At 35.5% G+C, this 128732-nt stretch overlaps 6 protein-coding genes across 7 annotated transcripts; 2 read left to right on the forward strand and 4 right to left on the reverse strand.

Annotated features, from left to right (window-relative positions):
* Nucleotides 1-2455: 2455 nt before the first annotated feature.
* On the forward strand, nt 2456-32710 carry LOC129284298 (kinesin-II 95 kDa subunit-like). Its single transcript, XM_064110049.1, has 18 exons — nt 2456-2837; nt 6192-6278; nt 8462-8540; nt 9228-9422; nt 10147-10284; nt 14531-14666; nt 16495-16586; nt 17826-17976; nt 19771-19889; nt 20467-20571; nt 21082-21422; nt 21908-22087; nt 22585-22789; nt 23029-23291; nt 23836-24080; nt 25209-25529; nt 25921-26064; nt 26420-32710. Exons 1-18 carry the CDS (start codon nt 2659-2661, stop codon nt 26545-26547), a joined length of 3108 nt encoding a protein of 1035 aa, XP_063966119.1. The 5' UTR covers nt 2456-2658; the 3' UTR covers nt 26548-32710.
* Nucleotides 32706-47698, reverse strand: LOC129275261 (CDP-diacylglycerol--inositol 3-phosphatidyltransferase-like). The gene is made up of 6 exons (XM_064110057.1): nt 47563-47698; nt 42765-42899; nt 41085-41238; nt 38770-38851; nt 37617-37698; nt 32706-34968 (listed from the first exon to the last, which is right to left on the reverse strand). Exons 1-6 carry the CDS (start codon nt 47600-47602, stop codon nt 34808-34810), a joined length of 654 nt encoding a protein of 217 aa, XP_063966127.1. The 5' UTR covers nt 47603-47698; the 3' UTR covers nt 32706-34807.
* Nucleotides 47699-49580: 1882 nt separating this feature from the next.
* Nucleotides 49581-54832, reverse strand: LOC129275270 (transforming growth factor-beta-induced protein ig-h3-like). Of its 2 annotated transcripts, none has more exons than XM_064110065.1 (5): nt 54455-54832; nt 54024-54247; nt 53505-53691; nt 52536-52751; nt 49581-51029 (listed from the first exon to the last, which is right to left on the reverse strand). In XM_064110065.1, exons 1-5 carry the CDS (start codon nt 54720-54722, stop codon nt 50890-50892), a joined length of 1035 nt encoding a protein of 344 aa, XP_063966135.1. In that variant the 5' UTR covers nt 54723-54832; the 3' UTR covers nt 49581-50889. The 2 variants fall into 2 exon arrangements, with proteins under 2 accessions (XP_063966135.1, XP_054768049.2); XM_054912074.2 differs by having other exon boundaries at nt 54030-54247; nt 54455-54821.
* A 5224-nt stretch (nt 54833-60056) lies between these two features.
* On the forward strand, nt 60057-77081 carry LOC129284296 (zinc finger CCHC domain-containing protein 8-like). The gene is made up of 12 exons (XM_064110088.1): nt 60057-60273; nt 65218-65260; nt 65776-65850; nt 66434-66545; nt 67074-67234; nt 68781-68843; nt 69158-69224; nt 70153-70310; nt 70821-70969; nt 71926-72047; nt 73043-73253; nt 73577-77081. Exons 1-12 carry the CDS (start codon nt 60102-60104, stop codon nt 74305-74307), a joined length of 2064 nt encoding a protein of 687 aa, XP_063966158.1. The 5' UTR covers nt 60057-60101; the 3' UTR covers nt 74308-77081.
* A 1460-nt stretch (nt 77082-78541) lies between these two features.
* On the reverse strand, nt 78542-110602 carry LOC129254779 (carboxypeptidase D-like). The gene is made up of 23 exons (XM_064110079.1): nt 110438-110602; nt 109677-109756; nt 108630-108806; nt 107184-107375; nt 106458-106738; nt 105635-105737; nt 105063-105205; nt 104279-104445; nt 103454-103860; nt 102839-103008; nt 98145-98242; nt 97299-97521; nt 96868-96976; nt 93451-93650; nt 92839-92960; nt 91117-91312; nt 90446-90587; nt 88991-89131; nt 85856-85972; nt 85194-85258; nt 84686-84817; nt 83696-83987; nt 78542-81822 (listed from the first exon to the last, which is right to left on the reverse strand). The coding sequence occupies exons 2-23, from the start codon at nt 109744-109746 to the stop codon at nt 81572-81574; spliced, it is 3798 nt and encodes a 1265-aa protein (XP_063966149.1). The 5' UTR covers nt 109747-109756; nt 110438-110602; the 3' UTR covers nt 78542-81571.
* Nucleotides 110603-120916: 10314 nt separating this feature from the next.
* LOC129254777 (carboxypeptidase D-like) lies at nt 120917-123340 on the reverse strand. Its single transcript, XM_054893298.2, has 2 exons — nt 122260-123340; nt 120917-121131 (listed from the first exon to the last, which is right to left on the reverse strand). The coding sequence occupies exons 1-2, from the start codon at nt 123224-123226 to the stop codon at nt 120932-120934; spliced, it is 1167 nt and encodes a 388-aa protein (XP_054749273.2). The 5' UTR covers nt 123227-123340; the 3' UTR covers nt 120917-120931.
* Between the last annotated feature and the right edge of the window lie 5392 nt (nt 123341-128732).

The following is a 128732-nucleotide window of genomic DNA, read 5'->3' on the forward strand; positions in this document are numbered from 1 at the left end:
GATTACATAAATTTGTTTATAATGTCCCTTTTTAAGTCTGAATATCAAAAAATTTCATCTCGCGCTTCGCGCTCGCATTATTTGATCAGTGAGATACAAATCCGTTTAATAGCGCTGTCCTTAAGATGTCTTTATTAGGTCAGTATATACCTGGCAACAACTACGTGACTCAAAATTTTTGCTGGTGCCCCCCCCCCCCCAATGCCGTGACCCACGGTACGCCAATGGGTTATATGAGAATGGTCAAAGACGAAATGGTGATTGTACGAAGTGATTATTGAACCAAATGGTTATTGGACCAAATTCTTGTAAGATTCTTGTAAATGTTGATGGACGCGCGCTGAATGGCATTACACTTAATGAAGGTAGACCATGACTTGTGATGATTGGACGAGTTGGCAATAGACGAATTGGTAATTTACCGCATATAGTCCTATGCATACAGTCGGGAGTTTCGACCGGAAACATGGGGAAACTAGCCGTGAATAAAAGCCAATGATTAATGAAATGGGCGATGTATCTAACTTTCCCTTTTATTGGGGGGGGGGGGTCGGGTGTTACCGCCAGTGGGATGGAAATTTCAGATTGGAAAAAGATATAGTAAATCGCACGGAAACTGGCTGGAGATGGGACTTTAACTCCCGGCTTTAACTATAACCGCTTCCAAATATAGTCATTAAGTTACCACTATATAGATTGATAAATTAAGCTCCACGTCTAATTACCAGTGACTCGCAATCACCGTGAGGTGTCATCCTCATATGCGCTTTTGAGTTTTGACCCATTCTGGGAAAAACACGACTGATGACGGGTAATCAATCTTGAAACGAAGCCATATTTTTCATCAGGGAATACACTGAAATATAGGATGTTCATCGACATAATGATTTTGTCCCCCTAAAATTCCGTTTTATGTTGGGTGTGGTTCAGTATATGCTTCTACCCCAGCTTGTACTATAAATATTGACAGGTTGAAATCATATTATGTGCTTGATGATTACTTCTAATATGGTTCGATCTTTTTCTCCATCGTTGTTTTATTTCTCCACTGACTGTGACGGTGTAAGCCAAGGTCTAAAACAATAAATAAACTAAAAATATATATATGAGGTTCACAGCATGGCTTGTGTGACATTTTTTTAAACCCGAGTGAGCAACTAATTTTTTGAACTTATAAAACTTAAAGGACAAGTCCACCCCAACAAAAAGCTTATTTGAATAAAAAGAGAAAAATCCAAGCATATACGCTGAAAATTTCATCAAAATCGGATGTAAAATAAGATAATTATGACATTTTAAAATTTTGCTTAATTTCACAAAACAGTTATATGCACATCCCAGTCGGTATGCAAATGAGGGAACTGATGACATCACTCACTCACTATTTCTTTTGTATTTTATTATATGAAATATTCTAATTCTCTCCTCACTGTCCTGTGAAACGAAGTTTTATTTCTCACTGAACATGTTGCAATGAATTACCACAGCTTAACATTTTATGGTTCAGTAAAGTTGGTCCTCATTGCCAAATCTGCAAAAAATTGAAATATTGTATAATTCAAACAATAAAAAACAAAAGAAATAGTGAGTGAGGGACATTATCGATTCTCTCGTTTGCATGTGAATAAAGTGTGCATATAACTAATTTGTGAAAAATAAGCGAAACTTAAAATGATTTTGATGAAATTTTCAGCATTATGCTGTCTGATTTTTCTCTATTTATTCAAATAAACATTTTTCTGAGGTGAACTTGACCTTTAATTAAGTTGTGATAGATTTAGACATGATATTCAGAAAATAACGTAATGTATTTCACCTTTTCTGTTGTTTCGCTCCCTTTCTCTTTTTTTCCTGTTTTTCTTAAGTAATTTCTTTCGGGGGGGGGGGGGGCAGGCAGGGGCGAGGCGCAGGCTAAGTCTATGCCCTCCCCCCCCCCCATCTCGTACCCATGCATACAGCTAGAGTTATCCTTGAAGGCGGAGAATGTAATGAGCCCGTAATGAGCCTCTTCAGCAGGATAAATAAACAGCCATTTTGCTTCTTTTGTCCCTGAACAGATGGAAATCTTTCCTATATTCGACGAGCAAAAATTTCTACATATACTGAGCTCGAAAAGTTGGTGATTTCTTTGAATGACCCATGACCAGATTTCCACCTTGGTATTCTTCATGTTTGAGCCAAAATAGAACATTTAACTTAGACATGAAGGCGAATAGAGTCTCATATCTCCCTATCACTCATAAGGTTCTTCATCGATTTTTAAAAAGGACAAAAGAGAAGACGAGATTAACGATTTGGGGGGCTAACCAAAATATCTGCTACAAAGGGTATAGGTTTGATATTGGTCCCACTTTGCAGCACCTCATCGAAGTGTGTGTTCATAGTTCACCGTAGCGTACCTGGAGCAGCATAGCAACGCACGAGAATGGAAATGGGAATGGCTGGTTAGCCGTACACACACACGTACGGTACTACGTAATAAATTGTGTGTATAAAAAACGTGCGATCATCATCAAGAGCGCTATGTTTCAAAGTCAACAATATGGTTAACCTTCAGAAAGTTGTTTCTTTGACTTTGGAAAGAAGTTGTTTCATGTGCAATTTTCGTCATTGTCTTCATGGATTCATCGCATTTACCTTGTGATATTTTACTGGAATATGCCAAACGATTATCAGCTCACGATGGATATAAATTTTGATGATTTTGACTATGATGATTCGCCGGGTTCGGACAGTAACTTCATTACCCCAGTTGATACACCTCTGGGAACAGGGAAGAAAGGACAATTCAATTCGAGATATCAAAGTTTTTCGGGGTTATCTCATCAGTCAAGTCGGTGAGGAAAAACATCCGTGTACCATCTTTGAAAAAAATGTTATATCAACATGATCAAATAATTTCATTAGATTTAATTTCATTCATAGATTAACATGTACGGTATACGGTAGTTAATGTTTCAACTTTCATTGTTGTTTTGTTTTATCTTGGCCTAGCCTCGACAGTAGCCTGACGCCTAACGTTACTTAATTTAAAGGGATGGTCCAGGCTAGAAATATTTAATATCAATAAATAATGTTAGATAAACTTCACAGAGCAAAATACTGAAAATTTGAGCAAAATCGAATAACAAATAAAAGTTATTGAATTTTAAAGATTTGCATTATTCTGGTGAAACAGTTCTAGATCTAGACTTACATCAGTACGGTACCGGTACATTGTAGGCATGTCTTTATGAATATTCAGTACCGGTAGGTGGGCTGATGATATCATATCCACACTTGTTCTTTCAAGAACTAGATCTAAAACAATTGGATTGACAACTGATTATTGGTGCATTAGTTATTTATTGCCGCAACTTATTTCATCATGGAGACGCATCATTTACACATGTATGAAAACAAAGAAACATTGTTTTCACACACAAAAAAAAAAAAAAATATTGATAAACTTTAAAAATTAAATTACTTCGATATCTGATTTTTATGAAATTTTCAGCATTTTGCTCTGTTAATTTTACTCTATGTTATATGTATTAAGATATAAATATTTTCAGCCCGGACCATCCCTTTTAATAATAAGAACCTATTCCAAGTGTAGGATGGTCTATTATGCAGCATCTCTCGGGTTCCGATGTCCGGAGTCAACATCTATTGTTCTGACTTTAATCAACATTCATGACATTTATAATCATCAACTAGTATAGCCTAGGTCTAGTACAATCTAGGGAAGGTTTGTTGCTCTGTAATGTCTGACATTTCAAACAATTTATGAAGTATTGCTTGAAGTTGAAGGTTCGAATCGCTGGATGCTTGTCAGGTATGTTGTGGGCTTGATGTAGGGATTTACCTTGAGAATTTAAGGTCAAAGAGGACATGCTATATCCTCCATGTAACTGAGCTTTTTTTTAATTCAATGTTTTCTTGTTTTCATGAGCAACGTAACTCACAATACAAAAAGGAACAATCACTGAAACAGTTTAAAAGTAATTGTGATAAAACTGAGTTCAGTACTACTACTATGGTCTACAAATGCAGATATGGCAAAAGGAATTGATAGCAACAATATTTATTTTGTTAAAAAAATGTTTTTAAATTATCTGTATTCTGAAAGAATGAAAAAAAAAAAAATAGATCTAGATAGAGAATTACATGTTGTAAAACTTGAACTTGAATTGTTGTTTGGTGTGGGATCCTCAACAAAACAAAAACAAAAAAGGATAACCTTGAAAATGTTCAGAGAAAGTCTGCAAGATTTAGAAATGAATTACAGCCCTTTGCCATCTACATTTTGCAGTGGCAGTGTTTTTACAACAATTTAAGCAAACTGGGATAGATGGGAATAGGAGAACGAGTGTTGTCTCATTAAAGAGATCCATATCATAATTACATTCCCAGTAATATTCAAGAAATGTTATGTTATACTGAGGTTTTTTACCTGACTGCTAAGAAAGCATGAATGCCCGTGAGCAAGCAACCAGGGGACCAACAGCTTAAGGTTCTCTCCGAGGGACCTGGTAATGAGGATAAATGCCTTACCAAAGGGCACTAGCGCACTACTTGGGGAATCGAACCCGGGTCACCGGGTTCCGAAACCCCCGCTCTACTGACTGAGCTATCGCGCCTCCCAAATCTCATAAATCATCCACAAAAAAATCGCATTTAAACTAAACTGATACATTGTTTGCCAAACAAAGATTGTTAACAATATTCCCTTACTACTTTATAAGGGTCTAATCACAAACAATTTGAATAGTAGATTGGAGTTCACATCCCTGTGCTGCTAAAACTAGTAAAATGTCCCTGACTTTGCAAAGATAAAAAAATGTAGAATGCACATATGACCTTCTGCTTGTAGTTTTGGGCGAGTGATATTTTTTGAGTTTAAAATTGTATTTCTAATGAATAGGGTGTACAGTTTGAGATATTATAAGGATCAATGAAAGTATGATCAAGTTAATAAGGGGTTTGATTTGGATGGTAGACAAATTCATTTAAACAACCATACACAATATTGCTTCAGTAACCGTCTATGTTTTGTTGCATATGTATCAACATACATGTATTATCACGCACATTGTGTTTTGATTCAGATTTAGTTATTTTAATTGAGTACATACATGTACATACAGCTGTATAAGCCTGCATATTATTATTTGAATCATATTTGGAAATTCATACAAATTATTTCAAGTATTAAAAACTACCAAAATTGTGGCTTTTGGAAAGCTTGACGAACAGATCATGTAGTAGGCATTTATACAATTTTAATCTTTGTTTTGGCCACATTTTTTAGATTTGATTCCGATATGATTATTTCCTTGACAATACATTGTTTTTCCTCTTGGATTATGTAAAGGGGGGGGGGGGGTTGTATGGAAAATAAAAGAACATTCTTCTTCTAGAGGTTAGTCTTGTCTGCTGTTAATTAAAAAAAATCAAAGACATAATGCCTATATGTAGTACACTGATCAGCACATCTCAGATGCCACCAAAATTGTCCCCTCTGGTCAATGAACAAACAGTTTTATGGTTTCTGCAACCAAAGTAATGCAGATGTATTACCCTGCCTGTTTTTCAATATAATATAAGAAGGGATTTGAAGGATAGTTAACAGGTTCCTTTCATAAGTGCAGCTCACTTGACAAAAGAGCTATAGGATTGTTTACTACAGGCTAGCTTTAATAGAGTTTCAATTCAAATTGATGTGCAGAAGCAGATCAAATTTATTGTGGTTACTGGTTAGCCTCTACAGATCTATTGTACCAACAGTAAGTAGTTACAGTTATTTATGCACAGGTCTCTGATTTGCTGCTCTTTGTTACTTTATGTTGTCATGAAGCCCGAGTGAGGAAAATTTGTTCAGTGGTTTCTATGAGTTTCTTTATATTGTTTTCATGATGTAGCGTTAACACATTTGCTGTAATGGGATTTTTTTCCATGTTTCATTGAGAATATGCATTTTTTCTACAGTAAAGTATATTTTGTTCTTTTGTGTTTTTCTTTATTTCTGCATATGTTTACAAGTTTACATCTTCTTTGTAAGAAGTTGTCTATTTTACTCGGGAAATTTTTTTAGTCATTGAAACATTTGTTTCATTCACATATAAAGCCATGACATAAACAAAAATGAAGAGGATTAACATGAAAACAATCTAATAAATGTGCATTGATTTATTTCTTTGTAACAACAGGAGTACATTAGTTTCAGCATCAGATTCCCAGCTTGACGATGGAGAGATAGAAGATGGGGGTAGTGCAAACGTCAGTGTGGTTGTAAGGTGAGTACAAATTGTTTCTACAGACTGAAAGAGCCAAATTTTCTACACCAGTCATTTATTTTGTTTAGTATACAAATTTACTTTATTGGAGATGAATAATCATGGTGTACAGGCCTTTAGATTTTTTGTTTTATTTTATAGGGTACAGTAATTAAACAAGTATAAGATTGAAAACTATACAAGTGGATGTAAAATAAGAAATTACAATTTTGTTTATCCTGGGCTTTATGCAAATTAAGAAGCTGATTATGTCACACATTTTTTTATTTAATGAAATGAAAATGAGTGGAAGTTAACTTTATCGCTTTATGTACTATTTTTAATGAAATTTTCTGGGTTTCTGTCTGATTTTCCCCCATTTATTCAAATCAACTCTAAAAATGTTAAGGTGGTTGTGACTTTCTAATGTTTAATGATTGATTCAATGATTATAAGTTAAGAATAATTTTTCTGAAAAAAATGAACGGGGGTGGAGATGAAATGAAAGGGAAGTACATGTAGTTGTAGCATTAATTGGTGAACTGCAAGTAATTCATTCTTTTGCACATGTAAATTGAAAGTTCTATTTCTAGAACATTCATTGTTCACAACTCACTGTCGGTTGAACGCCCGCAGCAGCTTTTTCAGTAAAAGAGTGATCCAAGCTTGGAATAGTTTGCCTGCAACACTAGTAATGTCCTCCAGCATCATCTCATTTAAACACGGATTAGATTCGTTTTGGTCAAGTAATCATTTTGAAATTGTCTGACATCCACGCCTGCACTGTACTGTTTAGTTTAGACTTTTAATTGTGCATCAAGTGTTTACGACCACCGGGAGATCTACAGGACTACCTACTCTCCCGTACAAATGATGATGATGATGATAAATCAACATGTAACCAATCATATACAAGTACAGTAACCTTACAGTTTATAATTTGTTTACAAATTATGAGACTTGATTCAAGTATTAAGCATGTTCTTTTTTCTGTATTTGTTTTGAGAGTTTGGAATAGTTTTCTCATTGAATCATGCACTTTTTGATAAAACTTCAGACTTCTTTAGCATGCAGATAAATGGTACAGTACATGTATGTAAGTCTCTTTTGAAATGAAAGCTGATTATGTTAAGATGGAAAGGAGAAAAAAAGGTGGAATAGGACTGCTAAAGATAGAAGTCACTTTAGTGAAACCCATGAAGATATCTTTCTGAGATGGCTCTTTTGTCAGTAAAGATGTGTGAAGGCCAGTGGAGTGGCACAATACGAATCTTGCTGATTTTTCAGCTGCTCGGTGCGAAGTGTTGATTGATCGCTTCCCTAAATAGAGGCTAGATTGTGGGCAATGAATGAGAATCATCACCTGGCGGTGTGATGGGTGTATTTCATTTTAATTGCTTCACGCGTGATAGGTAGATAGCCTTTTTTAATTTATGGTTTATCTTTGGGATCATAGCTGGCTAAAAATCCATTAGACACTGAAATATACACACCCTGTGCGCTTGATGGACATTGTTTAAATGACTTACTATTTAACACTCCAGTTGTTACATAAAAGAGAGCAAATTGCCTGTGATATAAACACAATTCAACAATAAACATGACACAAAATGAAGCGTCTTTTTTTTTCATTGATTGATTAATGGGAAACAATAGGAACTCTTGATCAGGATGTGGCAGGAAGTTATCAAGAGATTAATTGTTGTGGATTCATACCCCTTTTGATACTAAAATCTAATTGATGATTATGAATGATATCCTCTTTCTTTGTATCACTATGCAAGTTTTTATAGAATTTTTTTGATTTCTTGATTATCAAGTCAATATTTTATTACCAGTAAGCCTATTACATGTAAATAGAAATATGTGCACTGATATTCTTTGGGCATCTAGAGATTTTATAAGTGATGGATGAATTTTATCCTTGCAAAAGAGATCAGATAAACAATTAAAGATAAACAATCAAAAACAGCATGAAAATCTTAGACTGGATATGTCAAACATGATTCATACATAATTACATACATGTATACAATTTCTTTGAATTTATCAAATTGAAATACAATAAATGTATGTCCAAGCAATGAAAGTTTAATACGTGTATGTAACTAATAATCAATGATTTGTAATAGAGTAATTGTTTTAAATATTCAAAACTGGCTTTGGATTATATAGCTACATGTATCTCTTATATTTCTTGACAGAGTTCGGCCACTCAGTGAGCAGGAAACAAAAAGAGGAGATCGTGATGTGGTCCTTGTACAGAACCCACAAAGTCTATTGGTAAGTGATACATGTCACCGAAGAAGTCAGAAAATTGAATTATTTATTATTTGATTGTGGAAATTAATTGGATCAAAGCATTGCCTGCAATATAAATCATTCAAGCTACATTGAATCTTGCAGGTTTACATCTGGTTGTATTTAATCAAATTCAGTAAGGAGATGCTGGTATGATATTGTATGCTTTAATTAGGTGTACGTTATATAGTGCAGTAAGAATGAGGGATTTGTAAAAAAAAGTGGTTTCTGTGCATTCACTTTTTAAATTCAAAGTGAATGATGTAGTTTTAATTATGAAGTTCCCTTTGAATTATTTAACAATAATCATTAATATTATCTGTCATTGACTGGGACTTACTTTTCAAATTCACTGAATAAAGGCAGCTTAACAGTGGAGCTGAACTTAGCATTTACATACATTTATGTTTGATACTGTAGCATACAAGTGAAGTAACATGAACATGCACAGCATTTTGTCCTTGGTTTTCTTTTGAATGGATTAGTTATTTGCTTCTGAAATCATCTGATGTTCATATTCGTGAGGAGCAAATCATTGATGAAAATCACTTGTAAGATGCTTGATGAAATGCTTACCAGGTGACATTCTTTTCAGTGGGATCAAGAAATTGATGATTTACTTTTAGTTTGAATTACCATTATTTTTTTCCTGTGATGTTTGTCTCAAAGGTGGAAGGAGATAAAAACAAGCAATTTACTTTTAACCATGTGTTCAGTGGAGAAGCTACGCAGCAGGATGTACTGGATGAGTGTGGTATGAAGAAACTGGTTGATATGGCCCTAGAAGGATACAATTGCACTGCTTTTGCCTATGGCCAGACAGGGTCGGGAAAGACTTTCACTATTACAGGGCCACAGAAATCGGTAAGGGGGGTTTATTTCCTTTCTTCCCCTAAGTTTGAACGATGATGATTGATATTGATTGTTAGATTATAAAAGCAGGTTTTGAAATTTAAATCTTTGTCATATGTTAATGTAAATACAATCAAATCTAAAATTAAATAAATGATAATAGTTTGAACAGATAAAATAAAATCAAGCTAAACACTGAAAATGTCATCAAAATCTGATGTGGAATAACAAAATTATGGCTTTTTAAAATTATCCATTAATTCGGTGAAACTTCTCTATGCATGTCTTTATGAATGCAATGAGCAAGGTGATCATGTGCATACCCCAACTTATTATTTTCATTATATTACTAAAATACAGATTTTGTTCTTCAAGATTGAAAAAAAATTGGATTGCTACAATTTATTTTACAAGGGAGATATATCAATCATACACACTTGTATGAAAATGTGAAATAATCATGATTTCATGTAATAACAGTAGAAAAAGAAACCCATTCATTACATATTCATGACGATGTGCATATAATGATATACATAAATGTACTTCACTTCCTTGAAATAATTCATACTACTTAAAAATAGTACAATATGTACTGATGTTGAAAGGGACACTCCTTTCTCTTTTAATGAAGGTACATGTTGTTTTCCTGTTTGCAATAAGAATAAAAAAATGTTTTTTTTTACAAATGTACTCATGAATAACCCCATATTTTTTTTAATTTATTGTTATTCAGGATGGGCTACGTTATCAGAATACAACTGCTTGGGGTCTGATTCAACACTCACTAGTTTACCTTTTTGATATGATCAGACTAAGGCCAAAGGTTTCTTTTTTCATCAAGACATCTTATTTAGAGATCTACAATGAACAGGTAAGACAATGAACTAAGTCTTGCATCTTGTAAGGATAGGGAGAAAGAAAGAGAAATATATTTAGAGGGGGTATGAAGGAGAGGTTGAGGGTAGAAGAAATGAGAGAATGAACAAGAAAGGGAGAGAGTTGTGGGGTGAGAGGAGGAGAGAGGTGTAGAGAAGGGGGGAGAGAGAGGGAAGGACAAGACAAGGGGGAGAAAGGGAAGGAGAAGAGGATGGAAAATTTTGTGGGAAGATCGAGATAAACTTTCTTTTCAGCTAAAGATCTAGCCTAACTGCTTGATCATCCAAAAGCAGAAAGATCGAATTGCAATATTGCATGAATTGGATCACATGTAGGTAATGTCATCCCCTTATATCATTCACAAATATAGAAATTGCCTTTTGAACCGAATCTGTCCATAAGGATAGGAGGCAACAAGGGATGAACATGTATGTGTAGTACATACATTGAATTAGACCGGTACAGGTACTCTAGGATTGTAGGTATAGAAGTTTAGATCTATTCTTAATGCATGAAGAATCAGAGTCTTCAAGTTGTCATGGAGTCGTATCAAACAAAAGTAAACCACTATGAACCAATTTAACCCTCACTTTTTATGCCTAATATACTGCAATTATGTCATGCTTGCATTCCTCCATACAACACCATAGAAAGGAATTGTTTGCAATCAAATGAAATGGACCATAGGCTTTGAATGTATAGGCCCCCCTGTATCAGGAATGGAGCTTTGTTCTGATAGTTGATCTTTCAAGGACTTCTCTGTGTTTTAGAAACAAAACTTTTGGCATTGTATTGCTGGAGAGATTAGATCTGTAATGCCGTACATCATTTTGAATCTAAAGATGAATGAGCTATGCATTCATTTGAGTACAGAGATCCAGCTACACCATAGTTACTTTCATTGTTCGAGAAAAAGAGAGATTATGAGATATAATCTTGAATATACAAAGTATTTGTATGTGTAATTTGCGTGTAAAGTTTAACTTTATTTTTATATTATTGTACTTTACATGTAGGCTACAGTGTACATACCACTGGGGCAAAGGTATTAATATGGAGCTACTAGTTCTAGTACAAGTAGCTCCATGGTATTAATACTTGTGTTGAAATCTTTATGTAACAGTGGGTACAATAATGAAAAAAAATTACTGACATTGTTATTGGTGTTTTTTATTACAAAAGAAGGATTAGGATTTTTTTATTGGAGTCTTTATAAAGAGTTGATTTTCACTGACTAATTTATATCCAATCACATGTGGGGATTTTTGAACATTTGTCAGTGATTTATCTTCATGAAATATTATCCCGATCATCAGATACATTATGAATACCGGTATACTAAATAAAATTCATTTGAATTATAAAAGGGTCTAATTTTCAATGAAAAAAAACCCCTCCTGCTTAATTGGATTTTAACTTTCACAGATATGAAGTACACTTCTGTATTAAAAGTAGAAGGGGTTGGTTCTTGCTGTACACACATGTGTGTACACGCAGAAGATATCACAGTAAAAGAACAAGTTTGCTTTGTAGACTATGGATCAATGTGTGAGGTAAAAAAAAAATGCAACACAGTGTAGTGTATTATAGTGTACATTGCATTTCATGAGCTGCCTTGTTAGTAATGCTTACATGTAAGTTTAGTCCCTCTGTGTCAATTTGCTCAGCTAACATATCAAGTACAGTACACAATTGCCAGTTGTGTACTTTAAAGAATAAAAGTCTTCTCCTCTGTGTAAATGTGTTAATGGTAAACAATCTAATTGACTTGTTAATACTCAAACCAAACATTTGAAGGTAATTCCCCTGTAGTGGACTTTATCAGTGATACATTGTGAGTTTATTTGTTTCATGTTAAGTTCCATCAATGTTTCATTTATTCAAGTATTGTATGGATGGAAAAGTCAGGGTACAATTTATTTAACAAAGCCATGATTTTTTATGTTTGCCTTATTAGAATGAATCGAGGTCATTGAATATTGATAAACTCAGATAATCATGAAATAATCAGATATAACCACATATAATTATTAAACAAAATATTTGCATGAACTGTGCACTAAAACAAATCTTTCATTATCACAACTTCACAAGTACAGAGGACTTTGTATATTACGTTGAGAACTCAAGCTTACATGTATACTTTAAAGCCTCCAAGCTTGATACTTAAAAAAATGAGAGTTGTACATAGAATATCAATCCAGCATTTCAATGTTGGAAAAGTGCATTAGCCATTGAAATTGATTAAATTGATTCTTCTAAAAAAATGAATTTTAACTTCTACGATGGCAATTTTTGTATTTTCTCTTAAAAAGAAGCCTTTAATAAAAAAAAGTATAGTGATTGCACATCACTTTTTATTTCTCTAGAAAATGATAGGCCTATTTCAAATTTCTTTTTAAATCATAGGTATATATGTATGGCAGATTTACTTGTCTGTGACATCACAAAATAAAAATTTTAAAGATTCATTACTTGGTTATTGTTGGTTGTTTTCATTGAACCTCCCTAATATTTTTCTCGAATTTTTCTGTTTTTATTAAAACCAACTTATCTTATCATCAAGGTGACTTTTCCCTTTTAAGCTCTACGAGTATTGCATGAAATATGCATTTAAACACCATGCTAGAAAGTACATTACATTTGTTTGCAAGTTGATTTTCAGCCAATCAATGTCATGTATTTTATGAATAGTTGTGCTCAAAAGTTAGTGAACCCCACCTGTACTTCTTCATGCTGAGTGTTGAATGTAGACATGAGACAACAACACTACCATGTTTGATGAGCCCGGAGACACAAACTTTATTAAATGTTATATTTACAGTACCTTTATATCACCTGACTTCACAACATCTCAGAACTTGAACACTTTAATAATAAATATATTCATTCCAGTGGGGTTCACTAACTTTTGAGCACCTCTGTATGTAAATGTTCAAGTGCATGGATACTTTATATCACAGGCTCAGTCTAAAAAGAAAGATAAAAGTTCCAAGCAGAATTGGCAATGACAAGACTAATATGTACATGTAAATGATATTTTATGCAACAGGTGTCATTACAAATTTTATGCTGTATGCATCTAAAGCTTTCTCTATTCAGAGTTGAAGTGCTAAATGGCAGTTAATCCACAAATACCTAATGGACATTTTGTAACTGTCTGTGTCAACACACTGAGATTCTAGTCTAGAATATTGGTCTGTATTTGTACAATGGTTTACTCTATTCAGCTTTACCACTGTCAATTCTCCTGTAATTGGTGAGAACAGACACTTACAAAATCCTATGGCTCTTTGAGTTATTGGGATTCATATTGACAAGCTGGATTATAGGGATGGCAATACAATGAAAGTAGATGGAGGAAGGTGGTGGAAATCTTAGGAAGGATAACAAAAATTGAGGGAAGAAAAAGAATGGGGAATGAGCCAAGGGAATGGATGGGGAGGAAAGATGTGAGATTTTGTAATTTTGTTGTGGTTCCTTTGTAAAAAATTATTTTGGAATAAGAAATGAGAATGATTTTGCTTTCTCATTAAGCGTGGGGTTACATGATCATGGATAATAATGATCTGAATTCAACAGACTGATGTTTGTGATACTTTGACATAATAGTAGTACCTACTGTACGTTAGCCTTGGTCTTAAAATTGTGTAAATATGTTGTTACAATAAGACATTTTGTTTATGTGTGCTTCAAAAGATCATACACCTACACTGTACAATATAAAAAAATAATCACATTTAGAGTTGAATGAAGTCTACAACTGATAGTGGCATTTGTTCCTGAGTCCGGAGTGATAGACTGCCAGTGTAGAACTCATGCGTATTTCTCTGTGTGTTAGTATTCAAATGACTTGAACACATGTGTGAATATCTTTCTCCCTCCCTAGGGGTATAAGTTGCTTTGTTTTTGTTGTCAAGGTGATAACGGTCCCTCGGGAGAGTTTGTCAAGTTCAGTTTCGAGCTCCCCCATGCCAAACTATAAATCAACTTACAAAGCTGACGCATAAACAGAATGAGTGTGAATAGTGCTGTTATTCCATGTGTCTGTACTATATATGTACCTCTATGGATTTTTCTTAATACACTGGAATATGATTTTACATGTTGCCTAAAGGTGGTTCTTACTGTTCGTTAATATATAGAGTTGAAAGATTACATAGAAGTCTTTGTTATTTTTATTTTCCCTCTTCAATCAATGCATTTGGTATTTGCAGCAATTTTTTTTTTCTTTTCCACAGGTTAAAGATCTTCTGAATCTAACTGGTAAAGATTCTTTGCCAGTGAGGTGGTCCAAGGATAAAGGGTTTTATGTTGAGAATCTCTTTGTCATGGAATGTGAAACACTAGATGACATGATAGCAGTACTTGAAGAAGGTGAGAACATAGTTACTTTATAGAAATCACCTTAATATTTGAAGAGATCTGTTCCAAAAGGTATTGAATCCTCTTTTGATCAAAATTGAAATATGGATATCAGACTTTTATTCGGGTAGGCTCCTCATTTAGACAAAGGTACATGTATGAACCTCAAATTTTCAGAGTAAACATGACAAAGCGCACTTATCATTTTCCATGTAGGTGCTTGTATAAAATTTGTCAAAAAAATGTTTTTCCTGTAGAGGAAGAAAGATTAATTGTACTACCTTTTTGAACTGAGTTCTCCATGTGTATCTAAACTCCTCTGACTTTGATCGATAATTCCTCCTCGGTTTTAGTAAATATCAATGTGTAATTGATATCAATGAATAGATCATTTAATTTTCTTTAAAATGATACCCTACATGATGTGATTATCGTTCATATGGAGGTGCAGTGCCTTGAAATGTGGGGCAAGGTCAAAATTCAAAAGTTGCAAAATGACACAATATTGAAAGTCACTGTTCTTTTTTTCAGTGGTGATGAGTGAGTTTCTCAGCAGTTTCTTATAATTATTTTCATGCACCTTAACATCAAAATTAATATGGAATCAAACACACCTCTGCACAAGCAAACACATAACAAACAAACATGCATGGATATATAAAACCACGACTCAAACCATGTTATCTCACAGAACCATCACTACAGAAGCAAGCATTGATTTGAATGGATTTTCATCTCTATTGACACAGACAAAAGAATCATGTTCTGTATTGACCCTTCATGACTATTTCTGCTCGTTTTGCAGCTTTTCAATTCAGACCTCATCCAACACTTTTGAATCCTGCTCTTTTCGTGATGGCATGATCATAACAAGCATGATATCATTTTAAAGAGAATTAAATGATCCTTTGAATGATGTAAAATTTGCATTGTGTAAAATTGGGAGTTGGGAGAAATTAATGGCCAAACACAGATTTCCAAATCTTTTTTGCTCGTTTTGCAGCTTTTCAATTCAGACCTCATCCAACACTTTTGAATCCTGCTCTTTTTGTGATGGCATGATCATAACAAGCATAGTATCATTTTAAAGAGAATTAAATGATCTTTTGAATGATGTAAAATATGCATTGTGTAAACTTGGGAGTTGGGAGAAATTAATGGCCAAACACAGATTTCCAAACTTTTTTAGGGGTTTATACATTACTTGAATGGGCATTAGAAGTTTGGTTGCTCCAAAAAAATATATTCCTGGGAATTCCTTGAAGTTATGGAATCAGGAGCAAGGCAGGAAAAAAAAGCCAACTCTCACTTTAGTGAGACCACTTTTTCTCGCATTAGGGATAAGCTTACCTTAAAATCAATTATTATGTTTAATTGCAAGATTAATGTACAAGTTGGTGTACATGTAAGTATAAGGGAAATAGATGGAAATGCTTTGTCACGATAGGATTTCATAATATGTCATAGCAACACCAACCAAGGAAAAGATTATGTTATCAAATTGGTTCACCGGTAATCATGTTCATAAGTTCTGTAAAGGAAAAAAGAGAGTATAATATATAAATGATAAAACGAAGGCAAATAAAATGTGTTCAACATTTATTTTTTCTTATTTGTTTTGCCTCTCCTTATTTGGTATGTCTTTCTGACTCTCTTTCTCTTTCTTTTTCTCTATTTCTCACCCTCCCCTCTCTCTACATTTCTGGCTCTGTCTCTAACTGTCTCTTGTCTGTCTCTCCTCCATCCTCCTAACTTTGCTCTCTTTCAATCTCTGTATTTATTTCTGTCTTTTCCTTACTGTTTTCCCCGACTATTGCCTTTACATACCTTCTTTCTATAGGTTTGGGTCAAAAGGCAATAGCAACAAACAATGTAAATGAGCATTCTAGTAGAAGTCACACAATTATGTCCATCTCTATAGACTCAGAATTGGTGAGTAATAGATATCTTTGATTATTTAGAAATTTGTAGATTAAGGGTAATATAGTTAAGTATTCTCAATGTTTCATATAGCAGTAGAACTTGGGTAATCAAGAACACAAAATTAAGCCCACAATATTATGTACATTACATAAAATTTTCATTATTCATTTGCAATATTCAGTCAAATCATGGAGAAAGAAATAAGATGGTAAAATCCTGTTTTTTGATAAATTCATATTTCCTGTGCTTTTATCCACTTTAGCTATATATTTAAAGTTGAATCAATTGTTCTTGTTTGTTTAATTTCCCCTTTAAAATTTTCATATCTTCCCCAAAATGTCCCTCATTTGTATTTGTATAGATCTAGTGGGAATATCTAAGTGGCCAATTTGTCAAACAATAACATGTTGAACATGTTCATACAAAAAAAATATGGTCCTTGTAATATCAAGAGAAACGCTTGAGAGAATCAATTTAGAATTGATTGTATCATTTTGTACATAATATGCCATTCAATTTTACAATTTATGTTTAATAGAGGGCCCTGAGATGGTAGTATACTGTATCATGGTTTCAGTTTACAATCTTCTAAGAATTGTAAAGGAACAATTCTTGAAGTGAAGTGGCATGTGTAATGTTGTTACATCATTTTTTGCTTCACTTTGTCTCGAGTTTGAAATTTTGAACATTGAAATCAATAGATGGATTAAATCTTAAAAATTAACTTAAAATATCAAAAGCAGAAATATCAATTGATCAATCAGAGTGTGATCATGATTTATTGATTGAACTATAGTTGATGCCATCTTTGAAAGATATTATTGAAACATTTTGAAGAAATGTGATGGACAAAGGATAACTCATCACTCATTTTTCACTTCAATATATCAGTTTCCAAGGAAAATATGTGCATAGAAATAATGTAGCGGTTTATTAATGAATTTTACCTAATATATTTACATGTAGCTTGTTGTTGTTGAAAGTGCACAATTTGAAAATATACCATAAAAAGTTCTTGAGTCAAAATCACCCAAACATACTGTTCAATGTCACTTTGCCTTACATGTATATCTAATTTCCACATGTAGTAAGTGGATAAAAACATCAAATCATGACCAGTAGGAAATGTGATCCCTTTTGTCTTAATGGTGACAATTTTTTTTTACAATGGAACTTGTCTTTAATCCACTGAAGGGAAACAAGATAATTGGCTTTCTAATAATAGTGACCTTTGTTTTTTCTTCTTAGCCTGATCCTGATGATAGTGATTTATATATAACCAAGCATGGTAAGCTTAGCTTTGTTGATCTGGCTGGTAGTGAGAAGGTTAAGGAGCTGGGCTCATCTTCAGAATTACTCTCTGAGACTACTAATATCAACAAGAGTCTTCTGACATTAGGTTAGTTACATGTATAGACTATTAAGAAATACAGTGATGCTCTTTAAATATATAATGATGTGATGGTTGATGCCAAAGAGTCATTCTGATCAGGTTGATACGCTTTATTTGGGGGGGGGGATGGAAGGGGGCTATATTTCTCTTTCTTTGTCTGTATGCCTCTGTCTGTTCATCGGTCACACTTTCTCTGTCTTCTTCTCTGTTTTTGTAATTTAGTTTGCTTGCCCGTTCCCTGGTAACTTGCAGTGTTTATTTGAATCATAGACCCCTGTTACCCATGGGTTGACAATGGACTGAGGCTGACCTCTGTAAACTTTCAACCTGTGTATAACGGGTCCAACCTCAAAAGGCAGGACCGAGTCCGGCTAGAAAGAACCTCACACTCAGTCTACCTTTTTATTTGGTTTGAGGCCGGCCTCAAACCAGTGTAACTCAATTTGTTTGTTTCTTTGTCTCCCCACTCTCTTTCACAAAAGAATAATGTATTTTTTGTCATAATATACAGTATTAAAGGCAAGGTAAATCCTATTTACCCAGAAATATGGCAAGAAAATGATTCACTGTGATAAAACTATAATAAGTTGAACCCTGATGGAGCAATCACTTTAAATAAATCAGAACTATAATGAATGATATTTTTAGTTCTAGGAAACAGGCAGTATAGAAATCTTGAACAATAACACTCTGAATGGAGCTGGTTAACAAAGACATTGTAAAGTACTGAATAATGCAAACAATCTGTACACCTGGGGGTGTTTCATGCAGAGAGCTGTGACCATTGAACTATGAAATATGTATTTCATTTGTTGTGGGTTAGTATCTATGGATGACAGATCCCCCTGGTTTCTGAATACAGATGGTATTTGACTTTCCACACCAGAAAAAAAATATAAAGAATAAAAATATCAAGTGGCTTATATCATCGGGTTGGGACTATTTTTGTGACATACCAGAACTAAAAAACCTTGTCTCATTTAAACCAGGCAAATATCATCCAGTGATCACTACAAAACTAAAAAAATGGTGTCCCACTATAATAATAAATCATCATGATGTATCGCAATTACAGACCCGAGAGTCTATTGTGAATGATATATGAATGTGATTTTGATGTAATGTACATGTAGGTAAAAAGTAAATTTGAACTAAAAAAAAATCCAGAATCACTTTTGTAGGAGACCTTCCTCACATTCACACATCAGAACATAGCCACATCCAAATTGATCTTCACTGTGAAATAGAATAATTGATACCTATGTTACATGGACATCTTGTAATTTTTGGACCCAACCTGGTGGACTTACTCAAGTAGATGGTATTCAGTAAAATCAACCATAAGTTTTGCATTAATTGCAATTTTGCAATATTTTGTCACAATTCAAATTATCTATTGATATTTGCAATTGATCGCAAATAAGTTGAAATATGTAAAATGTACATGTACATTGATGATGGATGCATATCATAATTAGTGATAAGGAGTCTGTTTTCTATTTCATGGCCTTTAAAGTGTAAACTGTATGATGCAAGTAATGCACATTTCCTCTTGTTATGTTATGTCCATGTCATCAATAATATTTCATAACTGTAATTAGTGAAATGTTAATTGAGGCAATAAATTTGAATGAGACATCCATGAAGTATATGCATCAGACTACTTATCCATTCCATCGTTGTTCATTCTTCCTCATGATTGATGATATTGCTACACAGCAGTTTTTCATATCTCTTATATTAAGGTCAACATGATAATGAAAGACCTTTTAATATCATGTATGAATGATTTTGTTACAGGTAATTGCATCTCATCACTGAGTGATAATAGAAAGCGATCAGGTCATATCCCATACCGAGATAGCAAACTTACCAAACTATTAGCTGACAGCTTAGGGGGTACAGGAATTACACTTATGGTAAATAATGTGCACTTGCATTTGACTTCTTCTATTATTTTTCACCGAATGATGATATATGATATATATGATGATATATATATAAAAAAAACATTGCACACATGATTATAAGATGATTTGAATATCTATGAAGGGAGCATTATGAACAGCACATTAATGGATTGTTGGAAATGATTCAACGAACCATGCAAAACACAATAAGTCAAATTTAAGATTAATTATAATGGAAATATGATTACAATGAATGAAATATGCAGACTATATAAAGTAGATAAGGGAAAATACAGACAATTAAAAAGTAAATCGCTGAGAAGCCTTTGATTTACTCCTAATGTTCATGTGACCAATTTAGTTAAAGAGTTTTAAATGAAAAGTAAATAAAGAATTTATTGAATACTCATAACTTGAAAGGAATGAATATTGTAAAATTAATGGATGAATAGATAGAAGGTTCAATATATGTAGGTAATCTGCATGATTTCAGTTTTACCACTAAATGTATCATACAAGGTGAGAAATAAATGCCCATTATTGATTACTAAGTAAGATTTTTTTGGTCTTCTTTTCCCTCTATTAGATTGCTTGTATATCACCATCATCTTACTGCCTCTCTGAATCTATCAACACATTAAGATACGCAGTCAGGGCACGCAGGATCAAGAATAAACCTGTTATTCGAATGGTAAGAAAATTAATAACAATTAGTTCAGAGCAAATGATTAACCGGTGCCCCAAAGGAAGTTGTATGGTGTTAAATCTATAAATGTTTTATTTTGGACAGTGATCAACTGCCTACTTTCATAGAAAAGAAATGATTTTATCAGTATGGCTTAATAGTAAAGCATTCCATTTACAATTTTTGCCAAAATGTCTTAATTGATATGCAAATGACTTTGATAAGTTATATTAACTCTAGCATATAAAATGATAATTGTAATTGTAGATATTACCAGTGTGATTTTTGATAATTTTAAATCAACAAATCAAAACAATTTGCAAGAAAACGTGTATACATATCATTTGTTGAAGTCGCTATTGACTTTCAATTTTTAATAACATTTTAATTTCCAATAGGGTCTGGAAAGATTAAAGAGTGAAAGCAGTTGTAAGTTGAATAAATTCATGCATCAAAACATGAAACATTTACTATACTTTGTTTATTATCATAACAAAAACGTTTTTTTCATTACAGGATCCCAGGGAAAAGCTTATCACAAGTTTAAAGCGGGAAGTGCGCCTGCTTCGATCTGAAAACCAGTACCTGCGCCAAAGGCTTGAATTCCCTGGTACCGCCCAGCCCTCCTTCAGACCTCGCCAAGAACCCAACAACAACCAAACCCAGGCCATCCTAAGCAGGGAGGAATCATTGAATGATGGTGATCTGACTCCGGTACCTAATGGGAGGATGGTAGAGGAGCCAAGGATAGAGAGGACAGAGGCTCAGATGGAGGGATCTAAAGGGAGAGGAGGAGGTAGTAGAGGGAAGAAGGATCCACCTCCTCCTCCTCCAGTGCAGCAGAGAGATTCAGCTCAGTAAGTACTGATATGTGAGATCAGTGCCCTGTATTAATTATTTGTAACTTCTTGTATTTATGATTTTCCACAGACTTACAATTGTATATTTTGTTCCAGGGCTCAGTAATAAGTTTTAGAAGAGTGATGTAGTTTTTGCTTTGCATACACTTAAGGTAGAATGATTTCAATATGTATTTATTATTAGCTTGAATTCTTGCACTGGCTTCAACAAAAGAAGTGCAGCATCAGTAGGAGCATTGTCATCAACACCGTCACAATCAATATCGTCTTTATCGTTAATACCGACATAACAATCGTCATCTTTGTAATATTATCATTGTTATCACCATAATCATCATCGTTCTCCTCTTCTCCTCTTTTTTCCTCTTCTTGCTCCTCTTCCTTGTCATCATTAGTATTATCATTTACCATTATCAACATCATTATGTTCTTATTCTCTTAAACAAGGTCTAAATGAGTTATTTCACCTATTTCCAATCCAGGCCCAAATCAGCAGCTGATAATAGTTTGTATGAGATGCTTCAGGAGTACATGGTTGAGAATGAGACACTGAGATCAGAGAATTCAGACCTTAACTCAGTTAAAGAGAAGGCAAGAAGAGAACAGGACTCCGTTGCTAGAGAGAATGACAGACTCCTCAAAAAGCTTGAAGAACTAGAACGGTAAAAGCACACATGTCTCTCTCATTAAAAAAAATTATTCTCAACGGGCACTTATTAGTCTAAAGATAGGCGGATATTGATGTACCACTGTTAAACAGAAAGAAAAATGAAAGTTTTGTGGAAGTCAAATGATTCAGTTTTATCTGAGGTAAAATTGTGATGAATATGGATGCTCATAATCTCCACGCTTTTTCATCAAAATACAAGGATAATTTAGTGAGAATTATCAGAGACTGCACACAAAGGATAGGAATGATTTGCACCTGTCTATACTTATGCCTGTTTGTGATAATTTCTGTTTACAAATATAGGATATTGTTGCTGAATTTATTTCTTTGTGCGTAGTATATGTTCCTCATTATGTAAACCACATGGTATCAATATGTGTGTTCATGAAGAAATATATAAGCACTAATAAAGTGTGTTCTGTTCAGTTTTAAGGTGTTAAGACCCAAAAGTCATTTTAATTTTATCAAGCTATTTTCTTTTCTGTACAGGGTATTCACTACATCACCTTACTCCTTACCGAGCACCTTCAACTCCAGGACATCTTCGGGCCAGTCCATCGGTATGCGGGGTAACAACCAGCCCTCCCCACTGGGTCCACTGCAACACTCACCACCCCTCAAGACCCAGCGCTCACCCCAGGGCCAGTCTAATGGACTTGATAAAAGACAGTCTGGGGGTAGTCCTTGGAGACAGGTAGGATCTCAAAGTTGATACCTTAGAATGATTTATTGAATGATTGCACAATTGATTGTTTTATGAATGATTGCATTGATCATTCTGCAAATAGCTATGAACTAATCAAATTTTAGAAAAAGTTTACGCAAATATGGTTTCTTGCTTATAATCCACCTTGTACCTTGAGATGACCATGAAGTTTTCTTGATAGAAGTGGGGATAGAAACATTCATCTCACTTCTCCTTTGCCTTTACAGCAATTGGGTGAGCTACCTCCAGTGGACAGCATTAAGGGCATCCCGGATAACTACCGGTCATCTCAGCAACGTCCACCCATCCAGAGGGATGCCCCGCCCACTCAGCGGTCGTTCCCATCCATGTCTACCCAGCCACCTCACCATCCCCCTCCAACCAACCACAGCTACCCCAGGGCACACACCAATCAGTCAGGTCTGAGCAGTACACATCCACCTATTGGTCATGGCCATCCTTCTACTCATCGAGGGTCCAAGAAAGGAAGGTAGGTGACTTAAAACCCTTTTCACATAGAATCAAGAGTGACCAGGGGTCTGATGCGGAAAGAGTAAAACTTTGATCCAAAAATCAAACACAACTTGAATTTCAACCGATGAAATGTGTGTATTAGGGATTCGCACATGATTTTTTTAGCTGCGTTTAAACGCAATTCTTTCTTCAACAGGCCCAAGCTGTAGTCGCAGTTTCATCAATTGTATTTCTTGTGTCATGCAGCAGAGCTAATACATCACCTCCTTTGTTATATCATGCTCAAAGGGAACAGCTACTGTTTGAGTCACTAGAATTATACATTGAAAACCAAACATGCATCAAGAATAATGCATAACTTTGATCAAATCAAAATCTTACAAATCTTAATTCTTAGTGACACAGCATTCTATTAGTAACAAATCTTAGTGGTCTATGCCAATTTTTCATTTGCCAATTGAATTACATTTTGTCAGTAGCTTGTAACAGTAGCTTGTAACCTGCCATTGGTAACAAAAGTTTTTAATGCAACCATCTATCTTGCTTCCCTTTATAATCAGTGATAGCCGTGTCTCCAACACCAGCCAGAGCTACCCACCAGCTCCAGGTAGCCTGCAGGCCTCCTACACTGGCTCCATGGGACCGCTCCATGAGGATCATCATCAGGCTCCACCTAACGTTGGTAAGAGGGATACTTCCATCTCTGTCAGGACCAGTCTCAGCAACCCTTCAGTCATCAGCAAACCACAGTCTACCAAAGCAGATATCTACATTCCTAGTGTGCCCTCTACTGGCTTAACTAAAGGTGAGATTGCTTTAGTCTACCCTCATTTGATGAAAAACCTTATTCCTGTGTCATCCAGAGACAACTGGAGTGAAATTTGTAGGGTGTTTATTCATTGTGAAGCTTATACTATAGTTACTTTCATTAAAGCGTACCACTAATGATAGGACCTTGTATGTCTTTGCAGGGATATGCAGATAAATTAGTTTTTGATGTAAGGTTACTGCTTATTAAATATTGTCCACTAAATTCATTTTTTTTGTTGGTTATTTTGTATTGACTATATCTCTCCTGTCCATCGTGCTATCCAATCCTTCATCCATTTTATTCCCTATCCTATCCATTTCAAGAGATAGTGCTTTCTCGTCTCAATTGTAAACGGTTGTAATTCCTCCTTTTTTGTTAGTCCTAAACTTTCATCCTTGTGCATTTATATAACTTCATAGTCAGAATATAATGATCTTGTGTGAATTCCCCATTGCTATGTCGGAAGTTATCAGAATTTTCTTACCCACCCCCCCCCCCCATTTGTTTAATACATCTCAGAAACTACTGATCTTAGGTAGATGTGAACATAGTACATTTGTTTACATCCCATATTTTTTTGGCATGAGTAATGTTATTGTTATGATTATAAGTTACATAAATGTTTCCCATTTCCAGCTAATATGAATTAGTTTCAGGAATTGATTTATATGCCTCAAAAACTTTGTTATCTGTAAGCAGAGCTCCCAACTATTTTGAATTTAGAGGAAAGTATCATCTTCAGGGGGGCGTTTCATGAAAGGACTTGTCGGACGTTTTATCCGACAAGTCCCATTTTATCCGACAGTTACCATAGTAACAGTACCTCTCAGCCAATCAACATCAGAGAAAGATGTCAGATCTGACAACTTGTCGGATGAAAATGTTGATGAAACACTCCCCAGATATATTTTACCTTCATTTTTACACACTTCTTTAGGAATTGCATTTCCTTTTCCTTTTTTTTGAACTCTTTAACAATGTTTCTGTTCAAAAGATTTGGAGGTCTACAATAGATTAGAAAAGCCTTGTAATTTTTATGAAAACTTTGCAGTAGCAATTGTTTTGTTCAGCTTAAGTAAATTATTAGAAAAATCCTCCATCCTTTTTTTATCATCCATTCAGACTCTAGTCCTCTGAGAGACTCATCAAATCGTCATGACCTCCAGACTATTGAGGAGACCGGGGCCCAACCCCCTTCTACCTTCCGAAACCCACCTCCTCCCAATGGCCAAGCCAATATGGGTGGAAGCCACAGCAATGTTAGTCTCCGTAAACCCCCAAGCAAACCGGTCTCCACTGCCAATACTGCAGCTACGGGGTACAGCAACAAGTCTAAGAAGAATGCTTGGTCTGGTGCAGGGGGAAGTGGTACTGGTGGTGGAGGGGGAGGAGGTGGTGGTGGTGGTGGTGGTGGTGGTGGTCAGCCAAGTAAGACTGCTACAGGTAAGGATGGATACATCTCTTCTTTTGCCATTCTACTCACATGCCCCCTGCTTGGGGGAAGTATAAGTATCATTAATCTTTGGGAATATCAATACAGAATTGCTTTATTTGTCCAGCTATTATTATCTTTCAAATACTATTTTAAAGTGGTTCATCTTCTCAAATTAATGTGTATCTTTGATACCTCATAACTTATTTTCACCAAAATTCACATGAAACTGCATACATTGCTCAACTTATTAAACATCCAACTTAAAAATATATGGATGAAACAAAGTATCCGTCACACCTGATTACTTCATAATTGCCAAGTCTGGTGAACTTTTATCATGAGATAATGAGATTAATTATGAGATAAATAATTAACTTCTTATCTCTGTTTTGAATACAGCAGCAAGCAGTGTACCTATCAACGTCATTCCCAAGACGCCAGCCGTAACTCCACCAGCAGTCAAATACAAACCTCAAGGTAGCAACAAGATGTTAGCAGCTACTACCAACAATTTAGATATCAACTACAAAGGACCAGACTCTGGTGAGTTGGGGTGAAATAATAAGCCGTTAGTCATTTTCATATGCAAATCATCTTCAAGATATTCAAGAGCAGTATTATTTTTATTTTAAATTTATACTATAGCTTTAATAGGAAATATATAAGTCCATTAACGGTCTCTGTTACCATGTCAAGCTGTTAAAGATGTACATGTATATGTGAAATATTGTTGTAAATGTCTTATGTCTTGAAGCGGCTTCTCTTCTTGTTGCTTACAGGTGTACCTACTAATTTTTTTTCCAGACATCTTTGACGGCTGACAGTACATTTGCAAAATAATCAGATAAGGATTATTAAAAATTTTTTTTAAATACTTTTTTATGTCTTTTTTTTGCAGATTCATTGAAGGACCTGAATCAGAAGTTGAGGGAAGAACTCCAAGCATTGGATGGTGAAATAGAGTACATGAAGTATGTAAATAAGAACAAACCAAATGCCCCCGCAGGGAAAGGAAAAAGGAGATAGCATCAGAGGATATTTTAGTGAGAATTGTCAAAGACTGCGCTCAATTCTTCTTCAGAGAATGTGATGTACTTATATGCTGCAAGCCATGAAGGAGAGGTCGCTTTCTTGAAGTTGGAAGTGCCCAAGCATTGCCAGGGATGTGGAAATACATGAAGAGGACATTTTAGAGACTGCATTAAGAGCTTCCCAATGATGACGTCAAAGTTTGGGCCTATCCAATGTGCTGCATACTGGGAGAAGATAATGAAAATTGTGACTTCTTATAATGCTCATGTCGGCTATTGTTCTCTAGGGGTTCTGCAATTACTACTCTGACTTATACATAGCTACCAATAAGGTGCTTTTATAGTATTTCAAGTAGTAAGTCCTGCCTGGCACCCAGTCACCTCACCTGGGTTGAGTCTGGCAAATGTCCACTAGACCATCTTTGAAAGAGATTGCATTCCAACTGAATGAATTTCAACTGTGAATATCAACAATGTGCTAGAAGAAATTCATCCATATCTGCTTTGGGGGATGTGAGAATGTAGTGTGTCTTGAATATGCATTTTCCCTCACATGATTCCAGAATTGTTGCAAAAATAGAACCACTACCATGCACTGTTGCTGAAATAAGCTTAGAGGTAACAGACCTGATATGTAAAAATGAAAGTTTGCAAATTCAGGAGAAATGAGACAAGATAATTCACTGATTATAATTACAAATGTGTGCTACACCTTCATCTTTTGCATCAAAAAGGAGCAATTCATATCATAGTCCAGAAATGAAATGATATGATTTAATTTTTTTTCATCTCAATTCTCATATTCAATAAGCATATTCTTTGGAATTGGGGATAACTAAAATTTTATAAGTTAAGCTCTAGTAGGGCTATTTTATGAAACAAGGTTCATTTTCTTGTAATAAGGGAGACATATCTCGTACTCATTTATACCAGGCCTCCACTGTGGTTGATAATATTCATGCAGATGTTTATGTCTCCTTGTTTCAAGAATGAAATGTGGAATTTGAATCTACTACGTCTGTTTTTAGACATATTATTTAAAAATAATACAGGTGCCTCAGCGGGCAAAATTGTTATGTTTTTCCTAATTTTTATCTTTAGTGGTATTACTTTAATGAATTTACAAAAAGGATTTTCCTCTTCAAATTAGGAACAATTTATATCTACATGTAAAAACTGGTGTTATAGTGAGCAAATTCGCATTTTGCTGATTTATAATTCATACATGTGCAATGCTGTATTGTTAGAAAACCGTCCAATATAGAGCAGAATTCAAGAAAGTGCTGTGTGTATTTTGTTATTGTAGGTAACTTCTGCTATATATATGTATTTTTTTGTTTCATCTGTGCATTATACACTTTTTCATCACTCTTTGATCCCTTTTCCCCTTGAAATAGTAAAACCTTGATTAGTTCCGTCCATCATTGCTCTTTGGAATGTACATCTATGTCTTTCATCCCATTCATATATATGCTACAGAATAGAGGTTTAGATACAAATCTTTTCCTGTATACGTACATGTACATGTAGCTATTTTAAATATAACTTGTTTTATATTAATTTGCATTGTATCATCTTGAGCTATAAGTAGTATAAGATAATGATTACTTAACATTACATTTTAATAATATTGCTTAATTCATTCATTTCATAATACTCAACCATTATTGTTATGCCACTCCTTTGAATAAATCTAGATATTAGAAGTAGCCCCTATGGAGAGGCAACTTCACTGGCAGCTTTAAACTCTTTAGGCTAACAAATTTGTACACTTTATGAAGTGCTGAAAATAATTGTAGACCTGTTAAATTCACTTTTTATGTGATTCAAATGAATGAGTAGGAACAATAACAAATCCACATTTTAAGAGATTTTATTTTGCAAAAATATATACTCCAATAACTTGCAAATTAATGGCGATGAGAGTATGCACTATTTTGGATAATGAAAGTTTAATTAGAACATACTGACTGGTATCTGTGCTAAATCAAATCTGTTGAAACCACAGAAATCTGTTCAACTGTAAAATTAAATTGTGTTTTGTGTAATCTGGGTCCTGTTTCATATACACTTGTTATAATAAGTGCACAATTTATATTTATAACAAGCTTACTGTTAGCCAATTGAATCAAATGATTTCAGTAGATTTCATCTGTTATTACACATTTGTTATTGTAACAAGTTTTGTGAGACAGACCCCGGGTCTGAAAATTACTTGACTTCTAAAAAAGGCAAATATTTGACACCTTTTATTAGAATGATAAGGGATAAAATACAGTAACGTGCATTTAGGAGTAGAAAAGACACCTGCTTGTGACTTTTTTAAGGGGGGGGGGGGGTAGGTTCATTATCTTACCAAAGAACACAAGAAATATATTATGATTTATACTTGTTCTTGTCTGGTTTGGATTAGAGCTTCCCCTTCCACTCAAATGTATTGCGTATTTGTTGAGGGTGTTATGTATGTGTACCCATGAAGAATTTTATTGATAAGAAAATTGAAAGAATAGATAGAATACATATAGAAAGAATATTTAAATATACACATGTATCAAGTTAAATTCTATAAGCCAGTTCGTAGTTCCATTCTGCGCATGATCAGAAGATTCTGCGCATGATCAGAGAAAGGTCGTTTGTACTAAAGTGGCATGGTGGTTTAAAATTTAATGAGATAAGCACCAACTTTGGTGTCTTGATTATTCATATATCTTTTCAATTGTGTTTTTCATTGGCATCCACAAAGAACAAAAATGCGTCCACGACTGGTATTTCACTGCAGTTTGCCAAGTACATTGTGCAACATGCTATAATATGCATTCAAAGTAGAAATGCAACAAATACCTTCATGGAGTCTTCAATAGTGTGCTATTCTAGTCACCTGGTATAATTCAATTTCTTCATCCTGCTATGTAAGGCATGCATATGTTATATCCTGCTTTGAAATCTGCCTATCATAATGAAATAAATGAAAGGTCATTTGACCAAAATTGTCCCTGATGTAACTACGAACTGGTCTATTGCGCACTGTATTGATAATAGATTCCACATAATAATGAGGATATTTTAATTTGATATCTATTGTATTATGTTATTATGAAATTAACAAAGGTTTATATAAGTTGTATATAGCAGTATCTATTGCCGAGCATTAAAAGTAATGGGATTTTGTAAAGGTTATGATCCAGAACAAGCTCACACTTTCAATTTGCTGCTACATTTATATATATGTTTTGCCATAGCCATGATAATTTTTCTGAAATATTGTATTTCCAAATTTATTGCCTGCCACCTAAAAACACAAGGAGAGCCAATGCTATCAATAATTTGAGGATAACAGAGTATTCTGAGTTACTGTTCCATTAAAAAGTGTAATATTAAAAGTAAGTGAAATAAACATGTACGTTATATTCCATCAAATACATAGTCATCTATATTGCTATCTATATGTTTTATGCACTATAGATCAATAATTGATATAGATTGATAATGCCTACATGTGGATGTGTATCATTACGATCAGTGCTAAGCGTATCTTTCATTCCATTTCATATACAGTCCGACCTCTCTTATCCGGACACGTTGGGACTAGCACCAATCCGGATAAGGGATTTATCCGGATCTGGGAGACCCAATATTAAATACACGCAGCTGCGCTGCTGGCTGCCTCCCCAGGCCAACGGCGATAGCTACACGTTATCCATTGTAGTGGGCATACAAGACAGTATTCACTGCAGTGTCAGTGCAAATTATAGGTGGTATTTTTACGGAAATGAAATCGATCGATGGCCAAAACTGTTGGATAATTTACATGCTAAAATTATTGAGGTATACATCGAAAGAAAGAGAATGACTCGATAAAACTAAGTTTTACAATTAGATCATTGTGGCGGGTATCGCAGCTTCGCAATGTCAGCCATTGTTACACTGACTGTCGGCTCAAACATGATAGATGGCACTGTCCGTATTGAGGCATTACGTTTAGCGAGACATGTGTTGTTTTTCTCTGGAAGCAAAAAGAGAAACATGATGAAATGTTTCCGCTGCGCCCTGATTTACTGGAAATTATCATGCCTAAGTTCTTTCGGTGATTTGGGTGAGATATTTTCATGAAAAATAATTTTGTTGTAGGTAGACTATATTGGAAAATATATGTAACCAAAGTGAGTCTGCATATAGAATTGAGTTTAGATTGAAATCTCATTTCCTCACGTACTAGGTTGAAGAAAAAAAAATTCGGCAAGTGTGCGTTCGGATAATAGATCCGGATAAGGGGAGGCCGGATAAGAGAGGTCGGACTGTACCTCTTATTTGTATGAGTAAATCTATCACATCAATGTAAATTATTATGCTCATTTATTTTTTTGTAACACTAATATTGAAAGAATGGCAAGGTCATAGCAGATATCTTCATTCACAATTACATACGAAACATTGCTACACAAAAGTTTTATAAGTAGGTGTTACTTCAGATACTGCAAATATAAAACAGGTTGAATTATATAGCATAAGTTGTGAAAAGTTAAGTTGATCTTTAGCTATTTTGACTTTTACCACTAATGTCAACATTGTCTCACACTACTATGGCTAAAAGTTTTGGACCACCAATTTGGTCAAATTTTCATCCAGTTTAAAGGTCAAGTCCACCTCAATGAAGATTTGAATCAATAGAGACAATCAAATGAGTAAGCACTAAAAATTTCTCTGAAACCCATTTTGAAATAGGATAGATATGTCCGTGACGTTTAAACATTCTATTTGCACAAGACGGTGATATGCTCATCATGGGGTGTATGTGAACGAGGGAACCGATTTCTAATGTACTTTATTACATGCAATATCAAACATATAAATTCTTTCCTCCAATGATAAATTTGGAGGATTTCTGCATGAACTATTTAAAATCATCAGAAGTTATCATTTGGTTGAGATCCACTATATTTCCTGTTATAAAATACAAAGGAACTGTGTGTGTGACATTATTGGCCCCACATTTGGATACTGAGTGGGATGTTCATATCACAAATTTGAGAAAATACCCAGTAAGCAAAATTTAAAATGTGTTAACCTATTTTTAACGATTTGAGTAGACTTTAAGTGCTATTTCCATGTGATTTTCCACTACCTATTCAAATCAACTTGCTGTTTGTTTGGACTTGGTCTGTGAAAATTGTAACTGTATTCTCTATGTACTGAAATGCCAAATTAAATGATGTAAAAAAGGTTGATTATTTATTGGAATTGTCCCACATGCATTCAACTAAGTGGAACTTGGAGTCTCCAAAGCAGTTATGTGTATATATCTGAATGAATTTTTAAAAATTATTCAATAAAATTTCAATAGCCAGTCTTCCGGAGGAGAATGAGAAATGGCAGTCTTTTGTCCCAATTCAGCCATAACCCGAGAATTTAAATGTGATAGACTATTTTTGTATAAAAAAAAGAAGCTAATTTTGCTGATGCTTATAACACGTACCACTTAATATCCAATATGGAAAAGGCTGAATACATTTCACATATCACTCTAGTTTATGTAGGTAGGCTCTTGATGTCGGTGCCTATTCATTGATTGCATATTATGGGTAATGCAATCAATACAAATAAATAAGCACTAATACTATTATGTCTATTATTCAGGTAGTTGCTGTTTTTGCTTTGTCTGAATTATGTTATGTTTGGGTTTTTGTGCAGTTCTTCTGATTTGTCAAGTTTCCATTAAAATCTCATTGTTTTTTAACTATATAAATTTTCATTCATCTTAATTTTTGAAAGCAAGCTAGATAGCTCTTTGTGCAATTTGAACCAAATGAGCTTTACTAAACAAAATATGAATACCATAGTTTGTTTATAGGTAACAAATATAGTACATCTATTAAAATTTGTATATTTTTATCATAATTTGAGTCATTCCTATCATTTTTGTACATGTACTTCTGTGATGAATATTTACATGTACATCATGTATGTGCAGTGTTGAAATATACCAATAACAATGTAAAATATGTACATACAGAGTGAAACAAGATATTTATATATTTATATTTTGAATTTGTTGGAGAAACAAATGCAAGTGTGTATAGTTTGACATGTACGTGTAATGTAGATAGGAATATTTTCTCAGAACACTAAATAAATGGCTTGCCAAAGGAAAAAAAATACATTTGAATTGTAGTAATTTATTTGATATTTCTCACAAAATATGCCACCAAACTCTCTAGATATAATTGCACAACTTCACAAAAACAAATTCTATAGATCTCTTGTAGAGGAAATGTGTATTGAATGATGTGGTCACATAAATAAAGAGCCCTGCTCTTTTCTATTAAATGAGCTTAAAATTCATGAAGTATATGGTGGAAAGGGCTTAATCTCAATCAAATTAAATGTGCATATGAAATATTTAGTGACATAAATATAAGCAATACATAAATAATCATATCAATGAATATGCAAAAATTTTGTTTTCACAAAAATGTTCTGTTAAGTTAGTGAGGGCAAATCTTGATTTTGAATCTGGTGTGAATTTCACCAGGATGACTATTATTTTATGATGATATTACAAATACTATAAGAAAATTAAAGAAAAACTTCACATTCATGATATTCTAATTCACATTATAATTTTTTATAATAATGATCAAATAAAGTGATCTGTGTATTACACAGAGTTGAAGAATACTGAAGGGTATTGTAACATGAAAGATAAAAAATAAATGGTTCATTCCAGGAAACATACTTAACCTGTACCTCAGATCATAAAACCTGTAATAACTAAAAAATTAATATGCATGTGGCGACAATTAGCATCCCACACTTGTGGTATTTCAATAAATTTAATGTACATTAACATGAAGGCGCAAATTTACTTTTCTTCAAAAGTACTGTTTGTTTGCAATTACTTTCTGAAATGCATGATTAAGAAATCTAATTATTTAACATTTATCAGCACTTCAGAATGAACTCCATACTTGATACAAAGAAAGATCCAAATTGAATTCACAGTCACAATACTAACATCTTAAAATTTTCAAATCATACGAGTTGGTAAAATTAATTTACAAATTATGAAGTGAATAAAATGATAATCATAAACAAATACTATTTAACAGTGTATTTGTTTATCGTGATTTATGCAATGATATCAAGGTGACTATATCAAATGAAAACAGGAAATTAATAAAACAGCATCTTCAAATACTCATTCCTTTTTGGCAAGATTCTAATTTGCCAACGGTACCAATGTTTAACATTAATGATATCCATATATATTATTACCACTGAACATTGTGACTACATGACATACATAACTGCAGTAATAATGAAAAAAAAAAAACAATAAGTTAATCCCATTTTGTTCTGTAAATATTAGTACAGTACCTTTAAATACTACAAAAGTAAGATAAATTATTGTATGGTTGATACCTTCCCATTCTGAAAGGTTATATGATATTCATCAAGCAAATCATATGAAACAAGGAAATTTCATAATATTGATACCAGAGAGATGAACTAGAAAGGTCAAACTAAGTTTGGAAAACAACATAATATATCATGATCAAAACAACATCACACAGCAAACATTGCAGTATTTCCTTAATACTAAATCAATTTAAGGAAATACTGCAATGTCTAGTGTCTCTATAAAGCTAGACAAGGATGTGCTGGCGAAAATAATTTACAATTTTTTTATTCCTGTCTACACAATTACATCCTGCATTATATGGCTTTATATCTGAGTAAGACAAAGTTGTTGATAATTCTATTCCATACAGAAAATACGATTTTCTTCATTGACCCAAATGGGAATGTATCTGTATTCATTTCAACATAATGAACTTATATACGTACAAACGTACATGTATATACCTCGCTATGATGGATAGGTGTGGCCTTCAAAGTAACTCAATGAAACTAATGAAAATCTCAGATATAATTTTAAATATATTTGGTTAATAGGCATGTTTTGCTCAGCCTCTGATGAATGGTGACAGAAATAAAGGAAAAGATGAAAAAAAAACACCAGCAAAAGTTCCTTTCTATTCATTCAAGAGATATTGTGTCGGCTGTCCTCTTTTTGTGCATCAACCCACTTGGAGTATGCAAAAATCCACATCAGACCCATCCTCCATTTAACACCCCACCCCCCCCCCCCCCCAGGAAACCCTAAGTTAGTGCATAAACAGGGAACAGAATTTGCACTTAATGTTTTTTGTGACAACTGCTTTGACCATCATTGATATACAGGTATGTTAAAATATTTACTGGCTTTTTGATTGAGCTGCAGCCTCCCTCTCTGCAACATCAATGGTAGCCATGTTCCTAGATGCAACGACCAGATGCACACCACTGATCATGGCTTTTACAATCGCAATGGGAGTTGATATATAGAATATCATACGGAAGAGACCCATAGACATCACTGGGGGTGACAAATATAAAGGGAGAGAAAGAGAAAGAGGGAAGAAAAAAAGATGTAAAAAATAATTAGTTATGAAAAAATCAAAATTGTTTTCAGTAACTGACACAATTTAAAGAATTTATGAATTCCACCGGGGAAATAACCAATCTTTTGTACATCTAGGCCCCGTCTTACAAAGAGTTGCGATTGATTCCATAAACCTCAACTACAGTGTATATGGAAAACCATCAATGTCATAATTCTTGTCTACAGGAAATTTGCACAATGCCCTCTTTAAACAAAGAGAAACACACTGAATCTTCAAGAAAACGATGGATGTATGAATAGACATCCTAACTAGAAAATATTTTGAACAAACATGCAATTCTAAATGTTGATGTTACTGGCTTTCCATAGTTGTGGTTGATTGGATCAATTGCAACTCTTTGTAAGACGGGATCCAGATGCGCATTTCCCTCCATTCTCATCAAGCCAAGATGATTTGGGAGCATTACAAATTTTGAACCAGAAAACAGAGACAAGGCAAGAAGGGAGTAGGATATACATATTTTATTCAACTACCACTTTTTTTTTCAAATGTTATTAGGGCGAATATATATGTAAAAAAAGCTACACCACAGAAGATTGTTCTAAATACTGTATTAAGGTGTAGTTATCAATTAAAAATCTCACATAAGATATAAATTCAAGTCCAACTAATTAAACTTTCCCAAGCACTAAAATAGTTTAACAATTTCTTCAATATCAATATCAAATTCATATGAATGAAACTTAATATTGCCTTTAAATAAGTCATATATCAAATACAATAGCTAGTTAATATGGGATGTGATAGCATAAAATATTGGTTCAACCAGAAAAAGAAATGTTTTTTTCCAATACTGCAAAAATTACCATATGACCAACATCAATACAACAGGATTATAATTGGTAATAAATCATTATTTTGATGAACTGGCAATTTACACTGACATTCAGGATACTGTATCATTCATGCCTTCACAGTTCTATGTAAGAATGACACTGTTCTTATTAGAACCACAAATATTATTCCAAGCTTTTTTTGGTTTCTTTTTTATTCCCTCTTTTCAAATGTCATTCAACATTATCATCATTACTGTATTGCATTGCATTGTAATATATTGTATTTGTACATTGAAAAATTCTGCATTTTTTATTTTTTTATTTACCGTAAGTAGCGGACTATAAACCGCACCCGTGGATTAACCGCACCCCCAACTTTGGACTAAAAAAACAATTCTTCTCACATATTTGAGGTACTAAGAAACAAAAACTAAGTTAAATATTTCAAAGTATCAAAAGAGATTACCGGTAAACGGAAATCTGCTGTTCTTGATCAATTCATCTACAAATTATAGCAAGAAAGAAAGGTTCCGACATTATTGGCCACTTACACACTCACCTCACACTGTACACACACAAAGTACGATACGGTACCGGTACATCACATCATGATATCAAATTATGCTACAGCTACCGTGTCTTTCCCAGCGTAGGAGAGGAAGAAACATTCACATTTCCCGCATCACAACCTCACTATCACTTTCAGAATTTGTCTAGCTTTTGATATATAAGCATGAATTTTGGATACGGGATTACAGGAAGGTTCAAGAAACAAAGAAATTGGCTTTTTTTTTCCAGTTGTTTTTTACGGCTTCGTGCCGTCTCTCGTACGTGTGTGGTGGTATCTTATGAAAAGCAAACAAGAAAGAAAAAATAAGCTGGCGCACGCGGGCAGCGTAAAATTTCGTAACGGGACTAGACTTTGGGGGAGGGCCTAGGGAGGGGGTAAAATGAATAGTGCCAGCTTAAGTCGCACTATAACCACACGCATGCAAGCTCTCACTCTCGCTCGGCTAGTGACAAAATACCGAGTATGCTTGGCATCTGTTTGAACTTAGCCAGGGAACTTCGCTGCTTTGAATCAATGACTTAAGAATAAAGTTGGAATTAGTGTCATGAAGGTAGGTGCGTTTGTTAATCAAACTTTTATGGACAATATTTGATTAAGATCGTAATAATCGCTTGCCATTACCCTCGGCTCATACCCTCTAAATGACATTGCCCTAGGCGGCTACGCCCGGCCACTCGATGTGTTGTGAACTGGCAGACGTCTACGGTACATGTTTGGAAGGGGTTACGACGGGCTGCTAATTATTATTTTGAGTCTTTCTCAGTTTCTCTAGCCTTGTCATCGTAACAGACATCAAATATCATGTTAGCTATAGATATAAAATAAACCAAAACCGATTTCCCTGTGAATAACCTTTGTTCAGGGGGAAATGGACTTGGTTTTTTTTCAGGCTGACTCAGACCTATCACCGTGGATAAACCGCACCCCCGACTTTTGCTTCTATCCCGCCGAGAAAAAGGTGCGGTAAATAGACCGTTACTTACCGTATTTATTTATTTTTTTTGGGGGGGGAGGGGAGGGGAGTGTTGGTTGTTTAGTCTTTAGTTTCCTTTTCGGCAATCCCTACATTTATTTAATAATTAATTTTATTTCAATTTTCATCTTAGGCCAAATAAATGTGGATCAAATCGAAATTGAAAAGACATCTAAACACCATACCATGTACAAGTACATACATATAGATGTATTTTAATAATGACGTATGTATACATACCAGTAGGTCCTTCTGTGAAGTACAAGAGGTACATCATGGAATAGAAGAGCTCATTACCTGAGCACATGACAAATAGTACTGGCTGGAAATAAAACAAGGGAAATAAAAATCATAATCATAACAATACTTTAGAGCAGAGCAGAAATGGTTTCACAAAAAAAACACATTGCTGTCAACCATTCAGGATCAAAGGCAGAATAGAGTTTGGAGAAAGATTTAGAATATCATAAATATTCTTTCATAATATAACATAACTTTTGTTTGAACATTAAAATCATACAAATGTATAGTGACCATTCTAAAACATTCATCAATTGATTTCATTGTGACAATCTAAATTTCAATCGATAAATATTAAATGCTAAATATCTTTATAATAATAATAATATAGGGTATTTATATTGCGCACATATCCACCTTGTTAGGTGCTCAAGGCGCTCCTTTAAAATATGTTTTATTAGCACTTATCCAGTACTATATCAATTTTGATAACGTACACTAGAATATTAGCAGGCATGATATTCCCATCCGAAAAAAAATCTGAAAAATAGCCAAGGGTCGCTAAGTCACCGCCGAATTCTGAGGCACCCCGTTAGGAGTTACAAGCTTTTCCATAGTAAAGAAATCAAAAGTGATTTTTCAAGGTGAGTCTGCATGATAGTTTTATCATTTGACTTTAAGAAGCTGTAAAAACAGCCTGAGAATGTTCTAGGGCAAAGGATTTCATGTTGAAAAAAAATCTGAAAAAAATTATTTAAAAAAAAATCAGAATTCCGGTTTTAATCAGGAGAATATCATGCCTGAATTAGGACTGATGCCTATAACAGGTTCACTGATGAACCTGACAATATAGACTAATGCCTCATCAAAGGAAAACAACACAATGCCTTAGAATTGAAAAATCATCACCAAATTATGAGGCCACCAAGGGGCAGACAGGATTTACCATGAACATGAAATAAAGGAGCAAGCAAACAAACAAAAAAAAGGAAAAAAAGGGGTTATCATATTCCCTGGGGAATAATTTTCCACTTCAAAACAATTTTGAAAAGCATTTTTTTTTTGGGGGGGGGGGGTAGCAGCGGGCTTGTGTGCTCGAGGCCAACTGAATAATAAGAGTACTGATCAATAAATCTTAAAACTACAATCTTACCCTTGATGTATAATAGATGGATAGGATAGGGTTCTCAGATGGATCAATCAACTTATGACTTGTTTTACCTCCCATCAAAGAACTGTAGAAAGGTAAGAATTCTTAAGAGATCAAAATTAGATACATGCATGAAAATGCATTGGAAAACCAAAGAGTACATATGGGCTATTCCACGGTTACTCACATTACATTTGGAGACACCTTGACTCATACTTGGAGCTGTAACTCCATTATTATTGATAGGAACTAAACATCTCCTTATCACAACAAAGTACACAGTCTGACTATCCTTTGTATAAAAACAAAACTTGGGAAATTTCATTATGCTCCTGGCAAATCTTTGGAATGTGTCGGTTACTCACGTTACATGATTTGGACATGCATAAAATGAAAAGTCGACATAAGTGAAAAGTCTCCTCATACAAGGCTTTTATGAAAGTTGATTATATCCATTTCAAAGAAGTATATTAGGGAGACAAACTTTGTACATAATTAAAAAAATAAAGAACACATGGTTTTTACTTGGGGTGCAGATAATATGGTTACTCACGTTACGGTTACTCACGTTACATTTTGTCCATGTATAGTTAACAACACAAATGTCATTAAAAATTCAATGTGTGTAAAATTCATTGCTAGGAACATCAAAAAGAGAGATTTTATACAAAAAATTGGAACAATTGGAGCTTTATTATGAAGTAAGAGGGAAAAGTATGATTCTGCTTACTAATTATGCATAAATTAGCATAATTGCTTAATACCAATTTGAATGAAATAAATTACTGTATAGTATTGTAGATTATGTCCAAGACAACCTGCGTGCAAATTTTCGGCGTGATCGTGCAGCCAATGGCCGAGATCTCAAGGGGGGCCTGGGAGGCCCCACCCACCCCCCCCCCCCCCCCCGGGCCATATTAACTCCCAAAATACCCCAGCCTAGATAGGGTTACAGGTAAGGACATTCAATGTGTTGTTCGAACACTCTTTAAAGTTTGGTTAATCGAAACCAAGTCTTACTAATGCACTCTCGCATTGTGAATACTTCTACTAATATTCAATTTTTTGTGTGATTGTATGACCACTGATATTTTGATGAACAAAGAGTCACATCAAAGAGGTGTACCCTCATTTTGCTTTTAATTAATCAAAAATAACTTCACAACTCACCATGAGACTTAAAACTTGACATCCCACAGAAAATGTTACCTAACTGCATCATTTTTACTGGTTACTCACATTACATGATGGTTACTCACGTTACAAAGTTACTCACGTTACAGTTTTTCTTCATCATTTTTATAAAAAATTGTACTTTTTCATGATTTTGATAGTCATCACTGTGTCAAAGATTGTTTGAAAGAAGAGAATTTTAAATCCCACCAATTAACTGTGAAGAATTTTTCTCTCAGAAAACAAAGTCATTTTTTTCGGTTACTCACGTTACATCACCTGACCAGGTTGCAATATTCATTTTTGAATGAGTACTACAAATTTACTTGAAAAGCTGTTGTGTATTTTAGGTAATTTGACTCTTCTAAACTTCAGAAATATATAAAGTGGTATGTTGTTGCAATAACAAAATGGTAATAAGGCATATTTCATTTTTCACTATTTTTCTTGTATTTTGGTACAGAATGGAAGACACAACTTTTGACCATTTTTTTCCAAAGTATAGATATGAAAATAAACTTTTTATTTTTTGTTCCTGAAACTATCATGTATGAAGGACTTAAAGTATTAAAAAATTCAAGAAAATATTGAATTTGAATTTTTAAGCTCATGTCCACCAACCTGTGGAATTGCCCATATGCTGCTGTATATTGAACGGGCTGCTAATTAATAAAAATATAGGATTTGCATAGCGCACGTATCCACCTTGTTAGGTGCTCCAATATTACCCCAGTGAAGCTAGTCTACCGATTCCAGTGCTCACAGCTTTTTGCGAAATTACTTCCTGCCGGTACCCATTAAATACCTCACTTGGGTTGAGTGCAGCACAATGTGGGTAAATTTTTTGCTGAAGGAAAACACGCCATGGCTAGCAATTGAAACTACATTCCTCAGATTGAAAGACAAGAGTCTTAACCACTAGACCACAATGCCCCCACAATTGATCAGTTCTCAGTACTTTGCTGGTCAACGCTGACTTGTGCAGGCTTACATATGCTAACTCCATTTTATCTCTTTTCATTCTCTCACTTTGAAATTCCCTCTTTAACTGATTTGCTCATGACTCTAGAGACTGTAAAAACAAAAAATGCCCAAATTAGTTTTTACTCAGTGTCCTAAGAGTAGATTGATGAAAGCCATCTTACCTATGGAGATGCAGCCAATGGCTTGCTATGTCCAGTGCAGCACTCAATTGCAGGAGGACCATGTACTCAGGATACAGCACACATAAAGCCATGGTCAAGCACAGAGTAGCACATCGATCAGTCAACTGGTCCAGCATAGCACCAAATTTGGTCCCTAAACCAAAAAGAAGAATGGATCGAAATATAAACCTACTGCATACATCGCTCACAAATGTAGGATTATTAAGTCTTCGACAATATTGGTCTCCAAATTTGAAATATACAGGTACATTTATTAATTTGTTTCTAGGTTTTACAAATATAGAACACTGAAGATATTCCAAGTTTGTAGAATTCAATCCTACTTTCTTTTAATGCATAAAGGGAGTGTCAAGGGTGTATGAATACCATTTCCATACAATTTAAAATGAGAGGGGGTATTGCAAGGTTTCTAGCAAAACTTTATTTCACAATACTAAAAAGGGTAGGCCCCAAATTGTTTTTTTCCAAGAAATAGGCTCTACTTTCACGTGCATGTTCAAAGATTGCTCTCAACGGCAACAATTCTATAGACCTTCAAACGAGAGCTACATCGGTAACAAAAAGTAGATGGTTTTTGGCAAGCATAGGGTCCATAAAAAGAATCTAAAAAGGAAACCATCCATCAGTGTTCTCTAATTAGCAGAGAACAAAAATCCCATTCATATTGAATTCTGAGAACGTTGTCCAATCCAAGTTCTTCTTTTGATACAATTTCCATATCTCCCTTGTACATTTTCTTACACACTCCTTCAGGAAATGGCTTTTATTTCCTTTTTTTTTAAAGCAAAATAATCCATATTTTGGGATTAGTAATTAGAGGGATGGGAGGCGAACTTTAGAATAATTTTGTTTCATGTAAAGGTTTAAATTAGGAAGGCATCTCTTCTGAATCAAACACATGCCATTATACATGTAGGTTTTGCCTCATGTAAACAATGCCTGGAAAATCATTTTCCTGCCAGCCGATGATAACCTTGTAAAATATTATAACCATACCTATGTTTTGACAAAAAAAAAAGATAATGGAAATCTGACTTTTCTTTGTGAAATGCTAAAACCTACAATTGTTTTAGGAACCACTAGAAAGCAGTTGTGCAATGTCAATGGACTGGTCACTCGGCCAGACAATTAAAAAATTGTATGGTTTATGCAACTGTTTTCATGACAAAGTCAATATGCCAGTGTAACCATCAGCAAATTTTTCCTTGCTGTTCCTAAAAACACCTTACAATTACATGTAAGTCTAGCATTTTGCAAAGAAAGTCAGATTTTGATAATCACTTATTGTCAAAATATTTGGAGTGGCCATTATTTTTTTTTCACATGGTTGGTAGCATGGGTTGAAATGCATGAAATCAAACAATGCAAGTTGGGCGGGGAGAGGGTGAGACAATAATTAATCCCCCTGAACGATAGGTTTGCAGCCTGACTTTATGCAAGTGGTTGATAGTACTGTACCATCAGCTGACTGGGAACTGGTTTTCCAGACCTTGTTTACAAGAAGTTATTCCTTACGGTGTGCAAATGACATGAATAATTGCTAGAAGTTTTGGAAAGTAAACTCAGGCTAGCAAATGATTTTTAACCTTCAAACAGCTCTGGCTGGTTTAACCCATTAGCAGGAAACCTTACCTCTACCCACCCAGATCCCTCACTCACCTTGTTTGAATTTACGAGCATAGTGTCCATCAAATGCATCCAAGAAGGAGCCTAGGAGGTATAGGAGTGTAGCCAGTTGGTAGCAACTTCTCATGAAGAACAGAGACAAGATGGTGAACAGAATCCGAAAATACCCTAAGTAAAAATAAAAATGAAATCGTTGCTGGGAACTAGTTTGATACAAATTTGACAATAAAGAATAACAAGTAGAAAGAGGAAGTGAAATAATTCAGATATTTTGAAAATAATCTGATATCAGATATCTATAAATAGTATAGTAACATCAAAGAATTTCATTTCCTGAGAAAACTAGCTCTATAAATTTTAGAATAAACAAATGCATCAAATAATAACACTGGCACTTTGCTGCTAGCCTGAATTCAAGTTGTTAAAAATAAAAACATAAACAATAGGGGGTCTCCAGAACTAATTTTTCATGTTTTTCACAGGATTTGTGTCACCGTTAAAGACAAATGCCAGTGGTGGTAACGATCTCAAAATGAGATTGCACCAGCCAATCACGCTCATGTTACCATGATAAACTGAAAATGGTAGTACAGACATGATTGGCTGCGATTGATAGGAACATAAAGAAAAAAGATCGATGGAACCAACCAGAGACCGGCTCTTTCGAATAAGTTGTTTAATTTACATCTCATATTTGAAGAAACTGGTATTAGTAAGCCGATTGTTTTGTTAAAATATTCATAATCATATGCTTTTTCTCTGTCAAAAAGGGAATTAAGGAATAGAAGAGGGTGCGGTAGCGCACCCTTTTCTCCAAAAACGATCTAGATTCTACCGTTAGTTAAAAATTGCCAGTCAGCCCCGGGAGGGCCACTTCCATTGAGGAGTGTATACCATGCGCGACCATGGGGTCTCGAAAAGCACCCTAAACACGTATTTTCCACATTCTGAAAATGCACCCCTTAACAAGTATTGATGTGTGAAACCCTACCCCTAACAAGTATTGGAAACAAAACAATACTCTTGGCAAGTATTCCCTAAATTGACCCCCTAAACAAGTACAACAATATTTTTATTGTTATGTGCACTGTCGTGGGTTTTACCTGATTGGGTTTAGTACAGTCCCTGCACCTCCCACATCTCGCACAAAATCATACTTTAAACACGTAGTGTTGACTCTTGGGGCAAAAAATACATACTTTATAAAACATTTTAGTCTAATTTTTTACACCCTCGCAAATTTGACCCTAAACACGTAGCTTTCCTAGCGAAAATAGTCTTTTTGACACCCTTAGTACGTTACGTATGTAACAAGCCCTATCTTGAAAAAGGCATCCTTTTTACGTGTTTTTTTGGTCGCGCATGGTATCCAGTCGCCAATGTAAGTGGCCCCCCCGGGCAGTCAGCAGCCTAGACCAAAAGCTTCAGTCTCTGTATTTTGGTTGTTCCGCTGAACTACGTTGGCTCCACTCACCATACATAGACTGAAGGGGATGGGGCCCCGTACCTACAGCCAACGTATAGTGAACTAGCGTTTTATAGATCGCGATTTAAAACTGTTTTTTAAGCAAAATTGAAAGTTTCATGGTTTCCATTATCAGGGAAATATGAATAAATTAAGTAATTGCATACCTTGGGCCGGAGTTATTGAAAAAAATCCTCTGGATGATTGAGAAATCTGTCATCTAAGACATTTTCACCTGACCTGACGGTTTTTCTTGCAAGTTGCCATCTTGAATGACGTCATTATCGTTATTAACTTAATGTCTCGAATCGATATATCGCGATTATAACTAGTACTAGTACTAGTATAACTAGTATCGTTTATCTTCGGTTTCGTTCGCATATGGAGCAGATCGTATAATATCGAAAGCAATATCGATATCACATTCGTGATTGTTGACGTTCGTTTGTAAATATTTTATAGTTTGGCTGCCATTTTGACCATTTTTATCGTGTTCAACCCAATTAAACATCGGTAAAGTATATTTTTCATGCCTTTTTCATCTATATCGTTTAAAGTATTTAACATTTAAATATCAAGGTTTAAAAGTTTGTTGTTTATACATCCTTAGATTGTAAATTCGATGTGTAAAATTACATCAAACTTTGGACTGTGAATTGACAAAAGGGAGGGAATGAGAACACATGCGAGCCCACACGTACACCCTACCGTCGGTAAATGGGGATTACAGTAAAATGTCAGAAATTGTTGAATAAATCCCCAGAAACGACGGTTATTCCTGTCTATCAGCAGCCTAGCTCCACCATTATGAGCCCTATGGCCGACATCTGTGTGTGTAGGAGTACCAAAAAATCTGAAAATGTTTTTTAAAAAAACCTCTGAAACAGCAGATAGATCTAGATCTATATCACTCTGAGTCTAGAAGTTAAACTTTATTTTCTAAATTGGTGATGCTCGGGAAAGGAAATGTTTTAGGAAAGAGTTCCATATGCACCCCCCACCAAAAATAACAAGATTGTTGAGACTTCCGGTTCGTTCACTTCAGATTTTTCTATCATTTCTTTACTGTTGCTTACCTTAGTTGGGACTTGAACTCACCTCATTTATCTGCAGTCAAGACCTTTCCGCTGTGCTAGCGCGCAAGAAGCGCCGATACCGGAAGGGGTATTTTAACGAGTTCGACTAGTCTTGACTCAGACCCTTTACTGACTAAATAAACCGATGTCTATGGACATTTACACGCACTAGATCCTGCTCGAAATTTGACGGAATAAAGCCATATTTTGGTATGTATTTCCAATCCCCCATCATATATATTCGTAGGGCTATTAGTATAGCCTAGACCCTAGACTAGTATAGATAGTAATAGTCTAGGCCTAGTCATTATTCTGAACCTTCTCCATATTTTTATTTTCAATTTTAGTGGGGGTGCATATGGAACTCTTAGTCTTACCATGTTGGAGGTTAAAAATACGGGTAGGCCTAGGCCTATTGCAACGTCATGTCTAAGTGAGAAAAGTGGAAACACCACAATTTAACACAGCAAGGTCAGGGCAGCTGGCTGCTGGGCAGCTGCTGCAGCGGGAGGGCGCGGCGCACAGCCACTGGCACGGATACAGGCTAGCGGCTGAATAATTGTTAGACCCTCCATGGACCTAACCCAGAGTTGCGCGGGCGGGAGCCCAGAAGCTTACCGTGTATTTTACCATTGTCACCGGACTAGGGTGATTTATGGTCTAAATATTTCTCCAAATGAATTGTGAAAACAGAAAGTATACAATTACCACGATTATATGGATGAAGGTCTAACGAGTGGCAGATTCCTGACATCTGGGCACAGTCTGCAACCTCAAAAAAACGAAAAGTTCTCTCCTTCTACCCCGTCTCGATCGGCCATTTTTGTTAAAAATCGTAACAAAATGGCCGATCGAGACTGGGTAGAAGGAGAGAACTTTTCGTTTTTTTTGAGGTTCCAGACTGTGCCCAGATGTCAGGAATCTGCCACTCGTTAGACCTTCATCCATATAATCGTGGTAATTGTATACTTTCCGTTTTCACAATTCATTTGGAGAAATATTTAGACCATAAATCACCCTAGTCCGGTGACAATGGTAAAATACACGGTAAGCTTCTGGGCTCCCGCCCGCTGCGCGGGCGGGAGCTCTCTGGGTTACCATGGACCTAGACAGCTGGCAGCCGTCTGTTTCGAGGAGTTTTTTAACATTTTTTTTTTTTAATTCTCCTCGTACACAGACGGCTCGCTAGCGTGCAGCCACCATTAGGGGACTTGCAATGCAAAATCCCCCCGTCGGGGCTCTTCAATTTTTGTCTTTAATGAATAAAAATTTTGAAAATTAACGCGACCAAAATGCAAATTAATATTCCCTCTTGGCATTAATTGCCCAAAAACGGAGAAAAATCAAGTTAAAAGGAACAAAAACAGTGACTTACCTCGGCTGTCGCGCAAATTCACTTCCCCGTTTTATCCGATCTTAAGTACATAAACATATGGCCATTGAGTCCCCTGTACAGATCGCGCTAGAACTTCGGTCTCTGTATTTGGTGAGTGAAGCCAACGGAGTTCAGCTGAACAACCAACATAACAGAGACCGAAGCTTTTGGTCTACCATGGACCATGCCCTCGACTCTGAAGTCTGAGTCGAGTCTAACCCAGAGAGCTCCAGCCCGCGTAGCGGGCTGGAGCCCAGACGCGCAGTGTACAAACGGGCATTCAGGTGAGAGTACCGTGAAGTTTGGTCAATATCATTTACATAATACATAATTTAAACAGAAATTAAGCACTTACCACGATTGTATGGATGATAGTCTAACGAGTGGCAGTTTCCTGACATCGAGGCACAGACTGGAACCTCAAAAAACGATCAGTTCTGTCGCGGTGTCTCTCCCTCTTTCAAAATTCAAAACAAAATGGCCGATCGAGACCGAGGCTAGTATAGCACTAGCGCATATAGACTTTGTCAAATTCGCGCATGCGCCTTACACCCTCTCGAACGGCCATTTTGCTATGAATTTTGAAAGAAGGAGAGCCACCGCGACAGAACTGATCGTTTTTTGAGGTTCCAGTCTGTGCCTCGATGTCAGGAAACTGCCACTCGTTAGACTATCATCCATACAATCGTGGTAAGTGCTTAATTTCTGTTTAAATTATGTATTATGTAAATGATATTGACCAAACTTCACGGTACTCTCACCTGAATGCCCGTTTGTACACTGCGCGTCTGGGCTCCAGCCCGCTACGCGGGCTGGAGCTCTCTGTGTTAAGTCGAGTCGTAAGTTGGAGATGGAAATGCTAAGAAAACAGATAAACTAATATGAATTCCTACATGCTCCGAAAATGAAACTCACCAATTATGTTAGGTACAAAAAGGAAAATGTTCTCAGCCATCCTTATTTGATTTAAACAATAAGATCGAGAAAAGAAGGCAGATTGGTTCCAATTCCAGCTCGCCGTTTGTTATTTACAATGGCCGCCTTCTGACACGAGATGGAGCTCGTAAAAAAAAAGTTTTGAGAATGCGGAGAATAATGCAATATACGGTAAATGACAATGTCAGTGAAAATGACAATTTGTTTGAAGACCCGCTCCTCCTAGCATGCCTGGGGGCATGGAAGAATTCCAACAAGTTGTAAAAGCAATGGCAAAGGTTGGCATAAGAAAATACAAACAAAAGGGGGGAATAAACATGATCATACATTAACTATGGGTGTCGATCGGTTGGGAATGACTGACACAGATTACCGGTAGTTTTTTTTTTGGGGGGGGGGAGGGGGGGGGGAGCGGGTCATCAGTGGCGTAATAATATAAAATATTTAAGAGGCTAAACATAGCATAAAAGGCACATTTGATTGTAAAAAACTGCGATAGAGCGAAGCAAGCGAGCAAAAATTTTGACCTCTGACGACAATCTACATTTGTGATTTTGACAAGATATTTAAAAAAAAAATCGTATTTCACCCTGTTTCTTTTTCTCCTTCCTCGTTTTGAAACATTGAGGTCTATGGCCCCTATCCCTATTTGTGTGCAAGAGAGAAAGAGAGAGAGAGAGAGAGAGGGGGGGGGGGGTTAAAGTATTTTATGATGACGGTAGTACGTTTTAAGTATAGGGGGCCTACGTTAGGCCAAGATAGCTTTATGCTTTATTTCTACAAAAGACTATGAATAAAGTGTATTAGATTAAGAATGCGAGCGTGAGCAGAATTTTTTTTTGCATTCCTTTCCACTCTGAAAATGTCAATTTTCATTTTTTTTATTTTAAATCATGAACCTGAATAAAAGAAACTTCCAGATATAAAGTGATATTAAAAATGGTGGGGATCGAGAGCGGGGCAAGTCCGCCCACCACGTACCCCTTTGGTGTGATTATCATAAGTTGTGATATGCGTTTTCTGGGAGGGCACAGTTCGTGTAGAATTTTATAGAAACACGATTTTGTGTGATCCATGATTAAAGCCTATTGAGCAAGGAGCAAAGAGGAAAAGAAATTAAGAGTTGGAAAGTATAGTTAAACTAAATGGTGAAGAGCGAAAAGGCGGTAAAATCCGATAGAAGACTTATAAGTTTTTAACTGACATTTTATAATACTCGTTAAAGGGATACTCGGGCTGAAAATAAAAGAGTAAAATTCAGAGAAAATGCTGAATCGGATAACAAATTTATTGAATTTTAAAGTTTAATATTTTGTGAAAATAGATATAATTATGCACGTCATCATGAATATTCATTAGGTGGGCTGATGAAGTAACATCCCCACTTCCCTTTTCTTTGGGCTAGGTCTTACAGTGATCTTTCAGAATTCTTTCCATGGACTGCATGGTCTTTCAATGATCTTTGAATGATCTTTGAATGATCTGTCTTACAGTGCATCTCGCAAAAATCTTAAAGAGACTGCCGAAAGTTCATTGAGAGACCACTAAAAGACCATAAGACAATTTGTTCCTGTAAGACCGCTGAAAGACTTTTTGAACCGTTTCAAAACGTTTTGGGACTCACGAGGACCATGAAGACCATTGAAAGACCGATCAGGAATCGTGAAAGACATCGAAGATCTTTTTGAAAGTTTGTTGAAAGACTCTTGAATTGAAAGATCAAACAAGTTTCATGAACTTACAGAGGAATGGGGGTTTTAATGACTAAATCACTTGTCAATCCATTTCAGTTCTTGGTAGTAAAAAAATTGAATAAACATACATAATTTCATATGAAACTCAAAAGAACTAGTGGGGATATCAATTTGCATTCATGAAGACATGCCTCGAACCGATTCACCGGTATAATGCAACTCTCTTAAATGCCATAACCTTGTTATGTTTTATCCTCTTTGTCTGTTTAAATCATATTTTCAGCCTGGAGCATCCCTTTAAGATATCTTGACCACGTTTTCGAAGTATAATTAAACAGTGGCGGATCCAAGCGGGGCGCAATTATAGGAATACACACACTCTGATATACAAATATAACTAAATCCAAGAAAATTCACTTGGCTCTCTTTGTGCCCCTCATCGATCCGCTCCTGAATAAAATACGAGACATTTTAAAAGGGATGGTCCGGGCTGAAAATATTTATATCTTAAATTCTTAATACATAGAGAATTCACCGAGCAAAATGCCGAAAATTTCAATCGGATCACATTTTTTTGAAGTTTAAAGTTATAAGCAATATTTTGTGAAAACAGTCGTCGTGAATATTATAGGTGGGCTGATATGTCACATCCCCACTTTCCGTTTTCTGACGTTATTACATAAAATATTTGTTTTCAATATTTCATACTTGTGTGAATGATATGTTTCCCTTATAATGAAATAAGTTGCAATAAATATCTAATGCACTAAATCAGTTGTCAATCCAATTTTTCTAGTTCTTGGAGGAAAACAATTAATAAACCTATTTCATATAATAAAATACAAAAGAGCAAGTGGGGATGTGACATCAGCTTACCTAATAATATTCATGACGACTGTTTTCACACAATATTGCTAAACTTTAAAATTCAATAACCTAATCTAGGGTCAAATTTGCGGGGGTATAAAATTAAGACTAAAAGATTTATAAAGGATGTACTTTTTGCCCCAACACTACGTGTTTAGAGTCCGATTTGCGCGAGGTGAGGCCGTAATAAACCCAATGATATAGGTAAAGGTAAAAACGACGACCGATCGACGTCCGTAATATAACAAAAAAATAATTTCACTGTACTTGTTTAGGGGTCAGTTTAGGGAATACTTGCCAAGGGTATCGTTTTGTTTCCAATACTTGTAAAGGGCTGCATTTTCAGAATATGGAAAATATTTGTTTAGGGTGCTTATTGAGAACCCATGGTCGCGCATGGTGTCAATGGAAGTGCCCCCCCCCCCGGGAATTATATCAAACGGATGGAACTCTCATTCATTCTTCTACTCGCCCATCGATTTTCTTCAACGTTTTTTAATGTATTTCTGACACTCACAGGTGAAGAAAATCGAAAAAAGCTTTGTATCCTTTTTCTCGACACAGTAGCAAACTTCACTGCATAAACATATCGGGGGAAAAAGGGCCAGAAAAACCAAGTTTTTGCAATATAGAAAGGGGTAGTTTTATTTCTGTAATTACACAGAATTATTAAACAATTACTTTGAAAATAAAATTTAAACCCATGTGGACAACGATCATTGCAGGGCTGATCAGTCTGATTGGGTTAAACTAGAACGAAGTGTCTTTGAGGCGGGAGAACGACACGGTCGACTACTTGGATGACTCCGTTGGTGGTAGGAATATCCCGTAAGATCACTCGTGGAGCTTCCGACTGCTCACTCTGCTCATTCAGGACAATTTGGTCTGTAAGAACAGGAAAAATAGTTACAACTAATATATAAGTTCCGTTGACATACAATGAGCAAGAGATGCAATAAAAAATTTACAAAGGATGTCGAAAAAAAAATTCTCGAAACTTTACACCAAAAAAAACGCTTAACCAACCTCGGCGAATATTTGATATTTTACAAGATAATATTGGCAAAAACTAAGCTTATTCACCTACAGTGGCGTAATGAACCAAAAAATTTTGGGACGAGATCTGTGTATGGGGCATGCGAGCGACCGTAGCAAACAAATCCAATTTTGTGATGTCATTAATAAAATAAAATCAGGGTTCGGCAAGAATGTTGGGTCATTTCATTTTGTTCCATGAAACACCAAAATATAATGTGCGCAAATGTTCAGGGGGGCACTTACATTGACGAGTGGATACCATGCGCGACTAAAAAAAACATAAAAGGATGTCTAATTTTCAAGATAGGTGCAGGGCGCACGTTACTCCTGCCCATGTTACGTATACTAACATAACAAGCTTGTCAAAAACAACTAAAATAATGAAAAATGCTCGGGGGGGGGGGGGGCAGTCAAATGTTTTGCTGTACACATGCGTGACCAAATTATTTCCAAACACCGCCTAATTAGTAAACGAGTTTCTCTGTGTGAAAATTAACCCCCTTAGGGTTTTCGCGGGCTTTTACACATTTTGGCCCCTAAACAAGTTATCTGCAGAAAATGACCCCGGGGAAAAAGGTTGGGGGAAAAAAGAAAAGCTTTGAAAAAACATACCCTAAATAAATTTGACCTCGCGATTGACCATTAAGTCTTTCAAAACCACCTTTTTTGAAAATCGTGTTTTTGAACGAGCGCACGCGCGGCCCGCGTCCAAACCGAAAACACCCCTTTAACGCGTTTTTTTTGGTCACGCATGTGTATACAGCATTATATTCGACTGCCCCCCCCCCCTCGGGGGGGGGGGGGGGGTAAAAGGGTATCTATTTCCCTAGGAAAGCTACGTGTTTAGGGTCAAATTTGAGGGTATAAACACTAAAATGATTTATAAATTAGGATGTACTTTTTCAAAAAGTACATCCTAATTTATAAAACATTTGCCCCAGCAGTCAACACCACTATAGAGTCCGATTTGTGCGAGGTGTAGGAGGTGGGGCGCCCGTAGTGATGTAGGTAAAACCGACGACCGACACATTACAATTGAAATATCGCTGTACAGCTTGTTTAGGGGTTCTGTCAATTCAGGGAATACTGGCCAAGGGTATCGTTTTGTTTCCAATACTTGGTTAAGGGCATTAAGGTTTCACACGCCAATACTTGTTTAAGGGGTGCATTTTCAGAATATGGAAAATACTTGTGCTTTTCGAAACTCCATGGTTGCGCATGGTACATGTGGTATCTACTCGTCAATGGAAGTGACCCCGGGACAATTTTTTATTATTATTTTTTTTTTTTAACTTTATTTAAATTTATTATTTTTTCTGGGGGGGGGGGGGGGTTGAGGTTCAACATGCTTACCTTCATTATTGCGGGTGACTGAAATTTCATCTCCCTGTGAAGCACGGATGCGCTGTCCAGACGTCAAGGAGACAGAATATCTGACCTCAGAGATCACATGGTATCTGAGCAGGTTACGAAGTTTGTCGTTGTCGCGTTTGAGGTCGTCTAGGACACCGGATGGGAGAGCTTGGAAGGCGTCGTTGGTTGGTACAATAACCGTTATTGGATCAGATTCTAAAAAAAAAAAAAAACGACGTTGCTCTTTCCTTAAGTTTCCTCCAACATGGCACAAATGCGAGTTAATGAAAACAGTTTTAAGAGATGGAGAACAATCAAACACGTTCCCTCTAAAGTCACTTGATGCCCCAAGGATAAACTATGCTAGACAAGACACATATCATCAGATTTACCTACACAAAAAATATTGGGTAAAATTTTGTTACCACCACGAGGGTAAATATGATTGTGTCCAACCAATTTTGGGCAAGACTTTACCCAATGTGGGAAGCATATTGTCCAGTAAGGTTAAAAAATAAGCAATTACTTTAGAATGGGCAAAATTTTAAACTAGATAAATAAAAATGCCCAATGTTGGTTGGACACATAATTACCCTCATGGAGTACTTTTTTTAGAGTGTAATTACAGATTGACTAGGACAGATATAATATGAAATATGCTTTCGTAATTACTAACACAAAATCACTTCTTCATTTTCCATATTGGTGGTATTACATGCTACCAAAGTATACAGTGCACCAGTGTAATATTTTGTATTTCTTCTATATAGCTATCACGGTTGAATAGCATTTAGCTTTTATTATGGTGTTCTCTTTTTCTTAAATTGACCAACTTATATAGGTCAATTAATGTAAAAATTTGAATACCGGGAATCTTTTGTGTACCAAGAATGAAAATCCTTACTGTTTTGTAAGGGTTTGATAGTATACGCTCAGTTCAAAATACATTTTCATTCGATGCAAACTTACCAAGTTCTTCCTTGAGTCCGGCCTGGCTCACGAGATCGACGATGACGGAGAAAGCTTTGCTATCGACCAAAGTCTCTATGACACTACCAATCGGAAGTGGATAGATGACCTTGTCGACGATCTGGATGATTTCATTGACGGATGTCGTAATGGCGTCAGTGATTCGAGCACCATTGACAGTGGCGACCTGTAAAATCGAAAAAAAAAGTTTTTAAAAAGTTTTGGCTAAACAAAGTCGCATACTATAGGCCTTTCAGATGTTACAGTCTTAAGTCTAAAGATGTGCCTTTCATAATTGCTTTCAATTTTTCTACTTAAATTATTTTTGACCCAAAATCGCAAAAAATAAGGACTTTGGAATAGTGCAACCAGTGAACTACAAGATCGAACAAGTCAAGTTTTGTTTAAAATATTTGAAAAGGATACAATTTTTAATGTATATTATATTTGAAAAATAACAAGATGTATCAAGCATAGTAAATTTTTAATGATAAATCGTTCTAGTTTAGTTATAATTATCTTTACCCTTTCGACATCACTGTAGATGTTGAATCTTAGTTTGGCGCCATTCAAGCTCTCCATCTTCTGGTTATTTGTGATCTCGGATGACATGACCCTTTTTGGAACGATCCAAGCCTTGACCAGATTCTTCAAGATCTCTCTCTCTGGCATCTGTCTTCTGGGGAGCTCCTGCCTCCACTTCTGGACAGCCTTGTCATTGGGCATGCACAACGTGACGGATGCTATCGTGGAAAAGTGAGACAAGTACCAAAATATTAGGCAAAAGAAAAATCACGGATTTCATAAAGTATGCGTACTTGACACAGCAGAATAAAAGATTGTGAAAAGTTGTTAAAAATTCATCTTGCTTTTTTCTATCATTTTCAGTCTGAAGTACCCCTTTTAAGATTTTGCGTAGCTAAATAAAAAAAAAGTATAGGGTAACTTACGAAGGTCACTGTCTCGAAGGATCTGCTTCAGATCTACCTGCTTGGCGATGGTTGCTGCCTCATGAAGCCCAAGATCTTGTAGCTTCTCGACAATGTCCTGGGCGTCACTTCCGACGTAAGAGACCACAGAGTGCTGGAAGACCCGTTTAAGGTACTCCTTGGACGAGATGTCCTTGTTCTGTTGTTTCAGGTCATCGGAAGTGGTCGTCTTCGGTTTGGCGACAACTGCCCCGACGAGAACGACCAAGATAACAACGAAATACTTCATGACTGGATGTTTGATGGTGCAAGGCGAGGCGCAGAGAGACGTTCCGGTTAGCCGCAGTGGTGACAAGGTGTGCCGATATGAGGAAAATCTCCTGTATTTATACCCTAGCTTCCATCTCGAATCCCATGCATTATGCATTCTGTGTAGGAATTTTTAATTAGATTCTTCCGAGGGTCAACACATACTTCAGATTTGAACCTCAAGTATTTAAATAGACCTGTTACGAATGTTACCAATCTGGGCACCTAGTAACGAGATGTAAAAAATATCATTTAGACCGATACTGCCGCGGAACCCGAGGGGGGGGGGGGGGACTACACGCCTTTTTGTTCGATAAACGTGTATGATCAGAGTGTGATTTTTGCATGCCCTCCCTAGCTATACTTGTTGGCTCAGTCCCCCTTTCATCAAAACCGCTATATCGTATATACGACCCCGATACAATGACGGGAATGTAATTGTCTGATAAAACGTGACCAACGGCTGCACCAGGATTATTTTTATGCAAAGGGGGGGGGGGGGGGGGAGGGTGCACAAGACGAGGCTACATGCAGGTAGCACCATATTTTTTTCTCAATTGAATGAAATGTATACTTTGGAGAGGTATACATGTCCTATCCTTTTATGCTCATCTTCTTTCTTTCTTCCTCTCAACCTATCCTCCTTAATTTTCACTAACAGTATTTGAAGAATAGGGGACGGTTATATACCCCTCTGCCCCCTTGCTCCATGCACCCCTGTGTGTTTGAATTGACAATATTCTCTATAGACCTGTTCATAGTTACCTCATGGGCAGGTTTGTTCAAATGACCTTAATTGCTTACTTTCATCATGGACCTATTAGGTCCATGCTTTCAATAATGATAAGCAGATTTCAAAGCAAGATAATATGTAAGCATGCCTTACATAGCAGGATGTAGAAATTGCATAACCAAGCGACAAGAATAGCGCTTCAATGAACACTTTATGAAGGTATTTGTTGCATTTCTACTTTGAGTGCCTGTATAGGATGTTGCTATTACAATGTACTTGGCCAACCATACCAGTCGCTATATAGTGGACGCATTATTTCTTTCGTGAGCACAATATGAATAATAAAGACTTCAAAGTTGGTGCTTATATCTCATTGAATATTAAGCCACTATGCCTCTTGAGTACAAATGATCTTCTTCTGATCATGCGCAGAATGAAACTATGAACTGGCTTATTCTGTTTTCTGATATACAATTTATCAAACATTAGTGATGATTCCATCCAAATCAATTCAATTCCCGAAGCATGATTATACCTCAGTCACATTTACCCCATACGACGGCCGTATACGGCGAGTCGAAAACAGCCAATATTATTAATTTCTATTCAAACCACCTATATTATGTAGCTGGTACAAAAATGTAAAAACGACTGTTTTCGACTCGCCGTAGAGCAAATGTGACTGAGGTATGATGCATCGTTTTACTTCACAGGATGCATGTCTGTACATAAATCTGGAATCAAGGTTCCATCAGCCTGCATTTTCTTGTTGCTATGTCTGATAATAAGGTTTTGAATAAAATCTTTGTCAGAAAATATGCATGAATTTGTATGTTAGTAATCAGTTTAGAAAAGACATTTGCCTCATTTGCCATAAAGGATAATCCATGAATTGAAACAGGAAAGCAAGTTGCTCATTGCATAATAGAGGTTACCACATTGTTGCTCTGTCGGTAATGATTTAGTTCGTAAGCGTCTATTTTAAGTCCAACTTGCTATATAGACCTATTTCTTGATGTTTTCAAATTCCATGAATTTCTTTCTAGTAACACATTTTAATTATTTTGAAATAAAAGGTTGTTCTCAACAATTGAAAGCTCAATTGCTATGTGCTCGGTGGATCATGTATGAACAGGTATAAGGAATACCTCATTGTACGAGAGATCAAAAATTTCGATGAAGATTAATCAAGATGGTATTCATGTCTCGAAAAAAAAAGTAAGATAACAAATAGGATTCTAGCCAATTTGAGGAATGCTGGGTATATTCGCTAAAAAAATAATAGTTCTTCCCCTGTTCTCCCTCATTATATTCACTATTTAATAGGAAAAGCACTGAGGGTGGGGGTGGGGTTCGCTCCCGCCTTCCACCCATGCCGCCTCCCGGTCGCATCCCCTGAACAAGCATGACAACGATCACATAATTTTAAGGAAATTCCAATGCAATTATAGTTCATTTCTTCTTTATTTTTAAATATGCCAATTTGATGGTTGTAGTTCAGCTATCCGATAATCTACTATGTGCCCCCAAAGCATCAATCGTATTACCGCTATAGCTTACTATACTTCGAACATGCCTATCGTTCTGACAATCGGTGTCAGGTATAGGCCTATTATCATCATAATTTAGGTCTGATTTGGGGTTCCACTTATTGCTCCCGCGGTAATTCCTCAACATAAACCAGCGATCCAAACCTTCCCTTATCCTTAATTATCTAACTGGCCATCTTTCTGAGACCAAATATACTAAACGAATTCACTGGACCTCTATATAGGAAGAAGAGCCATTAAACCAATGGCTCTAAATAAAGTGATCCATCTGCATCTTTTTAAGTGTTTATATATTCAATATTATATCCTGTACAATGTATATTTGTTGTGATTTTTATACGGTAGATAACACCAAACCAAACCAAAAATTAATAATCTTCACGATTTTGAATTGAAAATCCAATCACTATAACTCTAACCCTCGCCTTTTGAGCGGCGGGGCCGCGGAGCAAAGTCCTTTTCAAGAGCAACTGTCATGTTCCCAACTTTTGAAACAAGAAACTTCATAACACTGATTGCAGTGGCGTAACTACGGGGGGGCATGGGGGGGCACGTGCCCCCCCAATCGGCTGACCAAAAAAAAAAAAAAAAAAAAAAAAAAACGGGGAAAAGGAGAAAAAGAGGGAGAAAGGAAGAGAAACGAAGTGGGAAAGAAGAAATTATTGTTCATTATAATGTTATATTATATCATAATTATGTTATGTTATATTACATAAGAAACATTTTTTTTTCATAACTTTATGAAACATAATTTGCTTAGGGCCTATGTCTTCATTGTTCCTGGTGCTCGCATTGTCTGTTTACCGAGATATATAATCCTGTTATACTAAAACCTCCCGTTTTCAAGTCAATATACACCAAACTGCCAAATACATTTCCTCGCACTTCGAGTAATTGTTTTATGTACAATAGTATGCTTCTTTTTCATGACTACTTAAAGTGATTGCCCCATTTTAAGGTCTTGATATAAAACACTTCCTGTCCGTGCTTACGTTCGCAGTAGTGGATTGGTGAAATATGTCTGCTCTCCATGGATTCCTTGAATCAGTCCTTAAATGTCTCTCTTTCTAATCTGAATATCAAAAATTTTCAGCTTGGTAAGTGATCTACGTATGGTCTTCGTGAATTTCTACAAACAAGCCTTAAAATGCCCCTCTTCAGGTCTGAATTTCCTTAATTTTCAGCTCGCGCTTCGCGCTCGCAAGATTTGATTAGTGAGATGGGTATGTTAATCATGATTACAAGTGCTTTATGTGCATGTTTAGATGTAATTCTAACAAAATCAGCAAGTGCTTATTGGCACTCGCATTAGTTGACTATGGTGAGATGTGTATACTCTTAATGGATTCCTAAAATATAGTCCTTAAAATCTTCCTGTTTGGGGGTCAATATTTACAAAAATTTCAGCTCGCGCTTCGCGCTCGCATTATTTAGCGAGACAGGTACATATCATGATTACAAAAGATTGATTATAATGTCCCTTTTTAGGTCTAAATATCAAAAATTTTAAGCTCGCGCTTCGCGCTCGCATTGACCAGTGAGAGACATATCCGTTTAATGGCACTGTCCTTAAAATGTCTCTATTAGGTATACCTGGCAACTGGGCGCGCTTCGCACGCTCACTTAGTGACTCAAAATTTTTGCTGGTGCCCCCCCAATGCCGTGACTCACGGTACGCCACTGACTGATTGCATTGTTTCATGGGGCTCGTCCGACAAAGCAACGAAAAATGAATGGCAATTTCTAGGTATTTAATTAGTGTCCATAAGAGTTGACACAAATCCCTTTTGGTAGACGGTCGATCCACAGTGGTGTGATTAACGAGATGGAGAATATCATACTCATCAGCGGCGTACCCAGGATTTTCCAAAAGGGGGGCAAATTTTTTGGATATTTCGTCCGCGAAAAAAATTGACATGCAAAAAAAAAAGAAAAAAAAAGGTCTTCAACCACAAATAAAGGATTTCGTACCAGAAAAAAAATTTGACAAGGAAAAAAAAAAAGGTCTTGAAGATGCAAATTTTTACATTAAAAATTATTTATTTTGCTTCTCAAAGGGGGGGGGGGGGCACGTCCCCTGGATCAGTTGTGACTCGTCATGGGGCAGGGGCACGTCCCCTGCATCACTTGTGACTCGTCAGGGGGAGGGGCCGAGGCAGTCTGCCCCCTGCCCCCCCCCTTAGGTACGCTAGTGATACCCACACTAGCGTACCTACGGGGGCAGGGGGGGCACTCTGTGACGAGCCACAACCCATACAAAAGACATATACCTGCCCCCCCTGACGAGCTTGAAGACCTTTATTGCCCCCCTTGATGAGCTTGAAAAACTTTTTTTTTTTTTTTTTTTTTCGCTTGTCAATTTTTCTGGTTCGAAAAGCGTATTTTTTTGTATTGAAGGTACGCCACTGGATACCCATTAATACTGACAGAAAGTAATATCGATGAATCGACAATAAGTTTTATATTTCTTTATTGTTTGCTTGCAGCTCAGATGGGTGCGCACGAAAAAATCAAGAAAGGTGCAGTTTTTTTGTAATCTCCTTCCTAGCTTTCTTTTCCAGGGCTAGCCGGACCCAGAATGTTTTGCTCCTAGCTTTATTTTATTTCTTTCTTTCTTTCCTTTCTTTCTTTCTTTCTTTCTTTCTTTCCTTTCTTTCTTTCTTTCTTTCTTTCTTAATTTCTTTCTTTCTTTCTTTCTTTCTTTCTTTCTTTCTTTCTTTCTTTCTTTCTTTCTTTCTTTCTTTCTTTCTTTCTTTCTTTCTTTCTTTCTTTCTTTCTTTCTTTCTTTCTTTCTTTCTTTCTTTCTTTCTTTCTTTCTTTCTTTCTTTCTTTCTTTCTTTCTTTCTTTCTTTCTTTCTTTCTTTCTTTCTTTCTTTCTTTCTTTCTTTCTTTCTTTCTTTCTTTCTTTCTTCCTTCCTTCGCAATCCTTATACTTTCTTCATGTTCTTTTCCCATCTTTTATTAATTTCTTAGTTCATTCACGCACGCATCATTAACGTCAGAAAGGGAAATGGTAATGGTAAAAGGGTGGGGGAAATCCCAGATACAGTTTAACGCATGCGCTCATTTGAGAAAGATGGCGGCGCCCACGGGTTCATCAGAGGACGACGTCTTTGGCGATTTGAACCTCTTTGAGGAGTTTTCTTCGACAGCCAGGACAACCGAACGCAAGGAGCCCACTAAGAAGCATCCATGGGAAACAGAAAAGGCTGATCTGGAGGAGGAATTAACGAGACTGAAGCAAGAAAATATCCTTTGTGTTTGTTTGATTTCAGCGTGTGTCGTGTGTCTTGACTCTTGTCATGTCACTCGCGATCGCGTCATTTCCAGCAGTAGCAGCCAGTACAGTACTCAGTAGCACTGCCACTGGCCACCCGCTGCACTGCTCAGGTGCTGTACGTGTACTGCACTGCTTTCACTTTCAGTTCGGGCGCTCTCACCTGGCTGTACCTGTACCTGCACTCCTATTACACCAGGGGCCGCAGAAGCAGGGGGGGGGGGGGCTGGAGGGGAGAGTTCCCCCTAAAGTAAAGAAACAAAAAAATCAGCTGCGTGACTTCATTCTGAAAATTGAGCGCGCACACGCCAACACTAAAACAGCACGTATTTTCATTCAATTCAATCGGCCGATATGTCCGATGTTTGGGATAATGCCATATTTGGAAGGGTGTCAAATTTCCTGCCGTGGGGATACCCTGCAGTGGCCATTGCATTGCAGATTTATATCCGATAGAATGAATGTGTGTCATCTCGGCGGCGATATTTCCTGCGAAAATCACTTCTACCTTATAAGATTTTTTTAGTCTTTGACCTTTTTATAGAGTCAAAAATTTGCGAGGGTCATAAGAATCTTTTGAAGTCAAAATTATGGATTTAAACACCTAGAATATTTTTTTGAGCAGCAACCTGGGTCTATTGTGTTTGGGGGAATAGAAGGTATGGTTGGACCTACCCCTTATCGACCACCTAACATTAAAATCATGATATCGACACATATTTATCAGATTTACCTGAAAATCACCTATTTAGAGCAAAAAATTCTGTAGATTCATGTCATCCAACTTTGACATCGGCTCGATCCCTACCAGTATGTAACGCCGCGACGTACGAAAAGCATGTTTTTTCGTTGCGCTATTTTAACCCTTTTATGAACCGACCACCCTCCCTCTATTGATTATGCATGCATAGTGAACATCATTCTTTTTTCATATGCTTTTTTTCGTTCTTATTCTTGTCTAAGCTTTTTTTTTTCTTTTTCTTCACTTCCTACTTCTTTTCTTTTCCACTTTCTTCATTTTCTTTTCTTCTCCTCCTTCCTCTTCTTATTTTTGTCATCTATTTTTTTTCTTCTCTGTCTTTTTATTATTCTTCTATGTCTCCTTTATTTTCTTCTTCTGCTTCTTCTTTTTCTTCTTCTATGTTTCCTTGTTCTTGTGATTATTTTCATAATCATTATTATCATTATTTTATTATTATTAGTTTGTAATTTTTGAACACATTTTTTTTTATATCATCTATGTCATTATTGTTATCATGCCCATTATTTTTTCTTTAGTAATAGTATTGTCATTATTAATAATATTATTATTATTTTTATAATATTTTTTATTATTATTATTGTCACATCATCATCATCATGTTATTAATGTTATCGTATTAAATTCAGTCATTCACGCTCCTTTAAAAAAAAAAATCAATTGATGTACTAATAATTTTCTTACACATTTACTGATTTTACTCAGATAAACACACGCATCAAATCAACCAACCCCACTCACACACACTCATGCATACACAGGGGCTCACTACTTTGCTGTAACTGTATTTTTTATTAAAATTTTCACTGTCTTCACACTCCCCTTTTCTCTGTTTATATACATGTTCATCAACTGAATAGTCTAATGTATTATTCCACATTCATAAAAATGCTCTCATGCCATTTACAAATCCTCAAACAACATACCAATTATCTCTGTCGCATACTTCAAACTTAATGAATGATTACTGAACACGATTTTGAAATTCAACTTTTATCTGATGTAGATATATTTCTTGAATTCATTTTTTTTTTTTTTTTTTTTTTTTTCAATGGCAAGGACACATATGATATATACGTCGTCTTTTCCAAATTTCCGGCTTGACCCCGTGTAGTACTTTTGATGGACCCAGTGTGTGCAACCCTTACTGTCGCAAGCCACCCAGGAGAAGATCTCGACATGGTCTTGAGGAGGGTGAGGGGGTGTGTTTCTCCCCTTTCTCCTGCACACACAGCATGGATTTTCATCTTCTTCATCATCTGTATCGTCGCTGGTCGGTAGATTAACGAAGAGGCGCCTACTTGCTGCTGATGATGATGATGGCCCTGCCTGACTGCTAGCTTCTTCTCCTTCCCTTTAGACAGCTTCGCTGTGCTCCTCTCCTCTTCTGCCCGGATAAGCTTGAGAAAGATGTTGTTTTCTGTTATGCTAACTCCTGAAGCCCTGTAGTATTTCTTAGAGACTGCTCTTTTCTTCTGTGTTGCGTCAGGAGGAGGTGTTCTCGATGACAGGAACAGATCTGCTTCACTGGGTGCCTGGTTCGTCCTTCCTTGGGCTTCGCCCATGTCACCCATAGGACCAATCTGATGTTTTTCTCCTGAAGAGGTAGTGGATGACTTCGGTGTTATGAGTGTGCTCGTCTTCGACACTTCACCAATCTTTACTGCATTCGGGTCAAGTGGAAAGATCCCTGTTTTCCGGAATGCTGCCTTAAGATTCTCTTCCTTTAGAGCTCGAAGGTATGCTGCTGAAGAGAGCCGAGCGATTTCGTATCTCGTTATTACCTGTCCGGGGTTCTTCTGCATGTACAGGGTACACTCTTGATTATATGCTGATTTAATTGCAGAAAAACAGGCGACGTCAAGGGGTTGAGTGATGTGTGTGCTGGCAGCACAAAGAGAATGACTTGGTTTGCCCTGGCAAAGTCAATGACCGTGGTGCTGATATGGGAGGTGTTGCCATTGTACATGAGCAAGACATATTCACCATCTTCTCTTGGAAGCAGGGATGGCACAAAGTGCTCCGTCAGGAACTTGCAGAAGACGGCTCTGTTACTCCAACCTGTCTCCGTAAGTGTCGTCTTTGACCCGGGTAGTGCACCATCCATCTACTCTGGCATCATCCTCTTGCCCTTGAAGACATAATATGGAGGAAGAGCCCTACCAGCTGCGTTACCACAAGCCAGGACTGTGGTGGTGGCAATCCGATGTGATGTTACCGCATTCGTTCTGGATCCTTGATCTGCACAAACAACCTTTGGCGGCTTATGCTCCGCATTGATGTTGGTTTCTTCAACATTGTAGATGTGGTATGGCTTGTCTCAGAGATCGTACTTGTCCATGACCTGACGGAGTTCCTCAAAGTATTTTGAAAGAACAGCTTCCGTTGTTGATTTTGCCTGACTCATCTGAAGCTTGCTGGGTGCCACAAGACGAAGATCTGGCCATCTTTGCCTAAAGAGATGGTACCAAGTGTCTGATAGTAGTCTTCCCTTGGCCTTTCCCTCTCTTCTTCCAAGTTCATTTGCCATATTGGTCGCTAGATGAATAACCTGTAGAAAAAATAAGCAAAAATTGCAAAGCATAAGAATAATGCATTCATTTTTATTCAAATTTATTCATACATCGCATATCTTTTATCAAATCATCGTTTAAAATATGACTGAAATAATACAAAACTAATAAATTACCTTGGTTTTAGTCAGACCATAGCCATATGATGAGAGCTTGTGCAGATGCTCAACTAGAGCCCTCTCGTCCTCCTGGGTCAAAATAGAACCCCTTCCAAGATCGATGCTTGATTTGTTTCTTCCCTGTAATCTGTCAAGTAATGTTGTCTTGGGGATTCCATACTTGAGCGCTGCCCTCCTTATGGAGACCCCTTTCTTGACTAAGGATAGAGCTCTCTCAAAGTTTTCTCAAGGATAATTCCTTCGTCGGATATGTTGGGGTTTTGCCTACACAAAAAGAAGAACATTGATAAATGATAAATATTCTGAGAGGAGTCTTTTGTAAATAAATATCTAATTAAAATATTTTATTCTATGAACAGCTGTTTTCGCTTTCATCAATTACTTCTATGATTGGAACGCATTCAACAGCATCTGTTCTCGGCACTTTCGTCACCCTGTTCTCAGCACATTCGTCACCCTTATCTCGGCACATTCATCACCCTTATCTCGGCACATTCGACGTCATCCATCCTATTTTCGACACGTTCGTCACCCACATTCCTTTCTCTAATACAATCACACTTTTCTCTATTCTCTTATTTAAGTTGTAAATGTTCGATTAATATCATCTATCTTTATTATCATCAATTAAATCTATCGTCATCATCATCATCATCATCATCATCTATCTCTTCCTTGAGACGCCTCATAACGTGTATAAAATATATGGCATATGAGCGTAGCTGGCGACATACAGACAGCCGTATGACGTCATCATTAAATTCAGAGATTCTGTCGGCTCTGGAACATTCTGCGACAAAAAATGGACGGAAATGTGTTCTTGACATGCGGATTTACATGTAAGTTCATCGAAAATAGCAACATAATAACCATATATTTTAATAATTCCATAAATTTCTTACCTGTTTCCTCATTTTCTTTGATCAAGTGAGTCTCGTTCGATCAGGTCGCGCATGTCTCATAGTCCCATGCATACTTAAATTATACGCCTAGGAAACCATGGTAAGAAGGTGGTCGGTTTCAAAATAGGTGGTCGATATGTAGTGGAGACACCAGTCATTATACATGTAAAGTTTATGTATCACATGCAAGTCCCCCGCCAGTGCGGGTCCCTATAGTTGTGTGGAGGGAGTTGAAGTCATTTTCGTCTCATATTTTGAACCGTCCGATTTTTGGGCACTTTACTCTATCCGATTTTAGACGAAATTTTCAGTGTTCTGCTAGTTTGAGTTTTCTCTTTTCCTTCTATTTTTTTCAAATCAACTTTTTGCTTGGCCAAGTTAGGCTGCCTCAGGTGGCCTTGCCCCTTTTCCGCACAATGTCAATGCATCAAATTTGATTCAAAGGGCGATAAAGCTAACTTGCGAAGAACAGATTAATAGGTGCCCTGTCTTACTTTTAACCTGTCTGTTTAGTCTTTTTAGTCTTTTTATGGAATTTATTTTTTCTTAACACCAATTCACATCAGAAACTTCAAGCTCAACTAAAAATATGCATACAGTCAAAGTAAGTAACCCATGAGTAACTTTTCCTCACTTCAAAAATATAAAGAAAAGAGAATTGCCTTTATTAATATTTTCTTATTTAAAGCCAGTATTCAAATGTTTGTCATAATGGGGTATGAGTGTTATTATTTTTGTATTCATTCATGTATCTATAAAAGTTTTATAATGTGGTGACTTTGCTTTGGTTCAGTTCTCGTAACTATGCTTTATTTATTTTTTCATAAAGAGTGGACAGAAGAGAGAAATCAAAGGGAATTCTGAAAATATTTGATATAAAAATGGAAGTGTTCATGAATGCAAAATCTAGGTTGAACACTGAAACCAATGAACAGTCACGCCAACTGATGACAAACCAGTGCCGTGTAGCATAAAAGATAAAATGAAATGTACAATTAGTAAATCTTTGGCAAAGATGTTTAAAAAGTTACAATCACTTGTAAATATTAATAGAGTGTTGTGATCATGGATGTGTTCACAGAGAATGTGAATATATATATATATTTTTTATTTGTCCAGGGGTTACAAGGTATCGGAGGGAACCCAGGATGGTCCTATTGCACAAGTGATTTATATGAATCATGACAAAGTCTGGTAAGAATCTTTCTTTATATATGACATTCGATACCATAAGCAAAGATTGTAATTTCTTTATGGATTATGTAAGGAATGATGGTGGTGGTGGTGGAAATTTGTATTTATTGATGATGATATTGATCTTGATGCATATACATACATGTATGGAGATGAAGATTATTGCGATGCTGATCGTGATGATGAGGATGGGGAGGAGGATGGTAATGGTGGTGGTATTCATGATGGTGAATATCATGATAAGGATGCTGGTGATGATGGTGAGGAAATGATGATGATGTTTATGTTGGTGATGAAAGTCATGATGTTGGTGATATTGGTGATAAGGAGATGATGATCATGACAAATTTAGTAATGATGATTGGAATGATAAACTGATCTATTCATGTTTCTTCAAATAATAACGGTGGTACTTCCTAAATGTACAATGTAATGAATAAAAAAATAAATATGTTGGATCATTCTTTTTTTAAATGAATGCATAATAAAGTACTTAATGAGCAGGGTAACGGTAAATATAATATTGTAAAGCTGATATTCAGAAAAGCACATGTGTAAATTTCCTGTGTTTTATTTTTAACAGCAAATACAGACAAGATATTGAGAAATATTTTGAACATGTATGCTCAGAGTATTTTGCTCAACAAGCACAACCAATGGGAAAGAAATATGAATACAGCCGACCTCTACCTCAGGTAAATAAATGCTTGTTTATGAAACATGGTTGATTTTCACTTTTAAAATCACACCATATGATGACACCAACAAAATGTTGACAAAAAGCAAACTTCTACACACTGTCGATTGATGATTTGTTTCAGGTGATTGAGAGTATGACTTATGAACAATATATTAATTTTTTTCTCAAACACAAGTTATGTAGGAAAAGTCCAAGAAAAGGTCCACTCAGAACACAAAATTTCATCTTTCCTGAATTTATTGATGTTTGGTATCAGTTTGAATCTTATGTTAATGTTCAAGTAATTCAATTTTTAGATTGCTTTAAAATTGTTTGAAATAAATGGACACAATGTAATCAGTATTTTCTGTCTCTTTGTGGCTGTCTTTCTCCACCCTCCCTCCTTCTTTCTCCCTTTCTTTCTCACTCCCTGTCTTTATTACACCCCACCTCTCTCTCCACCCCCCTCCCTTCACCCCTCTGTCTCTTGCACTTATCTTTCCTCCCTCTCTATTCCACCTCTCTCTCCCCCCTTGTCTCTTAGTGCTCCTCCATGGTGCTGGGTGAGAACCCCGACCCTGATAACCAGCAAGCCTTCACTGTCACCGGCAATGTGCAATACTACCTCTTATTCTGCCTCGACACGTTAGGGCGCCCTCTAGTGGATGGTAATGTCGAGATGACCGAAGGATGGGAGATACCTCTGTATCCTTAGACTAAGTGCTTTTTTAAGTATTGTGCTGTAATGAATTCTTTGTCAAAGTATTTTGATATTTTAGAGATGCAAATATGTTGGTAACACAAAATCTAAAATAGTGCTTTGAAATTATGGGTTCTTTGGACTTGCAATTCCCATAGCATACATAACAATGAACAGAAGATAAAGTCAAACAAAAGGAAACAGGAGATAAAAAGAGCAAACAAACAAATATAAGTAATAAAACAATTAATTGAATAAACTAGATGAAATGTCTTGGTTCGATTGGTTAACTTTGATTGAATGAATTTATGCTTAACATCTGAAATGAGGCAGCCTGGTGGCCAACAATAAAGTAGCCAGAAATGGTTATGGTGACTCAGCAGGGCTGCTTTTTGCTGGTATAATGCCAAGCTGGTATATAACCAACTACATAGGAACATTTTACATCTACGATAATCAAGTATAGTGGCTGACCTGGTAGACGACAGAAATTACTCTCTGGTCTTTTTATCAAAGTGGAAACAATGACAGAGCAGGGATTCTAAAGGCCACCGCACACCTTACGACCCGATTGGTCGCCGACTGGCTTGCGACTGAGAGATGGGAGATGAATCGCAAGGCGGTCATAAGCTCGACATCGCACACCTTGCGATCCGATCTGCGACTCACGCATGCGCTTTTTGGCATTGCAACTGAGAAAGTGCGCTTACTACTGCGTATGCGCGTTGTTTATCATATACGCGTTGTTTATCATATACGCGTCGTGCAACTCTGCTGTCTGATTGGCTGGAAGTTGGATTGAGCTTGCGATCCAGTCATAAGGATTCGACATGTCAAATCCTTCCGATTTTCCTTGCGACTTGTCTCTGACCGGTCTGCGACGCTCAAGCTGGCAAGAGCTATGACGTCACATCTCCCCTCACCCAGTCGCAAGCCAGTCGGCGACTGGTCGGGTTGCAAGGTGTGCGGTGGCCTTAACACACAACCTAATGATCATGAATCCAGTGCTCTAACCACTTAGACCGTACGATCCATTATATGTTGTGATGACCCCTGTAGACAGTACATAGGATGCATTTGGAGAGATGTCATGCTAACTTTTGAGCTTGTTGATTATTGGATCCTCACAGGGCGTTATCCATAACAAATCTTGTACTTTTTAATCTAAACTCGCTAATCATCAAAGTTTGTAATTTCAAATGAATCTTTAAGTTAATAATCATGATGTGATTCTAACAACAAGTAGAGTCTGGCCAACTGGGTAATGGTTTTATAGTCACATTGAGGTGTTTATTCTTTTGCCCTGTGTTTGCATGACAAAGGATTATTCATCGTGTATACTCAACCCAAACCAGGGTCCTGTAACACAACGCTGAGCAATCGATTGTAGACCAAGTTTTGTGATGGATAGCATTGTCTATGATGTATGATCCATCATAAAAATCAATTGTACCATGAGTAGCAAAGCTTTGTGTTACATGACCCAGGTTGGCTTGTGCATTCCTCTCTGTTTAGTCTTACTTTATTTCCTGAATCCATCGTTCATCCCAGCTATCCAATCATCTTCCGAGAAGCCTTACCTGTAGATGACAAACCGAGTGCACCATCTAAAGGGTGAAAGATTGTTCCTTTTTATTTATGTTTAAGATAATCTATTCAACAGTCTCATACAGATATTCATCTCTCTCTCTCTTAGATGTTAAAATATGAGTTGTGTTTTGATTGATGATATTTGTCCATTAAGTCCTTTATCCATTAAGCAATGTGATTTAAACAGTGAATTTGCGATTAATTCCACTGATTCAGGAAAATAACTTCTAAATAGTGATACATTGTTTAATTTTGAATTCGAACAAGATAATTATTGCAGTTAAGACTATTGCACTGTAATATTTTGTTAAATTCTTGTAGCAATTTTTTTTTTATAGGAGACGGCCAAAAGCTTCTTGTTTCAACTGTGGCAATGAGAAACATAGTTTGAGAGAATGCCCAGTGGTAAGTCAAAGATTTTAATGATCATACATGTATTTATGTGCTTATAAAATTGTAATTTAGCAGACGTTAGCATTGTGGTGAGTCACTGGTGACAAGTATCTTTATGTGGGATAATTCACAAAGGAATAAAATCAATGCGGAAAAACGATATTTCATTTAGGAACTGATGCCTTATAAAAGGTACTTGGGATTAATACAAGCCTTAGAATCACTTTAGAATGGAAGAGCTACTTAATCATTTCTAACAAATCCAACTTACCACCAACGGAGACTGGCTTCATTTGTGACTGGCCTGACTTGTGCACAGCTGAGCGTTATGGCTGGAAAGCAGTGAAAGCATAGATGAAATACAGGATGAAAGCTTGCTTTTACTACAAATAATGTCATACAATCAACTTATACCAACAGAAATGGGTGCAATACCCTTTGTGCTAACACATGGTTCTGAAAATAATGTCTCTGATGCTAATTTCCAAATGATTTTCCTCTTTAGCAATAATTCAAGGGTATTCCAAAACAGCTGACACTAATCATTTTAAAAACGACAACTAAAACTGAACTGAAATATTAAGTAACTGAAATTTGAGTTCAAATATTTTAATTTGAGCATTTCATTCTTGATTACTCCTATAATTGGTAGTCAAGGTGAGCAAGATTTTGAGAGAAAGTCATTGAAATCAAGATTGTAATGAAATAAAATTTTCATAAAACCTATTTGATAGATTTTATTTTGAATTTATCCTGAATGTTTTATACTCTGTTTTCTTTGTTCAGATTGATTATATTTTTTAATCAGATTTTAGAAATAACTTGAATTGAAATTGAATTGAAATTGAATTGAATGCACAGGTTGTCACAACACTTAAAATGTTAACATATAAATTAAAGAAATTAAAGATAATCAATATCTCATCTCCCTTCCTTTTAGCCGCGTGATCTAGTGCGGATCAGTCAGAATAAGAAACTCTTCATGGATCAGATGTCATCATCCCCTGCAAATACCATTTCAGGAAGACGCTACCATAAGGAAGGTGAAACCAAAGAGACAGAAGACCGCTTCAAAACATTCAAACCGGGTGTCCTCAGGTAGCTTTTACAACAGAATTGCTGGTTGTTCTTTCAGTTTAAATTGTATGAGTTCTGGTAAACAGTAATGCACAGCAAACCTAATTGGGAAAATCTTAGTTTTTGCATGTTATGTCACATAGTTAATAATTTGTGTATAGTTCCAACTTTAAAGACATTAAATTTTTTTTTAAATTCTAAACAGACTTAAACACATTTTGCCCATCAAACAATTTCTTGTAAGGAAGCACTCTTGTCAGAATAAATGTTTGCCTATTGTACCCTAAATCATGCCTTGGGATTGCACACAAAATGTCATCTAATTGGTGCGTTTATAAATATGTATGAAAATTAGATACGAGTAACGAAGGATAAAACCATGGTTAAAATCAAACTCATTGTACCTTTTTTTAGTGTTCTCATGCCAAGTGATGGATGACATTGTGGATTTGAATTTATAGGAATGACAAAGCTCTGCAGATAGCATGCAAAGTGTACTTATTGTAAGCCATGTCTTTGTTTTCCTAACAGTGATGCATTGAGGCAAGCATTGGGTTTATCGTCCAATCAGCTTCCTCCTTATATCTATGGTATGAGACGTCTTGGTTACCCGCCGGGTCACTATATGGATGCACAGGTCCACAAATCAGATCTAAAGGTTTATAACATCAAAGACACAGGTATGATCACTTATATGAGGTATTGTTGACCTGAGATGTCTAGGTTACACACCAGGTGGGGGGGGGGTTCGTAAAGCTGTTCTCCAGTTTTGAGCGACTTTACTGTTGATCCTACTTGGGATCCTGTCTTGAGGTAACTTATTCGCTCCAAATTTTCATTGATGACTAGTTAGCTCCTAAGAAAGGATCACCAGTTGTTTGTAAGTCGCTTGTAACTTACAAACTGCTTTATGAAACACCCACCGGATCACTATGGATACACAGGTCCAAAAATCAGATCTCACTACATATGACATTTTTGTGCCGATATATTTACTATACGTGAAAGTGATGGGGGCAGACTGTCTCTTCTCAGGTGATCATGATGAAGCTATCGGAGGGAAGCTGGCGTAAGCACAGAGACATATTTTGGGGGGGTTTAGAAATTGCATTAGCATATTTTCGCAATCAGTATGCAGACGCTTTCCTTTGAAAATGCAAGTCAAATTACAGTGGACAGCTGTTGGACCAGGACAGCTGATCATGTGAAGATTCAGATTGGACAAAAATTTGCAAAAATGTATTTTTTCTGGAGTCCAGGGTGACTCTGCTGTTTTGATTCACCGATTTTCGACAAAGGCTGTTTTGTCATTGAAGGGCTTTTGACTAAAGATTCTCTGCATTACAGAAAGCGTCTGTGTAGTGATTGGAAAAGTGCCTTATTGTCATGGGACAGGGATGGCATTAGCTCAAATTATAGGAAATATTTTACAGTCATATTTGATACAAAATGTTTTGAAAGCCTTTAGGAATACTTTCAATGCAAAATAGAATATTTACTAGTCTAATCTGTAAAAAAAATGATAAGTTTTGTTTTTGTTAAGATTTCATATTTATTTTGTGAATGTTAAGCCTGTAGATACAGTCATTGTATCATTCATTCAATGAGGTATTGTTCTATTTTTTTTAAATACCAGATGAGGAAGGGGAAGTCCCTAGTGATGGTGAAGGTGGTGAAAGTGCACAACCAAAGTTCAACCTCAACAAGCTAATAGATTATCCAGGTTTCAATGTTGATGCTCACCCATCCATTGCAGATGTAAGTGAATTTTAATACTTGGTTTCAAATATTTTTTTTTTGTTCTTTGTATGGTAATGCAGCAGTGGAAATGCACATATGAAGCAGCCTTGGATAAATGTACAACGTTTTGCACAATCTTTAGCAATCTCAGTCTCTACTGCAATTGACATAATATTTTGAGTTTTGTAGCTTGATGTTTCAGGATTTGTACATTACCTTATTTAAAGTACAATATTTTGCTTTGGGGAAAGAAGGGCAGACTTAACCACATCCTTTGTTAAGTGTAATATTTTGTTTCCACCATTACAGTTTTAGTGTAGGTTTGAATTGAATACTTTTAACTGTGTAAGAGACCACAATCTCTGTTTTTTAGTACAGTTTTTCATTGGAGCATGCATTATCCATATGAGGACAATGAATTATATGTATTCTTCATTGATCACCATTTATTCGTCTAATTGGTATTCTTCCTTCTTTGCTTCATTTGTCTTGTAAAAGTATTATGAATGAAAAGTGATTGATATGGCATGTATTTCAAGGCATTGATTTTAGAGATTATATTCATATATTACCAGCCATGACGTAATTTCCTTCAGCAAGAAATTTATCCACATTGTGCTGCACTCAACCCAGGTGAGGTGAATGGGTACCCAACAGGATTTATTTCTTGAATGCACTAAGCGCTGAAAGGCAGCTAGAGCTAAAGCCAGGGTAATGATGATAATAAACACTGTGCCTCGGAATAGATTATTTCTAGATAGATGGTGCTATAAAAATGCCTATTATTATTATTGTTAAGATGATTTATTATTGAATGAGAGGTACTGATGCATTACAAATCATCTCAGTATGTTAAGAATTTTTTTTATATGCTGGTGTATTCTGCATGGTTTGGAGTTATGCATCAAAAGCTAGGGGGGTCAAACAATGAAACATGGTCCATTGTCCTATCCTTAAAAACCATGTTATTATGAGGATTGATATGTACTGGTCTCATTGGCTTGTACTTACAGGAGTGGCAGAGGTACAACTCTATACCAATGCAGAACAACCAGCGTAAGGAGGTCCTCAAGCTCCACCTCACACCTATGGCAGTGGATGAGGATGATATGGTGACGCCTCGAAACAAGCGCAGGAACAGGGATTTCCATGAGAGCAGCAGTCAGAAGAAACGAAGGATAGAGCAAGATGCTGTGGATATGGATATCAGTACAGAGTATCCAGGTTAGTTTCGTTCTCAAATGTTCTATTAGAAACAAAAATTAACAAACACGGTTTCCTCGCATAACTGACGAATTGATATGTTACATTTTAAAATCATTTTGTACCATTTGAAATTATTTTACATTAGAAAACTTTCAACTTAACAGAATTTTGTTTGAGAATGAGAAATTCTCTCATTCTGTCTAGAAATACTAACCATGAGAATATTATTTTTAAAGAAATTCAAAACTCAATTTTTTTTCTTCAGTGGTGCACACAAATACTCAGTACTGCTTGTGACAAAGACAATACTCACATATTGATTATTGCTTTGTTTTATTCAGATACCCCTGTGAGAGGCTGGTTTCAACCTCCACTACCACCAACCCCTGAGATAGCCACGCCTCCCCCTTTGCCCCCTGGCTCTGCCCCTCCCACTCCTATCAGAGACAGCCCATCAGCGTCGAGTCAGGATGACTCATTACCATGGCAAAGTGCCAATACCAGCCTCTCTGCATCCCGGCAGAACTCTCAAGCATCCTCTCGGTCTACGTCTCCAGACCTAGACCGGCTCATGACAGAACGGAACAAACTTCTCGCGGCCCTGGAGAAAGGCGGGGATAGTGTCTCATCTTCCAGTGATGTCATCGCATCAGGGGTGGATACCACAGAGGAGGAGGAGGATGGGGAAGTGGAAAATGACAAAAGGACTAAGGTCGCAAATAAGAAGGTTCATTCAAAGGATAAGAAGGAAAATGGTCATGACGGACACATTGAGAGGACAGATGAAGCAGGAGAGTCTAATCCAGACGTTTCGTCCAAGGATTCCCCAGACAGTCCGGAACCTCAAAGCCTGAACAGTAGCAGTCAATGGATCATCTTAGACACGACAGGAGACAACAGCGTCTTCATGAGCCAGGAGGTGGAGGAGGATGAGACGCCTAACAAGTCTGGTGTTCCTCACAGACGCAACTTCTCTGTCAACATCACTCCTCATGACTTTGAAGTTGATGAACCCAAAAAGAAAGGTATCTTTCAGAAAATCTTAGGAATTCTGAAGAGAGATAAGAACTGATCCATATCCATTTGTAGTTTTATATTTGTTTTAGAAATTGATAACAATTACATTTTAAAGGGAAGTGATCAAACGAGAAGTCAGCAATACTGTTTTTTATCTCAGTGATGAACTTCCATTGCAATCTGGAAATATGATATTTTGTAATATTTTTCTGTATTCAAAGAAAGTAGGGATTGTTTGAACTGTCAACCATATTTGTTTGGGGGATAAAGTATTGATTTCAAATGTCAACAAGTGACCAAATGATAATAGTATACATGATCTTTTAACTCAAGCATATATACATATGTCCAGAAATATCTGAATTGAAGGTTGAAAAAAAAAAATCGAAATCTATATCACAAAAAAAATAGATTAAAAAAATGAAAATGGTTTGAAGAGAAGATCTATGAAGTTGTCATGAATTTGGTTACTTTAATCCATTTATTGGAATGACTTTGTATAGCAATAGAATAGATGTCAAACATTTTAAAAGAAGCTGAGACTAAAACGACTACTTCATATACTTAAAGGTCAAGCCCACCCCAGAAAAATGATGATTTGAATAAATAGAGAAATTCAAACTAGCATAATGTTGAAAATTTCATCAAAATCATATGTAAAATAAGAAAGTTATGACACTTTAAAATTTCACTTATTTTTCACAAAAAGTGATGTGCACAACTCAGTGACAAGCAAATGAGACAGTCAATGATGTCCCTCAGTCAATATTGCTTTTGTTTTTTTATTGTTTGAATTATACAATATTTCATATTTTACAGATTTGGCAATAAACTCCAACTTGACCAAACCATACACTATTAAACAATACCAATTCCACATGTTCAGGAGGAATTAATCATTGTTTCACTTGACAATGAGTATAAAATTAGAATATTTCATATAATAAAATAAAAAAGAAATAGTGAGTGGATGACATCAGTCTCCTCATTTGCATACTGAACAGGATGTGCATATAACTGGTTTGTGAAATTAAGTGAAACTTTGAATTGTCATAACTTTCTTATTATACATTCGATTTCGATGAAATTTCCAGTGTTATGCTTGTTGGATTTTTCTCTTTTTATTCAAATCAACTTTTGTTGGGGTGGACTTATGCTTTAAACAAAACTTAATGGGGTGATTCTTATTTCAACTTCAATTAACTAAGTAACACATGTGTTATTATATTCAATAATGTTTTAAGTGTATGATGTTTGATCCTATTATTAGGGACAGTGGTTTTCCGTTTCTAAAAATTGCCTTTTCCGTTTCAGAAAATCTTAGATTCTGTTTCAGCATGTCTGAATACTGAAATTCTGTTTCCCCCATAGACTTTGTGTACATGAAAAAGTGACAATTCCGTTTACATAGAAAATCAGTACGCAATAAGTAGCGATGTCAACATGCTCGCCCTGGTCAAACTTTGTATCTGCCACTGTACTAAAAAACGCTTTAAAATCAATTTAAATCGATGAGATTCAAGTACAAAAACTATTTAAAGAAACATAAATAACATAAATACATCCCCACCTTTCATATTATTAGCATTATTTTGTGGTTAAATGAGATTTTATCGCTGATTTGGGAACTTTTTGGACATCGTTTTGAACATTCGACGACTTTCGCCTATCCGCCATTTTGGATTTGAGGAGTACCGGGTACTGCGATATGATATTATGATCGAACGCAGAGGGCAGCAACACATGGCCATGTTTCTGCCTTTATGTGGACGTGAGTGTAAACTAATTTTTATACGATTGAGTGATGGAGGGGCTTGAGTGCAGTCACGATGTGTGGATTGCCATGATTGTTGTAGCGAAGTGAGATCATGTTTTTTGACTACCAGGTAGTTGATATTCGTATTTCGTTGAAGATTTGGGAGTAATTTCTTTTGCTATTCTGTGCATTTTGAGAAAAAATATGTTTTCCGTAATTTTCCATTTGAAAAGCCACTTTCCATTTCAAAAGGCGAAATCCGTGAATTCCGTCTGTTTTCCGCGATCGCGGAAAATCTCTGTCCCTATATTATGCAGCTATGATGTATTGAAACTTCTATTCTTCTTTATAGAATTAATTTACAAATCCAGGGCAAAACTACTGGTAATTTTGGAACAAAAAATTCAGGGGAATTTCGGGGATTTGTAAATTTCTTCTGAAAACCTGTGGAAAACGATAATTTTTAATAATCTGATAATGCAGCTTATGCATGTTCAGTCATATTATTTGATCATTTTTTATTACTTTCATGGGCCACCTTAATATCATGGACAATATTGGTAATCACAGTCAATGTAATGTAGGTAAAAACAAAAATGCATAGATTGAAGGAATATAATCATAAGATCTCTGTTCATTTATATAAATGGATTTCGATCATTGCAAATCATTTTTTATAAAGTCATTGTTTAAGTAGACTATACATAGCAGCCAGTAAGTAAAGTTATACTCTAATTTTTACTTTTATAGCCGTTTAAATTGTATTGAAAATTTTAGGGATGATCTGTATGATGTGAAATAATGAACATAAGTGGAACTGTGAAGTACAAGTATTTATTGTGTCTTACAATATACATGTATGTGAGAAGATTTCCAGGACAAGTAATTTGTTTTAAAGCGAAATTGTGACATGATCCATATGAAATTTTTATCTGTATTTTATTTTAAGTGTTATAAGATTGGATGGAATTTACTTGGTGTATAGTGACAAGATTTTATGGACATGTGATTTTATTCCCATCATTCAGGATCTTTTTTATAGAATAAAATGCTCAGATATTTTGTACAATCTAGACCCATAGCACCAGTGTCTGCTTTTTTGAATGAGTAATGGAATCAAAGCTCACGGATTGATCTTACATTTAATTTGTGAAATTGATTGCCCATAATGATCTATGTAATCATTAAAATAATACATAGCTCATAGGATCAGTTGATTAGCTTTGTGTTGAGGGTGCCGTGATTATTATTATTTCCAAACTGTATACACATGAGCAGTGCCTACAGTGTCTATAGAGACCACTGAAGGGAGATAAGAAATGATTACTAGTATTTTTGGTCCATGTTCCAAAAAATATTATTAAATGGGTTCAAGAATGTAGACAATAGGCAATAGACAATGTAGGCAATTCCATAAAATAACCTTTTTGTACGTCTTACCCCCTTTTTTCTCAAGTCTTACTTCACTTCATAAACTGATCAAGTCATGGTCCTTTGAGAACAATACAGACTATCAAAAGAACAAGAAATCAGAGACAGAAAATTTCATGAAGGTCCCACATATAGGGGGTCAGACATACATATTTTATGGAATTGCCCATTAGTGAATGCGTATGCAAGTCACAATTTTTTTTTCTTTCTATGCAACCTCCCAGCCGTGCATTTTTTCATTTTCCCCATAGTATGTTAAAACCAAGACACCATCTGAAATGCATGTTCTTTCAAAGGAAATGCATGCTGCCGGCACTAACTGAGGCGCAAATATGAGAATCAGGTGTGACCTCTTCATCTGTGCGATCCTCAAAAATTTTGAGGGATTCAAACTCCCTTTCCACTACAAATTTATACTGTCAACCCATTTTATAAAACAAATAATGCACATTTATAAATTATTGATGTTAGTGGCGATGCAGGCATCTCGGGTATTTGCAACATGTAAAAACTTGGCGCAAGCGCCTCATGTTTTCGCATATTGCAAATACCTTCGAGTACACTGCATCACCATAACACTCATAAACATGCATTATTTGTATACTATTTATGATAAATGGTATGGCAAAAATGTTATTTACACATTATGCCCTATATTCTGAAATCAGGTTCAACTTAAACTATGGTCTAACTCTGCTAAAATTATGGAAAGCCAGATACATCAAAATCTTCCTGACATTATGTTTCCCATGTTTACTGTGCTCTTTTCTAACTCGTGGATGGTGAAGAAAGCTATCGTATTTATCCTTCCAAAACAATGAAGAATGATTTGAGAGAAAAATGAGCTGATACATTGAAATTTTACGGTTAGAGATTTATGCCACTATTGGCTATCCATAGTTAAACCACAACTTTAAACCAGAGTTTAAATCAACCCGCCTTCAGAATACGGGCCAATGGAAACGTATGAATATTCAAGGAAAACGTAAGAGGTGGTTTGTATGAACAGTTCGTCTTATTACCATCTAAAGTATTGGTAAGATTCAGAGATTTCAACCAATTTTGGTCTTCTCTACAAAATAAAACAAAATAAAAATTTCAATATGTTATAGAACTGAGATTTATTGGCAGTTAAATATATAGTCAAAATATAATACATATAATATCATACGCCATAATAGCAAATTCATAATACTTTCATTGTAGGTCTCCGACCTTTTATCCACACATAATCAAAATGAATTCATAGAGTTATTAACTTGAAAACGGATATAAAGAAATATGTTGGAAATTTTTTAATGATTGTGAGAAGTAGACAAAAGAAAGTTTGTAAAATCCTTTACTGCTTTGTCTTTTAAATCTTGTAGTGTATGTACCTGTGATTTGATTAGTCTTCATTATAGCAGTAAAATTTAAGGAAAATGGGGGGAAAAAGAGTAAAATGTAGTCTTTAAGTCACATCATAATCTGTGATGTGCCTTTTTCTCCCTTCTTTATGGGTGTCAGAAGTATGGGTGTAAAGCAGCAAGGATCAGATTTTGTAGGGTCCCAAAAGCCTCAACTTAAAATATGAAGAGCAAGTGAATAGTGCTTAAATACTTTTACAAAAAAAATCAAGAATGTTTTCAAATTGAGTACAAACAAGTGGGATATACATATAAACATTATTTTAATGAAAAGTGCATGTATGTGGTTTGTAAAGCTATTCTTGAAATATAGCATAGCTTTGAGGAACAATCTTATACTGATTTATGGACTACATGCATCACACAGAAGGCAAATTTCTTGAAAGACAAAAAATTAAAGGTAAGCATTTGAAAATGCAGTGTTTGAAAAAAAGTCTTCTGAGTTGAAACTAATAAAAAATGTGTCACAAAGATGAGATATTGAGCTCACAAAAATAGTGCATGCTCTGAACTAATTGGTATACATCTAAATACACGAATTGCTGCAGAGTTGTCTCTACCAACAAAGCAAATTTATCCAATCAACGGTAAATACCATAGTAACATTGCTTTAAAAAAAATCACATACAAAAGTGCAAGTCTTCATTGCACAAGAAAATAATGGTGAAAAAAAAAGAAAAACCAAATAACCCCCAAAATTAAATGGAAGAAGCAAGAGTGTCAATACAAAAATAAATGCAAACTTCTCTCATAAAGAAGACCTCAATAATTTTGTGCTGTATGGAAGACAATGATCAAAAGCAAAAAAAAAATAATAAAAATAAAATAAGATAATGACCAATGAAATCAGCCTATTTCACATGCATAGAGTATGAACAGAATAAAACATCTTGCATTTGACTGTAAATACTAGAACTGTATGATGGATGTCAACACTCAGTGGTCTGTAAGATATTGTTCTTATATACACTATTGTCTTTAATAACCTAAAATATACCTTAAAAATAATTCTACAGAAGCATGACAAATACATCTTTTTCTGACACTGGTAACTCACCTCGCGTCATGTATTTACACAAATATATACTTTTGAGTGAGAGTGATCTACCTTATCACTCTGCAGCCATGGGTATACTTGTATAGCTGTAGTGCCACATATTTTGACATTCTAAAACAAGAATGGAATAAATGCTCGAAATACAGCGTTAGGCAGTTAGAAAAATAATGCTACATTAAACTGAATTCAGGTAAATATCTATGAAGTACATTGTATGTAGTTCGGTGAACATGGAAATTCTGATAATTTCTTTGTTGAAAATAAGCACATATAGAGGCATGTAAGCAAATAATAGTCAATTTCTCTAACACTCTAAATCAATATTCATTTCATGAATGCTGAAATAGCAATTAATAGGAAGCCCAGAGAAATGAATGCATGTTTCTGTTTTGTGGAATTATGTGTGATGCATTGCCATATTCATAAAAAAAAACCAAATGTCTCTTTGGCCAAACTTAGGAGAAATGAAGGCACTGGATGCTTCAAGGTGCAGAATAAAAGGTGAGATGTCTTAAACTTAATAAAAACATCAAGAAATTACATTTCATCTTTAATAATAATTACATAAAACAAAATGTTATAAATAACTAAACCAAACGGAATCAAATAAAATAACGGACAAAATTAAAACTGATGTGGTCATTCTATAGCCATTCTCATTGTCTGGAAGCCTGTTAACACATAAATTATGCTGGAAATAACATTTTGAATACCATACTGGGAAAAAAATTTATCTAGCATTGTGTTATGAAGAGTACTCGAATATCAATGGCATTTCATTCTCTGGCTAAGATGTAACATGCATGAATTTAATGAAAGAACAATAATAAAAATGTCAAAGTAAATAACATAACAATATAATATAATGATAATAAAATGAATCACAATAATCAAACATGATATGAAAAATGTGTTTACCATGTTTTGCGGTAATATGATTTTTTAAATGATGAAACTGGGAACTACAAAGAATTCTTAAATGCACTCTGATAATATCACTCCCCATCTATTCAAAACAAGTTGAATAATTCTTCATGCAACTGTAGAAATGCTAGTGAAACATGATCAAAATCAGCTTGTAATTTCAATCGTTATCTTTACCGCTAAAAATTGAGGAATACCCCCTCTAAATCATTGCGACACTAACAATCATGTGTATATGAATATGTATATCACACAGCCTAAACAAATTTATACACAAACAAACATTGGGGGACCAACCAATAATTCACCAAACTGGGTATATCTATTTTTTACACATATTGTACATAATTTGTACCAAGGTCAACAAAATAAAATCCTGGTAAATTACTTTAAGTTTATACCAACATTTAGAAAAGATACACTGGAATGAATGATTAAAAAGACTGAGGATTTTTAGTATCTCTATCATCATAAGCTCCATGCCACATTCTTGCTTTATCTCCCATAAGGCAATAGGAGCATGATTTCAGTCTGTGCAACAAAACATTAAATCTCTCTGTAATATTCATGTCATAAAAATCATTGACAACTAATTGTTATTTCAACTGCACTTCTTGAAAGAAAACTTTATAAAGACACTATTCCCTCTTTATCGAATAATTTACACATTTGTAGTCAGAATTATAACCCACTTGTGAAATAAAAAAGTACTTAAAAAAAAATTAGGGAGTAGTTAGAGTTACAATCACCTTCTGAAAGTTTCATCATCTTCACTATCTGTGTCTGAAAAATCATGGAATTCCATATTTTTAATGAGAGATTTTTTGTCACCATTTCTGATTGTTTTTAGCGCAAATTCATCATGGTATTCTTCTGAAAACATTCTGCTTTGATCCAGTTGGTAGAAACCTCTCGTTCGTCTTGCTCGCTGGGCCTTTGAACGACAGCATCGGGAGATACACACAACAGTAAGAAGCACAACAGCAAAGCTCAAAGCTGTAAGAAATAGATATAAAAATTATCTTTTAATCTCCACCTCGGACTGGTCTTATTGGCTAAAATTCATGAATGTGATTGAGAACAATTCGCATAAACAAATGGTTTATGCAAATTTTGAGTAATGAGCGAATGTTGTGAAAGGGTCCAATAATGAGTGAGCTCTTTGTCACAAGGTGCTAAATTAAAGCTTGTTGTTGTAGTGTGAGTCCACTGCATATGTAAATTAATTTACATTAGTAGTGGCCTTAGAGAGGAATTCAGACCTGCCAACCTCTGGGATTGAAAATTTGTATTCTGTGATAAAAAAAACTGTATTTTCCCCCCAAAAAATTCATAATAAAATGCGTGGCGCACTCGCTCATCGCGGCGCTCAAGCTGCATGCAAGCTAAAATGCGCACTGCTCTTGCAGATGAAAAAAAAAAACATTGAAACATGTGTATATCTCACCCTTTAGTTTTAACAAAATGATTGAAAAAAAAAGTTACCTGAAATTACATTGATCTAATAACCATATTTGTGTAAGTTTTATGAAATAGAGACATATGGAGATGATTTTTCTCAATAAATTACGATTTTGTAAATTGATTTTTTTTTATTTTTACAAAAACATATTTTTTAAAGAAACAAGTGGAATGCCTCTGGCCGTCTCACCTGCATCACGCGATTCAATATAGCAGCAGTGCTGATTTTCAAAACTACTACTATAACTCGCACAAGATGTTCAGTGATACTTGGTTACTCTTATTTCCACGTTTTATGAACTAGACCAATACACTTATAGAGATATGATGGCAATTCAACAAATACCCCCAACGTGGCCAAAGTTCTTTGACCTTACATGACCTTTGACCTTGATCATGTGACCTGAAACTCGCACAGGATGTTCAGTGATACTTGATTACTATTATGTCCAAGTTTTATGAACTAGACCAACACACTTTCAAATTTATGGCTGTAATTCAACAAATACCCCAATTTGGCCAAAGTTCATTGACCCTAAATGACCTTTGACCTTGATCATGTGACATGAAACTTGCACAGGATGTTCAGTAATACTTGATTACTATTATGTCCAAGTTTCATGAATCAGATCCATAAACTTTCAAAGTTATGATGGTAATTCAACAGATACCCCCAATTCGGCCAAAGTTCATTGACCCTAAATGACCTTTGACCTTGGTCATGTGACGTGAAACTCATGCAGGATGTTCAGTGATACTTGATTAACCTTATGTATAAGTTTCATGAACTAGGTCCATATATTTTCTAAGTTATGATGACATTTCAAAAACTTAACCTTAGGTTAAGATTTTGATGTTGATTCCCCCAACATGGTCTAAGTTCATTGACCCTAAATGACCTTTGACCTTGGTCATGTGACATGAAACTCAGGCAGGATGTTCAGTAATACTTGATTAACCTTATGGCCAAGTTTCATGAACTAGGTCCATATACTTTCTAAGTTATGCTGTCATTTCAAAAACTTAACCTCAGGTTAAGATTTGGTGTTGACGCCGCCGCCGCCGTCGGAAAAGCGGCGCCTATAGTCTCACTCTGCTATGCAGGTGAGACAAAAACGTACTGCCGTATTTTGGTTACAAAAACGTGCTAAATACACCAAAAACGTACTGGTTGGCAGGTCTGGGAATTCTCCACATACTATTCTGCATTGGACCTCACCAAGCATTCCTTAAAAGTAGACTGGGACATTTACGATCTACAAAATACACAAGTGGGGAAGAAGTCTTTTACATCATAAGCTTTTTTTTTTTAATACAACTCATCAATCATTCTAAAAACTATAGAGACTAGCAAACTAACAATCTCACAAATCACTAGTGTGGAAAGGAAATTTTTCATCAAACTCACCAATCATTCCTAAGAAGAGGTAAATTGGGAAACCCATGATGGTGCTCTTCTCTGGAATCTTGAAATTTATAACCAACACCTCCTGACCATTGACCTCCGCAGGGATGACCTCACTGGAGTGACCTTCAGCACTAGCTGTAATAGAATACTGACCATCTGGCAGGAGAAGCCAGAAGTCACCATGCTGGGATGTCACCACATGGTTCCTATGGATACCACTGATGGTTATTGTAGCACCCTCTAATGGTTTGTTTTGAGTCGTGGTAACAAAGCCCTGGATTCCACGATGTGCCTGGTTTGGGGAAAATTATGAGATTAAAATGAAGGTTATTGCTTAGTTTTATTTATTTAAAAAATATTTTTATCTTGTCAATTCTATCCTGCTGTGTGACCTCGTCTACAAATGTAATGTACATCTGTCTTGGAGTATAGCATTACTATTAATGATAATGAAACATAAGCGGCGTTCACACATACACAGGAAAGAGTGAAATTTTTAAATCAATTTTTGGAATGGTGATTGAGAATTTTTTTTTTTTTTGCATTTGTGGACATGAATATTGAAGAATTTTCATGATTCAAATTACAATTCAAATCACAGTTGTTTTTTTCCCCCTAAAATGTAATCATTTTCTGAGTGCTGTGTGTGAGTATCCTTTTGCAGTTTGATAATCATTTTTTTTCTTCATTCAATGATGCACAGTGCATGATTGCTCACAATCGTTAACAAAGTTCTGAGTGTTTGTTTCTTGTGAATCATTTGAATGAAATTTGTACTTCCAAAGGGCTTGACTCAAACCAAAGTATCAATAAAGGCAGAGCAGACCTTGAAAATAAGGATCACATCTATACCCTTCATGGATAGCAAAAGATATATTGACTCCTGAATCCTGCCCAATGATAATGATGTCACGTAAGGAATTTGATGTGACAAAACCTCCATCACATAACAACTTGACTGTGACACCTTAACTGGGACTTGGTACCCACCTGTTTAATGGTCTCTATCAGGGCTGGTCTATGTGCCTTCCAAAGGTCCTGGAGTTCTGATGCCTTGGGGTACAGACAGCAGCATGTATGGATTGACAGGTCTAAGCAACCAAGGAAGTCATAGGTGAAATCCTAGTGGTGTTGAAGACAAATTGAAAGACAACATTAAATATCATGAGAACCAAAGGATAAAGTATTGACCAAGATAAAATAATTTGCCTTAAATTACTCTTGTAAGAAACAAATTGTCAGTGATATAAGCATAAAACCATGAACTAAATTTCTACTTCTGAAAGAAGGGATGTAAAAGAGAATATTCTCCAAAGTTTGTGATGTTGGTTTTTACATTTAAAAGATTAAAAACAAATCAATTCCATGGGCATGTGTTGAAAATGCACATGCAAATAATGAAAATATTTGTGTTAATGAAAGATGAACTAGAACAATTTTTTCTTGAATATAGTACCAAGGTACCAGTTTTGTGTATAACTTTTATAAATGGTCTTACCTGAATATTATTATCTTGAGCATTCCACTCAGCACCATTTACAATACCATTGGGATAAGACTCCTCTGATAATGGGAGAGAAGGAAAATTAAATGAATTACTTATCTGGTAATATTGAAGCCAAGCAAACAGATGGATCTATTCGGTAATGTTTCTTCTATGAAATGTCTACTGTGACATATCACATGAAATTTAGTTACTACGATTAGTGAAAATCACGGCAGGCATTCCCAAAATTATTGGATCTCTTATTTTATTCTGTCTTAGAAATCAGAAGTGGAGTATATAATTGAATTACACTGCACACTCTAGACTGCCTTACTGGGCCATAGTTTCTAAACAGTTTACATTAATCACATGTACATGTAGACCTTTAAAATCAAGACAACTACAAAAGTGAAGATATCAAAATACAATATTTTTTAAATACCAGCTCAGATATATTACAAGGACCTCTACTGAAACAGAATTTCAAATAAAAATGCTTGGTTTTTTATGATATAAGTGCAGAATGTTTAACACTTCAATAATCTGCAATAATGTTTGATTTGTGCAATAAAAAAAGGGAGAAGAGGTTTAAATGTGTTGATTTCAAACTTCAGAATCTATTTTTCGGTTGTTCTTGAATGAAAGTACCAGCTGATGGGTCATCAACAACTCACCTGCATTTCCAGGACATTGTGGGTTACCAAGGTGCATTGTGGGATGCTTATTAGCATATGCCTTGGCAAGATGCTGGAAGAGTTGGTCATCTGCTGTTTGAATTATATTGCCTCCCCCTGCAAGAAATGCACAATAATAAAATAATAATAGTTACATTTATATAGCGCTTATTACACTTTGTTTCTTATTACACTTTTGTTTCGATAAAACAAAAAAAACCCATGATAAAATGCAATTCCAATGCCGGAAAAGGGCATAGTAAAGACCTGCACTGATAAAGCTTCTCCGTGGCACCCATGCTAAAGATCAGGGTTGTAATAAAAAACGTTTTTTATTAAAAAAAACAAATAAAACGCTTTTTATTGTTTTAAAACGTTTTAAATCGTTTTAAAACGTTTTTTTCCCAACGAACGATGTAATTTTCTGTAAATCAATTAAATTGTACATTTAATACAGTATGATTTAAGTTCTTGATGTTTTAAATACATTTTTGGAGTATTAGTAAGAGATGACTACAATTTTTTTTACTGAATTTCCAACAGAAAAGTTCATATTTTCCCCCAAATAACAAAATCAAGGAAATTGAATGCCGAAAAAGTAAGTTGACATTTCATAAGTTTATTCCTCATACATATGATGAAGTCTCAGGGTTTTTTTAGTCTTGTCAATCTAGGGGGTGAGAAGAATTTGCACAATGTAAGAAAATGACATAATCTATAGACTATAGGCTTTCAATGCTTAATTTCATTTACTCAATATGCTTTATTTCATTTGAATCAATTATACAAATTTTAAGTAATAATAATGATAAAAGTCCGCTTTTATATCGCGCTTAATACATTGGAACGACATGTCTAAGCGCTTTAAAGATTTATTATTACCACAATCATCGGATTCAATCAGTCATTCCCGCACACAATGTATGCACATCCTCCACTCCCTGGGTAGTATTCAAGTCAGTCGCCAGTGAGGCGCACACAGTACTGGACAAGCTACAATGACTTTTACATTCTACCGGGTACCCATAAGTGCATGAAATACAAAATTGGGTTTAAATCTATAAATATTAGGCCCTTGAACTGCTTATTTCTTTAATTGAGGAATTCTGATCAAATTGTTTTTTTAATGTTTGTTTTAACTGTTTTTTTTTACATATTTCTTATCTACAGTTTTGTGGTTACTTTTGTGTTTTTTTTATCAGTTTTTTAATGGAAATTATTGGCAATAATTTTCCAATCATTAACAAAAAGTACAAATATTGATACAGATAAAAATGTTGGCGAAAAATTAGCATTGGCTTTATACATGAAATCACGATATTGAGCAATTCTGGTCTGTCATGCACTTGTAATATCATTGAGCTATTAATGTGTTGATAGCTCCATGGTAATATCATAACCACATATCCATGCATGTATCCAAAAAATAGTCTTGAACAATATGGCGTGGCCCTGTTGTGCTTATGGATTTATCATAGAAATTTTTAAGGGGGCCATTACGGTCCCCTGGGAGTGTTAGGAGGGTTAAAGGTCAAGTCCACCCCAGAAAAATGTTTGATTTGAATCAGTAGAAAAAATTCAAACAAGCATAATGCTGAAAATTACATCAAAATCGGATGTAAAATAAGAAAGTTATAACATTTTAAAATTTCGCTTATTTTTCACAAAACATTTATTACAACTCAGTGATGTGCAAATGAGAGAGTTGATAATGCCCCTCACTATTTTTTTTTAATTGTTTGAACAATACAATATTTCAATTTTTACAGATTTGATAATAATGACCAACTTGACTGAACCAAAAAATGTTAAAACAATGGTAGTTCCACACATGTTCAGGGAGGAAAAAAAGGTTTGCTAGCTGATTATCTTATACTGAATTAAATTACTTTTCTTCATCTTTACGAAGCGCAAAGTTTCACCTAATTTCGTGTGTACCTCAAGGTTACAATGTCAGATATACATGTACAGTCTATTTGCAAAATATTATTATGTTTGTGCAACACTTCCATTTCATTCAAGTACTACTATTACATATTTGAGCTCATTTTAAATAGTGTTTCTTTCCCTGTCTAAAAGTGAGCACAACACTCAGATGTTTGTTAAAATGAGAATATTCTTAAATATGGATTGATGTGCACAATTGAACAGGAGGAAAGGAACATGACAAAGCAATGGAGAAAGGGAGAATAAGGGGGGAAAGAGAGAGGAGAAAAAGAGTGGTGTAGAGAAAGAGATTTAGTTAGAAGAAAATAATAAACTAATTAAGAAATAAAAGTATAAAAAATAAATTCATGTAAAATCACATCCCTGCATATTTATAACACACGAGTCTATGAGGTGTTTTAAAACACGTTTTTTTTGTAAAAAAAACGGGTGTTTTAAAACGCGTTTTAAAACATGTTTTAAAACACACCGTTTAAAACGCGCCAACCCTGTAAAGATGGCTTAATAATTGTAGCACACTGGGAGTGCCGTATCTGAAAGACTTCTTCTTCTTCTTCTGGAAACAGTACAGTCCACCGTCTGGTGTATTGTCGTACTTGAGTGTAATACAGAAACCTACTTATACAGTTGTTATTGAAGTAGAGGTGATGTACGTATCCTTTATAGCTGGATAACTTTTAAGTTTTTTGCAAACAACTCAAATATAGATTAAGGACAAGTTTTAACAAGAATATGACTGATAATAATCCAAACTAAATTATGAACAAATCCAGTTACACCATTATTCATCATCTAGAAGTATTTTAGAGCATAGTGCTACTTACTGCTGACAAATGTTGTGCCTTTGTCATTGATAAATTGATCAGTGTATTCTTTTTAGGTATAAAAAAAACGGTAAAGGCACAAAAATTGCTATTATGCAGTAGGTAAGTTTGATTTTGAAAACCATAAGCCTTCATAAAATGGGCCTGGGTACTGCTTCAAAAAGATGTTGGTAAAGTTATGTATGACTTGATGCATGAATGGAACATGTTCTTAGGTGCTAAATCAGCTACAAAGGTATATACTGTATATATATTTTAACAAGAGAAAGGGTCACCAGTCGAGGGATAGCAAACAGCTTTATGAAACAGACCCCCCCCCTGAAAAACTGTCTGATCAAAAGAAAAGGGGGAAAGAGGATCTTACCTTTCTGTGAGTTATAAGGATAGCGAGCCACCACTGTCCCACCAAAGAGTGAAACACCAAGGGTGAAAGGTCGACTGCTCAGCCAATCAGTAACAGCTCTGGTCTCTGGTTGGACGTCAATTGATGCGTTCATCACGTTCACTGTAAAGACGTAGACAATTGAACAATCTGATATCTACATGGGAATCCCCACAAGTATGCAAAGCTCAACACTGAACAGACTTAATTTGAGTCATGATAACATTGCAAACCAATCGTGTGCATCAATCAGATTAGTTGAAAATCTAATTGCTTTTGATTACTAGAGTTGTGTTCTATTGGAAAAGAGCTGATAATTGTTAATTCAATGTATTGGTGTCTGTGTTGAGAGTGAAAATAAAGCTGCAGAATGGTGTTATTGAAATCTATACACAAAGAGATGCTAAATGCGAGCCTCAATTCACGTTGAATGTTTTGACTGGTGTGTGTTTGCCCCAACAACACCTGCATTCAACTTCACTGTACTAAAAAAACATCACCAAATATTAGTCAATGAAAGCTCAAAACCGGACATAGTGGCTCAGTGGTAGAGCGCTCGCCTCATGTATGGGAGGTCGTGGGTTCGATCCCCGGCCAAATTATACCATACTTTAAAAAATGGGATCTTCTGCTTTCTTGTCAGGTGCTTGATGTTTTAGAATGGAGAAGGGTAATAATAACATTATGTTCTGCAGGGTCTGCTGGGAGAACAGTACATAAGAGGTAAAATGGCTACCCTGGGTAAATAAGAATTATTATTAATACCAAGTGATATTGATCCCAACACCTGCCTTGCCCCAGATTTGGTGTGTATTTTGCCTTAACACCAACACCAGCATATAACACCAGACTTAAAATCACACAATGTGTGCTCACCCTGATAATCATTTCCCATGTGCCTTTCATATGCATCTAATGAAGATGGAAAGTGCACTATATAAATCTTATAAATTATAATTATAATAATTATTCCATTTCCATTTTCCCCCTTCAATTTGGTGAGTGTTTTTTTTTAAGATCCAAACAACAACTCATTTTAATTCAATTCAAAATTTATTTTTTTTCAATCAATTAATCAATCATAAAAATACGGATATATATACAAATTTGACAAAAACATGGGATTGGTAGCCCGTGGAAGTTAAAAAAAGAATTGTGGGTGGGGCACCACCATGATACAATCAAATATAAATGAATATAAAACATACAGGAGTAAACAACAAATAACATTGAAATACAATGCAAAAAACAATGGGCTAATATAGGGGAAATAAACAAACAAATAAGAAATAAAAATATAAATCATAGTGACCTACAGTGTGCTATTGGCAGGATTTTCATACTGAGAGAAAAATTCATCGTTCAGACGTTTTTAAAATTAATTTAGAGTTTTACCAGCATTCAACACAAACTCAAAATCATCCAATGAGCACTCACCCTGGTAATCATTTTCTAAGTTGATTCCATTTGCATTTGTTTTTCCTTCATCTCCAAAGCATGTTCCTTGGAGTGCTTTAGTCTTCTCAGAGCCATCAGGGTTCATGGTGGGGAGGATGTGGATGTGAGTTGTATCTAAAAGCTAAAGAATTAAAATGGAATAAGATGTATATCACTTTCAGAAATAAATGAACAGCTCAGATCTACATCACTTTAAGACATAAACAAAGAGCACAAATATTAATATTTGATTAGTATTATTAGTTGCATAACCTATTTCATATGCATAATCCTTTGTAATATTAATTGATTAATACTTCATGTATATATAATTTTTCAATTGCGACAGGAAATCCATAAGACATCATTTTCTAGGTTGTTTTGTCATGAAACATAATAAGATAACACCATCACAAAGTATATTCAGTATGCATACACCAATAGTTTTTGTAAGGTGAATGAAGCAAATCCTATTGAAACGACTGATTGAGAGAGTACATGTGACATAAGATATTAATCAACAAGTTCATCTTATACATGTAAAACATTTAACCCACATCAATGAGTTCAATATCAAGAATTACCCCCACTTATGGGTGTTGATAGGGTGTGTCGTGTCATTAATTCATACTATGGAACTCGTTAATGTGGATTTATGTATGCTACTATACCTTTGTAATTGCATCATCTTTCCCATAGCTCATCAGTAGATAGTTAGCTAAGGACAATACAAGTTCTCTCCCAACTGGTTCGTTGCCATGGATACTGCCAATGAATTTGACCTCTGGCCTTCCTGGCTGATGACTGCCAGGTTTGTTGCTTAGCTCCAAGACTTGCAATGGTCTCCCTTCAACACTAACACCAATACTAAGGGATATCCAAAAGAATATTCATACTACTTGAATATAGTTTTTGAACAAACTAGAAATAAAAGACTACCCCAGAAATTTTTTTATGGATTCACAAATATATGGTGCGCCATCAATCGGTTGCAGGGAACAGGCCAATTGCCTATCGGTCGAGCCGTGTCGGCCAGCGCTAAATAATCACATGCATGCATGCACTTTAGTACTAGCGCGTGCAACAATGTCAAATTTTTCTCATGAGGCATTGCTAATTTCGGCCTTTCCGCTGAAACTGATAGATGCGCATTGTATTGTGAATCCACAAAATTGCTATACAGAACATTAGATACTTTAATAAAAAATCAAGTGCAAATTGTGTATGACTGTGCTTTCACAAGTACTGCACAAGCTGTTATTTTCGCGTACAGAATTTTTCGCGGATCACGGGGGTCCTGACATTTTCGCGGGTTGTTAAATTCGCGATCGGAAGATGTACAAAAACTTCCATAGAATTTCAATTTCAGAAAAAACAAAACTAGTGCAAACCATGTGCAAAAATTGTATCTTTCTCAGCCTTAATGCTGATGTGTGATTTATACATAAATATGTCCCGGTAAAAACAGTTACAAATTGTAACAAAGTGTGGAAAAAAAGTGGCTTGAATTTCACTTTTTTGTACCTTTAGATATGAAAATTCATCATGTCACGGTTTGATATGTAAGAGTAATCTTTTGAAGTTGTGTTTTGTTAGATTCACTTTGTAAAATTTGGTTTCAGTGCAAAAATGTTAAATTCCCTCTAAAAGCTCTGGTCATGTGACTTATGAATATTAATGAGTATGCAAATAGCTGCCAATACGTGTGTATATAGTCAATCAGATGACAATAAAATCAAATTATTTCATGAAAAATACATTGTAATATTACAGTGAGTGAATAAATATCGATAGAATTACGTTAGAAAATAGTTTAGGCTCTGATTTTTTTGAGAAATAAAAAAAAGTGAAATTCTAGCTAACCTTTTGAATCACTAACTGTACTTTCTAAACCTTATTTTTTGTACATATAAAGGTGCATATCTCTATAATCTCATTTTAAAGGATATTTTCAATATCAAAACTTTGCTGTTGGGGACATTGGCATTGATTGATAAATCTGTCAATATTTTCGCGCATTGTTGAATTCGCAGCCGATCGGCAATTCGCGAAAATAAAACCACCGCGAAAATAACAGCTTATACAGTAAGTTATTGACTAGTCACTGATTTAATTTACATATAATTTCACTGCTAAATTCAACTATAAAACAACTGCACATTGATATTTTGTAATAATTACAATGAATGCCTTATTGTTGTATATCACATAATTATTTCAAATTTCAGCTGGGATAGCTGAATATCGTATCTGTGTTTGGCTTGTTCAATATTACCATTCAAGGGTAGCCAATACATTTTCTAGTAACAGCTAAGAAATGCTCTTAGAGAATGCACAAATATATGGAGCTTAAGTAATTTCTGGATAAGGCAACAACGAATGCAATTACATACCTTTTCAAATGTGTTAGGTGAGGATAAGATGCAGTAAGATTTTTCAACATCTCTGTTGTATCATTATAATGATGGTATGTCATTCCTGGCTCTTTCTCCATTTCAAATACAACTTCACTAACCTGGAAAAAAAGAGATGGACATGAAAATATTTTGTAAGTAAAATCTACCATCTCTTTCAAGTCATTTCAAATCATTTCTTGACATACTTCAATTAAAAAAAACACACATATTGGTTGAAACAGGATGTCGAGGCAATTTTTTTTTAATTAGTAGAATTGTTGCTTTAATGTAATAGATAATAGTTTGGGGTAAGTCTTCATGTTCTCTGAAACCTGCCATTCTGTTTATGTTTAATATGCATCAGCAAAAACAAATCAAAATACACATACACTGTATGTCATCTAATTTCTGAGCAACTATCCAAAATAAACTTTTAATTCGGAAAGACGAAGCCAAAATTTCACATTTTTTCTGGACCAAGATAGGCCTGCATTATAATCAACATACAATACAGTTGTGTGTAAAGAATTTTAAAGCTACGTAATTTGCAGCTAAAGGAATAGTATGGGTTAAAATGAATGATACCAGCGGGAAATTATATACACTCACTGTATTCATAGTTACATGGACATCTTTAGTAAGAGGCATGTAGCCTGGTGCTGATGCGGTAACGCCATGTACACCTGTAGGCATCATACGTCGGAACATCCCGTCTCCATCAGGGATAAGGACATGTGTATGGTCTCCGTGGTGAATGACAGCAGAGGGCAGAGGGGTTCCATCAGCAGTTTGGATCTTACCACGAATACCTGGGTGTAGAAATGTACTTACAATATTGAAATTCAGGGAATATCTTCAGAAATAATTACAATAGATATTCTATTTTCTTTCATAAGGCTCTAAAATTGAGATTTCATGAGCTGTATATAGTAGTATTTCTCAACAGTAATATATGATGCCACAGCAATCAAGCTTCTTATAGTAATCACCAATATTTCCTTTGATACTATATGAAGCTCCTATAAACCATTTCTGCAACAGCAGCAGTAATTGGGGGGGGGGGGGACTTTTAACAGTAAACACGTCTCCAAAAACATAAAAAATTACCATCTCATTGTGATATCTTCGAAGGTCAGGCCCCCAACACTTTCAGAAGTGTTCAATGGACCCTGCTTTTCATTTCCATTTATCTCATGCAGACACAGATTGAGGATCAAATACATCTTTTTATTTCTCATCACACTCTTAAGTTCAAACAAAGTTCACTGCTCTTGACAGCAAAGTTCAATGCAATCTACAAGATCTACAAATAAACATCAAAAGAATTCTAATTAAGTAATACCGTGTTTACACTTGATCGGCTTTTGGTTTATCTTGCACTGCGTTTACACGCTGTTACAGCAAAAACCTGAAATGATACGCACACCAACAATATACGTCATAATAAAGACAACGCTGGATCCGTGCGCTTACAATTACGTCACAATGGTAAAGTAAATGAAATGCGCACCAATTGCCGATGCAGAATCGGCTTTCTGTTTACATGTAGTAAAAAAGCCGATTCTGCATCGGCTCGCGGTTCAGAACCTACTACTTTGGTGGTGCAAATTGCCGGTTCTGAACCGCGAGCCGATGCAAGTTAATCGCGTTTACACGCTATGAAAAAGCCGATGCTGCATCGGCTCGCGGTTCAGAACCGCGAGCCGATTCAAAAGCCGATTAAGTGTAAACACGGTATAAAAGACCAATAACCTGCTAAACATTTCATGAAATCAACAACAGTAAGAGGTGAAACAGGTGCATGATGTACATTTGTGAAATGTACATCATGCACCTGTTTCCAAAGTCAATTACTGCATAGCTGGAGAGTACATTTCAAATTAAGTAAGGATGTAATCTACTACTTCTTTGGTATTTCTTATCAACAACTACACTTGGCACCTGTAATAAACTAAATTCAAATGCCTACATTCTGAAATAGTCTCCATCCCTTCTCTTCTGTGACAAGCTGCCAACATTCAGAGCTCACTGGCAACATATCCATTGAGACTGCTTTATAACTACTGGCAATCTTTATTCCTATTTAGAATAGTGAACATATGTTTTGGATTTTTTTTTCCAGTCTTATCCCTGCTTATGATTTTGCCACTAGATATTGACAATTAACAAATTAATTGGAAATTTAATTCATTCAACAACAGCTGAATAAAGATTTGAATATGGGTTCATATTTATAAGACTGCAAATCACATTATCAACAATGGGAATTGTTGCCAATTTAATTAGCTGACAATTCGCTTTCTATGAATATGGGCTAAGGACATTTAAATAAATTCACTTTGCTAATGTAGCTGTGAATGATTTAATGGGTATCATCATAAATAAAATCAATTTATAGATAAACATATAATATACAGCTTTAACAAAAACACACCTTATTTGTTTCGACCAAAAAGACAAACAATACAGACATATATACATGAAGCAGAGTAACAAGCTTTTCAGTTTCACTTATTCATTTCTGTCATTTCCCCCCCCCCCCCCCCCCCGTATGATCTCCAAAACATATTACCATATTTGTCCACATTACTTGCTTCTAAGTCTGTCAAGTCTCTGGATGAAAATTTAGATTGTACAAAACAACCTTTGTCTGAACTATATATAATAATTTGAATACCTTTACAAAGAGATAACATCTAAACAGATTTTAATATCACAATTTCTATACAAACACCACAACTGCAAATCGCGTTTAAAAAAAGAGACAATAGTAGGCTACTGCAAATAGGAAACACATACCTGCCAACATTTGGAAACCCAAAATCAGGACAACCACCAGCTGGGGGTCCAGGGGGCAGCGCCCCCTGAAGCTGTTGGATTTTAGCAACTTTAAAGGCCAAGGGAACACAATTTTCATACTTGAAATGAATGTATTGAAGGTTGCAAAATCTTTTGAAATACACTGTGGTGTAATCAAAGTGGGCTTGTACATTTTTATCATTTGTAATTTATTTGTATTTATTTGTAATTTATTTATAATACAACAGCAAGTCTCTTAATTTTTATGTAACCCAACATTTTGCACTATTTACACTACACATATACCTACCTTTCAACTGAACTTTCGTTTTTATTCTGTGGAACTTGAGTAATGTCTTAGACCAAAAGCTTCAGTCTCTGTAATTTTGTTGTTCTGCTGAACTGCGTTGGCTCACTCACCAATACATAGACTGAAGAGCTTGGAGGCCCGTACGTACAGACAACATATTAGCAGTAACGTTAGATCTAACATTCGGAGGAAACCTGATTTTTCGATCGTTTTTTAAACATAAAATGTCACATTATGAAAAAGAAATTACATTCATATTTACGAAAAAATGTATAAAATTCAGAAATATCGTACCTTAGACCGCAGTTACCGCTAATTCCTTTCAAATGATGATCAAAACATCGTCATCTTCGATCCTTTCGTTGGTCAACGTAAGTTGCCATCTTGGATGATGTCATCATCCTTACAGACGTATTTACCAGTCGCTATATATTGCCATTTGTGCCGCTGCTTTGCGTTTGTAGATGTGCGTGCGTTCGGAACTTGTCGCTCGCATTGATTCGCCAGGATATCGAAAATAAATTGGAAAGCCTTGATAAAAGCACAACTCATTGAACGTAGAGGGCAGCAACACACGGCTGACATTTTTTCATCTCCGGCATGTATTACCTATTACGCACTGCTGAACGCTAAACTGCAGAGTGCATACTGTACACGCACTGTGTGAATCGCAGTACGTAGCATAGCATGAAAAAAAATACGCCAGTAATATGATGACGCCCTCTTTCGGTTAAGTTTACAATATTTTTTTTCTCACATGAAATTTCAAAAATCGGGACGTCCCGATTTTTGGCCATTTGAAAGTTGTAAATCGAGACGATCCCGATAAAATCGGGACAGTTGGCAGGTCTGGAAACATGCCATAATTGTACTTTCAGGCTCAACTGCACATTGTAGGTGTATAAATAAGTGATTACCTTGGTGTGATTTTTCAGTGAATTTCAAGAGTGATTCTAGATTGGTCCTCCATAGGTTCTCAAGCTCCACATGGTCAGGATACTTACAACATGATATCTGAGCAGTTACCTGAATATGGAAAATAGTAATGATAATAATGGAAAACATCAACAATAGTAACAGAATAAATGCATTCAACATGTAAGGTGATCCTCTTATGTGAACCACGCTGAACAAATAAAAGAAACAAAATATTGATGTTTTTGTCTACTACGGCATTAAGATATTTCTGACATGCTTCAGTTGTACCAAAAATTTGCATTTCAAATGCTTATGGCGTAGATATTAAACTACTACTTTGATAAAGATTATAACAAGATACAATATCATTGATAATAAAAGTACAAAACTATAAAAAAATAGAAATATATGAATACAATTGAACATTTACCATGAATTCACTTTTCTGTGTATATAAGTAGTCCTGGAGTGTATTCCTTGTGTTTTTCCATTTGGCCCCATTCACTACCCCAGCACCATAGGTATGACCATTGCACTTCACCCCTCCGCTAAGAATGGAATCGGCTGATGCATATGCATTAGCTATTTCAAAGAACAGCATGTTGTCCTCAGTGGTTGATCCATGATCAGAGTTAGGGTTGTCATAAGGGTACCTGCAGAGAGGGAAAAAAATACCAAAGCATAAAATAAGTATGGTTTGTTTGCAACAAACAAGATGAATCAGTGATTTAAAATGATTCCCCTTTAAGTTAAGGATTCTACATCCTTAGTGCAGGGAAAATTTTGTTGTTATATTGTTATTGAAATTTTTTTAAAGTCCTGAAGTTGTGAAATTTTGCCCTTAATTTTTGTGTCACTGTAGTAAAATTAGGGTTTGCAAGAGAACTTTAATATATGTTAATTTGTTAACGCCCGTAAAAAATAAATAAGAGAAATTATTCATACATGTAAATAATAAGAATTTGTTTCGGAACACTTTTATAATTTAAAAAACTTATTTTCCGTGCCAAATTGGTTTCAGCTAACTTTGACCCCTGAAAGACGACATGAAAAAGGGTAGCAATAAATCAATAGATGAAGAAAACCATTCAGAGACTGTCAAAGACTTCCAGTATCAGGTGTTACAGTCACACAGTGAAATCTAAGAAAACCTAATACAATTACCAACAAGTTTAATTTTATCTTGAAATTATTTCACACTGCATCTACACAAGTTATCTTACAAACTTTTTCAAGATTTTTAAACATTTTTTCAAATAAAAGCTAAAAGTCTTACCTGACCCACATGCCACTGGATTCAATGGAAAGCACCAAACTGAAATTATGCTCCGAGAACAGATCATGAAGTGCAACTAATTCCGGTCTCTGAGATAACTGTATGGTAGAGAAGAGCAAAAAAATCAGTAAATTAACTTTTCTCTCAAATTCAGACAACATGATTTACAATATAACTAGCAACAAATTAATAAGTCACAATACTTACAAGGATGTTCAAAGCTTGCAAAGAGTACCAATTATTAGCAGGGTTTTTTTCAAATCCTATTATATTGTGAAAAAAGTGCATAAACTGAAATCCTGCTCTGAAATGAAAACCTTAAAGTTTTTACAATTCTGAAGAAAAGATGAAAGAACTGTGAAACTATAACGCTAAATAATAGGTGCATAAGTATTATAGTAGACCGGCCAAAAGTCAAAAAGTGCTCTAGATAAGGATTCGACGGCAAAATTTGTTAATGCTTGGCATCCCAGCTAAAAGTCTTGCAAAAATACCCAGGAATAGTGTACGGCCGGATGCCAAGCGCAATTTTGCGTGAAAGTGTCATTTTTAGCGTAAAAACTGAAAGAATGTCGAAAATCACGCATTTTGATATTTTGACGGATTATCATCATATTTTTAATTATCTTAGATATGAAATTATTTTTATTCAGAGTTTCAAATTATAAGTCTCATAAATATGCATTTTAAATTTGAATCTTACACACACACGTATGGCACAGGGAAACATAAAACCGCGATTTCCTCCAAATAAAAGTTTGTGAAAACTATCAATAGTTTGAAGTTTTTTTACGCAGCTTAAATTCTTCGATTTAACTGCATTTATCCATCAAATGTATAGTAAATGTCCTAATGTCACAAATATTAAAAGAATTTTCAAGTAAGATGGAAGATATCTCACTTTATGTTATCCGAAAGGAGACAATGTGCATTTTACCAGGTGCGCATTTTGAAAGAAAAATTGAAAATACCGTACATTATGTACATAATTACATGTATAAGTACATACTAAAGCGAGCTTTTAATTACATGTATAAGTGCATTCTAAAGCGAGTTTTTAATTGGATAGCACAATTTGTCAATTCTTTGCATCCCAGCTGAAAGTCTTGCGGATGTCCTGATGAATAACGTACGGGCGGATGCCAATCGCAATTTTGCGTGAAACTGTCATTTTTAGCGTAAAATCTGAAAGAATGTCGAAAAATCACGCATTTTTGATATTTTGACGGATTATTTTAATATTTTTGATTATCTTTGATATGCAATTATTTTTATTCAGAGTTTCATATTATAAGTCTCATAAATATGCATTTCAAATTTGAATATTACACACACACATATGGCACAGGGAAACATAAAACCGCAATTTCCTCCAAATAAAAGTTTGTGAAAACTATCAATAGTTTAAAGTTTCTCACGCAACTTAAATTCTTCGATTTAAAAGCGTTTCTCAATCGAATGTATAGTAAATGTCCTAATGCCACAAAAATTAAAAGAATTTTCAAGTAAGATGGAATATATCTCATTTTATGTTATCCGAAAGGAGACAATGTGCATTTTACCAGGCGCGCATTTTGAAAGAAAAATTGAAAATACCGTACATTATGTACATAATTACATGTATAAGTACATACTAAAGCGAGTTTTTAATTGAATAGCACAATTTGTCAATTCTTTGCATCCCAGCTCAAATTCTTGCGGAAATACTGAGGAATAACGTACGGGCGGATGCCAAGTGCACTTTTGCGTGAAAGTATCATTTTTTGCGTGAAATCTGAAAGAATGTCGAAAATCACGCATTTTGATATTTTGACGGATTATCATCATATTTTTCATTATCTTTGATATGGAATTATTTTTATTCAGAGTTTCAAATTATAAATCTACTAAATATGCATTTCAATTTGGAATATTACACACACATATATGGCAATATGACATAAAAAATCGTGATTTACTCAAAATAGAAGTTTGTGAACACTATCAATAGTTCTAAGTTTTTTTACAAGTTATTTTCTTCGATTTAAATTGGTTCATCTATTGAATATCGATCGTTTCTAATGTCACAAAGAATTTTCAAGTAAGATGGAAGAAATATTTTGCGAAAGGGGGCATGCAAAATTTAGCGGGGAGGGGGAGGGGCATTTTGAATGTAAAATTGAAGATACTGTAAATTATTAGCATAATTACATGAATAAGTACATACTTAAAACGAGTTACAAAATTTCTGGCCGCATCTGCCTCTTCCCCCCCCCCCTGACCCCCCCCCCCCGCTGCCTAAGGTCATGTATAGTGTCCGAAAGGATTACATGGAGCTGAAAGTGTCCCGTTTTCAAGATAATATACCACTAGCGTGAAGGGGGGGGGGGGGGGTGGCAGACTGTCCCCCCGACGAGTCACAACTCATGCAGGGGATGTACCCCTGTCCCCCCCCCTGGCTCCTTTAGTCCTGCTCTGCTATGCATGCAGGCGAGACAAAAATAGGTATTGCCGTGGCAACGGCCATATTTTTTTAGACTTTGATAATCCAATTATTGAAGTAAAATGTAGATTGACAGAGTAGTTTAAAAATGCTAATTCGATCGTTTTATTCATACATGTTTATTTTATATGCACTAGCGTACCTACGGGGGGGCAGAGGGGACAGTCTGCCCCCCTGACGAGTCCCAACCCATGCAAAAGACGTATCCATGCCCCCCCCCCCCCGTCGAGCTTGAAGACTTTTTTTTGCTTGTCAAATTTTTTGGCCGACGGTTTGCCCCCCCCCCTGTGGAAAATCCTAGGTACGCTACTGTTTCTATGATTTTGGATATAGATATTCCTACAAAATTAATATTACCATGGTAACGGCAAATCAAATATAAGACCTATTTATGAATATCGCCACAGGTAGATTTACGTTCAGCACCAATTAATTAGCGGAAATAGCAAGAAGATCGAACTCTACAAAAGTAAACATAATCCTATATACTATCATGACGAGTATCGCACTGATTAATATTAGTATGTGCAATATAGATGTAATATTGTGCGCTGTTTGTATTTTATCAGAAATGCGCATCCGATAAATGTACATTGTTATCTTTCGCATATATAACATAAAATGATATATCTTGCATCTTATTTCAACATTTGTTTTCACTATATGTGCCATGACAACAATTATTATGTATTTATTCGGTTAGCGCTAAAATTGACGAAATTGAGATGCGGAACACAAACATCATACTATTGATAGTTTTCACAAACTATTATTTTTAGTAAATCACGATTTTATATTTCATATTGCCATATATGTGTGTGTAATATTCCAAATTGAAATGCATATTTACTAGACTTATAATTTGAAACTCTGAATAAAAATAATTCCATATCAAAGATAATCAAAAATATGATGATAATCCGTCAAAATATCAAAATGCGTGATTTTCGACATTCTTTCAGATTTCACGCAAAAAATGATACTTTCACGCAAAAGTGCACTTGGCATCCGCCCGTACGTTATTCCTCAGTATTTCCGCAAGAATTTGAGCTGGGATGCAAAGAATTGACAAATTGTGCTATTCAATTAAAAACTCGCTTTAGTATGTACTTATACATGTAATTAAAAACTCGCTTTAGTATGTACTTATACATGTAATTATGTACATAATGTACGGTATTTTCAATTTTTCTTTCAAAATGCGCGCCTGGTAAAATGCACATTGTCTCCTTTCGGATAACATAAAATGAGATATATTCCATCTTACTTGAAAATTCTTTTAATTTTTGTGGCATTAGGACATTTACTATACATTCGATTGAGAAACGCTTTTAAAACGAAGAATTTAAGTTGCGTAAAAAACTTTAAACTATTGATAGTTTTCACAAACTTTTATTTGGAGGAAATCGCGGTTTTATGTTTCCCTGTGCCATATGTGTGTGTGTAATATTCAAATTTGAAATGCATATTTATGAGACTTATAATTTGAAACTCTGAATAAAAATAATTTCATATCAAAGATAATCAAAAATATTAAAATAATCCGTCAAAATATCAAAATGCGTGATTTTCGACATTCTTTCAGATTTTACGCTAAAAATGACAGTTTCACGCAAAATTGCGCTTGGCATCCGGCCGATCGCTATTCCGGGGTATTTTTGCAAGACTATTAGCTGGGATGCCAAGCATTAGCAAGCATTAACAAATTTTGCCGTCCAAAGTATAAAAAATCGTTTTGGCCGGTCTACTATTATTCAAACAACTACAGAACTGAGATCAGCGTCACTGTATTGGTAACACCTAATTGATCAACACCTGAATCTTGTATTTACTATTTGGTGTCATCTCACATGGTCTCACCCTAGTTCTTCTTCAACAAGTTTGTATACTAACCATGTGGACTGATTGTGCTTTACCCCATTTAACATTTTGTCTAATTTCTTGACAGGCTATACCTATTTTGGCTAATATCCATTTGGTCTAACATCACTCAGTCCATATGATTAGAAAATGAAGTGGAAATTGGACTAAGTGGGTATTAGACCAAGTGCACTATTAGACCAACAGCAATTAGACTAACTTAGACCAACAGCAATTAGACCAAATTGGTTTATCCTATGTGGTATTAGACTATCTGAGAGGTAGAGTACTGCTTAAAGACCAAGTGAATATAAGCCCTGATATCAATGCCTTGTATTGGAGCAGAACTCACCAGTTCCCCATCGGGTCCAAAGCTATTTGGAGTAAAGTCTCCCTCATACATGCTACCTGTGCAATCTCCCTCATGAGCCAGGCCATAGCCATCATAGTCAATAGCTGGGATGATCGTCAGACGGGTGCTATTCAGGAGTCTCACAACCCTGTCATCATTGGCATGGTAACCTGTTATTAATGATGCAGATAGAGAGAGAAAAAAAATAATATGCAGCATTTATATAGCATTTAATAAAAGTGTTTCGAAGCACTGAAACTAAACTACAGTATATAAACTGGAAAAAATATTTAATGGTTTTGTCTAAGTACAACATATGGGCAGTATTAATATAGTGAATTTCAAACAAACTGATAACTTGACATCACTGCTCAAATGAACTTGAAGGGTAAATAAATAATCCTACGAATGGATGAATAATGAATATTGGAGGTAAGATCGCATGTAGTAAGAAAAAACGACAATATTATACAAATGTACATGCTAGGTTTTTAGTTTTTATCGAATAAACCAAATGGTTACTTATAAACTATGTAAACTTGTGAACAGTAGTATTTCTTGTTTGTTCCCATGTAAGTAAATGAATTGAAAATATATTAAATGAGTTAACAGTACCTTCTCCTAAATGATGGATGAATCGCCATAGCAATTCCCTGCCAACAGGCTCCTCCCCTCTCAAACCACCAATCAAGGCCACTCTGGGAATGTCGATATCATTATCCATTTTCCTGTACTTTCCCATCTCCACCATCCAGATACTGTTGCCTGACCTTGTTTGACCCAAAGGTGAAAGGTCAATGATGTCTGGGTATGACCCTTGATACTCCAGCAAAACTCTAGCCAGATCATCGTTGGTCTGGTATCCACTGAAGTTTTGTGAGATGGAGAAGTCATACCGAGCTGCCCATTCATCCAATGGTAGGTCCAGTTGACCATCATCTGACCCTTCTGTTACCAAGGTGAAGTTGACCTGGGTCGCTGGACCAGGGTAGACAATCATTTCTTGGGTTTGCAGTGCATATCTATATTTGAAAATGTATATGGGTCAAGTTTTGAATCTAGAGCGCAGAAACAGGTCATAATACGTAGTTTAACTTTTAAAATGCATGGAGTAGAAAAGTCCTCCACCCCAAATATCACACTCAGTTAATATTCCATTCATTTTCATGAATACACATGACTCTAAACTCAAATCTTCCAAATGAGTATAATTGTAATTTTAATTGTTGTGAGCAAACGATCCATCAACATACTCTAAATCTGTTCAGAGAACCCCTTTTTTTATGAAATATTTAATTTTCCATAATCATCAAGACTTGTCTTTGAAGCAATAATGGCTCAAGTTTCAATTTGCTAGGAGTCTACATGTATATTACAGCTAAAGTATGGACTTATAAAAATAAAAGATTTTTATGGAAGAAAAACTATGACTTGACTAACCCTTCAGCATGTGCAGTAATGTTGTAGATTCCAGGGGTCAAAGGTCGCCAGAAGTCGCCATATTTTGCCGTGCTCACATTGTGTTCAATGCCTTCTACAATGATGTGTGCATGGCTTATTCCCTTTCCTGCACGGTCTAACACAAAACCATGTATTCCTCTATGAACCTAGAATGATAATTACATGAAGATGATCAATAATAATGATTTATGAGGTTAGTGATTAAATATGTACAGCTGTGACTACACTATCTATACGATGGAAAGTGACCCACATTTAAAATAATCAATGCAATCATATCTTGTACATTAGTGAAAAAACATGATCATTGCATGACCTTCAAAACGCGAACATATTTCATTGTGATTAAATTTTCTAGATTTGCAGGAAAAAAATAAATCAATACAATAGATATCTTTACACATGGTGCAGTACATATCTGTGGAGTTCAATTTTACATATTTGCCTAAACTTTAAATAAATATTTTTTAAAATAAAATCATGTTAGTTTCACATGGCTTCATCAAGTACCAGTAGATTGATTTGGTTTTTACTGATGTCCCTCACTACACATTCATACGTTTAATTTTTGTATATAACCTTCATAGAAAGACTTTTGTTATTGAATGTCATTGAAAATATTACAGCCTACCAATAGTCTTTTTATAATTTTTTTTATACATCAAATGACTAAATTTTTTTTTTAAATCACGAAAAATGTGGAGGGGGGACCTAAAAGGGCCCCTTATTATTTTTATGGTTAAAGTAAAGAATGTAAGCTTACTTCATGCATGAAGCTAAGAAGAGACATTTTATTATCATTCCAATATTGAGGTAGATCAGCAGTGAGTGGAAACTTCACACAGCTCATCTCAACTGTTATCTCCATGGTATTTGTGTTCACATAGTTCCAGTCCTGCATCCCACCTAGGAGGGTTATCATTTGATATTAAAAGAAGAAGAGATAGAACAGTCACAATAACATCTAATTTGCAACAAATTTGGTGGCATTGATTTTACCATGCAATTACACATATTCAAACCAGGTTCATTTTTGCTGATAAAACTTTACGTTCACTGTATTTTAGTGCAAAGTTAGTTTGTACACTAATATATTGCGATGAATTCATACATTTTACCATGTAAGATGCTATAACATTTTCACATCACTGGATCCAGATATATCCTCGCAAGAATTAGATTTATTGACCTTTTTGCATGGTAACTTTGCAATTATTGGATCTACCATTAAAACCTCGATTCAAATTGGCTGCTGAACCCTGTTACCTTGGTAGTTAACATTTAAGGGAAAACTACCACAATAGTACCTTTTATGCCATAGGTGCAAGATCTTACCATCAACGAGGTACCATTTTGCTCCATTGGTTATACCGCCCTCAAACTTCTCATTGGGATACGCATCAGGGCAAGGGAATCCCTTATACATCATTCCATGTGACTGAAATAAGAAAGATGATATTTTTTGACAAAACAATGTCATACAGCACATAATTTATTTTATATCAAATTATGTTCCAAACTTTTAGATTTATATCAGGATATCATGTATTGTAAGAACACATATTTGGCAGTTATATTGAATGCCAAACACAAATAAGGGTGATTCAGAATAATATTAATCAGAGAAGACCAAACACATCAATTTCATGGCTGTCTCTGAGGGTTATTTGGATGATACATACATCGTAAGCACTGTTGTCATTATGTTGGTCAGCACTGGTCGGAAGCTGCCAGCACTCAATGGGTGATTTCAAGTACGGTGTTGACCTTGGTGTTGAAATTCGGATTGCTTCCCCTAGCTCCAAAACTTATTCAGAGTTTGTAAAAACTGATCCAGATCACATTATTGACATCTCAACAACTAGTGAGTGACTTTTCGAGACTGTCTTCATTTTATGTTTGGTGTAATAATTGTGTAAGAATTGACCTAACACCAACACCAAAAGGTCAACACTGAACACCCACCTGCTCAGATTTCCAACTGCCAAGGTAATTGATATGAAATTAATATTTCTAACATTTAAGCCCTCAAAATTGGCTAGTTTTCATTCCCATGATACCAAGATGTGTGTGATACCATTTCCACCACTAAATAGTCCATGTTGACAACCTTGATCAATAGTATTTTTTCTTAACAGAAATGAACCATATATCTTACATTAGCAAAGGCTAGAGCTAGCTGCTTGAACATGGCATCATCCGGAGATGCCGAGTACATGGATTCTTGGCTCTCGCTATTACTATCATATGGGTAATTAGCCACAATAGACCCTCCATGGAGACCTGCGGAGATCACAAATGGGTGTTTCTTCGTCCAATCCATGATGGCCTTGGCCTCTGGTTGTATGGTGCCCTCGCTACGACCAAACCGGTCAGGGAAGTTACGATTGAGGTCCACATTACGATGGTTGTTGCGACCAACGACAGATTCTTGGTCACCTGTAAGAATGATATTCATGATTTATGATAATGGAATCGCACTTGCTTGATTTACTTTCAATCAGATTTGGTAAAATTTGATATTTGATGAAAATATTACCAGCTTTTGTCCTCGAAAGACAAATGAATTCAGTTTCTTGGTCTAAGCTAGGAATAGGTTATAAAAGGACAAAACTGAGATAATATTTTTTGCATCTAGATGAAATATAAATCTTTATCATTATCATTAGCGCCTTTAGCGGCAACATCATTATTTATTCTTTTTCCTCCTCAACATCACTTATATTATCACCATCATCATCATCATCATCATCATCATCATCATCATCATCATCATCATCATCATCATCACCACCATCATCATCATCACCATCATCCTACTCCTCTCTCTCCTTCTTCTATGTCATACCCTTCTCATCAAGAAATCATCATCTTCAATCTGTACCTTCAAAAGCTATGGCTTTGCCATCAGGGTTCATGCTTGGGACCAGATGGATCCTTGTGTTGTCCACCAGCCACCTGACCTTGTCCGACGTCTCATAGTTCTCGCATAGGAACTGGATCAGCAGCATCAGCATCTCTCCACCCACAACCTCGTTGCCATGGATACCAGCAACATACTTCATCTCAGGCTCGCCTGTTTTGAGGGAAGAGGTTAGAACCTTAGGACATGGTGGGATGTCCTTGGTTAACACTCAGGGAAGGGATTGATTTAGAAAAAGGGCAATATATGTATGCCTGGAGGCATTCAGGCAAAAAAGTATTTATACCATATCAGCATAGCTGTACCAAATTAGGCGATTGCTATATATTCATAAATTTACGAGTCTGAACATGTAAAACAAATCCTCATACAACAAAAAACTAGGTTTAGAGCAATGTTTTGCCAAAGATCTTGATAACACGTCACCAAAAACATGTGTCTGAATACATGCTGATAATAGAACAGTAAAATTAATTTTAACTTGAGCACCCCTGCTCTATGGATGAGGACAATGTGTATGGGCAGTGACCAACAAGACAATTTTCTTCTTCTAATCAAAATATGTGTCTCAACATCTTTCAGGCTGCAAAAAAAAAACAATTTTACATGGTATCTGACTTCCTTATGAATTGATTTTTCTTGTATAAACATTTTGTGTCTGAACAAGTTGTATTAAGATTTATACTGAGCATGACTTTACAATGATAGGCTGACGGAATTACTTTTAAGCTGATGAAATGACTGCAACTTGGTTTCTCCACCAAGAGAACAATATAAATTAACATGCAACAACATTCACATGTATTACTAAATGCGGAATAAAACTCATAGCATGCAACATTCAAAGGGGGAATAATGACACAGACACAGTAACACATAAATAACATGAATATTTTGCTCATTCATTCAATCTATCACCCATCCAGACTCACATTGGTTTGTTACATAAACCAATTTCATCAGCACATCATAAATAATCTTCATTCATGAATATTATTATATTCATTACACTGAATTTATACATACATTCCATGTTAAAAGAAAACATATTAATCCTGTCACTTACATACTGTACACAAATCAGTAATCAATTATTCATATCAAGCAAAAGCATAATAATGTAATAGCAACATTGTAATAATGAATTATACATACATGTGACAAAATGTGAATATTTAAAAGTGAATATAATTGAATGAAAATTTGAATACATAAAATAGAGGTGTAAAAGTTAACCCATATTAATGATCTTCTTGTGGGTAGCCTTGTGACAAAAGCATTTTCTACCAATAAAAGCTCAAGACATCTCTATGGTAAATCCTAAGATTGATATTAATATCACTAAGGGCAAACCATGAAATAGTAAGTTATAGTTGAATCTGAAAGTATGATTGCTAAATCCCTCACCTGGCTCGTGGACACCTGGACGATCTGAGATCTCAATGGCCATGATCTGCCTACCCTGCACAGAGTTTCCTATGGAGTAGAGATGTGTGATGTTGGGGTAGCGATCTGTAATGTCTGTCAGATCTTCAATCATAGAATCTTGGGTGTGGTGAACTATGGGGACAGGCTCAATGAATCCTGGGAAATAAAAAGAGAACATTAATCAACCTTACAAGTGTATATACGGGAATATTGTGCAAATTCGCAATTTATCGCAAATCAATTTTAGGTTAAAATAAATCAGTTTGTCTCTTGCAACATAAATTATGAATTCAATTTCCTATGCATAAAATGAATCTATCTTCTGTAAATTATGTGAAATACAGTTTGTAATCCATCGAAAACAGTTTCATGCAGCATCATTTATATGCATAATTTCAGGTACACCATCATGACAAACCAATATCTTGTTAATTTATTTCATATTTTTGTTTCAAATATATTTTTGATTAAATTTAGAACCAGCTCAATGCAATGCTTTTGTAAAATCTTTCTTTACAATAAGCCATTTAGACATTGAAAATTTGGTGAGTGCATAAGAGAAAATTTGTATCCTAATATTACAAGCCTATTCTGTGTTTGGGAAATGGTTTCATACCAACAAGAAACAAACAGTTATTTCTATTTTGGTTAGGGTCCCGACCAAAATTAATTTTCATATAAAATCGTAATATATATTCTCATTTCTCATAATCCACACCATACTGTTTTAGGAAGTACATGTTCACAAATTGTAGTAATGAATAAATGAACCAAAATAATGATGGACACTTTGGTGCGGGGGGGGGGGGGGGGGGAGGGGTGTCTCCAAAACTTAAGAGAGGCTGTACAAAAGGTTGTTGTATTTAGTAGTGCTTTCCTAGCAACAATTAATCTAAGCAAATCATATTTTTATTTCATAATCATTATGTTAATATCTAATTACAGAGTTCTCTATAAAGTTGAATACATGAAATTTCAAATAGAACCAGAGTATATCTTTAAAAAAATGTTGAAATGCATTCTTACTTGTTTTGGATCTGAGTCTGAAGTCAACTCTGGTGACTTCATCCTCTGTTACTACCACATCACGAGACATACTAAAATATCTGGAAAGACAGAATAAAAGGATAAATTTTTTTATATGATATCAACCAGTGCTACATGCCACATCACATACACAGATTAAGAGACAAAACATCCCAGGACATCTGTGAACAAAACAAATGTGGTGAAGGAAATAATTTCCTTCCTGATAACATACACACATCATGTAGGCTTCCAAGACTTATTTCCTCAAACATTTCAAAGTTCATACCAAGAATGAACTGCTGAAAATAAAGTTATAGCATATTTAAATTCAATAATACAAAATAATTCAAGTTTTTATTCTTAAAAAATTTACCATTCTACATAATTTGCGAAATCTTGAGGCAGACGTAGACCGCAGCACATGCAAAGCATGGTGGATCTGCAACCGACTTGGTACATTAAATATTCTAAACATGTATTAGGGCTGTGTTCGATGCTGATTATCAAATTTTAACAGCAACATGAATCATGATACAAAATGCAATTACAAAAAAATTAACATTGAGCAGACCTTTACAGAGGGAGAAACATATTGAATACAATAATCAACATCAAGTCAAGGCATAATCACAATTCCAGCTTTGAAACTAAATGTACCAAGGTTAAACATTCTGAAATTTACATTGAAAGCAGGTCTACATAAAGCATTAGAGGATCAAAAAATATTAAACAAACATTCCTGGAGAGACCTGACCTACCCTTCAGCCTTGACAGTGATATTATAGGTATCTGGTAGAAGCAGTCGCCAGTAGTTACCATACTGCACCGATACAACATCATGGTTGATACCTTGGACTGAGATGGTTGCTCCTTCTATACCAGACCCATCAAAACTATCCAAAACAGACCCTTTCACACCAATATGAACCTAAATGGATAAATACAAAAAAACACTGTTAATTGACGGAGATAACCAATGCTTATCGGTAAATTGTAATTTTTATGGTTTTAACATTTTGATGAATCTTCACGACATCAGAAAAAAAAATCCACTTCTTTACATAAAGTGTCCTCAGGCCAGGAATTATACAATAATATTTGGTATCACTAAATTGCCATTTCTATAAACATATCAGGTACATGTATCATTAAATGTTTATAGCCTACCAGAGAAGATACTCATACATGTATGTACGGACACTTCCTAAAAATCAAACCAGTTAAGAATTTAAATGTGCAGTACTACTTATAAAAAAATACAACAATAAACTCTGCCAAAGTGATTCACTGATTCCTCTGTGCTACATTGTTATCCAAATATAATACAATAAAAGTAAAAGAGTAATGACATTAAACATTAAACTACTCCACATGTGTACAAGAGGTATTTTATACTAACTCATAAAGGTCCAGCACTCAATATTTACTTCTCTCTTCTTCCTTTTACGAGCATGTTTACTCTTTTCTTTTGGCCTGAACACTGGGAAAAATAACCAGCGAATATAAATGGCAAACTAGCGGGGGGGGGGGGGGGGGGCAGGCTTGAAAATGAATTTTCGTTATAATTCATTTTTTAACATATCAATTATCATCAGCTGCTAGGGTAATTAGTATATCAAGTTAATGTTCAGGAGCATTAAAAAAAAAAAAAAATTGGCTCTCTTATTTTATTTCTTGAACCATAGCTTCCCATAGTTTGTGCTCCCATAGTTGGGCAATTGTTTTGAGGTAATATTTGCTGGTGCTTGGCTGGCTAGCAATTCATATTCTGCAGAACAAACACTAAGATAAGTGAGTTTCACCAGTTCACATTCCAATGTTGTCAAATCCATCTCATGCACATTTTTCAATCTATTTTGTAAAATTTACAAACAAACGCTAAGTTTCATCAAAGTTCATTCATTCATAACATGCAGGTACATGTACATGTACATGTAGCTGTATCTCCTTGTTGCTGAACTTTCAAAAAAACTTGGACAAAGCCTAGTGTGTGACTAAAACTCGTGGTGGGTGTCTCGTCAAACAAACTGGTAAAGTCAGTCTTAATTTAATCAAGGGATTGAAGATGGAAAATTGTTAAAGTGAATCAGTTGGAAATTCATATGGTTAAAAATTGAAAGTTGATTTGAGGCTTGAAAAAATGTATTATTAAATTTTCTGATGAAAGTCAGTATTCATTAATTGGATGGATATTTTCTACAATTACATGAAGTTCAAAGCTCCATACTTTTAGTGTTATCTATATATTGTGCTCCATATTTATTTTCATTCCATATTCCCTCCCATATCATCAATTACATTCCATTCCATGGCAAACCAAAAATATGAATTTAATGTAAAATTTGTCTTTAAAAGTCTTACAATCACCGGTTGCCTTTACTTTGTAGAGCAGGATTACTGTGCAGTTACTGTACCTTCAAATAATTTGAAGAAGGGACATTTTTCATTGACTGAGGCATTCCATCTAATTTTGTGGGAAATTACGCCAACTGTGAATTGTACCCATACATGACCTATTCTGGAAATCAAATCAAGAACTTTACCTTTCATCAGCAGAAAGGGTACCAAGAAAAGGCCAATGTACTCCAAAAGTGATCTTATACATGTAGAAATTATAATGCAGGTTCACATAGACCGTGGAATGGATTTTACAGAATCCAACAAAATGACTACCAAGGGTGTTGTACCAATTCATTCATGGTAGAATACTGTAATTGCTAAAAAAATTAATAAAATTCATTCTGCCACCAGATGGGCATTTTTCCAAGGGTACAGTAAATCAGGTGCATGTTTATGCATATCTGTCTTTGTATTTTTATTCTCAGCATTATCATTTCATTATTATGCACTTTTTTTTATTTTTTTAATTTTAATTTCATTAATATTTTGTTTAACTTTAGCTCAAAGCAGTATGGTATCGTGAAAAGAATGTATCATCGATTATCAAAAATACACAATACTAGACACTTCACAGTCAGCTGCACAGTAGGCAGGCATACATAGTTTGGTTTATCAAGACAGGGGGTATGCATCTAGAGCATCTATTAATAAAATGATTTGATTTATAACAGCTGACAGTGAAAATACAGTACCCTTCTCTGTTGGATAAAAACGCAACTTAGAAAACATTTATCATATCCTCATGGAAATTTCTAAATCCACAAAGCTAAAGGCATGATATGTGTCTGAAAGTGACAAGGACATCACTTGATTCAGAGTCAAGAGACTTGCCAAATCAAACTCAATATTAAAGCCAATTTTGATACAAATTTTAAAACATACCCTAATAATTGGGAGTAGTTTCAATTTGCTTGAAAACTGGCAACTCATTGAAATGGTATATCATACATTATATTTTCATAGGTTACGACTTATGGGTTAACAAAAGCACACCAAATCAAATTGAAATGATTTAAAATAAACTACTAGTATTTTCTTACATGATGACAATATTTTGTTGTACAATCACCGGAACAAACACACAATTCTTTCCTGGGAATGATTACATGTACATTGTATGTTCAATCTTAATGACATGCAATGCATAGTACTCTGCACTTTTCCTTGCTGGTTGGGAAAAGCTTTATGGATTTGAGCAAAACTCTCCACATATAAGGGCCGTCTACACCATCCCAAGTTTTCAAATTAGCGCGCTATTTCTGATCCGGCAAATTATCCCGATCTGAACAATCTCGAGATTATTTGCAATGGAGACGCAATTATCGCGCTAGTTCGTAGGATTAATCTTGAGATTGCAATCCCAAGTCAACTTGGGATTATTTGTAAAATAGCGCGCGCGCTATTTTACGAATTATCGCACTAATTCGTAGGTGCAGACGCTCTCGGGATTATTTATTCACGGCGTCAGACCATAATACATCCATGCCTCGCTCGAGCAGGAATCGCTCTTCTTGCGATGGTGGAGACGGGGTTTCTTGAATCTCGAGATTAATCGTGAAGAGTAGGCTTTCTTATCAGCTTCTATACAAAAACAAGTGGAACGCCTCTGGCAGTCTCGCCTGCATTACGCAATTTAATATAGCAGCAGTGCTAACTTTGAAAACTACTATAAAATAATCATTCACAAAAACATCATTCATATAATGACATAATACCACGTTCATTGACCATAAATGACATTTGAACGGAGACTTAAGACTGTCAACTACACCCATGTCCACATTTCATTCACTCTATCCATAAACTTTCAAAGTTATGATGGCACTTCAACAATTACCCCAACATGGCCTAAGTTTATTGACCTTAACTGACCTTTGACTTGGTTTTGTGACCTGAAACTCACAGGGGATGTCCAGCGATGCTTGATTACTCTTATATCCCAAGTTTTATGAACTAGATCCATAAACTTTCACAGTTAGGATGGTAATTCAACAAATACCCCCAACACGGCCAAAGTTCATTGACCTTTAATGACCTTTGACCATGGTCATGTGACCTGAAACTCATACAGGATGTTCAGTGATACTTGATTACTCTTATGTCCAAGTTTTATGAACTAGATCCATAAACTTTCAGAGCTAGGATGGTAATTTAACATATACCCCCAACACGGCCAAAGTTCATTGACCTTAAATGACCATTGACCATGGTCATGTGACCTGAAACTCGCACAGGATATTCAGTGGTACTTGATTAACCTAATGTCCAAGTTTCATGAACTAAATCCATAAATTTTCAAAGTTATGATAGTAATTCAACAAATACCCCCAACTTGACCAAAGTTCATTGACCCTAAATGACCTTTGACCTTGGTCACGTGACCTGAAACTCGAGCAGGATGTTCACTAATACTTGATTAACCTTATACCCAAGTTTCATGAACTAGGTCTATATACTTTCTAAGTTATGATGTCATTTCAAAAACTTAACCTTCGGTTAAGATTTTGAAAATAATTTTCCCAACATGGTCTAAGTTCATTGACCCTAAATGACCTTTGACCTTGGTCATGTGACCTGAAACTCAAGCAGGATGTGCAGTAATACTTGATTAACCTTATGTCCAAGTTTCATGAACTAGGTCCATATACTTTCTAAGTTATGATGTCATTTCAAAAACTTAACCTTAGGTTAAGATTTGATGTTGACGCCGCCGCCGCCGTCGGAAAAGCGGCGCCTAATAGTCTCGCTCTGCTATGCAGGCGAGACAATGAAAGTGATCAGATTTCCCCAAAATAGGAAAGTCAGGTACAAATTTCAGGGAGAGTCTGTTTCGTATTCTCAAACAGGATTGATAAATTATGCAAGTCTTACATGTACTTCACTGAAAATACTTGTAAAACAGCTAATCTTTCTGAGTATTTTATTTTATATACAGTTGAGGTCAAAAGCTTTCATACACCAATAGAATTCAGTGAAATTTGTTCAATTGCCAAACATCGTAAAATTTACTATATCTTCAGAAATATAAATACTTTACATGACGAATTTGGTATTAAATGAAAGAGCGTATACATTTAAAGCTCTTTCATATGATTGGGATGCCGTTGGGATTAAATTATATTTCAGGCGGAATTTTCTTTGATGAAAAAAAAGTAATATTCATCCTAAATGTATTATATTGTTTGTTATTATATTTTCAAACATTGTTTCATAGAAATATATAAATGTCAAATCTATGATTCATATTACATTTTCTATCATATGTCACCACTGAACAAAAAAATGTAATAAGAAATGTTTGTATTTCGAAGAAACTAGCACAAATATGAAATGTTTTTGTCAAGTTTTTATTTTTAATTTGTCTAAAATATGAAGAGATTTTGGGAAAAAGGACACCAAAATATTTTTTTGTCAATTTTGTTTTTGATTTTCCTGGATGTATGTAAACTTCTGGCCTCAACTGAAGATGTAGTCTAGTTTACATCTTGTTTTTTACTTTGAAGTGTTCAGTAATTTGTTTCATAAAAGGTCTCTGTTGCAATCATGACCAGGTAAAAATATGAAAAGGACAAGTAACATGTTCACAATTTTTTTCTTGAGATGTAGCCAGTTGGCTGCAATGCAGGAGTTCCATGAATTATCTTGACAGAATTCCAAAAAGTTGTCAAACATAACACAAACAAGTGGAGCGCCTCTGGCAGTCTCACCTGCATTACGCGATTCAATACAGCAGTGCTCAGTGCTGACTTTAAAAACTACTATAAAATCATAATTCACAAAAAACACCATTCATAATGATGATGATACAATACTATGTACATTGACCCTAAATGATATTTGACCATGATCATGTTACCTAAGACTTGTCAGTGATACTTGATTACCCCTATGTCCACATTTCATAAACTATATCCATAAACTTTGAAAGTTATGACAGCAATTTGATAATTACCTCAAACATGGCCAAAGTTCATTGACCTTAAATGACCTTTGTCATTTGACCTAAAATTTCCACAGGATGTTCAGTGATACTTGATTACTCTTGTGTCTAAGTTTTATGAATCAGATCAAAAACTTTCGAGGTTATGATGGTAATTGTAACAAATACCCCCAACTTGGTAAAAGTTCATTGACCTTAAATGACCTTTGACCTCGGTCATGTGACCTGAAACTCAGGCAGGATGTTCAGTAATACTTGATTAACCTTATGTCCAAGTTTCATGAACTAGGTTTCAAAAACTTAACCTTCGGTTAAGATTTGATGTTGACACCGCCGCCGAAGACGGAAAAGCGGCGCCTATAGTCTCACTCTGCTATGATGCAGGTGAGACTAAAAACTCTCTTTGCTGCTCAAAAATTAAAATTCTTTAAATGCTATTGCTGTTTGAAAAGATCTCTTGACGAATTAAAATGTAGTGTTAATAGGCGTTACAGCTAGGTACAGTACAACTGTATTTTAAGACAGACAGAAAACAATGATAGCTTATCAAGCTACATGTAAATTATGTAAAAGTCAAGAAAACATTAAATAAGAGTTAAGACAATAGAAAAAAGTATGAAGACTCTGTCACTTCACTTTGAAGGCCATTCTCACACTTATAAATTTAGCCATTGCATATACATGTATAAGAAAGGTATTTCCTGAAGTTTTTTTCCCATTGCTTGTACAGCTGTTTTTTTTATTTTAGGGGGGGGGGGGAGCAGGGGATACCCTTCTTTTTCTATGACCTTTTTTTCAATTTTGAAATTTACATCCCATAGATCAGATTTTAGATTGTTTCTTTACAAAGTTCTATAATACTCCTTCACTTTATCTGAAAATTAATTCAAACGTAAAAAGTAATTTAGGTTTACCAATACTGCATTTTATCATGAGATTACAAATATGAGGAAAAAAAAACAGAAGCATATTGTTTTCAATATCAATTCACTGCTAAAAGTTATCTAGAGTTCTTGAATTTGTCTTGTTCCATTTTTATAACATGCACTCAGCAGTAGTACTCGGTCAAGTATGTGTACTTTCCAATATCAAACAGTGTCAGCAATTTTGCGGTTTCCACTCGATTTAGATCAGTGCTGTGAGCATAAATGGCTGTGGCTTTTGGATGATATCAAATATTCTTACGTGATTCCTGCTCCTGTGTTTGCTTATCACTAGACACACCTGTCCACACTCCACGGAAGAGGTTTATATTGTACCAACATAAAACATAATAAAAGTGAACCACAGCTTCCAGTATTACATGCCATGACCAAACTGTAGAATTTACCTGTCCCTTGTATTAATTAGATCAATTGGGAAATTTGGCAAGATTCACATTTGTAATTTCCAAAATGAATGATTTCATAAACATGTGTTATGTTTATTCTGTAATGACGACAACAACAATAACAAATTAATTCACCTTTAATAATGATAACGATGCATTTTTAGGGAGAGGAAGTGGTGCATCAGGAACATTCTTACACTGCCAGAAGGAAATTTGAGAAAAGATTTTAAAATATCATCTCATTTTTTTTCAAATACACGTAACTTGAGAGTTTGACTGGCAAAATCAGGCCTACAGTATGATTTTTAAAGTCAAGCTGGAGTTAGTATAAGGCAACATCTATCCCAGGCTATCCCAGCAGCCAGTGTAGTTAAATTACAGGAAAAAATAATAAAATTTTATTAAACCTGATGACATTTTAGAATTTAGCTTACGTCACTGAATGCAATTTTCCCAAACAGTATACGCCCATATTAAGTGGTTTACAAGAAAAGGAGGGAATCAACAGTATTTTTATTACCCACCGATTCACCTTTTCTCTTGCCTTTTATCTTATAAAATAAAAATATATTTATTTCCCTTTTTACTCATAATCATAGTGAAATATGGTTTGAATGTGCCTGCAAATTACATGAAGTTGAACATACATGTACATGTAGGCCTACGTGTATAATTGCCCTTTAATGGATTAGGTGTATAAAAAACAAGCTTGTGGAAAGAGCTAATTAATCAGTTATTTAATCAGACATTGCCATGGAGATTGCCATTTTCCACTTTCAGCAAAAATCATAAAATTGAGATGTATAGTCCTTCAGCTGCTTTGATAATGCAATAAAGCTAATGGTCACAGCAGTCAGACAGTAAATCTTGTATACACAGCGGACATGTATGTGCATTATGTACATCAACATCTCCTAAATTTGATTTAATTTTAGATTTTAAATGAGACATAATTATTTTTTCTTCATCTTCGTATGTTTCATGCTGACCAAGTTTTTGATTAATATTATGGAGACTGATATAAGTGCCCAAAATGGCCTTTAAAACAATTCAGGGTATGAGAGAGTAATCCTTTTCAATAATGATAAACATGAACACCATCTAGCTGTCTTTACCAAAATTTGGCTACAATATGATTTGATTTCAAAATAAAAACAACCTTTTATTTGGTAGCTAGATTTGCTGATCACTAAAGTCATGACAAATTAATTTCACACTCTCCAAACTAATTGAAAATGCAAACATTCTATACAAATTACAATCAACCTTCGATTGAGTCAACATGCAACAAATGGCCTACTGAAATAATAACAGCTGTGAGTACTGAAATAATTATGAATTCATATGAAAGATAGCATCTTGCCCTATTCATTACATGTCCTGGTCTTACGTTCAGAAAACAAACATGTAGTTCATGCCTTCATTTCATGGCCATTTGTAAAACCCAACACAGTTTATTGTTCAGTTGTTTAAAAAAAAGAAACAAAAACATTATGTTAGCAGAATACATGATCTTGCATTTTGTCTCACTGTGCTTTTGATTGAAGTTCATGGTACAGGAGGCTTATCATTATTATTATTTTGGGGGATATGATAAAAAGGACTACTTTCTCTCTTCTGTTTGTGTAAAATGAGACTTCAGACATACCAATTAACAAAAATAGATTCAATTAATTTTTATTATCAAATTCTACTAATAATGAATACATGCACATATGAGTGTGACAATCAATTCTTTCATAAATTTGCATAAATAATTTGAATTTTGCTTTCTTGGAAATAGTATTGTAACTATTTGGCTAGTTTTTTTTTTACATGAAAGTCAAGATGAATTTTGGTCATCTAAAGGGAATTATCTTGGACTTGCCCCTATCAATATTTCATGAAACAATTAGTGATTTTTACTGCTCACTGTAAAAACCATTGCATCTAATTGGCTCTGAGTGAATTTGTCAGTAAAAATTACTAGTTCAGAGCCAATATGCATCATGAAACACTTCCTTAACACAATCATAATATGCCATCAACATATTAGAACACAAATTATTTATTCAAGCTTCCATAAAACTCAGAAGTGCTTTTATATTCAAGCCACATTCAAGTCACAAAGCCAAAAATAGGATTTTGCCACACTTAAGTACAGACTTCCTGGTGAATGGTGACAAAATACAACCATCTTTTCCTTGAATTTTTGTTCAAACATTAATGCTACTTAAAAAGAAAGAAAGAAAAAACGGCTCCCATTTCCTTATCATTCCCTGCACAATGCAATTTCCAGACAATACACAATGCATCAGTGAACTCAGTGCCTTACTGCCTTTTAAGACAGAGTTTCTTTGTATTGTTGAAAGACATGTATACTAATGATACTACTTCTTGTGCTCAATCAGGAGTAGATTTTTTTAATGCTATTTACACCTGATTAGCATAAAAAATCTGTTGAAATGCAAATTTCTGCAAATCTCTCTGATAATTGTGATTTATAAGAGGGAAAAGGGTAAAGCCTTATGGTGAAAAGTATGTACATGTAGCTAATAATATGAACAAATGCAGATATACCAGTATCTGGCAGTCTCACCTACATATACACGATTCATTATAGCAGCAGTGATAACTTTGAAAACAACTTAACTTTTTTTTTAAACATGAATAATTTTTCACAAAAACACCATTCATTTGATAATAAAATATTAAGTTTGTTGACCTCAAATGACCATTGTCCTCAATCATACGACTGAAATTCAGGAAAGAAGATCAGTAATATAAATACCCTTATGTCCAAGTTAGGTCCTTAGGTCCATATACATATTCTTTTTAAGTTATGATGACATTTCAAACCTTAACCTTGGTTAAGATTTCAATGTTGATGCCACAGCAATTGGAAGAGCATCGCCTACAATCCCCTACATGTAGGCGATGCAGGCGATATAAAAATGGAATGTTGAAAAATACAAAACAAACGACTTACATTCTAAATATGGGAGTAAAATACATGTACATACAGTACATTGTAAATATGAGACAAAAACGTTCCTGTACCACTACCAGGTTACTACGTACATGTACGCACTCTTCATTTATCTTCAAACTCTTTTAAAGAATAATTGGTTTACAAAGTTATTCTGTGACTGACAAGGAAAAAGGAAGGTGATGAGATGTTCTGCATTCTGTGAAAAAAACTGCTTTTTAATGTCGGACTGGTCTGTATTAGGCAATAGATCTAATTCAAACCTGTATATTAATATAATATTGACTGGCCTTGAGGGGAACATCAAATATGTCGCCCACAACAGAATCACATTGGCCTGAGTCTTTAGACGAGGGCAATATGGTTCTCTTAAGGGCGACATATTTGATGTTTCCCGAAAGATTGAAAGTAGCCAACGAAATATTACTTTTATTCATCTACTAAAATGCCTAGTATACATGTAGGTAATAATGCAATATATTATATTTATATGGGTACCTACAAATCTGTAAATTTTCTCATCTTCCTAATGCTTACTGGACATTAGCACCATGCTCTAATTTAACCAACAAGCTTTCTTTTCCCTCTTCTCCTTCCTTTTCGTCTTCTTTTCATCACTTTAAAAAACTGAAAGGGGGTACAGTTGCACTTTCTCCCCTGGTGTAACTCACCATTTCCATATATGCCAGAAGAGCTGGTCTGTTGTCTTCCCATTCCTGTTTAAGTTGACTAACGTGAGGATATTTGCAGCAGGACAGTTCAATTGTGATCTCAAAACAGTTGCTGTTCATATAGTTGAAATCCTGCATCCCACCTTGAATACAATGGAGAGTGTTGGCATGAAATCCACTCATTTGAAAATGAATGAAACTTTCTCTCAGTCAGAATCCCTATACAAAATCAATTGAATTTCTTCCCCCTAAATTAATTTACAGTACAAAAAAATAGCTCTCTCTTTCTCGAAATAAGTTCTTCAATTCTTGCAAGTTGCAATACAAAACATGTTTACACTTGGCCAACATGAGGATCTATAGTTTAATGATTATTATTACATGTACTGTATGTTCCAAACATTTCTTAAACATGGGATCTTCTGCATTAAATGTTCAAAGGCTTGGGTAAGATTGAATATGCTACAGTAAAAGCTCATATGATTCATTGTTGTTTTTCAAAAGGCTAACTGAATGAGATTGCATCTGGCAACATGGTAATTTCTTTAAATGGCTCGTTCAAAGAAAATAATTGACCAAACCTGTCACTAAGCCACCCTCTTCACAAAGTACCCGGTACATGTATAAATGTGGGACACCACGTTCCAAATATCTGATAATCCTGATTTAACAAGTTTGGTCTTTAATATAGAATAGTTTGTGTAAAAAAAAGTAGAAAAATACGAAAAACAGAATGGTTAAATTTAAAATTAGAAAATTGGTATCTTGGAAAGTAGATTGTGACAAGTGGCAAGACAATTCTTCTTTTTTTTCCAGCACTAATTATCTCAAACCAGTTATTCAAATATAGCATGGATAAGTCAGTTTTAAACTTTTATATCAATAAAAAAAAAACAATTCTGAGTAAAACTTTACATCTAAGTCATTGATATTTTGTGTATTTGAGTTGATGGAGTAACTCATCATCTTCACCTACGTTGCTAATGAGGTACACCTAACATGTACATGGTGCAAGCTCTGATGTGGTGTGGTGATTACTATTTCTTAAAACTTTCAATATATTCAAAACTTTGAATTTGTTTAAATAATCTTTCCCCAATCAACTTCTATGAGTTTTCTCTTAAATTGTTAAAATAACTTTCAACTGAGGCTGGATCCCTTTTTAATGCAGGTATTGCACCCATAGTAGCCCTTTCCCGTCTACATCTAAAACTGATACTCCTGTTGGTTCAAGTGAGATGGATTATAAAGAAAGAGGTGTGGTGCCTCACCTGGGACATCATACCACTGTGCTCCATTGGTAATCCCTCCAGGAAAATTCTCACTGTAACCAGGACAACCAGGATTAGTATGCATCACCCGATGATTGTTGGAATACACTGTAGCCAACTTCTTGAAGAGTGCATCATCAGGAGACTTGCTGTAACTCCCAAGCTGATTTGGACGATGATTCCGGGTGTCATCGAAAGGATAACTGGCAACAAGGCTTCCTCCGTGCAAGTTGGACGAGAGCACGAACGGATTGCTCTCAATCCATTTCATCATTAGCATGGTCTCCTTCTGACGATTCTTCCATTTATCTGCTGGGTTGGTGTGGAACTGGTCTGGGAAATTACGATTCAAATCAACTCCATTTGCATTTTCCCGTCCTGAACCAATACCTTGCCAAGAGCATTCCCCTTCATGAGCCATATGAAATCCATCAGGATTCATGGTTGGCATGATATAGATGTTGGTCTCATCCACAATTTTCGTCACTCTCTCATCTTTTCCATAATTCAGGAGCAAGTGCTCAATGAGGTAGATGAGAATCTGCCGTCCGATAACTTCATTTCCATGCATATTACCAACATATTTAAACCACGGCTCTTCATTCTCAACAACCCCTGGCTTGTCTGTTATTTGCATCACCCACAACTCTCTCCCTTGTACACTCTGCCCAATGCTCGACAAGTTTGTGATTGATGGGTATTCTCTAGAAAACAGCCTAAGAAGGTGGCTCAAATCGTCGTAGGAATGGTAGTACTTTGTATCTATACTGGAGCTCGTCCGTCTGGATCGGGTGCCAACTCTGTCTGTTTCCTCCCCCATAAGTTCGGCGACGCGACTCAAAGGATGAATCGCAGAAAAGACCGAACAGAAGGTCAAGATTTGGAGAAGTAATACAAGTAAACAAAATGATTTAGCCAATTTAAGACTACCCATGCCATATCTTGGTGATATAAAATTCGTCATCATGAGGAATTCATGTCAGGATTATTCACGAAAAAGAATTAAATGCACTATTTCAGTGGCATCCACACCGGTTTCCGCATCTGGAACTGTCTCTGATGGAAGAGCCACGCAATAAATTTAGTCTTGAAGAAAGGAGTTGATCATTTATGATACAGGCAATATTACAGCAAGTAGTTGATGTTGTAAACTCCAAGAGGAAACATTTACATATTTTCCCTTTATCATACAAAGAAGTCAATCAATTATCTCAGATATAGTCATGAAAATATTAGAAATCTTAACAATGTATTTTGGAACATTCTCCTTGCACGAGTTAGTACCTGTAAGCTTTTCACGAGACTAATCCTGTGAAACAAGTCATGTGACAAAACCATAGAGATGTATACTAGTAACGCTAGAGGGCGTACTTCGTCAAATCGCTGTGATTACGTGGAGACCGTCCGCCATTGCTCGATAGGTATTCGCAGCCTGCCATGCGCGTACAGTACCTATGGGGCATGTACACGGATGAGCACAGAACATGACAAATTGATGACATATGAGCACGAAAGCATATGGAAAAGCAAAATTGTAAATATTGCACTGGATTAAAGTTCAAATACAACAAAAATCTAGCAAAACTGAGGTCAAAAGGCCTATATAGGCCTATCTATAGCGCATAATATAGGCCGATACAGCTATAATACAGGCAAACGATTTAAAGTCCCAATTGTTTTTGCTTAGGTAAAATTTCGATACATTAATATGACTTCTATTTTCTAATGATTTGGAAGAGATGAATATCAAAAATAACATTTAGGCCTAGGTCCTGATAAATAAATTTAATGTGTTTTAATATGATTTGATGTACATTAACCTAAGAAAATTCATAGGCCATATCACAGTGATGCATCTGAGACGCTGTATCGAAAAAAAAACCACGATTGTATTTTTATAGTTCATAGTTTCCTAATTACTATTATGCTGATTGCTGATAATTTATTTCTTCACTTTAGATAATTGTTATAATTCATTTTCCATATATATCTACACAATAGGGCCTATAATAACTCGATCCCTTTTCCCCATGTCTTACACGCTGATGTAAACCAACATCACAAAAACTCGCGAATCATAAAATGACTTTTTATTGATATTTGGAAATGATTTACGCATTGATTCAGTTAAAAATTGATGATTTAGATTTCCTTTGCTGGCAACCATCCCATCATATTTATAAATATGTATATAAAAGTATACTTTCTTACTTGCGATCAATGTATAGAAAAGTTTGTTGACAGCAAAATTTGCATATCAAATGCGCGCATGCAGTCGTACAATTTTGCAATGTACAGGAGGCCTAATGGGGGGTTGGATGTTTATGTACAGTGTTATTGCCTTGCAAACATTTTAAAACTTCGGAGAGTAAACAAATCACAATGCGCAAAACAATTTTACTTTGATTTTCTGGAAAGTATAGACTTGATTCTCCCCGGCTGAAAATATGCTGATCGGCAAACTGGCTGAAATATTTTGTTTATCGCCGTTGTTTCTGATCCTATAATGATTGGACCAATATCATGTGAACAAATCAAGGATAGAATAATAAGGAGAGGAAGAAGGGGGAGAAGGAGAGAAGAAAAGGGGCGGGATTATGATATATAATTTGTATTATACTATAAAGAATATTATTACTACTGCAAGAGTGTATAAAACTAATATCATGAAAGACATCAATGCAAACTTATCATAATTATGAAAACGGTTGCAATTAAAATTGTGAGTACTAAAACCAAACATAATTATGAAACAATAATATTGCAAAAGTGACAATACTTGGAATAAGATATTAAAAATCCTAATTTAATCTCAAATTTGATACCTGCCTTGAAATTGTGTTAATTAACTGTGTCTGTGTCGCTTGAATAAATGAACTTTATGGCAAATATTTGTAAGCACTGGCACCGGCCTAACATATAAACAGATAAACACGCGTTTTGAATATCCAGTTTTGTTTTTCATTTTAAAAGTATAACTGAATTTGATTTTCTAGTTTTCTTCCTTTAATGTCATTTGCTGGCCTATGGACCTGAGTTTGGTTATTCGATCAGTTTTTTTTTAAATAAGATTTCCATGGATGAACAAAATTATTATATTATGTTAATTACGGCGTCGCGGAATGATTTTGAAAGTGATGGGGTGCATAAAATCACAATCATTTATTATGTGTAATGTTCATTTTCATTTCAGGGAGGGGTCCGGTCGCGCCCCCTGTATTTTATTTTGATCAGTATGTTAAAGCGAATTTGCTTAGGTGTGTTTGTTATTTTAATTGCACACACGGCCCCTAAAAAGCGAATTAAAACAAATCTAACTTAAAGTGAAGGGAATTAAAACTGTCATTTTTGAAAAGTTTGAACAAATTAGGCTATATTCTCGACATTTTAAATCAATATTTTATTTTCGGGCCATATAGGCCTGCAGATTTTGGGGAATTTATTATGTTCCTATAAGAACAAAATCAGCACGTTCACCAAATAACACAAATTTCAACATTGATGGTGTAACGGGAGGCTCACCAAGAACAATAATGAGATGCCCTTTAATAGCGCATGTAGATCAAAACACTAACTTATACAGAATTATTGTACAACTTAATATATAAAAATGATAGGCCTATATTTCATACAAATTAAAGCAAGTTACATATCATGTAGGCCTATATAGAAATTACAAAATTATATCCAACATAAACATAGAATCAAAGGACGTAAATGTGGGAAGGATGGAAGGAGGACGATGCAGCTTAAAGGTAGGGAAATCCAGAGAAGGGCTAATTCACTGCAGTCTTTTGAATTAATTGTCAATCTTTCTATTAATGTCCGCTGTATGTTTTTATTTTTATATGATTGTTTATATGATAGTATATCAACATTGTTATCTATTACAGGCCTATAAACGGACAGGTAAATGCAAATTATTTAGAATTTCATCCCGAGAAATCAGGTTTTTAAAATGCCAAATTAATAGCATAATCCCCATGTAATCACTCTAATAGTGTATTGAGATGCAATTTGTCATTCATATTTTCGATTTTTATGAGGTTGTGTTCTTTTCTTCAAGAAAAAGGCCGGAGACGGCACCCCTTTTCACAGCGTTACAACGCACGAGCTATGGGTACATCCGGGTACTTTTGCGAATCTATACCTATCGAGCAATGGCCGCCACGCTCCACACAATCACAGACGTTAAGTACGCGCGCCTATGGCGACTCCGCACTCTAGCGTAGTTAGTATACATCTCTATGGACAAAACAAACTTGGAGCCACCGGCAGGAAGTTGGTTGGATGTTCGATATTCGATATTCAAACTGTGAAGTTGGTTCGATATTCAGGTTCGATATTCAAACGCGTGTGAATTTGGTTGATTTTCGGTATTCAAAAATTAGGGGTTTTGAAAGCTAAATAGGGGGTTTAACACGTCTTTGGTTTAACAGGTGCAGCACGTCTCGGGCAACCATAAATCCACTGGCTTTCCCTAGTACGAGGACATTCAAGGGACAACGTCAGTAAAAATAAGGGCATGAAATTTTGATTTTTTTTTTCGAGGGGCCCCCAGATATCCCGACGGCCTAGCCAGGGTAACCACGTATCCTAACTTGTAGAACTCGACTCGGGCAACCAGATAAACACTAGCTTGACCCGGCGCATGCACATTTAGGGGGCTCAAATTAACAAAATTAAAGGGAATAAAGGGCTATTTAGAGCATTATTTTAATTTAAAAAAAGTATTTTTTTCAAGGGGCCCCCAGGGATATCCCGACGGCCTAGCCAGGGTAACCACGTATCCTTACTTGTAGAACTCGACTCGGGCAACCAGATAAACACTAGCTTGACCCGGCGCATGCACATTTAGGGGGCTCAAATTAACAAAATTAAAGGGAATAAAGGGCTATTTAGAGCATTATTTTAATTTTAAAAAAGTATTTTTTTCAAGGGGCCCCCAGGGATATCCCGACGGCCTAGCCAGGGTAACCATGTATCCTAACTTGTAGAACTCGACTCGGGCAACCAGATAAACACTAGCTTGACCCGGCGCATGCACATTTAGGGGGCTCAAATTAACAAAATTAAAGGGAATAAAGGGCTATTTAGAGCATTATTTTAATTTTAAAAAAGTATTTTTTTCAAGGGGCCCCCAGGGATATCCCGACGGCCTAGCCAGGGTAACCACGTATCCTAACTTGTAGAACTCGACTCGGGCAACCAGATAAACACTAGCTTGACCCGGCGCATGCACATTTAGGGGGCTCAAATTAACAAAATTAAAGGGAATAAAGGGCTATTTAGAGCATTATTTTAATTAAAAAAAAGTATTTTTTTCAAGGGGCCCCCAGGGATATCCCGACGGCCTAGCCAGGGTAACCACGTATCCTAACTTGTAGAACTCGACTCGGGCAACCAGATAAACACTAGCTTGACCCGGCGCATGCACATTTAGGGGGCTCAAATTAACAAAATTAAAGGGAATAAAGGGCTATTTAGAGCATTATTTTAATTAAAAAAAAGTATTTTTTTCAAGGGGCCCCCAGGGATATCCCGACGGCCTAGCCAGGGTAACCACGTATCCTAACTTGTATAACTCGACTCGGGCAACCAGATAAACACTAGCTTGACCCGGCGCATGCACATTTAGGGGGCTCAAATTAACAAAATTAAAGGGAATAAAGGGCTATTTAGAGCATTATTTTAATTAAAAAAAAGTATTTTTTTCAAGGGGCCCCCAGGGATATCCCGACGGCCTAGCCAGGGTAACCACGTATCCTAACTTGTAGAACTCGACTCGGGCAACCAGATAAACACTAGCTTGACCCGGCGCATGCACATTTAGGGGGCTCAAATTAACAAAATTAAAGGGAATAAAGGGCTATTTAGAGCATTATTTTAATTAAAAAAAAGTATTTTTTTCAAGGGGCCCCCAGGGATATCCCGACGGCCTAGCCAGGGTAACCACGTATCCTAACTTGTATAACTCGACTCGGGCAACCAGATAAACACTAGCTTGACCCGGCGCATGCACATTTAGGGGGCTCAAATTAACAAAATTAAAGGGAATAAAGGGCTATTTAGAGCATTATTTTAATTAAAAAAAAGTATTTTTTTCAAGGGGTCCCCAGGGATATCCCGACGGCCTAGCCAGGGTAACCACGTATCCTAACTTGTAGAACTCGACTCGGGCAACCAGATAAACACTAGCTTGACCCGGCGCATGCACATTTAGGGGGCTCAAATTAACAAAATTAAAGGGAATAAAGTCGAGTTCTACAAGTTAGGATACGTGGTTACCCTGGCTAGGCCGTCGGGATATCCCTGGGGGCCCCTTGAAAAAAATACTTTTTTTAAATTAAAATAATGCTCTAAATAGCCCTTTATTCCCTTTAATTTTGTTAATTTGAGCCCCCTAAATGTGCATGCGCCGGGTCAAGCTAGTGTTTATCTGGTTGCCCGAGTCGATTTCTACAAGTTAGGAT

This window comes from Lytechinus pictus, chromosome 2, assembly GCF_037042905.1.
Source record: "Lytechinus pictus isolate F3 Inbred chromosome 2, Lp3.0, whole genome shotgun sequence".
NCBI lineage: Eukaryota > Metazoa > Echinodermata > Echinoidea > Temnopleuroida > Toxopneustidae > Lytechinus > Lytechinus pictus.

Excerpts from the sequence above, each read along its gene's own strand:
- LOC129275261 (XM_064110057.1), bottom strand. The coding sequence starts at position 47,602 with ATGGCTGAGAACATTTTCCTTTTTGTACCTAACATAATTG. Across the intron at positions 42,900-47,562 it reads TTTTGTACCTAACATAATTG|GGTATTTTCGGATTCTGTTC; the intron begins GTGAGTTTCATT and ends ATTTTTACTTAG. Across the intron at positions 38,852-41,084 it reads CATTGGCTGCATCTCCATAG|TTCTTTGATGGGAGGTAAAA; the intron begins GTAAGATGGCTT and ends ACCTTTCTACAG.
- LOC129254779 (XM_064110079.1), bottom strand. The coding sequence starts at position 109,746 with ATGTCTCGTGATGTGGTAGTAACAGAGGATGAAGTCACCAGAGTTGAC. Across the intron at positions 105,738-106,457 it reads TAGCTCTAGCCTTTGCTAAT|TCACATGGAATGATGTATAA; the intron begins GTAAGATATATG and ends TTCTTATTTCAG. Across the intron at positions 96,977-97,298 it reads CACAGAAAAGTGAATTCATG|GTAACTGCTCAGATATCATG; the intron begins GTAAATGTTCAA and ends TTCCATATTCAG.
- LOC129284296 (XM_064110088.1), top strand. The coding sequence starts at position 60,102 with ATGGCGGCGCCCACGGGTTCATCAGAGGACGACGTCTTTGGCGATTTG. Across the intron at positions 68,844-69,157 it reads CCGAGTGCACCATCTAAAGG|GAGACGGCCAAAAGCTTCTT; the intron begins GTGAAAGATTGT and ends TTTTTTTTATAG. Across the intron at positions 70,970-71,925 it reads TTATAACATCAAAGACACAG|ATGAGGAAGGGGAAGTCCCT; the intron begins GTATGATCACTT and ends TTTAAATACCAG.
- LOC129275270 (XM_064110065.1), bottom strand. The coding sequence starts at position 54,722 with ATGAAGTATTTCGTTGTTATCTTGGTCGTTCTCGTCGGGGCAGTTGTC. Across the intron at positions 52,752-53,504 it reads CGGACTCAAGGAAGAACTTG|AATCTGATCCAATAACGGTT; the intron begins GTAAGTTTGCAT and ends TTTTTTTTTTAG. Across the intron at positions 51,030-52,535 it reads AGTCACCCGCAATAATGAAG|ACCAAATTGTCCTGAATGAG; the intron begins GTAAGCATGTTG and ends CTGTTCTTACAG.
- LOC129284298 (XM_064110049.1), top strand. The coding sequence starts at position 2,659 with ATGCCAAACGATTATCAGCTCACGATGGATATAAATTTTGATGATTTT. Across the intron at positions 8,541-9,227 it reads AGAACCCACAAAGTCTATTG|GTGGAAGGAGATAAAAACAA; the intron begins GTAAGTGATACA and ends TTTGTCTCAAAG. Across the intron at positions 14,667-16,494 it reads GATAGCAGTACTTGAAGAAG|GTTTGGGTCAAAAGGCAATA; the intron begins GTGAGAACATAG and ends TTCTTTCTATAG.
- LOC129254777 (XM_054893298.2), bottom strand. The coding sequence starts at position 123,226 with ATGATGACGAATTTTATATCACCAAGATATGGCATGGGTAGTCTTAAA. Across the intron at positions 121,132-122,259 it reads ACAGTGGTATGATGTCCCAG|GTGGGATGCAGGATTTCAAC; the intron begins GTGAGGCACCAC and ends ATTGTATTCAAG.